This window comes from Amia ocellicauda, chromosome 2 (genome assembly GCF_036373705.1).
Source record: "Amia ocellicauda isolate fAmiCal2 chromosome 2, fAmiCal2.hap1, whole genome shotgun sequence".
Classification (NCBI taxonomy): Eukaryota; Metazoa; Chordata; class Actinopteri; order Amiiformes; family Amiidae; genus Amia; species Amia ocellicauda.
The window spans coordinates 34025989-34159469 of NC_089851.1; the positions used below are offsets into that span (position 1 = coordinate 34025989).

General features: G+C 38.0%; 5 protein-coding genes across 8 annotated transcripts in view; 3 read left to right on the forward strand and 2 right to left on the reverse strand.

Moving 5' to 3' along the window:
* The first annotated feature begins 16910 nt into the window (after positions 1-16910).
* LOC136769383 (V-type proton ATPase subunit d 2) lies at positions 16911-25872 on the forward strand. The gene is made up of 8 exons (XM_066723305.1): positions 16911-17125; positions 19468-19639; positions 19816-19994; positions 20698-20777; positions 21824-21901; positions 22835-23011; positions 24674-24751; positions 25535-25872. Exons 1-8 carry the CDS (start codon positions 16996-16998, stop codon positions 25694-25696), a joined length of 1056 nt encoding a protein of 351 aa, XP_066579402.1. The 5' UTR covers positions 16911-16995; the 3' UTR covers positions 25697-25872.
* A 3197-nt stretch (positions 25873-29069) lies between these two features.
* On the forward strand, positions 29070-81340 carry wwp1 (WW domain containing E3 ubiquitin protein ligase 1). Of its 2 annotated transcripts, none has more exons than XM_066723306.1 (25): positions 29070-29201; positions 42094-42152; positions 44646-44736; positions 47687-47825; positions 49469-49593; positions 49942-50085; positions 52499-52565; positions 54754-54935; positions 59899-60223; positions 64951-65046; positions 65638-65812; positions 67962-68016; positions 68924-69008; positions 69772-69900; positions 70320-70392; positions 70493-70564; positions 70725-70813; positions 71048-71207; positions 73399-73532; positions 73805-73945; positions 74213-74333; positions 74961-75065; positions 75613-75709; positions 75897-75969; positions 76385-81340. In XM_066723306.1, exons 3-25 carry the CDS (start codon positions 44667-44669, stop codon positions 76482-76484), a joined length of 2757 nt encoding a protein of 918 aa, XP_066579403.1. In that variant the 5' UTR covers positions 29070-29201; positions 42094-42152; positions 44646-44666; the 3' UTR covers positions 76485-81340. The 2 variants fall into 2 exon arrangements, with proteins under 2 accessions (XP_066579403.1, XP_066579404.1); XM_066723307.1 differs by having other exon boundaries at positions 52502-52565.
* A 5786-nt stretch (positions 81341-87126) lies between these two features.
* rmdn1 (regulator of microtubule dynamics 1) lies at positions 87127-97132 on the reverse strand. The gene is made up of 11 exons (XM_066689858.1): positions 96899-97132; positions 95641-96051; positions 94208-94319; positions 93293-93380; positions 92447-92606; positions 91639-91728; positions 91343-91398; positions 91066-91153; positions 90515-90545; positions 88813-88946; positions 87127-88242 (listed from the first exon to the last, which is right to left on the reverse strand). The coding sequence occupies exons 1-11, from the start codon at positions 97130-97132 to the stop codon at positions 88198-88200; spliced, it is 1449 nt and encodes a 482-aa protein (XP_066545955.1). The 3' UTR covers positions 87127-88197.
* Positions 97133-97549: 417 nt separating this feature from the next.
* Positions 97550-121371, forward strand: cpne3 (copine III). Of its 2 annotated transcripts, XM_066723309.1 has the most exons (17): positions 97550-97665; positions 105507-105645; positions 107421-107600; positions 109528-109602; positions 110487-110558; positions 111024-111104; positions 111214-111303; positions 113421-113519; positions 114057-114143; positions 114611-114670; positions 114917-115050; positions 115258-115312; positions 115451-115502; positions 115757-115890; positions 116544-116780; positions 117771-117885; positions 118562-118689. In XM_066723309.1, exons 1-16 carry the CDS (start codon positions 97565-97567, stop codon positions 117879-117881), a joined length of 1707 nt encoding a protein of 568 aa, XP_066579406.1. In that variant the 5' UTR covers positions 97550-97564; the 3' UTR covers positions 117882-117885; positions 118562-118689. The 2 variants fall into 2 exon arrangements, with proteins under 2 accessions (XP_066579406.1, XP_066579405.1); XM_066723308.1 differs by lacking the exon at positions 117771-117885 and having other exon boundaries at positions 118562-121371.
* Positions 121372-123206: 1835 nt separating this feature from the next.
* The window catches only part of LOC136769451 (cyclic nucleotide-gated channel beta-3), a 34042-nt gene continuing 23767 nt past the window's right edge, over positions 123207-133481 (reverse strand). The window contains exons 12-18 of one of the 2 annotated variants that reach the window (XM_066723311.1): positions 132858-133017; positions 132451-132548; positions 130564-130647; positions 129564-129682; positions 128815-128961; positions 128552-128699; positions 123207-123808 (exon numbers count right to left, since the gene is read on the reverse strand). In XM_066723311.1, coding sequence (XP_066579408.1) covers positions 123476-123808; positions 128552-128699; positions 128815-128961; positions 129564-129682; positions 130564-130647; positions 132451-132548; positions 132858-133017 — 1089 coding nt within the window. In that variant the 3' untranslated portion in view covers positions 123207-123475. Of the gene's footprint in view, positions 125980-128551; positions 128700-128814; positions 128962-129563; positions 129683-130563; positions 130648-132450; positions 132549-132857; positions 133018-133481 lie in introns of both variants that reach the window. The other variant, XM_066723312.1, reaches the window with a different exon arrangement.

The window sequence follows — 133481 nt, forward strand, 5'->3', positions numbered from 1 at the left end:
GCCCTTAAGCCTAGGTTGAAAGGGGATTCTTTTCTGAAGTTCATTTCCAACCGATCTTAACAAATAGTCTAAAGGATTGTTATATGATGTGATCATAAGCTGATGGTATAGAGGTGTCCAAATTATGGCCCACATGGGCCATCCTGCTGCTTAATGACCTTGGAGGAACTGAGGGCCACCTGGGACCATCCGGCAACAGCCCCCGCCATGCACAGAAACCCCTCCCCCTTGGGCAGTGCTTCCTTTTTCAGATAACTAGGGTTGCATTCGCAACCTATTTTACTGTACACTTGTGACTTACTCCATTTTCCCTCAGAAAATAATCCTGCAGAGAGGATGGTACTGTATGTGTTGCAGTTAACCCATTATGCAGACTGTCTGGAAATCATATACGAAAAAATGCCTTTTACACTACAAAGCCGCAAAAAAAGTTGTGTTCATCTCCTGTAGTTTGTTAGCATTTAATTTCCCTTTCCAGGGGCACTAGACAAGAGCATGTCTTCGCATTTCCTTACAGACTTGCCAGTTCTCCATTGCAGAACCTTTACACAATGTTCTGTGTTTTAATTTAGGTTTGTTACATTTTGTAGTTCTCAGATTAAACGTTGAGAAAAGTCTGTATCCCACATATCTTGTGACTCTTTCATATTTACTTAATAAACTCACCATTTGAACTCCTTACCTGGGGACTTATTTCACAGATATCTATATCTATAGATATTTTTTTTTTTAGTTTAGTTTTAAAATGCCTTTGTGAACTTAACAGGACTTTTCACCTCATTATGTTCCTGAATTATGTCGCCTTACTGAATTGAATCTGTAAAATCTGTATTTGCAACAATTTTATTATATTATAGTTGGCAAAACCAAAATGCCAAACAAAGCAAATATGTTTTGTATTGTCCTTTCCTGTCTTCTGCAAGTCCCAATGATTCATGTCTGGATTCAAATCCCTTACCAAAAGGTTTTGATTTCACACATGACATTAGTTGCTTGTGTACAGCTAGTATAATGTCCTCTTGGGAACGAGATTTTAATATTGAGTTCTTTGACTATCTGTGGAAGTTGATGCTTTTCTCATGTATGTTACGCTCTATGGGTAATAAATGGTTTGCTTCAACTGAAAGCACTACATTGCATATAGTTATTACCCAAAGACTAAGTTGGCTAGAATACATGTAAAAGTTAAATATGTTTTGTGCCTCAAAGAAGACTCTCTCTACCTCCTCAGAAGACTCACTCTGCCTCCTCTCTGCTCCCCTTCCTCCATAGCCGCTCCTTCTCATCCCTGGCCACCAGAATGCTAGTTTCTTAGTTTAGTTAAGAGTTACATTGATTGTTTATGTGGTTACTTGTTTAGCTAAGAATTGTATCTTACACGTGTATTGTAGTAAGAGCAGCAACTGTTTGTTAGTTAATTTAGCAAACTAACGTAGCACACTTAACACGCCCTTTCTGTAAATCGGAAGCGTTACATTGTAGGCTGTTATTATTTAGCATTTATTTGGCATTACTATGAGCTTTTGTTCAGTGTAACTGTGAGTGTCCGGCTCGGTCTTTGTCTGTATTCAGATATAAAGCGGCCATTAATTGTGCTATTAGCAGTCCTGCGTGGGAGGGAGGGCCATCCTGACAGCCTTGTGTCATTCAGCGCAACACAGGTGTGCACTGTCCTAATTAGTTACAGGTGAAGTATTTAACAACCCCCTGGACCCCTGCGCCAGCAGTCAGCGCCACCCCTTCCGAAGGGCCCCAACTCCAAAGGGCAGGGACTCTAGCTGTGGGACTTCAGCAAGGAGAAGACTGCGAGGAGACACCGCACAGCAACAGCAAAAGCAAGAAGCCATGACGATCTCTCCGATTCCCGTCCTGCTCTCTCAGTCTTCTCGGCGTGCACCTGCACGCCATTGCTTCCCTAATCCCTCTAACCTCATCTCTCTGCCTCTCCCCTCCTCCTCCCTCCCCTCTACTCCACTCTCTGGAGGACTGTGGAATTGCCACTGAGCTTCCAACACGGCCGACTTCATCTACACCTTCGCCTCCCACCACTCCCTGGATTTCCTCGCTCTCACCAAGACATGGATCTCCTCGGACAACTCAAACACCCCTGCCACCTTATCCTCCCTATTTGTCCCATTCCCCTCATCTTAACGGGCGGGGAGGAGGAACAAGGCTCCTGCTCTCCCCTTTCTCTCGTCTATCACGACCCACAGCTTTGAATTCCATGCAGTGGAAATCACCTCTCCCTCTCACCTCTTCCTTCTATTTCTCTACTGTGCCCCTGGTCCACTTGCCTCCTTCCTGGATGAACTCAACTTCCTTCTCTCCTCCCTCCCCTCGCTGTCCTCACCTACCATCCTCCTGGGAGACTTCAACATCCACCTCTCCAATCCTTCCCACTGTGCCAGATTTATTCCTCTCCTTTACTCCTTTAACTTCTCTCTCTCCCCATCTCCCCCCACTCACAGGGCAGGCCGCCAGCCTACCCATCCCTCCCCTCCTCAGCCTTGGATCTCTGCTGTTCTCCGCTCAACCCGAACTAGTCTGCGAGCCGCTGAATAGAAGTGGAAAAGGAACAAACTCCCAGCTGCCCTCGAACTCTACCGCTCTCTACTGTCTACATTCTCCTCCACACACACCTCAGCCAAGCAATCTTACTTCCAATCACTCTTTGAATCCACTGTCAGCAACCCCTGCAAACTCTACTCGACCTTCTTCTCCCTCCTTGCCCCCAGTCCCCCTCCTCCCTCATCTCTCACTGCTACCGCCCTGTCTCCCTACTTCCCCACTGCTCCCAAAGACTCTCGAGCGGGCGGTCCACCATCAGCTCTCTGACTTTTTGTACCAACACTCACTCCTTGATCCTCTGCAATCCAGCTTCCGCACTGCTCTCACCTGGTTCTCCTCCTACCTCAGCAACCGGACCTACCAAGTGACATGGCGAGGTTCCTCATCCACCCCCCAGCCACTCCTCACAGGCGTACCTCAAGGCTCCATCCTGGGCACTTCACAGTTTTATCATGCTTCTTGCGTTATTGATTGATTTCCTCCTTGCTCCCTTTCCTGTAACCTTTGACTGTGACCCTACATCTTGACAGCACTTAGCTTTTACCATCCAGGATGTAGGACCTCACTTACTGTACTTGCCTGTGTAAGCTGTAAATTAGAAGAAATGTATTATATTTTGAATTGCTATGTTTTATGCAAATTGAATTTGTAATGATTGATGCCTTGTACTTAACTGTATTCTTGCACTTTGTATTGCACTTATGTTGTAAGTCACCCTCATCAATTAAGGACTGGTCCAGGATATCAGCAGCAAATACCCAAGAACGCTCCTCTGAACCATAACCTTCCCAGTTGACGAGGTACTGTAGGCGACCCCGGTGGCGACGGGATCAAAGTAGGGACCGGACAGCATAGGCTGGACCATCATCAAGATCCAGAAGTTCACCCCCCTCCCTTATCCGGATTAAATTGTAGGCACTGCGCAGGTCAAGTTTTCTGAAATATTTGGCTCCTCTGAGTTGTTCCAGCTAGTTTGTTCAACAAATATTTAACAGTGACAGTTCCCTTAAAGTTATCCTTCAAATGTTTATGTTGTCATGTAAAGTAAAACTAATTAATCAAATTAATTAAATAATCTGCCGTCAAGAAACATTTTCTCCACAGAGATGGATTTTCATACAGTAAACTGTTATTGCTTCAATGCGAATGAAGGGTCCAGCCCCACCAGATGTATAATAAAGTGAGAGTCGATGTTGAAAAATGTATCTGATGGTCCATGGCATGCAACATCAACTGACCTCTGAACCAGTGGTGCTGGTGGTGAACCATATCAAGGTTTTACTGCGCATTGCCTTTCCTCAGAGTGGCAACTTCAGACACATTGTCTGGAAACGATGTCTTCATTGCTGAATGCATTCAAAACATGCTTCATGATTGGAACATTAAAAAATAGAGTCTTGTGTCACGGTGTCAATGCCCTTAACTTCCGGATGGAATGAATACTCCACCCCTTTAATTTACGAGGGGGGGACTCTCGATCCTACCACTTGGCTTCCCCGATATCCGAGGATATCAGCAAGACACTAGAGCTCCCACAATGGACAAGGTAAGTGATTTATTTTCATTTTAGTTTCCTTCACAGAGTTATATGCACACACTATCTATACAATAAAAAAGCACATTGGAAGTGCAGGGCATGAAGTGTGCACACAGTCCAAAATATAGGCTATGAATATCTCAATTTCTTACAACCATTCTTCAAAAGGGCAATGAAATTACAATATCCTAAACCTCTAAAAGAATGATTAAACTGTCTCTTTCTCTATAGCCTCAGTGAAACAGGAAAGAGCCTTGGTTTATCATGTCCCTTGATCAAGCAGCATGGCTTATGTCCAGGTCCTTATGCTTATCATCCCAGCATTTCCCAATGCTATATTATAATCAAGGGTCCCTCTCTCTCTTCCCAGCGGAATCTGGCAGGCAGTCTTGTTCAGCGCTTATCACCAACAATAAGATTCATGATGTGGTAAGAGGATGAGGGTCAACCTAATCCGTGGTTTCATGGCTCCTGGTACAACTGCAACTAGAACTACTGTGTGTGCAGTCCTGGTTTCAGAGAGGAATATGTGACATTTAATGGCAAAAGATTCAGACGATTCCATCGTCTCTGGTTTCTAGCACACATCACAGTCTCAGCCCTGAAGCCAATCTTGCATCACATGAGTGAGGTTCTCAGAACTGGTATCTCTGCAGAGCTAAGTACCAGCAAGTGATATGATGATTGGTGCACTTTATCTGATGTAGCCACTGTATGGTACATGATCTGTCACCAGCTTTAAGGGACATCCCAGGAGGTAGTACCAGAGTGCCTCCACAGCCCATTTAATGACTATGTACTCTTTCTCAATAGTACTGTACTTCCTCTCCCAGGGGGATAGCTTCCTGCTAAGGATATTCCTCATCCCCAAAATGCTGGGTCAGAACCTCACCCTACCCCATATCCAACTTGTCGGCCCAGAAAATTAGGACATTTCAGGACCAGGTCCTTGCAGAGGCAATTCGTATTAGCTTGGAAGGCTGCCTAGCACTGCTCCTTCCACTGAACCTTATAAGTGACACTAGCCAGAGTTTGTCCATACAGTCTCTCCCCCAAATAAGTGATTTTCCAGTAACACTTGCGGTAAAGACTCTTTTTCTTTTTGAACCATTCCGTTAAAGCCCTATTTTCCCCCCTTTTCCCTTTTGGATGATCACAAGATCTGTTGCTTGATGGGGACCTACATTTTTGATTTCAATATTTTCTTTAAATAACAACAAAGAAAAACTATGTTCTAACAAGAAAGCGACTCTGTTCATCTTGATCACGTTTGTACAGTTCTCAAAATAGCAGTAACTCACTAACAAACGGCAAATAACAAGTGCTTGATCAGTACGGCGAGGGGCCAAAGCTGAAGTGTCCCTTCTGAACTCATTTAAACTAATTTCTATACAGTACACTGTTATTGCTTCAATGCGAATGATGGGTCCAGCCCCACCAGTTAAACTTATGATTGCTGTCCCGCGTTCACCACCGTATAACCTTGATGGCTTGCCATAAACCTGATGCTACTGGTACTTTACTTCCTGTTATTAGCATCCGCCTTAGTTAGCTGTGCATTGTTACCCATGAAACCTACAATAAAATGTGGTTTATAAAGTTTGCCATGTACAAGCACTTTTTTAGTGAGTGTGGGATTGGGATTCCCTTAGCCTGGTATTAGTGTTGTTGAGTGTCACTTTCCCTAGTCCCGCCTATTTCAAGAGCTCAGCACCATGGTCATCCCCTTACGGTACCACATATGGTGCTTTTAGGGCGGCCGTTTAGTGTCTCTCCAAGCACTTTGTCACTATATATGTCATACCAAATGCAAATGTCATACCAATCCACAAGAAAGGGGACACACCTGAGCCAGGAAATTACAGACCAATCAGTCTCACCTGCAGAACTTGTCAAATGTTGAAAAAAAATTATTAGACAGAAAATTGTGGAACATCTTAATGAAAACCATATTCTTGGAGATAGTCAACATGGGTTTAGACAAGGCAGATCATGTCTTACTAATTTGAGAATTATTTGATCCATTTCAGCATAATGTAAGTAGAGGGATTATTAACTGGTTGATGTATAGGAAACAGAGGGTGTCGATTAGAGGAGTTGCTTCTGACTGGAGTGAGGTTGTTAGTGGAGTTCCACAGGGATCAGTACTAGGGCCTTTGCTTTTTCTAATCTATATTAATGATCTGGACTCTGGGATAGTTAACAAACTTGTCAAATTTGCAGATGATGCAAAAAAAGGTGGCTCAGCAGATACTATCTTGGCAGCACAGGCTATTCAGAGGGACTTGGATAATATTCAGTTGTGGGCCGACACCAGGCAGATGAAATTCAATGTAGACAAGTGCAAGGTATTACATGCAGGTAACAAAAATGTCCACTATAATTACACTATGGGAGGAAAGAACTAGATGAAGTATCGCATGAGAAAGATCTAGGAGTCTATGTGGACTCCTCACTTTCTCCATCCAAACAATGTGGGGAAGCAATAAAAAAGGCAAACAGAATGCTAGGGTATATTATCAAAAGTGTAGAATTGAGAACAAGGGCAGTGATGTTCAGACTGTACAATGCACTAGTTAGAGCTCATCTGGATACTGTGTGCAGTTCTGGGCTCCACACTTCAAGAAGGATATCGCTGCTCTAGAGGCAGTTTAGAGGAGAGCAACCAGACTTATTCCAGGTCTGAAGGGAAAGTCCTACTCGGAGAGACTGAGGGAACTGAACCTTTTCACCCTGGAACAGAGGAGACTACGTGGGGACTTGATTCAAGTCTTCAAAATCATGAAAGGCATCGACCACATCAAACCAGAGGAGCTTTTCCAGATCAGCAGGGACACACGCACCCGGGGACACAAATGCAAATTGGGCTTCAAGGCATTCAAGACAGAAAACAGGAGACACTTCTTCACACAGAGAGTCGTCACAATCTGAACAAACTCCCCAGCGATGTGGTTGAAGCTGAAAATTTGGGAACATTTAAAAATAGACTGGATAGGATCCTTCGATCACTTAGTTATTAATGGACACCAAACGAGCACGATGGGTCAAATGGCCTCCTCTCGTATGTAAACTTATGTTGTACTTCTTATGTTCATAATCTGTATCTTCAATGCAATAGTTCATCATTAAAGGTGAACTGTTGAAAACTTCAAAACAAACACAAAATGTAAGAATGCTGTAGTTGAGATCATGTCATAAGAACAACATACCACTGTACACTATAAGCCAAATCCCATGACCAACTTATGAATGCCCTTGAGGGAAGACAGTTTCCCTTCATATGCCTCTGAAAAGACTGCAGTTTAGAAATTGAAATGAAATTAATAGTTGTATGTTGAAATTGCTTTGTAATGTCTGTGTAAAAGTAGAAGAATAACCAGAAGATGAAGCAGAAGGAGAATACGAAAAATGTTTTGTTTATTTTATTGCTGTACTTCTGTTGCTGTTTAACACTTTGAAAGTGGAAGTCTGGTATGGATATATTACTTATTCTTAAGGGGATGTCACACCCTCCTAAACAATTAATAATGGTTGTAGTCCACTATACCACCCCTAATTTTAATTGTAGAGAACCTTGGCACACTCCAGCTACAGAGCCACCAAAACCCAATACATTAGTTTTTACTTTCAGACAGTCTTAGCATTCCTAAACTTGTTTTTAGATTTGCCTTAATTGAACTAAAAAAACAAGAGACAGTGTTTAGGGCACCAACAACTTACTAAATTTAGAAGCATGTGGCCACTACAGTGTCAGGTTTGAATGTTTGGATGAACTCATCCAAGAGGATTTCATTTGTGAATGTTGTCGGCATGTTGAAATCCTAGAGATCAAGGTTCAAGATCTGTAGGCTTAGCTTGTTGATCTGTGCTGTATTAGTGATATAGAAGAATTAGTCAATCAGCCCATGAGAGAGATGGTGTGCACGCCAAAACCTAGGAGATTTGAGACCTTAGAGCAGGACAGTGTAGAGAACTGCTGGGTTACAGTAGGTCGTAACCACAGAAAAGGGCGTGCACAACCCATGGACATCTCAAGAGCTAGAAATGCCCAACAGGTTCCAACTGCTGCACACCGAGTTGGACAGTGATGGCTCCGAGGGTGACGGGAGGGCAGTTGAGCACCAGAGCACCATGGTGCCCACTCTCCCCCTGAACAGGGAGGTAGAGTAAGACTCGATTCTTAGAGGTGTAGATCACACAGTGTGTTCTAGTGACAAGGAGACCTGCATGGTATCTTGCCTGCCTGGTGCTCAGGTTGCAGATCTCCCTGAACTAGTAGACGGGCTACTGGCCAAAGCTGGGGGGAATCCACTGGTCATGGTCCACATTGGAACCAATGACATAGGAAAAGGTAGGACAGAGGTTCTGCAAGATGAATTTAAAGAGTTAGGAACTAAACTAAACAGCAGAACCGCCACCGTAGTTTTCTCTAAAATACTTCAAGTACCACGTGCCAGGCCAGGGAGACAGGCAGAGATTAGAAAGTTTAACATGTGGTTGAAATCTTGGTGTAGGGAAGAGGGTTTTAGATTTATGGAGCATTGGTCTTTCTTCTGGGATAGATGGGACCTGTACAAACTGGATGGTGTACATCTAAACAGAAGGTGGGCTAATGCATTGGGAGAGCGTATGTGCAGTGAAATTGAGAATCTTTTAAAATAGTGACCTAAGGAAAAGGAAAGAAAACAAAGGGAAACTGCTAATAGGAAAATCCTGAAGTGATTGTACCTAAATGCCAGGAGTATAAGGAACAAGATGTTAGACCTAGAAGCCACAGTGCTGGTGGGTGACTATGATGTTGTAGGAGTGACAGAAACATGGCTTACAGAAAATGATGAGGATGAATACAAGTTGGAAGGATACACACAGTTTAGGAGGGACAGGAAAAATCAAAGAGGTGGTGGGGTATCATTATATGTGAAAAATGACATTGAGGCAGAAGAACTCAAATTAGATCCCAGTAACGAAACAGAATCTTTGTTGGTTAAACTTTTGAACAAGAGATCTGGAGGATTAGTGGTAGGAGTGTGTTACAGACCACCCAACTCAGATATTCAGAAAGATGTTGCATTGTACAGTGTAATCAGGACTGCATGTAGCAATGATGTGGCTGTTATGATGGGGGATTTCAATTTCCCAAACATAGACTGGGAAAGCCCAGTTGGGACTACAGAAGAAGAAATAGAAATGGTTGAGATGGTAAATGACTGCTTTCTAACTCCATTTGTTAGGGAACCAACCAGGGAGAGCGCATGCATTGACTTGATCATTTCAAATGACCAAGATAGAGTCAGAGGGACAACAGTTAGAGAACCAATGGCAAACTGATCACAATATGGTTAGCTTTGAGGCATTCTTTCAAAAAACAAGGACCAAGTCTAAAACAATGGTCTACAATTTTAGAAAAGCAAACCTTGAAGGTATGAGACGGCACTTAGAAGACGTAGACTGGAGCACACTGGATATAGAGTCAGTTGGAAATGGATGGTTATATACTGGATAGGATCCTTGGATCACTTAGTTATTAATGGACAACAAATGAGCACGATGGGTCGATTGGCCTCCTCTCGTTTGTAAACTTTCTCATGTTCTAATAATAATAAACTTTGATTGGTAGTCTGTTCTGGCATTTGCAGGAATTTCATTTCTTGTATTGCAAATTGCCCATCCATGAGTGTTCTGATCATGTTATTTTTGGAAGTGCCTAATATGCATTCTTTTCTTCTGTCAGCATTTAACATGTGTAATAAATTAATGTGAACCGTGGTAATTCCAAAAAAATGGATGTGGAAAGTGTGGAAAATTAAGATTCCTGCAGAAAGTCACATTCACCATGTGCAGTTCCTGGCATTGTTTACAATAGTACAAATTATCTGAGAAAAAACAGAAGCTTTAGCCTCTCTTGACAGACAGGCACTGAATTATGAAAGGATTTCATGCATTTTATCCTTTGACAGGTAGGCAACCTGACTCAGTTTTTACATTCTGTCTCATAAAACCTAAATGCCAAAGAATGTTCTGCTATTGCTGTTTACATTAAATATATACATACACAATCTTCATGAATGGTGGTTACCAATGCAAAACCTTAATTCAATTCACTAATTTTACCACAAATGTTCATTGATCAAATTTTGGACAAATATATTTAAATATGATATTGGGTTTAAAAAAATAGAATAGTACAGACACCATTATAGGCATTCAGTAAATGGTTTATGTACGTATGTGTGTGATATATTCCTGTCCCTCTTTCTTCTTAATCACAGTGTGCTCTCTGTCTCCATCTAGTGTTGACTTGCCATTCCCTGCTGCTGTCTCTCGTTTCTTCATCAAAATGCATGTCAACATGAAAATTTGAATTCTGGGAATGCTTAATATATGTACACTAAGGTATGTCAATAATGTATTATTATTATTATTATTATTATTATTATTATTATTATTATTACATAGGCAGGCTATTGAACATATATCAGGGTTGGGGTCAATTCAAGTTAAATTGAAATTCATGGGCTAATGCCAACTCTAATCTTATACTTTTTTGAATTGGTCAATTCCAATTTGAATTATTAATGATTATTGTAATTCAAATTCATCAATTGGAATTGTGATTCTTCTAATTGGAATTTAATTAGAATTGTGAATGGAATTGGAACTGAATTGGAATTTAGACATCTTATGCTGAAATTGAATTTGTAATTGTCAATATCTCATACTTCATAATTGGAATTGGAAATGCTTGTCATGTGCCTTGTTTTAATGTGACATTTTTCAATGATTTAGACAATACAATGTTTACAAGTCAATGTTTTATTATTAAAATTGCAGGCAAATGCTTCTCAGCAGCTTCTCAGGTCAATTTGTCCTCCTAGCAACTGAGGAATTTCTATTATCTGAATCTCAGCCAATGAGTTCCTCATCCACCTAATAGACACTCATACAATACAGTGTCCTAGTCCTGCCCTCTTGTTGGGAAGGATATATCACAAGAACCATCTCAATTACTTGCAATTACCCGCTGTTCTAAAACTTACTATATAAGGACCTACCTTGCTCTCCTTATTTGTTGGGTAGCAGGATTGCTTGTGTTTTTGACTTGGACTGTTACTGAGAACCCTGATTGTGTGACTGAACCTGGACTGGCTGAGGACCCACTGCCTACCGATTTGGACAAACACTTTCACAATGTCAGAGAAGCCACTGGTGTTTGATCACTTTGAAAACTTAAGTGATGGTAACAAAGAAGGAAACAGATAAGGATTAAGGAATTGGTGTGGGAGAAATATCGAATTGGGACTGAGTTTGCAGAATTGATCTGAATTTGGAATTGAGATTAATTGAATTGAAAAGGAATTTAGGAGAGTGTTTTGGAAAATGAATTGATTCGATGGAATTTAAAGAGAATTGGAATTTAATTAGTGGAATTGACCTCAACCCTGATGAAGATTATATATATATATATATATATATATATATATATATATATATATATATATATATATATATATATATATATATATATATATATACACTCACCTAAAGGATTATTAGGAACACCATACTAATACTGTGTTTGACCCCCTTTCGCCTTCAGAACTGCCTTAATTCTACGTGGCATTGATTCAACAAGGTGCTGAAAGCATTCTTTAGAAATGTTGGCCCATATTGATAGGATAGCATCTTGCAGTTGATGGAGATTTGTGGGATGCACATCCAGGGCACGAAGCTCCCGTTCCACCACATCCCAAAGATGCTCTATTGGGTTGAGATCTGGTGACTGTGGGGGCCAGTTTAGTACAGTGAACTCATTGTCATGTTCAAGAAACCAATTTGAAATGATTCGACCTTTGTGACATGGTGCATTATCCTGCTGGAAGTAGCCATCAGAGGATGGGTACATGGTGGTCATAAAGGGATGGACATGGTCAGAAACAATGCTCAGGTAGGCCGTGGCATTTAAACGATGCCCAATTGGCACTAAGGGGCCTAAAGTGTGCCAAGAAAACATCCCCCACACCATTACACCACCACCACCAGCCTGCACAGTGGTAACAAGGCATGATGGATCCATGTTCTCATTCTGTTTACGCCAAATTCTGACTCTACCATCTGAATGTCTCAACAGAAATCGAGACTCATCAGACCAGGCAACATTTTTCCAGTCTTCAACTGTCCAATTTTGGTGAGCTTGTGCAAATTGTAGCCTCTTTTTCCTATTTGTAGTGGAGATGAGTGGTACCCGGTGGGGTCTTCTGCTGTTGTAGCCCATCCGCCTCAAGGTTGTACATGTTGTGGCTTCACAAATGCTTTGCTGCATACCTCGGTTATAACGAGTGGTTATTTCAGTCAAAGTTGCTCTTCTATCAGCTTGAATCAGTCGGCCCATTCTCCTCTGACCTCTAGCATCAACAAGGCATTTTCGCCCACAGGACTGCCGCATACTGGATGTTTTTCCCTTTTCACACCATTCTTTGTAAACCCTAGAAATGGTTGTGCGTGAAAATCCCAGTAACTGAGCAGATTGTGAAATACTCAGACCGGCCCGTCTGGCACCAACAACCATGCCACGCTCAAAATTGCTTAAATCACCTTTCTTTCCCATTCTACATTCAGTTTGGAGTTCAGGAGATTGTCTTGACCAGGACCACACCCCTAAATGCATTGAAGCAACTGCCATGTGATTGGTTGGTTAGATAATGAGATAATGAGAAATTGAACAGGTGTTCCTAATAATCCTTTAGGTGAGTGTATATATATATATATATATATATATATATATATATATATATTTTTTTTTTTTTTTCTATTTCAGAAACATACTTTCATTAATACATTAATTTATGTTAATTAATGTAGGGATGGAAGCATTACAGCTCTGCTTTTCTTCAGTTGACTATATAGCTCTGGAAAAAAATTTAGACCACTTAACATTGATTTCTGAACTTGGAGTGGTCTCTTAATTAGTATATATATATATATATATATATATATATATATATAGTACTGTGCAAAAGTTTTAGTCAAGTGTGACACTTGCACAAAGTCAGGGATTTTGTAGGCATATAGTCAGGTGTATGATTAAACAATTATACCAAACAGGTGCTAATGATCATCAATTCAATATGTAGGTTGAAACACTGAAACAGAAACAGCTGTGTAGGAGGAATAAAACTGGGTGAGGATCAGCCAAACTCAGCTAACAAGGTGAGGCTGCTGAAGACAGTTTACTGTCGAAAGTCAAACAGCATGGCAAGACTGAGCACAGCAACAAGACACAGGGTAGTTATACTGCATCAGCAAGGTCTCTCCCAGGCAGACATTTCAAGGCAGACAGGGGTTTCCAGATGTGCTGTCCAAGCTCTTTTGAAGAAGCACAAAGAAATGGGCAACGCTGAGGACCGTAGACACAGTGGTCGGCCAAGGAAACTTACTGCAGCAGATGAAGACACATCATGCTTACTTCCCTTCGCAAACGGAAGATGTCCAGCAGTGCCATCAGCTCAGAATTGGCAGAAAACAGTGGGACCCTGGTACACCCATCTACTGTCCAGAGAAGTCTGGTCAGAAGTGGCCTTCATGGAAGACTTGCAGCCAAAAAGCCATACCTCCAACGTGGCAACAAGGCCAAGCGACTCAACTATGCATGAAAACACAGGAACTGGGGTGCAGAAAAATGGCAGCAGGTGCTCTGGACTGATGAGTCAAAATGTGAAATATTTGGCTGTAGCAGAAGGCAGTTTGTTCACCAAAGGGCTGGAGAGCGGTACACGAATGAGTGTCTGCAGGCAACAGTGAAGCATGGTGGAGGTTCCTTGCAAGTTTGGGGCTGCATTTCTGCAAATGGAGTTGGGGATTTGGTCAGAATTAATGGTCTCCTCAATGCTGAGAAGTACAGGCAGATACTTATCTATCATGCAATACCATCAGGGAGGCATCTGATTGGCCCCAAATTTATTCTGCAGCTTGACAACGACCCCAAACATACAGCGACAGTCAATAAGAACTATCTTCAGCGTAAAGAAGAACAAGGAGTCCTGGAAGTGATGGTTTGGCCCCCACAGAGCCCTGATCTCAACATCATAGAGTCTGTCTGGGATTACATGAAAAGAGAGAAGCAACTGAGGCTGCCTAAATCCACAGAAGAACTGTGGTTAGTTCTCCAAGATGTTTGGGCCAACCTACCTGCTGAGTTCCTTCAAAAACTGTGTGCAAGTGTACCTAGAAGAATTGATGCTGTTTTGAAGGCAAAGGGTGGTCACACCAAATATGGATTTGATGTAGATTTTTTGTCTGTTCACTCACTTTGCATTTAGTTAATTGATAAATATAATCTATCAACACGTCTATTTTTGAATGCATTCTTACTTTACAGCATTTTCACACCTGCATAAAACTTTTGCATAGTAGTGTGCGTGTGCACGTGCGTGCGTGCGTCTGTAAATTCCTTGCATTTCTAAAACATACAGCGAAGCAAACAACTAAAGAACCACAAAACACCAGCTTGGGGAGTGTAATATTTGACCTGATTCAGTGTTCAAAACCCATCACTGCAGTTTTAAATCATAGCCGCATTGTGACTGTCAGCAAACCAGTTCAATTAAAAGCTTGACATTTGCACAGCCATGGTGTACTTACAGAACCCTTTGAAGTGATTCAGGGTCGTCGGTTCTTAAATTTCTGACTTTCACACTCGGAGAACTAAAAAATTGGTTCTGCAGAAACACTACAATCACTATCATGCATTCATTTATTCTTTTTTTTTTTTTTTGGGTAGTCCAGTGAAGCCAATTTTATCTGACACACACAGACACAAAAAAACTCATAAGGCTTGTTCCTTTTCTAATGGCACTATTTTGTAGACATGTCTGTAACTGCTATATTGAAAGGATTCATTTTGAAAGTGAAAGGCATTGAGCATTTCATTTTGTATTTCAATTCTATGGATAATGTCTTGTAAATATGTGCAAATTACTTATTTGTGTCTTTTATCATCCAGTCTTCATATTCTACTGTATATCATTAACAATTTCTGTCATAAATACATAAAAAGTAAACAAATAATCTATGTATATATACACAACCTGCTTCTATATGTTGCACACCTGGATTCTGTACTTTGACTTTTATGACTATTAAATTGTACACATTTGTAGTATATCTGTAATTGTCATGATAATGTAGGTGTTGGATGTGTAAATTGAAGCCTGGTATCAGTGTACAAAGGTGGTAAAGACAATTGCAGTAATGTCTTTAGGGAAGAGAACAGTGTCCCATCTCCCATGCCTACAAAGTGCCTATTGATATGGTTTAAATACTTGTTCTGTGGAGGCAATTTTGAACCAATTAGAGGTTTATTGCCTAGTTGATACAGTTAAATGTAGCACAGAAAGAGATAGAGTGCAGTACAGAGATCACTTCAGGAAATTGGGTACAGGCTTCTCCCTGCTGTTCCTGCGGAGTATCTGTGAGGATGGGAAACTCTCACTAACACATTCATAATTTTAATACTTTTTAGTACTTTCATTATTACCTCAAAGGTAAATGATTTTGCTGTGTGGCTGTAATTGCTTCAACAGCGTTACAGAGAAGGTTAAGGTTAGGAGTAGGGTGAGGTCAAGTTTTATGGTTCCAGGAACATCTACACAGTGCTAGACGAACACGGTATAAGCAAAACTGAGACTTTTAATGAAGGGACACAATATTTTTCACTTTTTAGTTGAGGTTTTTAACTTTTTCACTCAGTTTATCCTGGATTACCTAGTTTTCACATTAAAAACACAATGTCAGTAGAGATAAAGTATAGTGTCAGGCCTGCTCTCCGCACTTCCCCTGTTCACCACTTGAGGTCATCCTCATCATCCGAATACTAGCCAGTCTCCCTCTCCAAATTAGCAATCATCCAATTAACATTCCATCTCCATGTGCACTTGTCCCAATAACCCTCTGCACTCATTGGTTCTACCTCTCCCTACCAGCTCCTCTGTCTCCAATCTGCCCTGCACTTAAACCCCTGTTTGTCCTTCAGTCACTGTTAAGCATTCCCATATTGCCTGACTGTTAGTGTTCCTGACCTCTCGCTTTCTTCTCACAACTTCCTCTTTGCATCTCCTTGTCTGCCCAATCGATTTATCTCTGGACTGTTCCTGACTACTATTTTTGGGTCTCCCCTTTGTACTTTTGCCTTTGCCTTACTTCTGGTTGAGTATACACTTGAAACCACTCCTGTTAGTGTCCGACTCATTACATATAGCATAAAGTAATGGCTTTGCACAGGTAAAAGGAGGCACCATGTTGGTTTTATATTGACACATTCACATAAAGAAGTTGCTTACAATGTTAGACCTCTTATTTAAAGACTCTCTAACAATATTATTCTAGGGGAGCCCAGCCCTGCAGAAAGCCTTCCAGACAAAATCATTTATTAGGTTTCTGTATATGTTTTTCCTTTTTATTTTTGTAAATTAAACTATATTTACAAACCCAATTAAACTATTATGTACTCAAACACAATATTATTATTATGGATTTCTTAGCCAAGGCAACTTACAGTTTACACACAGATAAACACAGACCTATATATTGACTGTTCAACTGACTGTTCAAATTCATTATGACTTAGACAATGAACAAGTTCAAAACTCTGTAAAAGGAAACAGTAGATGGAACTTCTTACTGCTTGATGGGATTTGTTAGTTCTTCCCAATTCATTATTAATAGTACAGATTCAGGAGGCATGACTCCAGAGGCAGTCAGTAGAATTAAAAATCAGCTGATCTGGGGAACTCAGAGAGAGGAGGGAAGGGAAGTTACCAACAGATGGGCTCTGTTCAGACAGAAAGACACTGAAACACTGCAAAGAACACAGAAAAGAAACCACCATTTACAAAATGACAGGGTACTCTGAGTTCAATTTTAATGTGGACAGCGGGTACCTGGAGGGTCTTCTTAGAGGATTTAAGGCAGGAATCTTAAAACAGGCAGATTATCACAATCTGACTGAATGTGAAACTTTGGATGGTAAGCAAACTTATAAACACTTGTTTTATGTATGTATGTATGTATGTATGTATGTATGTATACATTGTCATTCCTTTATCCAAGAAAACCTGGAGTTACACAAGAGGTGTTTTTTGACCTGCTTCCATACTGCACAATATCATGCAGGATGATGGAGTTTAGGATCTACAGCAGCAGTCTGAATAGGAGGGTTTTGAGCAGATGCCAGAAAATGGTTAGAGATGGTGCAGTTGGGACGTCCCTAATAAGCTGAGTGAACATGAACGATAGTTGTCTGGAGAGAGAGAGGAGGGATTAGACATTAGAAGAAGTGGAGTGATGGACTTTGAGAAGTCCATGTATTTTAAATGAGTTGTGTGCACAGTTATTCAGCTGACTGTAACAGGTTTCATTATGTGCACAAATATGTTGCTTCACCTGACCATTTTTGGGAGGTTTGTCACATAGTGGTATTGTGATCAGTTGTGTAAATAAACTGCTGAATGGCCAAGAAGAAATTGGATACATAAGAGTGTAGTAGAATGGTAGAAAATTAGTTTATATTAATTATTAAGGATTTAAGTTTCACAAATTCAAATTAACACTTAAATAAGTTTCACAGGATAAACTTTCTTGTATTTGAGATACAGTCTTATTTTAATTCCTTTAGTTATATATAGCTAGAGAAGTGACTAATATATATATACATATATATATATATATATATATATATATATATATATATATACATATATATACACATATATATTTCCATAGGTTTTTAGTACATGTATTAAACATAGAATATGTATTTATTTATTCACCAAATTGGGTAAAACAATAATTTAAAAATATTACAGTTCTATATTTGTAGATGGTTGTTGTAACATATTATCCAGCATGTAGCATTTTAATTTTTATATAATTCATTGATCTAAATGTTAAGATTAATCTGCTCACAGGGAATAAAATATGTTAGGTAGGGTAAGTATATATGTATATAGAGAGAGAGAGAATGAGAGAGGGAGAAAGAGAGAGCTACTTGAGAGTTGATAGAAAGAGATTAACACTGCCAACTGAAACAGTGAGAAGTGAAGTGAGAACAGGAACCTCCATTTCTGTCACAATGCCGATGCATGATGCTGCTTACTCATTGGCTGCAATCTCTGTTTAACTGTCACCATCCCCTGGAAAAACTTTACAAAGTGTGGAAATACCTGAAACATGAACAAGCATTGCACAACTCAGTGTTCCTACAGTAGAGAAAGTAAATTGCTGTTGTGAAAAATAGCCATTCTGAACAACTGAATTATACAAAGGTTTCAAAGTATTGTACAAATGTAAAAGTTGTTTATTACATTTTAGAAATGCATTGATTTAAAATAATCTAAAAAGTTAGAAAGACAAAACACGAAAATATGTCATTTGCAAACCATGTGATAGCACTCCTAGAGTAGCATTAGTTTTGATATTCTTGGTGTCAGGTCAATTACAGCAGGCTGAACATAATCAGATTTTTGTTAACCTTCTGAAAAACTCATGAACTATGTACTGTACTGTGTGTTGGGCTCCCCAGCTCCCCTCATTTATTTATTTAATCGCTACAAACGACTACAAACATTTGCAAAAGATGATCTAATTGACAAAATAAAATGTTTTCACAGCCATTGTAATGCTTTCCATAAACTGGAATTGATCGTATATATAGCTCAGTCTGAAGCTATTAATGTGTCTGTACTATATTTAATGCAATGTATTTTAAATTGTGATTAGATTAAATTAATTGAGAACAGATATGTGAGCCTAAGGATGACCAAGTCAAGTACTGCAGCTACAATTGACAAACCTCTGGGTGTGAGTCTTGCAGCCTACAGTGGTCAAATTGATCAACACTCCTGAATATAAGGGATGCCAAAGGGTTAACAGGATGAGTGTTTGCAATTAAGCTTATTATAGAAAGTGCTCAGTTTGGATGGATACAAGATGGTTTGGTAAAAACCTAAAACCTATATACTATAGAAAGATAGACTGTGGGGAAGAGGGCTGCATATTGAAGAAAAAAATGTTCAATGGAAGATAGGTTTGTTTTCTCTGTAATGTCTCAATTAATAAAGGGCACTGGGTTTGTTTTGAACCATTACTTCACTTTCAGACTTGTTTGTGTGATTCCAACAAGTACTATACCACAATGTGTATATCCTTTTTATTTTTTATTTTATGTATTTAAATGTTATCTTACGTACTTGCTGTCAGTTTACGTATTTGACATATTGATTCTATTAATAAAAGGCGTTTGAGATGGGGAAATGTGCTATTGAAAACAGTATTATCTATTACATTTTTACGTTGTGTGCCCCCCCCAGATTTGAAACTGCAATTGCAGAGCACGGATTATGGAAATTTTTTAGCCAATGAAACTGAAACATTGAGTGTTTCCAGAATCGATGATAAGATGAAGGAGAAACTTCTGACAGAGTTTCGCTACTTCAGGTCACAGGCCTTACAACCACTTTCCACGTTCCTCGACTACATCACGTAAGTTTGACTGTTTATTCTGCTCCTGCTATAAGGGGAACATGCCAGGGTCTAAATCTGAATCTACACAATCACTGTGATTGCATTTGAGATCACAGCTGAGTCAATGCTTTGAGCGAGCAAACCATTGAGTCCACCCCTAATCCTCTACTGCTTTTTTGTTCTTGTGGATTTAGTTACAGTTACATGATTGACAACGTGATCCTGCTTATCACCGGTTCTCTGCGCCAAAGGCCGGTATCAGAGCTTCTTCCGAAGTGCCACCCGCTGGGCAGCTTTGAGCAAATGGAGGCCGTCAGTATTGCACAAAGTCCTGCTGAGCTCTTCAATGCCATTCTTGTCGACACACCTCTAGGTAAAATTCAGGTGTACACCAAATCAGGAGTCTCCAGCCCTGGTCCTACATGGTCTTCCTGGTTTTAGTTCCTGTCGAGCTTTCGGGTACTTAATTAAACCATTTGGCATAATTTGTCAGTATTTTGTGATCTTATACCACTGATTAAATACACCCCAAAAATCTAAAGTATTGGTGTTTTCCAAGGACTATGGTTGGAGTCCACTGGATCAGACTGTCAAATTTGTGTTTGTTGTCCTAAATTACTCTCTCCGAACAGAATATGACCATGTCCATGATTTGGTGGATTTGGTGGAAGAACAAAAGGATTTAATTTCGGCACACAATTTTATGAGACGATTATTTGCTGTTAACATTGGAAATAAAAAGTTCAGCAAAGCCTCCAAGCACAACAATAGCAGAATCTAAAAGATATGATTACAACATATAATTGTTTCAATTTTTTGTAATTATCTTTCTGTCCTTATTAACTTTTACAAAACACACACCTACATTTATAGCATTAATCTAATCTTAATGGAAACTGATTTTTTCTTTATAGTATTGCAATGAAACTATTTCATAATGCTTAAGATGAAGTGTGTACTAATACAGTGTCTTTATTCTTTTGACATTCAAAGGTGTGGCGTACTTGATGAAAAGGAGATTAGGTTTGATGGTTTGTTTTGTTCTTCTTTGTGATGATAGTCTGATTTCATTTCAGCTCCATTTTTCCAAGAGAGTATGTCTGAGAATGATCTGGATGAAATGAATGCGGAGATTTTGAGGAATAAACTGTATAAGGTACTGCATGTTATTCATTTTTCTTTCTAAATTTACAAAGATATTTGATTTATTACAATTTGTATTTATTTTGTATTTATTTTATTACAAACTTTATTTTATATAAAAAAAACATGGAGCTGAATATGGTGTGCACTTGAAGTGTGCTGTGAAGTTTTTATGAAAGCCTCCCTGAGATGAATTGCAGCCAAAGCAAACATCACCTCCCTCTGTGCTTGGTTGGTGACAGATGGCTTCTGCTCAGTCTGAGTGACCCCATAGCTCGTCTCACACACGCAAGTCTTCCTTTATCAAAGGAGCAGGGTCTTCTGCGGTGAATCCTGTGGCGTATCAAAATATCAACACAGAAAATACTCAGCTTACTGTTGAGGGGGTTCTAAAATTGAAATACAGTAGTTCATCCTCTGCACTGACTACAGTTACAAAGTTTGGTATTTTAACTTCTTCTACTTCTTGTTATTTCTATTAGTAGTAGTAGTAGTAGTAGTAGTAGTAGTAGAAGTATTGGTAATAGTAGTAGTACAAATATTGCAAGTTCCTTCAATATTTCAAACATTTAAACATATAAATTAAATCTACAATATCACTGGGTCACATATTCTGCGACTTCATTTGACCCCAAAATATTCAAATTTGACTGAGGAAAATATACTCTAATCATGCTAAAAGTACTAAAATTCCAGTCAGCAAGTCCAGTAATTATTTCAGCACAATATTTTGATGAGTTTTGACACTACTCACCGGTTGGCTTTCTGCATATCAAGGCTGCTAAATATCTGCTTCCTTATCAGAGAATGGGCATCCTAGAAAAAAAAGCAATTTACAGTAATATACCATATAACAGTATTTTATTATAAAGAGTACAGTAATATATTCAAATCAAATTTGCTACAGTGTATGGCTGCCTGAAAGACATACTGAAGCCTTTGCCTGTAGTGCGCAAAATCAAAACAAAAACAATATTGTATAAACAATATATGGTATAAAGAAATGTAAAAATAAATATTACTCCTCTCCATTTCCGTATGTTTATTTTGTCTAATCAGGCATATATAGAATCCTTCCACAAGTTCTGCAAAGAAGAAGGAGGGACTACAGAGGAACTCATGTGTCCTATTCTTGAGGTAAATGTAAAATACAGATCGGTATTTTTCACTTCTGGTCTTGCAAAGCCACAGCCCTGCAGCTTATATAGTTAACTTCAGATTTGCAAGAGCTAAAGATTTGGTCATTTAGACCATTTCCATATTTTCATTCAGTTCATTAAGAGTTCAGATTAAGTGAAAACCAGAAGACCAGATGAGAGGATCAGTCCAATAGATAGTCAACATAGTGTTTCTGAACAATTGCAAAACATCCATCAACTGGTTGAATAATACATTCCTCCATGTTGTCTTTTCTTTTTTCAGTACTCATTCACTTTGTTTTATTTTATGAGGAAAATAGTCTCAGAGTTTTAAAATACAGCATGGTTGAGATTGTGCCATAATCTAGTATTCATGCTGATAGTTATATGTTTATATTATGGACGTTTTTACCACCATTACTCATTAAAGTGTTTGTATCAGTATTGTATAAGCAAGCTGGATGCCCACAGGTTGAAGCAAGTGTATTTGGATAGTTTCCAATAACTGAATTTCAGAATGTGGTCCACCCAGGTATGGAATCTCAAATCCTGTATAAGCACTGATATTTCTGTGTAGCTAAGTGACAACATATCAATAGGAACTTGAATGAGTTTATCTTTTGCTGAGTATTGATTGCTGCAATCTTGAAAGACTTTGATGGACTGTTGGTTTCGAAACATATCTCCCTTCAGGGCTCAATCTTCTAGGTTCCACTCACTCTCTGGCCATGGACAGGTGGTCATTATAAAGGTGCTTTTTGTCTTCTTGTGCAGAACCTTTTAAACTTTTAGAATACATCTGCCATATCCAGTGAACATTTATATTTACAAGTTCCCCTAGGTCAGGATTATAGTGTGGGCCGTTTTCAGACAAATTCCCGTTTACCAATATACAGTTGAAGTATTTTGGTTTTCTCCCACTCTTTTACAGTTTGAGGCGGACCGCCGGGCTTTTATCATCACAGTAAACTCATTTGGCACAGAGCTCAGCAAAGATGAAAGGACAAAACTATACCCCTGCTGTGGGAAACTCTATCCACAAGGACTGGGCATGCTTGCCAGTGCCGAAGACTACCAGCAAGTGAAAGCTGTTGCAGACTACTTTGTTGTGAGTCTTTTTGATACATAGAAATTAGGTTAATAAATAAAGCATGACGAAATCAATAGTATACTTCCTGCTGCACCCTATTACTTTCTATTTCTGGTTGTTTATTTTATTTATATTGTGTACCTTCCATAAAGGCTTGTACATTGTTTAAGGGGTTGCAAATGCCTTCAGATCTGTTAGTGCAGAATTATGCATTTATAAAGTGTGAACCGCTTAATAACACTATTAAAATTGTATTAATATGCACTCTGCAGTCTCTGATCTAAAGTGTTACAAGCTGTTTGGTAACACATTCATGTTTATCTTTGCAAGAAACCCACTTACTTTTATGTATTGAGAAAAAACAAACTGCTTATGTGATCTATATATTCCCATTAATTTAAGTTTTTACTTAATTAATTATTGCTTTCTGGGCCTCATATTGTAAGTCTGCTGCACAAGATGCATTCTCACATTTCATTTGAAAAACTGCATAGAAATTCCATCTTGCAATACACATGCTTTTAACAAGTTTCTTTGTTTTTAGTGATCCCTTCCAATTCTTAAATCATCTTTAAGGGTTCACACACCACACAGACCCCTCTGAAAAACACCATGGATTTTTAGTAAATATTTATTTAAACCTACTGAAATTAATATTGATTTATTCTGAACTCAGCAATTTAGGTAGGGAAGGGCATCAGGTTATAGCTCTATAATTAGACTAAAGTGTATTGCCTTTGTGATAAAAATACATGTGGTAAAGCTAGTTAAAGTGTGCATGTAATTTAAAGAAAACTCATCACACAATGTACACTTTTGTACCTGTTTCCTTTCTATTTGAAGTTATATGTGTCTAATTACATTATCTTCAGTTGAAAATCATTTATATACATTCAGAGAGCTTGAGTTATATTATTATTCATAGACTGCATGCAGTAACCACTTAATACTGGAAAAAGTATCTCTAAGTAGAATGAGAGGAAATGGGACGGGGAAGTAGTCCAGCATGACACACACTGACTCTTCGCAGGGACTCTATATGAACATATAATGGGAATTTCCACCAATTTGACATCCATCCTTGATGTGTGTGGAGTCTTTAGTCAAGTTTTGAAGTCTATCATGATTTCATTTTATCATGAGTTCAATCAATATTTCTCATCACCTGCCCTAACACATACATTTCATACATTTCGTACATACATTTCTGAACCAACCCCTTGAAAACCTATGGATGAATTAAGCAGCACATCAGAATTTAAAGAGCAAGCAAGAAAACAATTGCTTGGGATAGTAATGAAATGTATAGTTTAAGGTTCAGTGTCTTTCATAGTCTGTGGTAACAAAGCTTACACTAGAAAAATATGCAGATTTAAAATAATGTAGATAGCAAATAATAATAATAATAATAATAATAATAATAATAATAATAATAAATTACTTTAGAAAAAGTAGCATGACAATATAAATGGTGAAAAGTTCCCTGTTCTGTCTGTTTTCCCCCTCTACAGCATCCTTTGCACATTTCACTAATGTATTCCAGTCTTCTTATAGCAGAAATATATATATATATATCTTCTTTATGCTGGTGAGAACAGATATGATAATGCAGCAGAAAATGACTATTTCAAAATGTATTCAATCACATTCTTTAGTAATCTGTGTTCTGTTTCCACACAGGAATATAAACCCATTTTTGAAGGATCTGGACGAGGTTCTAATGATAAGACACTAGAAGACAAGTTCTTTGAACATGAAGTAAGATTACATTTATCCATGCAGCAATCTTAGGGGTTATTGAGGAAGGTGGATTTTAAACAAGTCATGTTATATATCCTGTTTAGGTTGGCATTAAAAAAAACATAATTTTACAATTGGAGCTAATTGTTCTACATGAAACTCTAACATATTTATTCTAGTCTCAATCTGAGTTTGTGAATTAAATATCTGAATTAATGTATGATCCCCAATTTTTCAATTTATCTGATTTTGCATCCTGGAGAATAATGTTAAATGATTTTTAAATAAGCAGTGTGTAATGTTACAAATTAGCACTGATCTGCTATATAGAATTGACTCAATAAGTGTTTCATATTTATTGATACAAAGCCCTTCTGGCAATTATATATTGCATTAACATTGGACAGTGGCAGATTATCAAAAAACTGAAAGCTGTCTTCAGGTTTAACAACAAGAGTGAAAAGTACAATCCACTACAAGAAATCCACAACAGTTTATTTTTACATGGATTTAAAATGGTTAGGGTATGGTACTACCTGCTTTGTATGCTATCTGTTAAATTGTGCAATTGTGCAAACAGTGCAATTATAACATCTGAGAACAATCAAATGGAAAATAAGTAAAAGAAAAAATATTTGTTGATTTATGTTCGTCAAAGATGTACAGTAAGCTCCCAGTAGTATTTTATGGTATACACTGCTATGACTGGAAACTTTTTTATACATTGAGTGTTCAAAATCATTAAAATGAATTGTCAGTTTATGTTTCTGTAATTAATTAAAATAAATCTGTATTTTGCAGGTAAAACTGAACATGCAGGCATTCCTGAACCAGTTCCATTTTGGGGTGTTCTACGCGTATGTGAAGCTGAAAGAACAAGAAAGTAGGAATATCGTTTGGATTGCAGAATGTATCGCGCAAAGACACAAAACCAAGATTGACAATTATGTTCCAATTTTTTAACTGGCAAAACCACATCATGTTTAATCTATATACATGAATAATAACATTTTCTGCCTTTTAACTTCAAATGTGTAGACGTGTGTTAAGAATGTTTCCAATAATTCACAAGGCTTGCTTATTTCTCAATAAAATTGATTTTTAAACCGTACACAGTAAAATAAATAAATAAATAAATATGCTTGTAAATCATTGTATTCTTTACAGTTTATTTTACAGTATTATTATCTTGTTTTTATGGTATGTTATGTATGATAATTTATATGACATGGTACATTTGAAAATAGGATTTGGAAGTTCTTTCACAAGATCATTGATGTAGTTTACGGTAAAATACATGTTAGCATTTTCCCTAGTGCCACAGTCTGGTATAATGACATGTATATGACAGTCATTTATAATGTGGAAGAAACAGGTTTGAAACCTTGCCAGCCCAAGTTCTTCTAGTGATATGGGCTACAATAAGGTACAAAAGTGATACATTGAGCTACCAAAGGGAAACTGAGTCAGAAATGTGTGTTTGATAATAATTTGGTAACTCTTACCAGATTTTACAGCATTGTATTGGAATACTTAAAGTAAACATTTTACTGTAAAATGTACCATAGGACACTTTACAAGTACTCCTGTTTTACTGTAATAAATACAGTAACTTCCTGGTAACTCTAGTTGCCATTAATTTACAGTACATTTTACAGACTTTTTTTTTTTTTTTACACAAGGTACATTTTATATATATATTCAATTCAATTAAGTGTTCTCCTAAAAGATCTTTCAATATTTTAAGGATCTGTTATAATGTATACACTTTTCAGTCACACTTTACAATTAGGTAACGTGATTTCTAATGACTAGATATATAAATATCACAGGATAACTTCATCTTGAGTTCTTATGTTAATCACATGTATTACAGGGTTAGGGTTAGGATTTAGGGTCAGGATAAGTGTGGGTCATGTGCTCAACATCAGAACTCAGACGATGATCATGATGTTTCAATCCTATGTTATTCATATATTAATTTGTGAGGAATCTCTGAACCCTATTGTAAAGTGTTACCCATTTTTCTGTCTTCATTACTTGTTTTTAACAAATAATTGAATAGGGAAAATGTTGTAATGCATGCTGAGCAATATTCAGATTTACTTCATTTCATACACACAGCTTTCATCTTTTTAATAAATATGTCAACCCTTTGATCTTCTAGTTATTTAAATCCTTTTGCTTTAATGCTATTTTTAAACTGATTTATTTTATGTAATCATTGATTAAGTAATCTGATCAAGTAATCTACACTCACCTAAAGGATTATTAGGAACACCATACTAATACTGTGTTTGACCCCCTTTCGCCTTCAGAACTGCCTTAATTCTACGTGGCATTGATTCAACAAGGTGCTGAAAGCATTCTTTAGAAATGTTGGCCCATATTGATAGGATAGCATCTTGCAGTTGATGGAGATTTGTGGGATGCACATCCAGGGCACGAAGCTCCCGTTCCACCACATCCCAAAGATGCTCTATTGGGTTGAGATCTGGTGACTGTGGGGGCCAGTTTAGTACAGTGAACTCATTGTCATGTTCAAGAAACCAATTTGAAATGATTGGACCTTTGTGACATGGTGCATTATCCTGCTTGAAGTAGCCATCAGAGGATGGGTACATGGTGGTCATAAAGGGATGGACATGGTCAGAAACAATGCTCAGGTAGGCCGTGGCATTTAAACGATGCCCAATTGGCACTAAGGGGCCTAAAGTGTGCCAAGAAAACATCCCCCACACCATTACACCACCACCACCAGCCTGCACAGTGGTAACAAGGCATGATGGATCCATGTTCTCATTCTGTTTACGCCAAATTCTGACTCTACCATCTGAATGTCTCAACAGAAATCGAGACTCATCAGACCAGGCAACATTTTTCCAGTCTTCAACTGTCCAATTTTGGTGAGCTTGTGCAAATTTTAGCCTCTTTTTCCTATTTGTAGTGGAGATGAGTGGTACCCGGTGGGGTCTTCTGCTGTTGTAGCCCATCCGTATGAAGCCCAGTTCAAAAGGAAAGTTCAGCTCCAAAATCAATTATACTTTTTTATCATGTGTCCTAAGGCACACAATCTACCCAGGCACAGGAAAGCTGGGATTCACACAATAAAGTAGTGTCAGCACTGCAAGTCACCAGTGTGACACACAACCATATATTTTGCCTTTGTTTCTTTACATTACGTTGGAAACAACAGCTCCCGGGACACAAAAGTACCTCAACTACCAACTGAGCAATTATAGAAGACATTGCTTTTGGGAATAGCTTGGCTCCTGAGATAGAAGTCACTTAGTTAATCAGGACTGTGTTAATTAAGATGTTTTACTTAGAATTGTATTTGAACTACACAGATGAAGAAAGTTGATTTGAATTGTCATTTTTGCACTACCTATTCAAAATGAAATCTAGATATTGTGCAATACTGTATATGTAGTTGTGAAAGAGCTATTATAAAATATTCTAGCAGACCGCTCGATAAAAGAATCTTTAAATCAATAATATTGTTTTTTTTTTTGGTCTACAAATTAATCAGACATTATTATTATTAAACTTTTATTTTATTCTCCAATAGCTTAGCCACCCCCTTGGGATGTGAAATGGCCTTTCTGGGGGTGCGAGACATGGCAGATTTCTTAGAACGGGGGTGCCCCACTGAAATAAAGGATATTAAACTATATCCAAGTTCAGTATTGTTTATTCTCTTGGCTAACTGCTGACTGCTTCCAGTTTCACAATGGTCACTTACTCCATGCAAAGATGTACAAAGTTAACCTCTTAATTCAGTCCAGTTTGTTTCTGTTTTCCAGAAGAAATTGAGAATAGAGAAGCTCTAACGTACTCCTGGTAATATTTTGTAAATTAGTGACACAAAATAATGTCACTTTCTTTGGAAACAACACTTTCCTGACTATAAAACAAACATATATACATACAAAAGTTTTTCCTTGGTGGACCTCTACTTGTGTAATACATATTTGCACATACTTTACTAGTTGTGTGCATCTATTTTATATAATTATATTTGTCATACAAAATCATGTTTGTTGACGAAGTTAATGGTTATTCATAGAACAATACACAACACCACCACCAAGCACTACTACTATTTCTACTATTACTAGTACTACTAATAATGTCAAATATTTCAAAATGTATGAGATTCATATACAACATCCAAGTCATCTCTTCGTTGTTGTTGTTTTTTTTTTAATGATGCATTTTGCATTTAGAGTTTTATTATAATTACTTGTTATTTTATTTATTGAATCTCGGCGATATGATAACATGTGCGTGGTGACGTCAGACGCTCACTGCGTCTGTTTTTGCTGCGGTGTGAACCTGTCTGTGTGGCGTGAGCGATGGCACTCGTATGTGGACGCCGAGCCTGAGAGGCGGAGCGGCGGAGAGAGAGCGCTGGTAATACCGCAGAGAGAGGCAAGGAGAGACCCGGTGGGGAGCTGCGGGCACGGTAAGAGTCGGGGTGCCATCCCGGAAGACTGAAGTCTGTTTACTTCAGACGTTGTAAGAGCTCCGGGTCTTGAGGAGACGCTCAGTGCCCGTGTTTCAGGCTCAGTTTGAACAGAAAGGTTGTGCTCTCAGTTGTTTGCTATGTTTTACAGTACGGCTGGAGAAAGATGGCGGACCACAGCAGCAGTGTCTGCAGCGGGCCTGTCCCGTGTTTGTACGTGTTGTTAAATCACTTCCATGCGGGGTTTTAACTTCGCTGAGCACCGAATAAACGCATTATTATGCGGGAGGGCAGTGCATTGCGTTTCGGGGAGTGGTGTGATCGCTGTGTTGTTGCGGGACAGCTGGCAAAGCCCCGAGCCTTGAGTAATGCGTGCGTTTTGTTTTCCAAAAGTGAACTTTTATGACCCGTCTGGCTTGCTGCACCATCAGAAGCGAGTTGCCTGCTGTGTTAGTTAACGCAAGTAAAACAATGTTGTATTTGGCGTTTCTTTCAGATAGTTTGTGTATCGGATCCGGTAGAAAATCGATTAAAGGTAGAGCTTGTAGTGAGGGAACATAAGCTAATTGTATATTAAAGTGCAGACTCCTCTAAGTTATGCCTGTTTCAAGATCTTGAATTATCCACGGTATCATCCGCAATAAAACGAAATACAAATGTATCCCTTAATGTAGCACTAATCTCAGCTGTTGTTTTTTGTGGGTGATAGGGAAGGCACAGTAAAGTGATTTGCACAAAGTTTGCAGTCATGTTGGAGCGAACTGTCAGATGTTGGGGAGGTAAAAGTTCAGCTCTGAAGATTAGTGTCAAATGCTATATTTTTGTTGTTCTGGAAGCTACTGTTCTCTCAAGATAGTTGCTGGTAAAATCAGTGAATATGAAAGAGACACAGGCGACTGGAAATATTTTAGTTTACTGCTTTTCTAATGTGTCCATTTGGTGAGATGCATTGCTAAGAGCTGGTCAAGGGTTTATTGTCTTCTGTTTCCATGGGTTGAACTTTGAGTTAATTTGTATAACCTAAATGTAACTGGGTAATAGACATGACACTACCATATCCATGCCCTTGCAAAGTACATGTCTTTATTTCTCTGGGGGTTCTTAGCTTCCTCAATGGTACAGTGTCCTTGTATGATCTTTAATGGCAGTATACGTGTGCATCTGGTCTGTGTTTTAAATAGGCTAATAAATAGACAGCAGAAGCATTTCAGCCTATTGGAAAAGGTCAGTGGTATACTTGATGATTAAGCACAGCACCAGTTCAACTGGAACCACCATATAAAACATTTGAATTGAAATCTCTCTCCTTGAAGACTTTAGCTTCAGATGTGTGTCAGTCATAAACAATACTATCAGACTAATCACCATGACATGAGTGCTGTATGGACAAATGTTGAGCCTGCACTCAAAGACACACAGCCATTGTGTCATGCAGTTAGTTATTGTCCATTTGGTCCATACAGATATATCTAGCCTAACTGCTGCCTCCTCTGCACTATTTCACAATCGTACACCAAAAAGGTAGACTTAACAACTTGACAGAATTGAGCAATTCCAAAGTGGTCTGGAGCAAGTAGAAAAAAAAAAAACAAGGAGGTGTATTTGAAATGCTAGACATTGTACGTGGGTTTGTTTTGGTGAAATGTGACAGTTCGTAAGTCATGTTATGAACAGAGCAAGAAAGAATGCTTCTGAGTTGGCAAAGAAACTTACAAAAGCTGTCCAAGGTAAAAATCCCGGAGATAAGATACTGCCAACATCTTTAGTTCTATTTCAGAGCCAGAACTTTAACTTTTATTCATCGTTGTGAAGCTGAGAGAAATGACATAAATCACCAGCTAGTATGATCTGTAGCCACATCTACCACATAATCCCTTTTTCCCAAAACCCACATTTTTCCTTGTAGCATCACACTCCCCCAACCAACCCCCCCCCCCAGCATGCACACAATTCCTTCATACACAAAAATACTTAATTAAAATTATGTATTGAGCAATAAAGGGGATTTTCACAATGTATTTCTATAGTTGACGTTACTTATTTGTTAAAATGATTGAAAATGTCTATTCATTCATTGCCTTATAAGAGAATAATTGTTTCTCTAAAACTGTCAGGCTGTTGCTCTTCATAATCACTTCTACATTCAATATGTTGCTTTAAACCTAATGCAAAAAATGTATATGCTTCAAAGTATGTTCTGTCTTGTTTCTCATACACATAGATACTGCATTATGCCATCTCGGTAGTGTGGCAATTGTGAAAAGACAAATGTGGCCTAAATGATGTTGGAGTACAAAAAGGCATTACAGTCTCCAATTAACTTTTAATAGAGTATGCCAACAGCACAGTTTCCAAGGCAGTGGGAGAAGTTGGTCCCCTTTACTTTCTGTGGCTCTGTGGTTTTCTCCACTGTAGCACCTGTCCAGCTTTTATGACATGATCTGTTCATTATTCCATTTGCATTCCCTTAGCAATGAATTGTGTTTGAGGTTCACCTGTCATTTTGTTGAGATCTTGTGTTTTTGTCACCTAATATTGAACAAATAGGCAGACTAATGTTTTGAGAGATTTGTGGGTGCAGATGCATTAATGTGAACCAGATTTATTTGCCACTCTTTTCAAATGTTCAGTACACCTGTCTTTCCATTAAGCTGCTTTGTAATTTCAGATTATTTTCGAATCCTTAATAAATGTTTGGTTTCATCATCTGACAAAAAGTAGCTGCTCTTCTTTGAACCTGTCATCATGCTTTATGTCACACCTGCTCTCCTTTAACGCCCGTGTTTTGGTGGGTTCAGCCTCGTATTCAGAATATGGCATTTACATGAATCAGAATTCCTTTAGTATTCCAAATTCTAGAGGAATAATATCCTTCCCTGAGTAATCTGAATAATCAGATCTGGAATATTCTATTCCATAGTTGGAATATGCTGTTTACATGGCGGAATATTCAGAATACCAAATAACAGTGGCCATGTACATGCAGTGATTGAACTATGGAAATTTGCACAAAATTCAAGTTCATACAAACAAGGGACAAATGTTGGTAAAATCAAATGTGGATGTCTTAATTTTTCATTGTTCAAAAGCCAAGTATTTTTTGATTGGTGTGAATTTCATTAAGTGTAATAATCGCAAATAAATGTTGACAGTAGTTTTATTGGCTTTCTGTTTAGTTGTCTTCCTTTTTTATTTATTATTATTATTATTATTAGTATTTGCAAGTTAAGAGACACTTAGGCATTTAGAAAGTTCTTGAGGAAGTATACTTGGTAAGTGATATCAAAAATCATGTCAAAATGCATGTGGACAATTTATAATGCTACTCAGCTTTATGGAAATGTATTTTTGGAGTCTGATTAATTGAGTATGACTGTGTGCGGTCTGGAATATTTTATAGTGACAAAATTCATAGTTCATTCTTTTTAAAAGGTCAGCAAATAAGTATGGTATCAAAAAAGGTCAGTTATCTTTAAAGTTGGCTGAACTATTTGACTGTGATCACCAATTAAATTACAAGCTGTTACAGAAACTTACAAATGAAAGGAGGCAGTTTGACCCATCATGCTGTTTTGCTAAATCCAGTTTTTGATAATGCAAAGGGGAGAAGAGTGGTTGAAAGAATATCAGGCAAGCAGCAGATTAACTGAATACATTGCTTGTGTAGAGCTAACTTGATACTGGCACACAAAGCAAGAAAGACTTCCTTCTCCACCAAAACTATGCAATTGGAATTCTCAAGCAAGGGTGTTTGTGTTGTCAAAACTAATTGACTATAGTTGGTATTATGACTATAGATGCATTATGTTTCAAGGATGCTGAAAGCTGGAATGCATCACACTAAGCCTAAATGTTGTTTGTGTATCTAATTACCATCATAATTTGAACACAAGGGAAGTAGTATTGGATGGTTAAAATAATATGGAAAACCTATTTCAGTGTGTAGGGGTGCAGTGAGACTAGTTGGCTGCTCAGATGCTGGAAGCACAAATCCAGCACTGAGAATATGATGGGAGTTCATAAGAATAATGGGAAGGTTCTCTGGGCCGGTTTCATCATGGGTGTTATCATCTGGAATTACAATGCATGTGCACATTGAGGAAAGTGCTTTGTGTGGGGAAAAAAGATAGGGCAAATCTCATTTACATGTGAATTTGAAGGGCAAAGTGAGAAATCTAGGCCGACTTTCACATGAGAACCGCAGTGTCATGTCAAATTGCTGATTATCTCGAACTGTTTTCTTGGGTAACAGCTTGGTAGTTTCAATAGAATTGGTTTGTAATGGTAACGTGGCCAACCCACCTTTATATCATTCATACATTTCCTTGTGATGGTCATAAGTGGGCAGGCTGTCCCATGGCTGGTAAGGACACTGCAGACCTACTGAAAATGAAGAACAATGCAAATAAATCTACAATTGCTGTACTATACAACTGTAAAACATGTGGATTTGTAAAATCAAGAGCCTGGACTCTGTTCTGTGTCACCTGTAAAATCACCTCCACATGAATGCTCTCTGTGTGTCTCCTATGTCAAATAATGAGTATAGCTTGGCAATTGAATTAGAAAGGCAGTGAGAGGAAGATTTGCCAGCGCTTCCACAGACCTACAGTACTTCTGCTGCTCAGGAGCCACTGCTAATTATATTTGTATAGGCATCCATGCTGCAAGTGGGAAACAAAAGAAACTATCTTCACAGTTCAGTACTTTTATATTGGTTTTGGAATATTCTTCAACACTTCTCTTCAAACGAGAGGTTGAAATCGGTCTGAGTACACCCTCAGACATATAATTGAAAAAGATGTGGTAATGAAAGGGAGAAACCCTGTTAGAAACATTTACAAAAAACATTTAAATGTGCAGTTCTTGCATGTGTTGCTGGTGCTCAGCTGTCAGATGTCAAACCTGAACCAGTTTCTAAAGTACATGCAGATATCGTTTAGGAATGTCTATGATACATTGTCATTGTAAGTAATGAATAAAGCAAAACTTTCTCTTTGAAGTCCCCGAGGGTGTAGAAGAAAGCATGTATTGAAGGCCAGTGTACAACAAATAGAAACAAAGTATAAGTTTACCACATTTTGCAGTATTTTGAATTTCAATGTTTTCAGCGGCGCTCTTTACTATTTCACTGGTTATCTGTTTAAGAGTTTAGCAAATCACGATTGTAAGCCATCTAAACAAACTTAATTTTGGACAGACTTTACTTTTTTGAACAAGACATATTTAAAAAGGCTGCATGCCGTCCTTGTAAATAAAATGGTTAACCCCATAAACAATCTTCACTGCAATGCATCAGTTTGAGATGTAAGCCTGAATGATTTGTACCATGTATAAGCTTACGTTTTCAGAACAGAATTAAGTATGCTGCGTCCAAACTGCTTATGTAATTAATCTGCTATAGAGTGGGCATTTTCTTCACAGAAAGACCCATGTCTCGGCAGAGTGGGCAAAACTCTAGTAGATGGTCTACTTTTGTTTGTTAGTACTGAAAAAAGAAAATAGATTTGGGGGATTTAGACATTTTTATTCAAATATATTAATTGATAAACAGGCTAAAAAGTGTCTTTCAAGAAAAGGCAAGGAATCCTTAAGACAAACAGGGTTAACACACAAATGAGTTGCTCTCCCTGGTTGAGCACTGCACAACTGCATTGCACTTTGTTTTTTTTTAATGCATCTTAAATTATTTTAAGTAAGCATTGGATTACATTTGGCTGCTTTGTTTAAATGGATACAAATCAATAACAAGAACATTTGTACAGTATGGAAAGACTATAATGCGGACTGTGTTTTTACAGCCTTTTAGGTTGTTTGTAGAAGTTAAACAGCTGGAGGCCAGTGATTTTTAGGAGGATGCAAAGCTCTTGGAAAAAAGTGTTTGATAATATTTGCCCTAATCAGAAACTTCAGTTATTTATCTACTTTTGGTGCCACTACAGACCAGCTTTAAAATATCATACATGACTGTTGTAATTTAAGTGTGGAAAATTAGTGATCAACAGTAACTTGTCTGTATTTGAGATTGTCTCAAAGCAATTGGGGTTAGTTGAAGTACTGAGTGATGTGTGGTGATGAGCATACAGGCCACACAATGCCACTTCATTGCTCAAGTGAGTGTCTAAATTAATGTCTGAGTTACTCTGTTCCACTCCTGGACAAGTCACGCTCTAAGTTGTTGAAATTGAGAATTTTAGCAAAAGCCTTTTGGATTATGTGTGGTGGTGTTGTGAATCTATAGAGTATCCTCTATGATGCATCCTTTTTGGGCTCTGTAGTTCCCTCCATAAAATATATTGTGTAATTCCAAAATTGATAATAATGAGGTTGTAGAATGCTTTAATAAAATCCTTAGGATGGTTTAGAATCCTATAAACCAATCTACAAATGTGCTCAAATAATATGTTTATATTAAAGCATTTAATAATGTATACACTCTATCATCATATAAGTCTATATCTCTGACAGAATTGTACGCTCCTGATTGATGTTGTAGACTTGCTCTGCTTGTAGATTTTTATTTATCCTACATTATATCCTATTAGATCTTTATCTAATAAAGTTTATTGCATTCCTGGGACTTTTTAGGTATGAAGTGGACTTTTACCCATTTATTTTAACAAATGCAGTGCAGTAAATGAGTTGCTAATGTTCTGCCTCCATCAAGCATGCATTTCCTCTCAGCGTCTGTGTATCAGTATATTCTGCATGACATCACCCCTGTGCATGATTGTCTGATAGACTGCCATTGTAATCTCATTGTTATGGTTTCTTCTAGTTTCTCTATCCAAAGAATGCAAGAGAGTGAAGGAGTGTTTTACTCCTTGAGATCCCAAAGCCTATCTTAAGCAGGGGAGGTATTTGGTCCCACAGTGTCTGTTTTTTGTACTGTATGATTTTGTAAGATATGGCTATTCCAATTTATAATACGATTAACTCTGTATATTTCCCATGCTATCCCATACATTAAGGCAGAGACTAAATCAAAACGTTGAATTAAAATTTGCAAGTTTGTACCTTATTGCATTTTTATTCATAATTATTGGAAAGTGGCTCATAAAATGAACTGCAATTGGGTACCAGTTTGTAATTTGCTTTAGACACCTGGAGAATGTGTTTTTGTGTTATGTGGAGCACATGTTAATAACTTAAACACAACTCTTCCATTCTAATAAGAGCCATAACACAATATGTAGGCCTGGTCCTCGTTTAAACAAAATTGGGGTGTCCATTGATGGAAGGGTATCATCATTCTCTGTCCCCAGCTTGTGTTGGTAATTTTCCTAGTCTCTCCATCATTTGACAGTTCTGATCCAGTGCAGTAAATGCAAACCTCTTTCATAGATGTTTTTCTGTATTTAAAATACACCTTAGCCTTTTATGTGAACCTTGTCTGAGTTATGGACAGTACTGCATATTTTACAGTAGCCAGCTTGGTTTGAAGGTTAACGATAATGCCACTATTTGGTTTCCTTGAGCAATGTGCTTATGACTACAGAGAGCACTGTGGAAGAAGGGTAGAGTATCTTTCCTGTGAGCTTTTTAATTATTTAAACATAATGAACCTGCTTGGAAATTGCATGGCAGCGATCTGATCATTTGGTTTATCCAAGGTATTGACAGTATTTTCTACATAGAAAACAGACATTTAATTCAAGGCTGGTGGTCATTTAGATAAATGCAGACCCCCAGCTTTTAGTGTCAAGTATATATATTTTCCTTTTCTATAGTGAATGTTCCTTTAGACAGGAGTGGAATTACAGTCGCTGGCAAAACCCTTCTAAAACCTATTTATCTTCTCAAATCTGAATTAGGCCAAGAGGAAATGAGGTGGTGAAGTAAATCATTCAGGCTTAAGTGCACATTATATACTGCTCACAGACTGTAGAGGATGGACACGCAGTTCCTACCCTAACCATATACTAAAGATGACTGGATGTTTTGTCACTCAACATGAAACCGCATGACCCTGATACAGCCCTCTGCGGAGGCCTTTTATCATCCACTTTCTACACTCCCACTTCTGTTTGTGTAATTCTCTTATGTTTAGAGATTGGACATCCTGTAGATTTTGTGAGCAGTGTAGCTATGTCTCCAATCTAGTCCCATATTCTTGACTTCCTTTAGCCAATTTCCCCTATTTTGGTTTGTTTGTGTTTGTTATAGGTTTGAAAATCTCTCGCAGCTGTGAATGCACTTCTACGGAGTCCATTTTCAGAAAAGCTTTTCTTCAGTGACTTCAGACAGATGTTAGCATTGAGGACCCATCCTCTGCTTGAATACAAGCTGACACTGCAGTAACTGCAAAAGAGTTGTAAATGAAATGGGATGTGAGCGATGAGACAACCTTAAGCTCTTAAATTTTGTGGAACTCTGCCATTTGCTCCTTAAACTTTGCTGTATGTATTCACCTCAAGGTCTTCATAATAAAGATTAGTTTTCTGGGATGGCAGGGTGTGTGTGTTTTTTTTTTTTTAGGTTTTGCTGGCAGTAATGATTCAGAACAAAGATACCTCAACAAGTCTGCTGAACAGTGCATTGCTTTAGTTATGCCTGATCCAATTTATAATGCTGTGTCATTCATGCAGTTGCCAAGAAATTCTCTCCCTGTTATTTGTCAATGGTTTCATCAGTGTATTCCCACACAGATCAGATAAAAAGTATACAGGAGCTGGTATAGCCTTTGTACAGTATATCAAGAGCAGAGCAAACCCATTCAACAAAAATTTCCTTTGGTTTTCCAGATTTCCTAAAGAGAACAAAAAATAGGCCTTATTGTAGTCTGTGTTACTGCACCTTGAAATAAAATAAACAAACATTGCATGGTGATCTAAGATGAAGGATTCGTTTTGTCATTGACTGTGATTGAGATATTTGAATGAATGTTTCTGTGCATTGTTACAGAATTGTCGCACCCTAGCAGTAAAACTGAAATGCACACCACAGTGATGTTGGCTAAATGAGACCACAAAAAGCGGAATGGGAGAAGATGGCAGACCAACACCACCATACACCAATGCTGTGATAGCATTACCTTTCAGAAACCATATCCCACGATCTATACACTGCACTAAGGCCTGGGAATGCACTTCAGCTGTGGTTTTCAATACTGCTTTTGCACTGAGAATGAAAAAGCATTCATTCACACTTTTATTTTTATCTCTCCTTTTTTTATCTGAAGTCATCCTGGCTAACAGGGCTCCAGTGCTAAAGTATAGTGCTAAACTATAGTGAATGCTAGTATAGACTATTCTATTGATTGACATAGGTATTATGTTGCAATTGACGTTTACAATTCTTTAAATGGTGATTAATCAAACCAGAGGCTCCAGCTGAGTCAGTCCTGGTTGCTCTGACTGTTAAAATCATTACATGTGGTGATTTCAATGGGGAAACTGCTATATCAAATTGTAGCTGGATTGGAGAAATGGTCAATCCAGATCTTTCTAGCAGGGGAGAAATTCCTTTCCTGATGGGGGGGACTGTCTACTGGTTATCTAACTGGATTCTCTAGGATTATATTTTAGTCAATTTTGTTGTAGTTTCTGGAGCTTTGAATAACGTTTTTCCATTAATCCAGTTAATTATAGACCAGAAAGTATCTGAGAGCTGGATTCAAATAAAAATCCACAAGACACTGTAACACAAATGGAGACATATGTTCTGCACCCCAGTTTTGTAGGATCAGAGTCTAATGGTTTTAAACATTTGAAATTATATTAAATATCTGGATGCATTTGAGCTAAGAGTTCACATTAAAGGTGAATGAGTCCTAACTTTGAGCATTAACCCTGGCAATTACAAAAGGAGAGTAAAGTTCAACAGCCTAAAATAAATACGTTGTCAGAAACACGATCCTAAGTAGAGAATTCTGCGTGGTCAACGCATGTTGAATAACTTCAGTTTTCTGTCCATGTATGCATGCATGCAGGAGTGATGCACTATTTTGTGGCAGAGTAAGTCATTGCATTGGATATCTGCATTTCACAGATTAAATCATTCCCTATCCTGATAGAGGATATTCCATTTGGGTGTGTAAATCTGATGAGCTAATTAGAAATGTATCTAAGGATTTCTCAATCAGTCCAAATGACAGCTTAGCTTTGTCCTCATATATGCTCCTGCATAAAACAGGGGCTTTTGCTGTTAGTGTCCTTTGTAGTCTACCTGAAGGACCAAGCTCTATTATACATCTTTATTTCAGTGCACAACCTTGTTGTAGATCTTTCTACTTTCTCCTTCTACCCCCCATCCCCCTTTGGATTTCATGACACCACTTAATCGCCACATGTTACATCCTCAGTCATTTCTTTAATTCAAAATTTTCAATTATCTCTGTCTTGAATTATAATAACTTTCAGGAATTATATTATTGTTTGTCTGTGCTCCCTGTTGTGTTGCATGCTGTTTCCTTTTCCACAGTTGAGTTGCATGTTATATTTCTGGTGGGAATACAGTACCAAAGCTGTTGTGCTTTGTTTGTGACAGATGGGCATCTCAGCACACCTGGAATAAATGGATTACAATGGCACTTTAGTTTGTTTTATTCCAGGTATGGAGTTCAGGGGCTGTCTGTGCTTATTTCTCTAACTCCATAGATGTCAGTAGTATTTTTCACCACTGTCTTAAGTTGAAGTCAAAAGGAATCTTTACTGGAACTCACTAGAATTAATCCATGTTCAGTTAAACTTGAACAAAAGTGCTATAATAGTTTTAAGACAGTATTTGTTAAAAGATTAGGGGTTTGTTTAATACAAAGGTTGTCAAAATGTTTTTGCCTGTGAAGAACTATAAGTTGGGTTAGTGTAACCAATTAGTATGGCATATAGTCTAAGCAAAACAACAGTCAAAGAGAACTGTATAAACTATCCTGCTGGTTTAGCAGTGCAGTAGTTGATAGTATGAGTCTAGTTCACTTGAACTTGATGTAGCAGTTGATGAAGTAGCAGATTGATTGCAATAAAAAGAACAGTCACCGTGATTTACAAGTTAGTTTTTTCCTCTTTAGAGTCTGAGAAAAGTACTTGCAGTGGATTTGAGATACTTTGAATAAACTTTTGAACCACTGCAGGGAAGTGTGGTAATGTTGTCATCCATTGTCATCCAAAGCATTGATCCTTCAGTCATCAGTAGTAGTAGGCTAACTAGTGGAAAAGGGGAAATGTGTGGAAGATATGTTTCCCTACCATTTCTTGCACCATCTAATATTAATTACTGCACTGTAGTGAACTCTTCCTTAAATGTTATGTGGTGTTTGGCAACACAGCTTTTTTGAGATTCAGCAGTGGAAACAAACAGTTCCTTTGAATTTCGTGAGATTCATTATCCTTTTTATTAATCAAACAATGTGTAAAAAGTAGTACTGCTTATGAATTTCACTTTGTGATGTGGTAGGAATGCATCAGACCTTGGTAAAATACCATTATATATTTGTATTTCTGTATTTCTAATTAGGTACATCAAATACAATTTGTTTTGTATTTGAAAACGTACAAATTGTAACCTGTTTGACTTTACTAATTGACTGTTTAAATACTTTTTAAAAGTGTTTATTTGCAAATACAAATACAAATGAAAATACATAATTTAAGTATTTGAATCAATGTTATTTGTACATCACAACAACATAAATGTAGCATAACATTAACACAACAAAAGAAGATTCAGATGCAGAGATCCTAAGCAATCTCTAACCATTAACATAAGTTGAGGAGTATCTCTCCACACCTCATCTTTCATCTTCTTCTGACCCTCTTCAGTTCTGGAAGACAAAAGCTGAGCTGTATCCAACTCTCAGTAAAATTGCTCCAGAATACATGTAGCCTATGTTCCAGCATCTTCTGCAGCTATGGAGTTGCTTCTCAGTGTAGGTGGGTGTGTCCTCAGGCCAGACTGCTGATCACTGTCCGAGGAAATCTTTGAAACCCTCATGTTTTTTTAAAGTGTAACATTTTCACTGCAGTGATTTATTAATGTAAATGGCTGAATATTTTCATGAAAACATAAGTTCTATTATTGTGCAGGTTTGTTATTCAAAGCTTAGCTACCTTGTGTGTTGCTGGAAAAAATATCTACATAACACACATAGTCATTGCTAATCATAATACTGTTATAAGTTTTACTACAACACAAATGTGGCCGTAACATGACAGAAAAGGTAGAGACTTGTACAACTTAACATTTAGCCTACTTTCGATTGGTAATTGTAGACCAACTTTGTTGTTTGCTGAGTTAGTTGTGCTGTACAAATTAGATTGTATTTTCAAATACAACCCATACATTGAAATACAAATAATTGAAAGCCCAGAATATCAAATACTTGTGGAAATACATATTTTAAGTATTTCAAATGCATTTAACTAGTGATTGTGAAACAGGACACACACACATATATATATATAATCCGATGTTTTGAATCTCTGACTGATTTGCCTCAGATTTACAAACAGATCTTTGAGATGGTTGATAATTAAACAGAGTGGTTCTTTCTTCTTGCTGCAGTGGGTTAGTAATGCTGAGCTGCGACCAGGGACTCGCGTTTGCTGATTGTGGACATTTTCTTGGCAAACAGTCTATTTGTAAGCAAATGGGGAACACAAGCCAGCCCTCTCCACCTGCTCTCAGTAATGAAGAGATCAGATTGTGACAACTGGTGGTGGTGTTGGTGTTTTGGAATTGCTGGGTGCTTTAACTGCATGTGGAATTGGATTGTTGTTTATAGTAGTTTTCTTCATGGTATGGCCTAATTGTATATTCAAGAGGAGAAAGCTCAACAACCTGAACTTAGTCTTTCATACACAGAAGGCATTTATCATATTCTTTTAAATGTATCCCCTTTCTTCCACTTGCAACGCAAACACAAGCTGACACTGAATCTCTGCTTCCTCTGCAGAAGAAACATGGGCCACGGTGTTGGCTGAGGATCCCGGAGGGCTTTGCGAACGCATAATCGTAAGTACCCCTGGCATGGGTTTGTGTCTGCGATAGTGAGGATCCCCCTCAAGGTCATCTCTAGGTACTAAGGAAATTAATCACTGTGTATAACACGTTCTGCATGCGCTTCCGGACTCCTTGCTTCATTAACTTTTGCTCTTGCCTCTCGTAGCCATGAATTGCGTGTCTCGGTGAAAGTAATCGGAATTGTGAGGTTTCTATAAACCAGGAAGCGTTTTAGTGAGAGAACATACACCAACACATACCCTAAAAAAGAGAGGGGGCGTTAAAATCAGCTGTGGAAGAAGTTTAGTTATTTAGAGAGGTTAGCAAATCAAGCTAACAACAAGCAGGCAGTGAACCATTTTGAAAAGGTTTGCTGCATCTATTACACAGCCCAGGTGGGCTTTGCAAGTGTTGGGCAATTGCATGTTTTTATTTTCTCGGAAAGAGAAAAAAGAAAATAATAGAATGGATGTTCTACCAAACAAGGGAGTTAGTAATGGTTTATTTTTGAGGATTTATTTAATTACTGGGTATTTGTAAGATCTATGTGGTCAAAATTGTATTGAAGAAGGTCCTAGATTGGTATAGTTAGATCCAGTCAGCAGTTTTCTCCTTAAGCAAAGTCAGGAAGAAATGTAAGAACACTTTAGTAGTAATATTGTTGAGGGGAACTACATACATCCTGCGGAGGGAGTGCCTAATTTCTACAGAAGAGAAAGCAAATTATGAAACCACTTAAACTTTTCTATGCGCCTATTACATTTAGCAAAATTTTGATATTCCAACTTTAAGTAGTTTAAGAGTTCAGTAATCAATTCAAAGATTACTTTGCGTGTCTTGAGCCTCTCGTTTCTAACTGAGAGAGAGGTCTAAGCCTAAAACAGTATCTGGATGCAATAGAATGTGTCTTAAGTAAACAAACTTAAATTAGCTTACCAATTCCAGTGTTAATGCTATAAAACCTAATATCAACCAACATAATAGAATAAAAGCATATTGGATTAACTCAAACTGTAGGCCTTTTCATGCAAATAATTATAGTTTTAATTGATTTTTACAGAAAAATAATCTGACCAATATAACGTAGACATTATTAAAACTCAGAAACTGAATATCATAATAACAATTCATCTGTGTAAATTTTTAAATTGGCTTAAAAAAAAAAAAAAAAAAATAGGCCTAATGTCCCATCAATACTCCTTAGTCTTCAAAATGTAATGGAAAAACTGAATCATATTTACTTGCTTGCAGGACACCAAAATCAGAGATGTTTTTTGTTGCGGTTAGTATTAAACTTGTATATCAGGAACAAGAGTTAATAACATGCCAACATATTCCCGGATTTGAAAATTAAATAAATCTGCACAAAGCACCACTTGAATGCTGAAAATATTATTGCTGTTTTGGCTTTTCTCTGTCTTGACATGCACTGAACATGTGTACTATTGTTGCAGGCTGCTGTTAAAGACCAATGTCATGTTTACAGTTTGTATTTTTACAGTTTGTAGTTTAACTGAAACACACAAATATTAATCAGTCACCTAAGAATATTGAAATGTACTGCTATACATGAATTAACCCACAGAGCAAAAAAAAAAATCATCTAGCACTCTCTAATTACCATAAAATTAATAGATTATGAATAAAGCATGTATGGTCTCTTGCGGTGAAGCTTGGATGCCAGCTTCTTCTATTGGAATTTTTCAAAGGTAGTGTGAAACAAACAGCTATTTTTTTACACAGCAGAGGTGCTTCGAAGGGTTTGCAGAGCAATGTTTTTGAATGTTAGTGCTGGTGTTAAGGACACTTACCCACAGAGTTTGATTGAACAGGTTGCACAGTGGGCAGTGGACTCTCCCACGTGGTCTCATTGGTGTGGTGCCATGTTAGGCTGTACCACATTGTTTGGACCACAGAGCTTTATCTGTCAAATGATTTATGACACCTTTCCATGCCTTGGGTCTGGATAGTGACAATTTGGCAGTCAAAGGCTAAGGTGAGAGAATTATATTAGAAAGTGTGGCAGTGCAATCCCTCCTGATGCTGAGACAGGGAGGCTATCTGACGGGGGTGTTCTTGTCCTGAGCTGGTAACCCCCTTTACACCTCTGCTCACCAGGGAGAATAAGTACTAAGTATTTTTGTGTGACTGAGTAGTGACATTCGAGTCTCAAAAAAGAGAGGGAGAGAAATGGCAACATCCCCAAACAGCCAACATAGTTTTGATTAATATAATTGTTACTAAACCTGTAATATCTACTGCTTTGTCACTTTATCGTTTTACTTATGGTACCATGTTTTCTGCAAAAGGGAGAAATTATAATATGTTTAGTCAATTTACAATCACATTTCAGGATTAAACTTTTTTAGTCTAACTGAAACCAGCTCTTAATGTTTAAGTGGAAATGTCCAAACAATATTAGTGTTTCTTTCATCTGTTTGTGAACTAATAATTTCACCATAAATTCAGCTGAATTACTGTCTACTCTTTCTGTGTATTTTTTAGGCTCTCACTGCAGCTAATGACATGGCCACGGCCTCACCCAGTTCAGACAGCACTAATAACCACGGTGGGAGATCACAGCTACATGCAACTGGTAAGGAACCTGCACATTTTGATTCTGCACTATTGTAGTTCATCTAAAACAAAACATCTCACGCATTCTCTTGTCAATGTTTTAAACAAGTTACAAGGAAGATGTTTGTTTTGGATCCTGATCTTCCCAAAACAGGAATTTTCCTTGGTGACATTTTTATGTTTATTTTTTTATTTTTTTTCCTATATACTACTTCATTTGTGTTACTTGTCTTCTAACACTTAAAATGGACATAAACTCCTGCACATACTTCTGGTTTAATAGAAACATTGAAAACGGATATTAGTTTCAATTTCTCAAATAAATACCAAATCAAAATGTGTTGGCCGATTTTTGCATTTGCTTCGAAGGATCCTTTGTCAAACATTAGGCAGCCCTCATGTATTGGAATTGCAATTTTTATACAAGTCAACATTTTAATTTGGTCCTGGTCAAAGTATCTAGATAGAATATATACGAGACTGAATATGTAATACAATTAAGTATATTTTAATCACAAAAGGAGCTAAGGACACAGACACTTCCCAAAAATTAACAGGCTGTTCTGCAGGCGCCAAGCTAGCCAAGGGCCCCTGGGCAACTATTTATCATCTGATTTCATAACCAAAATAAGTTTTGCCTCTGGCTGTAGTCCTGGAGTTGCAACACCAGTTTTTTTTTTTTTGTTGGTTTTTTTACCACATTTGCTACTATTAGGATGTTCGAGTTTTTAATTGTTTACTGATTGTATTACTGAACTTTTGTGATGCTTTAAAATGTTTGGGTAAACTGTAAGTCACCCTTATTAAGAGATAAATAATATATAATACTTGAAAGTCCAGAAATACACAAATCTCTGTTTGGTCCAAAGCATTTGGGATTGCTGTAGTCAACTAACAATTCAAATAAGTGCAGTTGGTATAAAAATAGATGTAATGAAGTAATTCACCTACTACAAAATTTGATTAATTAATTGAGTTGAGCTCTTGTAATTATTATTTGGAAGGTTCTTACATTGCCCTGACCTGATTCAAGTGAGCTGTACCCATTTAATGTAATAATTGTTAAACCTACATATATTAAAGAGAAAATAAATGTGTATGTGTCTCTGTGATCAATTTGCAACATCATCTCGGCCCCACTGCAATAAAAACAGATTTATGGTGGCAGACGGGGAACCGACTAAATTAGCAGAAAATAATCTTTCCATAGCTTAGAGTGGCTTTTTAAATTAAATTGTTGACAGGTGATGGGCTGTGCGACAGGACTACATATTTTTAAAGATCTCCCGATCCCATTTCAAGTGGAAAAAATAAGCTACTGAGAAATTTATATTTCAGACAAAGATATCAGTCATGCCTGGGTGAGCATAATATTGATACAGTATACACTCACCTAAAGGATTATTAGGAACACCTGTTCAATTTCTCATTAATGTAATTATCTGACCAACCAATCACATGGCAGTTGCTTCAATGCATTTAGGGGTGTGGTCCTGGTCAAGACAATCTCCTGAACTCCAAACTGAATGTCTGAATGGGGAAGAAATGTGATTTAAGCAATTTTGAGCATGGCATGGTTGTTGGTGCCAGACAGGCCGGGACTGGGACGGAACTGATTCAAGCTGATAGAAGAGCAACTTTGACTGAAATAACCACTCGTTACAACCGAGGTATGCAGCAAAAGCATTTGTGAAGCCACAACACATACAACCTTGAGGCGGATGGGCTACAACAGCAGAAGACCCCACCGGGTACCACTCATCTCCACTACAAATAGGAAAAAGAGGCTACAATTTGCACAAGCTCACCAAAATTGGACAGTTGAAGACTGGAAAAATGTTGCCTGGTCTGATGAGTCTCGATTTCTGTTGAGACATTCAGATGGTAGAGTCAGAATTTGGCGTAAACAGAATGAGAACATGGATCCATCATGCCTTGTTACCACTGTGCAGGCTGCTGGTGGTGGTGTAATGGTGTGGGGGATGTTTTCTTGGCACACTTTAGGCCCCTTAGTGCCAATTGGGCATCGTTTAAATGCCACGGCCTACCTGAGCATTGTTTCTGACCATGTCCATCCCTTTATGACCACCATGTACCCATCCTCTGATGGCTACTTCCAGCAGGATAACGCACCATGTCACAAAGGTCGAATCATTTCAAATTGGTTTCTTGAACATGACAATGAGTTCACTGTACTAAACTGGCCCCCACAGTCACCAGATCTCAACCCAATAGAGCATCTTTGGGATGTGGTGGAACGGGAGGTTCGTGCCCTGGATGTGCATCCCACAAATCTCCATCAACTGCAAGATGCTATCCTATCAATGTGGGCCAACATTTCTAAAGAATGCTTTCAGCACCTTGTTGAATCAATGCCACGTAGAATTAAGGCAGTTCTGAAGGTGAAAGGGGGTCAAACACAGTATTAGTATGGTGTTCCTAATAATCCTTTAGGTGAGTGTATATAGTCGTATGGTTCCCGATGGCAAACATCTTCCACAGTTGATTTGTTTGATTTTCTGCACTTGTTATTTTTTGTATGTTTGAATTCAGATGCTGTATAGTCTAGTAAGAGGACTTACAGGCATACCTGGGAACTTTTGTTAAATTAACTTACTCCATATCCATCAGGTGTCTGGATATAGGAACCTTGAACAGCTGTACTACCACAGTTCATCACACAATTAGTATTGCATGTGTCAAATGGAAATGGTTCTTATGATGGTTGTAAACATCTCATCAGTTTGCTAGTACACTGTGGTTGCAGTGGCCTGTGCCAGTTCACACCATGTTCTCTGGAGACCTGGTAAGGTTCCAAATCCAGAGAGCTCCCAGTTATGGTTTTAGGAAGTCAGTGTCACAGTGGGATGAAAACAGGCACCTGTCCAGATGGGTGAAAAGTAAGGGACTTCAACATTTTATTTTAACTACACTTCCTAAATTCCATGCATTTAATTTTATCCTCCCAGTTTCCTGTGCCAAATTGAAGCGGAAGAAGAACTGGTTCGGAACTACCGTCTATGTTGAACTCCTTGCCGATGGAGAGGCCAAGAAAACTGCAAAAACGAATAGTTCTTCCAATCCAAAGTGGGAAGAACGCTTAACACTGTAAGATCTATGTAGTTTTTTCAGTCAGTTTTCTCTTTATTAACTAACTATACATTTAAAAACTGGTGGTGTTTGGGGTGGGTTAAAAAATTGTGCACAGGGTTTATATTTTTAAGTTGGCTTTCAGGCTTTTCATGTTTGTTGTGTATGCTGAGAATGTAGTAAAGATCAGCAAAAGCAAATTCTGAATCACCTGCATTAATTTTGCATACTTTGGTACTCTTTTGATTATTAACCCCTTTATATTTGTCTCCCAAAGCATCAGTCAAAGATCTTCATTACTCCAATGCAACTTTTGTTTTATTTATTGTTGTATTTATTTATATTATGTATTATTATTTAGCACAAGGTTTATTGGTCACTGTTTTTGATTTATTGTGTTTTGTGCATTTTGGGTTTCTGTTTGAACATCAGTTACAATTCACATCTGCAGTATTGCTTTCATCACTTTATATCCTCATATCATGCTTAGCCACGGGGATTGTTTATGAAAGTAAGCAGCAGAGTATAAAGGGAAATGACTGAGTCTAATGCAAGCCCTGTAACCAATGCAGCACCTCTTCACGCACTGCTTGAGAAGTCACTGTGCACTGAATATTAACAGCACAGCATTGCAGAGACACGGTTTAGTCTGTTGTCACAGGCGGTTTTGCTTGTTCCTCGTTTGGGAGAGACAAAAAACTTTTCTGTATTATCACTTCAAGTCTGAGTTAAGATGCTTGTGATCATATGTGTAAACTGTTTGAGCCCAATACGAGTAGTTTTAACATAATTGTATAATATTATATTAAATATATTTCTATACAAGACCACAAACAGAGTTTCCATGTTGTTCCATGACAGAGACTGAGCCAGAGAGGAAGTCCAGGCTGTCTTTAGCTCCAATAGAACACTTAAGTGTTATGACTTTGCATTATCTTGATGTCTGCTAAAAACAGTGTCTTAGGCTATTTATAGCATACTTAAGGTCTGCAAGCTCTGATTGTACTTGGTGACTGTTACTCCGTACATAAATAGAGTACTTCTCTCCATCCCTAGAAGCAGTTTTTTTTTTTTTTTTTTTTTGTATGCTATGGTATATGTAAAAGTTAATGTAATCTGAATATTGCCTTTTGTTTCTTTTCTATAATGTTTATTCTACCATGGACCATGCATTTCAATGACATACTGGCTGAAAAGGTTATGTTACATGTTAGCTTTAGTTCTTAGAGTTCTTAGTGCTATGGTGAAGTTCAGTGTTTTAGCAGGCTGGGTCCACAGTGGTTTTGACATTTGCACCTTTTTAGATGTTAGCTTTAAGCTGACTTTAAAGAATCTATTTAGCTGTGAAAGCTTAACAACAAATAATCTATGTATGACACTTACAGTAGGATATGCAGCATTTAGAAATTTAAAACCCTTCATACATAAATATGGTGCATACAGAAAAGTATTCTTGCAAAATATATACTGGGTGATTTGTAAATTGTGCAACATTATTGTGAAATGGAAATACCGGTAAACCCTTGGAGGAAGAAGTCTTTATTACAAAGATGTTTTTCATTTCAGTTTTGTGCGTGTTCTTCAGGTCTGCACTAGCTTGGAAGAACTACATTTAACTGACTGCCTTGATTTAATGTTTTGGTTTTGTTCTTCTTTTTCAGGAATGTAACACCACACACCAAATTGGACTTCAAAGTATGGAGCCATCACACTCTTAAAGCAAACGCTTTGTTAGGAAAAGCCACTGTAGATATTAACGAAGTCTTGGAAGAGCACAATAGAAAATGTATGTTTGACATTTTTCCTTTTTTTTTGCATTGCAAATTTCTCTAAAACATACAGGCTAAGATAAATCATACATGACCTTTATTCATCACAATTCTTTTTTTACATTGTATTTTATGTATTATTATTATTGTTGATTTGCACTTGAACACAATGATGCATCCTACTGATACAGTGTAAACTAGTTACTCTGAATAATATTTACACTTGGTAGCTGTTTGTCTGTCCTTTTCCACTAATTACTCTATTAGATGCTGTAAGCAGTTAACATATGCTGGTAGACAAATCTAACAACCAAAACCACATCCTGCAATGTGTTCTAATCTCCTCCAACCACCTCATTCTGCAGTGGAGAACGTTAAAGAAGTTCTAAAGCTCTCTCTGGACAATAAGAATGGCGTGATCGCAACAGGGGAGCTGACTGTTATCCTGGATGGGCTGTCTCTCGAACAAGATTCCCTGCCTGTAGTTAATGGAACAGTGTCCACAAACAGTGAGCTTCTTTTCATTTTATTTCCTATTCATTTGTCAGTTTAGCCTGTCATAGACAGAAACAGCCGAGGGACATTACAGGATTGCCCCATCCAAAAAGAGAAGTTTGGTATTTCTTAGTGGAATGGAATGCTATGGAAACTAGGAATTGGGTTAAAGTGCACTTAGCTTTTCAGGTGAAACTATGTGCTTCACTGTCATGAAAGGTCTACAGCAGGGGTGGCCAACCCTATTCCTGAGAGCTGCATTCCTGCAGGTTTAACGTGTCTCTAAATCACCAATCACTGGATACCTTGAACACAGGGACAATTTGCCTATCAAAACCCACATTTGGCTCAATTAAGCAGTTAACCATTAGGATAGAACAAAAACCTGTAGGCCCTGTGGCTCTCCAGGACCAGGGTTGGCCACCCCTGGTTTACTGAGCAGTATTTCATAAAAAATGTAAACTGTAACTATTTCCTTGCTGTATCACACTCTGTAATTATAAATTAAATGTTGAGCTCCAAAGAGTTGGAGAACTCATTTGGTTGCTTCTAATAGTCCTTTAAAGGAATTTGTGTGACTTCACTCTCAGGAGAAGGCTTGTTCCCCATCCCCTGAAATCTCTTTCGATGCACACACTGTGGAGTTGGGGTTTAATGGTGTGTGGGGTCTGTTGAGAAGCATCACACAGAATCCTCAGAAAGATGACTAGCAGCAAACTGAGCGAGACCTCAAGTCTCAAATAGTTTTATACTGTCATTAAAAGTTGAGCTCCAGAACACAAAGCAAACAAACGACACATAAGACTAATATTAAGAAATAGTGGTTGTGTTGATGTATAGGTGTGTATAATATATATATATATATATATATATATATATATATATATATATATATATATATATATATATACATACACTCACCTAAAGGATTATTAGGAACACCTGTTCAATTTCTCATTAATGCAATTATCTAATCAACCAATCACATGGTAGTTGCTTCAATGCATTTAGGGGTGTGGTCCTGGTCAAGACAATCTCCTGAACTCCAAACTGAATGTCTGAATGGGAAAGAAAGGTGATTTAAGCAATTTTGAGCGTGGCATGGTTGTTGGTGCCAGACGGGCCGGTCTGAGTATTTCACAATCTGCTCAGTTACTGGGATTTTCACGCACAACCATTTCTAGGGTTTACAAAGAATGGTGTGAAAAGGGAAAAACATCCAGTATGCGGCAGTCCTGTGGGCGAAAATGCCTTGTTGATGCTAGAGGTCAGAGGAGAATGGGCCGACTGATTCAAGCTGATAGAAGAGCAACTTTGACTGAAATAACCACTCGTTACAACCGATGTATGCAGCAAAGCATTTGCAACCTTGAGGCGGATGGGCTACAACAGCAGAAGACCCCTCATCTCCACTACAAATAGGAAAAAGAGGCTACAATTTGCACAAGCTCACCAAAATTGGACAGTTGAAGACTGGAAAAATGTTGCCTGGTCTGATGAGTCTCGATTTCTGTTGAGACATTCAGATGGTAGAGTCAGAATTTGGCGTAAACAGAATGAGAACATGGATCCATCATGCCTTGTTACCACTGTGCAAGCTGCTGGTGGTGGTGTAATGGTGTGGGGGATGTTTTCTTGGCACACTTTAGGCCCCTTAGTGCCAATTGGGCATAGTTTAAATGCCACGGCCTACCTGAGCATTGTTTCTGACCATGTCCATCCCTTTATGACCACCATGTACCCATCCTCTGATGGCTACTTCCAGCAGGATAATGCACCATGTCACAAAGGTCGAATCATTTCAAATTGGTTTCTTGAACATGACAATGAGTTCACTGTACTAAACTGGCCCCCACAGTCACCAGATCTCAACCCAATAGAGCATGTTTGGGATGTGGTGGAACGGGAGCTTCGTGCCCTGGATGTGCATCCCACAAATCTCCATCAACTGCAAGATGCTATCCTATCAATATGGGCCAACATTTCTAAAGAATGCTTTCAGCACCTTGTTGAATCAATGCCACGTAGAATTAAGGCAGTTCTGAAGGTGAAAGGGGGTCAAGCACAGTATTAGTATATTGTTCCTAATAATCCCTTAGGTTAGTGTATATATATGTATGTATGTGTGTTATATATATATATATATATAATATAATATGGAAAAATTGTTCAGTAGGTCTCTGAAGAAAGAAACACTTTTCAAAGTCAGAGATCAGTTTATTATCGTCATGCTCAATCTGGATTTACTTAATTCATACATAAATGTTTTTGGAACCTTGTTTGAAGGCCTGAAAAGCAGTTTCTTTCCATCAGTGGAAAGTCTGATAATTGCAATTACACAAAGTTTGTTTTGCGGCAGGAAGTTATCTACAAATCAGAGGAAAGGTGGTGTGATTCAGTGAGTAATTGCCTCTCTCTGTTTCCTAGAAGTTCAGCAGAATGGTGATGCTATTCATGAAAACGGAGGTGAACCTTCTACAAGGGAGCGAACAAGGTAAAAATAGAGATGCATTATTTCAGACATATTTGTAATAGTTCATCTTCAGGTATTCAATTGAATAATATGTATGACTGCCTTAAAATTATGCAGTGAGGGTCACTGCATATTCTGTGATGATGTTTGCAAGATCAGTTCATGTTGAAACTGTATGTATATTAAAAGATCGTTATGTCTGCTCTCTCAGGTGTGTCGCATTATTTTGGGGGCATTTGGATTTGAACATGGTTGTCAGATGTAAACTTTATTGCTTTACTACTCCATTCCAAACTATATATCATTGCCAGTGTCCTACGTTTACAGCTTATTGGCCTGTTAATTTTATCCCTGCATCCTGTTTGTCCTCAGAAGATGGTTTGCTACTAGACTCACTTCTCAAGCTTCTGTTTGATCTTCCAGTGTTTTTATTTTGTGAACAGATTGTATTCATTCCCAGATTGCTCAGCAGAATTTAGAAATGAAGTAAACAAAAGGAAAAAGGGGCAGGGACATCCAACTGAATACGATAATTCTCTTCAGTAACATTTTTTTATTATTAAGCCTGCTGACTTTTATCCAGAACAGGAACTTCACTCTAGGCAGTTAGGAAAACCTTATTTATACATTACTGGGACTACTTGTTATACCTTCCTTTAATTGAAATTGTAGTTGTTGGATTTGTATGCTGTTATTTATATACGTATTATGTTTTTGTTTTTTAACCATTGATTTCAGTCTAGACTTGTCTAGTCTTGGGAATTCCCCTTTCACAGTAAATACGAAGACCCCAGATTTTTCAATTCTTCTGATGGTTTGCAGTAAATTTACAACTTTGCCTTTGTGGGCTCACTGTCCCAGTAAGTGTGAATACCACAATGGACATTTTGTGCTTGTAGGGTTTTATTAAGGTTGCACAAGAGGAAAACAATCATGGTTCATGTCTGGTTTTAATAAGACAAGACCAACTTTGTTTTTTTGTTTTGTTCTGAGGTCACACCCATGGAATGCTCAAGTCCAGAAATCGAAAAGGAAAGTGTGTGTGTGTGTGTAAGTGGGGGGAGGGGTGTGAAGCTCCCACCCAGATGTAAGGACTTTGTCACCAGTTCAGTGCGATGAGAACACTGCTAGCAAAACAAAAGGCTTGATTTATCTTTGGTCTTTGAGCCAAAGCGTGACAATAGTGTCTTCATGTTAGAAAGCAGCAACTTTTCATTTAAGCTGTCCTTTGTTGCTTTTCACAATGCTTTATGTTGATGTTTTAATGGCAATATATGATATGGTTCTCCAGAAAGTTTAATCTGAGAAGTTTTGTTTATGTATATATTTAGATATTGGTCTCTGGGTGAGTTTGTATGCCAAATCAATATGTGAAGGGTGTCTAAAGGAGGTGACAATTTGATTATGTGTATAAGCTTGAAAAAATGATTTAGCATTTGAGTTAACTGACAATTTGTTGATGGAAGCATAACAAGCCATTATTAGAAGTCTCCTTTCCATTTGTGTGTTTCTGTTTAGCTTTGTGGAACGTTGTAAGGAATCACTCGGATGAGCAGTGGCAAAGGTTGAATATGTGTCTATGCATTAATTCAGCATGATCACTGACATGCGGTTACTGGAGAGAGAGAAAAGTATATATATCATATTATATTTTGTGCTTTTCTTACCAGTAATAAAATATCAGTAATGATACTGCTTTGAGTGTCTATCTGGAAATAACCCAACAAATCCATCTTATTCCTTTATATACTGTAGTGCCAAATTTATACCAAATGATGCAGGACTGTAAATAGTTTGGGGATTTTACTCTTGCCCCATTTTCCACTTGGGGTTAGTGTTTGCGGGTCCTATTAGTCAGATAAATGCAATTTAGGTAGTTCTATACAAGGGCAATGATTAATTCGCGTTTCTTATTTGCTCATCTGCAGTTTAATGGTTCATGGACAATGCTGTTGACAGCCTCCATTGTCCAGAGTCTGTTTATAAATTTAGTAGAACCAAAACTGCAGAATCTCGGGTTGTAACGCTGATGTGAGATTGATATGAAGTGATGGCTAACCCACGTATATTCATTTTGTGTGTCCAAATAGAGATCTGACCAAATGGACCTACACCAAACTTGACAGTATGTTGTAATACGTTCAGATACCTAACGTTTTGCAGTTAGGTGTGCAGAACATGTCATTTCTGACGCTTTGATTACTTTCAGATCTATAAGTGACGGCTCTAATGGTGTAGACAGTCAGGCACCATCCACATCTTCAGGGCAGAGTGCTTCCAGCACCCCCATTGTCAATGGAGATGGCTCTTCCTCGCCCTCCCACGCAGCACCGAGCCCCAACAACACACCAATTCCAAAGCCATCAGACATGGAAGCAACCAATGGGAATGGTAAGCTTTTATTTATTTACTAATTTACAGTCTTTGCTGCTCTGTTCTTTCCCCTGCAATTGTAAAAGCCACTTCTCTTCTGCCTCCCTATAAAATCCAGATCTGAATGGAGATGGAAGTCTAAAATATAACCTAGATCACTCTAACTTCTTCCACAGTGTACTTCCACAAGTCCAGAATGAAACACGAGAGGCATGTGGGTATTGAGGTCTTGGTTATGACAGGGTTATTTGTATATAAATGGCACTACTGCAGTTTTTTCCACAGTGGACTTTGCACTAATAATATTTATTTATTTTAAGAAGACTTTACATTATTCTATAAACTGAATTTCACCCTTGTATTAGGTTTTTTGTAAATAATGTTCTGAATAAATGAATAAGTCCTATTCATAATATTACTAAAACTGTACTGCTTTATTATGACTGTGTTCCACTTCAAATTCAGTTGCTTAGTCAATTTTGCAAACCCTTGCTTACCAGTCGTCCTATAACTGCTAAACCTGTTCATTAATACAGAATCGTGAAATGCCGAGTCATGGTCAGTAGTTATATAATTTATTGGTGTTAGATGCTTTAGAACTGTGGATTAATCATCAGGGTTCCCATGCGTCCTGGAAAACGGTTGACCAATTTTCAAGTCATGGAAAATGAGAGAGAAAGTAAAATGTCCTGGAAAATCTTGTGTTGCTAGTTTGATTTGCCTGCAAAATGTAAGGTTTGTATTTCAACTCTGGCTAGGAGCAGTGGTTTCAAATGTGTTGGGTATTGTTGAGAAAGTTGGATAAGAATGAATAGGAAGCTGGAGTCAAAACAGTGAATGGGAGCCCAGCATTTTTTTACTTTGCTGGCATTGTCTCTTCACGCAGTGCTGTGTTACAATAAAATGGACCGTAACATGACATTAAACTTTTTAGCCGTAGCTCACAGTGGGTTGTGATTAGCTTTGTTAGTAAATGGAATAACGTATGGTGTGATAAACTGATTTATACCATGGCTTGGTTTAATTTCCTATTGTGACGCGTTCTTTAGAACATCAATTAACTTTTGATATTTGCACACCTATGAAGTAGTCCCGTTTTTTTGACCGCATTACACTTGCATATCAATACACCAAGTTCGTTGTGAAGTTTAAATATGGTGTTGTGACAGTACAAAGAGCAACATGTCTGAAATAGCTTTTTGTACCGTTACACTGCATTTAGGCTAAGGACCACAGTGATTTTAGAAATCTAAGGTTCAACAGAATGCTGGGATTTGTCAGTAGGCAAAATTGTAGGCTATTATTTGTGTTGAGGCTATTCAGTTATTGGTGTTCAGGCAGCAGTGGTTAAAATATAATTCATAAGAAAAGCACTTGCCAAGCATAGAATACAAAGGGCTTTCCAAAAGAAACAAAAAAACAAAATACAATGGCAATACCATAAAAAAATAACAATATTAAAACATAGCATTAAAACAAGGCAATAAATAAACCGTAAAAAGGAAAAAAGCAACAGTAAGAGGAGATGGTAGTATAAATAGTGACATTAAAACATCTAAAGGTTATGTCTGTATGCTGAAAGGTTCTGTAATGACCCATGTCCTGTAATTACAGGAGTGAGTGACAGAATGTCAGGAAGACAGTGCAAGTTCAAGAATGAGTGGAAAGAAGACCTCCAGTTCAGGGACTGGCTAGGGGAAGTATCAGGAGATGTGCATAGGGCATATTGCAAGTTTTTCAAGAAGTCTTTTGATATTGGTAATATGGGCACTCAGAGTCATGCACGAGGGCAACAGTGAGATAAGAATAACACATTTCATGAGGGTGACACCTTCAAAAGACAGGAGAGGGAAGTAGCTGTCCAACAAACCAAGAGCCACAAACAGCCACTGAACATAAGGAAAGTGGCAGTCATGGAACAGGGAAATAGCTCAGGAGCACAAGGCACCTCAGCATTTGTTTTCAAGCCAAGCCATGCTTGAAGCAGAGATTCGCTGGGTAATCAAGATGGTCACACTACTCCAGCTCCAGCTCTGATATGTCAGTCCTTGTTAGTCAGATGTTCCCAAACAGTGAGATTGCCAAACGGTTTTCATGTGGTGCAACAAAATCGGCTTACCTTGTATGTAATGGCTTGTGTCCAAATTTAAAAGAGCAGCTGATTAAAGATATAAGAAAAGCGCAGTGCTATGTAGTGTCTTTTGATGAATGCCTGAATAAAGTGACACAGAAAGAACAGATGGATGTTGTTGTGTGGTACTGGAGTGAACGTGAAGGGAAGGTAGCTGTGCATTATTTTGATTCAGAGTTTATGGGACACACTCAAGCAGAGAAGCTTTTGGAGAAAACTCTTGCAGGTCTCAATGGATGGCCCTATGGTCAAATGGAAGTTCCTGATGATATTACAAGCAGACAAGAGCCAAGTTATTGCTCAGTATAAAGCATTGTCATTGCATGTCAGTGCAAACCATAAAGCAGAGTTCCAAGATTTTGTTTACAGCTGCAGGCTTGGTGAATTTCTTGGAAGATTTTTCAGTGGCAGAGCAGAGTATGCAGCACTGTGGAACCTAATGAAATGTCTACTCAGGCTGTCTCATGGACAAGCTGCATTAGGAAGAGGGTACTCCGTCAACAAGGATATGCCCGTAGAAAATCTGAAGGAGAGGACTCTAGTAGCATTGCGCTTGGTACAGGATTCAATGGCTGGGCGTGCAATAGATGAAGCCCTGCCGAAAGACCTCATTCAACACTGCAAAGGAGCAAGGATGAGGTATGTGCACTACCTGCAGGATGAAAAGAAGAAGAAAAAAAAAACTGAGAGAAGAAAAGAGAGGACCTCGAACATGAAATTGCAAATGTCAAAGCAAAATGGCAAGAATAATTCAAAGCATTGAGAAGATGGAGAAATAGACAGACGGAATGGCAATCGGGGCAAAGAAAAAACAGGAGTTCACATTAGGCAAAATCCCAAAAGTTTTGTGGAGAAAAGGGAAGAGCTGGCAGCTCTAGCAAAAGCTCAGGAAAACCTGCAGGAGAGTGTGAAGAGACTACACTAAAGTCAAGGAGTAGCAGTTTTATTTGAATCTGACATTTGCTTTGTTTTATAATAAAATCTTTGTAGGATGAATATACACTCACCTAAAGGATTATTAGGAACACCTGTTCAATTTCTCATTAATGCAATTATCTAACCAACCAATCACATGGCAGTTGCTTCAATGCATTTAGGGGTGTGGTCCTGGTCAAGACAATCTCCTGAACTCCAAACTGAATGTCTGAATGGGAAAGAAAGGTGATTTAAGCAATTTTGAGCGTGGCATGGTTGTTGGTGCCAGACGGGCCGGTCTGAGTATTTCACAACTGCTCAGTTACTGGGATTTTCACGCACAACCATTTCTAGGGTTTACAAAGAATGGTGTGAAAAGGGAAAAACATCCAGTATGCGGCAGTCCTGTGGGCGAAAATGCCTTGTTGATGCTAGAGGTCAGAGGAGAATGGGCCGACTGATTCAAGCTGATAGAAGAGCAACTTTGACTGAAATAACCACTCGTTACAACCGATGTATGCAGCAAAGCATTTGCAACCTTGAGGCGGATGGGCTACAACAGCAGAAGACCCCTCATCTCCACTACAAATAGGAAAAAGAGGCTACAATTTGCACAAGCTCACCAAAATTGGACAGTTGAAGACTGGAAAAATGTTGCCTGGTCTGATGAGTCTCGATTTCTGTTGAGACATTCAGATAGTAGAGTCAGAATTTGGCGTAAACAGAATGAGAACATGGATCCATCATGCCTTGTTACCACTGTGCAGGCTGGTGGTGGTGGTGTAATGGTGTGGGGGATGTTTTCTTGGCACACTTTAGGCCCCTTAGTGCCAATTGGGCATCGTTTAAATGCCACGGCCTACCTGAGCATTGTTTCTGACCATGTCCATCCCTTTATGACCACCATGTACCCATCCTCTGATGGCTACTTCCAGCAGGATAATGCACCATGTCACAAAGGTCGAATCATTTCAAATTGGTTTCTTGAACATGACAATGAGTTCACTGTACTAAACTGGCCCCCACAGTCACCAGATCTCAACCCAATAGAGCATCTTTGGGATGTGGTGGAACGGGAGCTTCGTGCCCTGGATGTGCATCCCACAAATCTCCATCAACTGCAAGATGCTATCCTATCAATATGGGCCAACATTTCTAAAGAATGCTTTCAGCACCTTGTTGAATCAATGCCACGTAGAATTAAGGCAGTTCTGAAGGCGAAAGGGGGTCAAACACAGTATTAGTATGGTGTTCCTAATAATCCTTTAGGTGAGTGTACATGATACAGCAGAAATATTTTGAGTTATGTAAAAATAATGTTTGTGACCATGGACATTTTTACATTACATTATTTGTCATTTAGCAGATGCTCTTATCCAGGGTGACTTACATTTGTACCCATTTATACAGCTGGGCATTTTACTGGAGCAATCTAAGTGAAGTACCTTGCTCAAAGATACAACAGCACTGCCCCACTTGGGGCTATGCACTGATCTCCCTGATTTTTATTATTATTAATTAATTTATTTAGAGTAAGGCAGGTGGCAGATACTTTTGCTGTTTTTTTTCCCCTTAGCCTAATTTTCATTTTTTTAGTGAAAGAGACGGGGGAGAAAGTAAGAGGAAAAAAAAGGTGATAGTTACCCAAACCATAACTGTAACTTTTTTATACTAATAGTGAAGTGCTGTATATCTGCAGGTGTTTGCATTATTCTGTGCATGTAATAGATGATTTCATAGGTAAGTTATAGCCATAGCCATAAATCAGATTTCTGCAGCGCAGAACATATTAGTGTATGATGTGATCCCTGTCTGTCATACCAGCTAGATCATCACTGAAAATGTCCTGGAAAATGATCTCTAGAAAAGAGTGGGAACCCTGATAATGTCATAACTGGAGCTGTTGATTTCCCTTTCTTTCTTAATTTCCTGTAGTTAATGGAGAGTCCTCTGCTCCTGCTCCCAGCACAGAAGATGCAGCGCCCTCTGAGGGTTGCCCAGCAGAGGACTGTCAAGTTGCCGCAACTTCAAACCCTGTAATGAACACTGTCCCTGCCCCCTCACCCTCCCCTACACCAGAGTGCCCCCCCACTGTGGCTTCAAGCAGCGCTGCTGCCTCCTCCACTTCCTCAACTACCGCCACTTTGCCTGCTGGAGCTACCTCAGCCACTGAGGCCCGGGCAAATGATACCAGTGCACCAGAGGGGACAAAACCCCGGCAGCAGACGGCCAATGCTGGCACAGACCCCCTGCCATCTGGGTGAGTCGGTCTGTTTCAGGAGCCTTTATAAGGGTGTGGTCACGCTGGCAACACATGGCAGGGTCAAACTTAGCCTAGGTCATGCAGAGTGCTGGCATGGTTTCACTCTGCAGCTTCAGCACAAGCAGTTGCTTCCCAGGAACTGGAAGAAGATAATTGAATCTCATGGCTACATTTGTTTCTTTTGTATTATTAATGTATTTATTTATTAATTTATTTTCCACTCAAAGTTTAATTATACTCAAAGGTAGGGTGTGCAATCTTTTCCAGAAACATTTTTTGTTATACTGGTTGAAAGTCTCTTCACATCCTGATAGCAATCAATACTTTAAGTGGTGTAAATGTAAAAAAATATATATATATATCTTCCGTGGAAGGGACAGGACTAAAAAATGATCGACTAATCATTGCATTCGGTCCGAATGTAATGATAGGATGTCCTTCCTGTCTGTCAATCTATATTTGCATACCGCCACGCAACTTGTTCGCGCAGACAATCACACGTCATCAGCGCGGGAACCTTGACGCTGTGCAGAGTGAGCGCGAGAATGGAAGGCGAGCAGCAGCTCCTTCTGTTCCTCTTGAAGCACCAGTAACAGGAAACCAGAAAAGAAAGACCATGTTAGAAACTTGATCCAGACGTTTTTTTGTTGTATTAGAGCGCGCTAAAAGCAGAATTAACATTGGCGTTGCTTTTCCACGCTGGAGGAACAGCGGGACTCAAAGGGTCTGAAAAATGACGCTATGGTTGGCAAAAAATACGCGTTTTTTCTTTTGGACAGGTAATAACATGGTTTGATTTGTTTTTGATATATTTTGTTAATGTAATGTAGTATTTAGCTCATGTAGTGTGAATGAGACATGAGGTAATCTGAACCCATTTCGTTTGATTCCACCAACACGTCTCTCCTCCTGGCACTTAGACTCTGCTCTGTGTGTTCATGTGTGATAGAGGAGGCATGGCTTTGGAGACGCCTCTGAAGCGAGGGGGGGCTCTATGCTTTCAAAACAAGCTTGCTAACGTCTAGCCTCTCTGGATTACACACCCTAGCTTTAACTGCTGTCCTAACTCCCTGTCTCCCTGGAACAATTTTCATCATGACCATAAAACATCTACATGAACATTTCTAAACTCCTCCCACCTGGAAAAAAGCTTAAATGTCTGGGTTAGAGATGTATTCAGTCAATACTTGGTAGAACCACTTTGTCAGCAGTTACAGCTGTGAGTCTTGAGGGGTAAAGGCTGGTTTATATTCTGCGTCTGCGTCTCTGCGTACATGTGTTGGCGTCGTACGCGGACGGTCGCACAGCTGTCTGCCAACATACTTACATGTACCATTGAAGCATGGATAGGGGACAGTGTTGCATTTACCACATCACAGTCTACAGAAAACTAAACGCGTATTCTGGTCCACCTAGGATTTTATGAATGTAAATCAACACGTACTGTTAATGACATGTTACAGAAACTACACGCACACACACACATAAATTACATCCTGTATGTGCAGATCTATATTGTCTTGCTATAGTTGGTTAGAGACTTAACAGTAGAACATACATACACACATCTCTGCGTATGTGAATTTCTCCTGCATATCTGTTCTCATCTTACTAAATATTTGAATTAGATGCATATATGGCATTTCAGCTGTTAAACTCCTCAAAATTAATGAGCTATAAATACGTTCTTCTCCAACTGCCAGACCCATAGTTCATGTGATACTGAATATAATTAATATATCCGACAATATGGGCTTTGTAATCAAATTAGTAATTGTGAAAGATTTATAATCAAGTTGATTGGTGAAACAACATGCGATTTTTTTTTTACACATCATAAATTAATCATTATCATTATTGTATTAGATTTGCATCTGATATAGCGCTCGTCTGATCGGCTCATCAAGTTTCTAACTTTCCTTTGGAATTAAATCCTGATCATGTTGCAAACCCAGGATCAATGCCTTGATCAGTCACCTGTTTGATCATGGATGCTAATTGTTCATTCCGTCCACGGAAAGCAAAGTACATTTTACCTCTTGTCCAAAAATGCCAAGCACGAAATACGTGGGCATTTTGTGGTAGAAAATGTTAATTATGTTCACGACATGTGAATTATATTAATGAAATGTGCAGTTCGAGGGACAAAATACTATGTGGATGAGGAGATGCATTTTACATACTTTCGTTTGTCACCGCATCGTTTCTCTGACCTGCTGCAGTGCTTACAGCCAGACATTGTACACCGGTCGCCCCAGCACTGTGCGATTGGCAGCGGCTCTCATAATCTCCTGTTCAACCAATCAGCGCTGGCTTGACGTGCAAGACGCAGAGACGCACAGCGCGCTGTTGAGATTTTGGAGGAGTGGCGTCGGCTCCTCTGCTGGCTATGCTTACCCACAAACCCCTGCTCTGCATCGCTATGGTCAGCCTTTAGTCTCTCCCAGGTTTACACATCTGAATTGTCACCCACCCAAAAATTGTGAATATTGCACAATTGTTCAAGATCTGTCATGTAGAATGGGGATTGTTGGTGGACAGCAAAGTTCAGGTTTTGCCACAGTCTCGCTCAGATTTACAGTGCATCCGGAAAGTATTCACAGCGCTTCACTTTTTCCACATTTTGTTATGTTACAGCCTTTTTCCAAAATGGATTAAATTCATTATTTTCCTCAAAATTCTACAAACAATACCCCATAATGACAACGTGAAAGAAGTTTGTTTGAAATCTTTGCAAATTTATAAAAATTAAAAACAAAAGAAGCACATGTACATAAGTATTCACAGCCTTGGCTCAATACTTTGTTGAAGCACCGTTGGCACCAATTACAGCCTCAAGTCTGTATGAGCATGATGCTACAAGCTTGGCACACATATTTTTGTGCAGTTTCTCCCATTCTTCTTTGCAGGACCTCTCAAGCTCCATCAGGTTGGATGGGGAGCGTCAGTGCACAGCCATTTTCAGATCTCTCCAGAGATGTTCAATCGGGTTCAAGTCTGGGCTCTGGCTGGGCCACTCAAGGACATTCATAGAGTTGTCCTGTAGCCACTCCTTTGTTATCTTGGCTGTGTGCTTAGGGTCGTTGTTCTGTTGGAAGATGAACCTTCGCCCCAGTCTGAGGTCCAGAGCACTCTGGAGCAGGTTTTCATCAAGGATCTCTGTACATTGCTGCATTCATCTTTCCCTCGATCCTGACTAGTCTCCCAGTTCCTGCCGCTGAAAAACATCCCCACAGCATGATGCTGCCACCACCAGCTTCACTGTAGGGATGGTATTGGCCAGGTGATGAGCGGTGCCTGGTTTCCTCCAGACATGAGTTCAATCTTTTTTTCATCAGACCAGAGAATTTTGTTTCTCATGGTCTGAGAGTCCTTCAGGTGCCTTTTGGCAAACTCCAGGCGGTTTGTCATGTGCTTTTTATCGAGGAGTGGCTTCCGTCTGTCCACTACCATACAGGCCTGATTGGTGGAGTGCTGCAAAGATGGTTGTTCTTCTGGAAGGTTTTCCTCTCTCCACAGAGACAGGCTGGAGCTCTGTCAGAGTGACCATCGGGTTCTTGGTCACCTCCCTGACTAAGGCCCTTCTCCCCCAATCGCTCAGTTTGGCCAGGCAGCCAGCTCTAGGAAGAGTCCTGGTGGTTCCAAACTTCTTCCAGTCAACCTTCAATGCTGCATAAATTGTTCTGTACCCTTCCCCAGATCTGTGCCTCGATACAATTCCTTGGACTTCATGGCTTGGTTTGTGCTCTGATATGCACTGTTAACTGTGGGACCTTATATAGACAGGTGTGTGCCTTTCCAAATCATGTCCAATCAACTGAATTTACCACAGGTGGACTCCAATCAAGTTGTAGAAACATCTCAAGGATGATCAGTGGAAACAGGATGCACCTGAGCTCAATTTTGAGTGTCATGGCAAACAAAGGCTGTGAATACTTATGTACATGTGCTTTTTTTTGTTTTTTATTTTTAATAAATTTGCCAAGATTTCAAACAAACTTCTTTCATTTTGTCATTATGGTGTATTGTTCATAGAATTTTGAGGAAAATAATTAATTTAATCAATTTTGGAATAAGGCTGTAACATCACAAAATGTGGAAAAAGTGACGTGCTGTGAATACTTTCCGTATGCACTGTAAGTCCCAACTTTAACTGGGCCACTCTAGGACATCCTCTTACTTGTGTTTAAGCCACTCCAGTGTTGCTTTGGCTGTGTTTGGGGTCATTGTCCTGCTGAAAGGTGAATTTCCTTCCCAGTCTTCGGTCATTTGCAGACTGAAGCAGGTTTTCCTCAAGGATTTGCCTGTATTTCTCTATTAAATCTATTTTGCCCTCTAACCTTACAAGCATCCAGTTGCAAAGTGACCCATAGCATGATGCTTCCTCTGCCATGCTTCACATTAGGGATGTTGTTACCTGGGTGATTTGCTGTGTTTTGTTGTGCCAGACATAACGCTTTGCATTTAGGACAAAATTTTGCAAATTCCAAGTGGTATTTTTCAGAAATTACTTCCTTCTTGCCACTCTTCCACACAGGCCAGATCTGTGGAGTACCTGAGCTATTTACACATGGACAGTTTCTCCCATCTCAGACATGGAACACTGTTATAATTTGATACAATTTAGCTTTCTTAAATGATGGAAATCCTAACATAATTCTAAAAAATAATTTGTCTTTGTTGGTGCTGACAGTGATGTAACTGGTGTCTTTGTTTTTTTAAAGATGGGAACAGAGAAAAGACTTGCATGGAAGGACCTACTATGTTGATCACAACACAAGAACCACAACGTGGGAGAGACCACAGCCTTTACCCCCTGGGTGAGTCGGCACTCCAGTCAGCAGTGGAAATGTACACTTCTGTTTCTTCATCTTAGTTTGTCTTCACTTCAGTATCAAATACTGAGCAACATTAGAAATAAGAAGATTGTTTGTCAACATGTAAACTTTTTGTAGAGTACATATTAAGAGAAAAAAAATTATAGATTTTTTTTGGAGGATGAAAAAGCAATATATGTTCATGTATAAGTGTGTGCATTTAATCATATTGAATAGGTGGGTGAATAAATGTAATGGGTATATAACACTTTCTTCCCACCCCCTGGAATAAACATATTTTAAATGAAATACTAATTTGCAGTTTGCTTGAACACTCTCTTTTTTAGAGTTTTTAAATGAAGCAGTCATCCCCAGATTTCCCTTAACTCTAGAGGAAAGTAGTACATTTAACAAATCACGTTGCACAGAATACATTTAAGACAATTATTTTGTTTGATCAGTCACAACCAGATGGTATTAAGCTTCAGGCAGTAACTTTTTAAGTTTTTTATGATTCAAGTTGATATTACATTTCAATACTATAAGTATAGTTAAAAATCTGAAGTTGCCCATGTATTTAATGTAATTATTCAGCTGGGAGAGACGAGTGGATGACCGTGGCAGGATCTACTATGTAGACCACAACACCAGAACCACCACTTGGCAACGTCCTACAATGGAGTCGGTCAGAAACTTCGAGCAGTGGCAGTCGCAACGTAGTCGGCTACAAGGAGCTATGCACCAGTTTAACCAGCGATACCTCTATTCGGTAATTCACTTAATCAAAAAGTTAGTCAAATAGAACTGTATTATTTTGTGTTGTGTTAAATGTTGGGAAGGAGAAGGGAATATTAAATGATTAAGAAAACTGGATACTTATGCTATGAAGGCATAATTCAAATATTTAATGAACATTGTTGTATAGAGACATATTTAGTCTGATTAGGATGTATGGTTAGATTATTGAAATGCCTTGCTACCTGGTCTTCCTAACTCTGCCTTCTTAAACTGCCTGCCTTGCCTGGACAGAGAAAGTTGCCTCTTTGAATCCCTTGTTTGCAATTTATCATTCCTCGTGTATCCCCACATCTACTACCGATTACAATTAGAAATGGTTTTAAAATCTCACTGAATACTTATAAATAAGATTGATATGGTTTTATAAAATGTATGATCTTGGCACTGTATTTATTTAGTCAAAAGTGTTGACATCCAGTGGATTGAACTGCTGTGTACATTCTGGACATACAGTGAGGGAAAAAAGTATTTGATCCACTGCTGATTTTGTACGTTTGCCCACTGACAAAGAAATGATCATTCTATAATTTTAATGGTAGGTGTATTTTAACAGTGAGAGACAGAATAACAACAAAAAAATCCAGAAAAACGCATTTCAAAAAAGTTGATTTGCATGTTAATGAGGGAAATAAGTATTTGATCCCCTATCAATCAGCAAGATTTCTGGCTCCCAGGTGTCTTTTCTACAGGTAACGAGCTGAGATTAGGGGCACTCTCTTAAAGGGAGTGCTCCTAATCTCAGCTCGTTACCTGTATAAAAGACACCTGTCCACAGAAGCAATCAATCAATCAGATTCCAAACTCTCCACCATGGCCAAGACCAAAGAGCTGTCCAAGGATGTCAGGGACAAGATTGTAGACCTACACGAGGCTGGAATGGGCTACAAGACCATCACCAAGCTGCTTGGTGATGCAGTTGGTGCGATTATTCGCAAATGGAAGAAACACAAAATAACTGTCAGTCTCCCTCGGTCTGGGGCTCCATGCAAGATCTCACCTCGTGGAGTTTCAATGATCATGAGAACGGTGAGGAATCAGCCCAGAACTACACGGGAGGATCTTGTTAATGATCTCAAGGCAGCTGGGACCATAGTCACCAAGAAAACAATTGGTAACACACTACGTCGTGAAGGACTGAAATCCTGCAGCGTCCGCAAGGTCCCCCTGCTCAAGAAAGCACATGTACAGGACCGTCTGAAGTTTGCCAATGAACATCTGAATGATTCAGAGGAGAACTGGGTGAAAGTGTTGTGGTCAGATGAGACCAAAATCAGGCTCTTTGGCATCAACTCAACTTGTCCTGTTTGGAGGAGGAGGAATGACCCCAAGAACACCATCCCCACCGTCAAACATGGAGGTGGAAACATTATGCTTTGTGGGTGTTTTTGTGCTAAGGGGACAGGACAACTGCACCGCATCAAAGGGACGATTGACGGGGCCATGTACCATCAAATCTTGGGTGAGAACCTCCTTCCCTCAGCCAGGGCATTGAAAATGGGTCGTGGATGGGTATTCCAGCATGACAATGACCCAAAACACACAGCCAAGGCAACAAAGGAGTGGCTCAAGAGGAAGCACATTAAGGTCCTGGAGTGGCCTAGCCAGTCTCCAGACCTTAATCCCATAGAAAATCTGTGGAGGGAGCTGAAGGTTCGAGTTGCCAAACGTCAGCCTCGAAACCTTAATGACTTGGAGAGGATCTGCAAAGAGGAGTCGGACAAAATCCCTCCTGAGATGTGTGCAAACCTGGTGGCCAACTACAAGAAACATCTGACCTCTGTGATTGCCAACAAGGGTTTTGCCACCAAGTACTAAGTCGAAGGGGTCAAATACTTATTTCCCTCATTAACATGCAAATCAATGTATAACTTTTTTGAAATGCGTTTTTCTGGATTTTGTTGTTGTTATTCTGTCTCTCACTGTTAAAATACACCTACCATTAAAATTATAGACTGATAATTTCTTTGTCAGTGGGCAAACGTACAAAATCAGCAGGGGATCAGATACTTTTTTCCCTCACTGTAGGATAGCGGAGAGGTTCAAGTTGTTATGGAGTTATTTGTCCCACAAGATAAGATATAGGTATATTATTTTTTGTATTTGTGTTTTGATCTAAACAGGCCTCAATGATGTCAGCAGAAAATGATCCTTTGGGTCCTTTGCCTCCAGGGTGGGGTATGTATTGTATGTTTGTCTGTCCCTGTTCATAGAACTTGGGGTGCAATTGTTGTGGAGAAACTGGCTGTTTTAGTTGCTGTTTTCCATATGTAATGTTTTCAGTTTAAATTAGTCAATTTGAAAGTACTAATAGCTTTGTTCACAGGTCTTAACTTGCACAATTTGGTGTTACTTCATGCAAAGTTGAAGTTTTTGATTGGTACTGATCTGAAGAACCATCCTACCTACGCAACAATAAAGAAAAGGAGACTTAACCAGTTTTGCCTTTTTTTTTTTTCATGGCACCAAAAGTGATTACGTGCAACTTCTAATGAGCATCCTTTCCTGCTGGGACACTTTCTGTAATACAAAACCTGTTGTCTAAAAGGAACCCTGCCTCTATGATTATTAAAGGTTTAAATTTTAGGCTCACACAGTTATTAAGCCCAGACAGCTGTTTGTCTGTTTGCCTTACCCCAGCACAATCCCCTGTTGAGCAGATCTGTTAAGGTCAGTCAGTGTAGAAAAAAAAAAAAAAAATCTGTTTCATTGTTCCTCAAAGAAGCCCTTTGCAGTTTGAATTGAAGGGAATGGAAGCCATATTTAGAATATAATAGTATTAGTAGTAGTAATCAACGAGGATCATTTGAAAGGAGTAATATGATTAAATATTTCTGGTGCATTGCTTTTTACTTTTTTTAAGAAGGTAGTTGCAGTCAGATTTCAATTGGGGACACATACAGGAGGACACAGATTGGACCAGGGAAAGGAAATAAAATTATAACTCAGTTTATGCTTCCCTTACTCCTAAAACCAAGGTTGTCTCACAGCTGTATGGCTCACATCTTATTCAGCAGGTCAGCAGAACATGCATAATACCCCACATGACATGTACTGTAAAATGTCTCCTTTCTTTCTCCCCCAGAGCGGCGTGTAGACTCCAATGACCGGGTGTACTTCGTGAATCACAATACGAAAACCACACAGTGGGAGGACCCTCGCACACAAGGGTGGGTATCTGACCACAATGACAATTTCGTTTTTGGTATATTTTTTTAGCAAAAATGCAAGGTCTTTCTTTTGTCATGGGATGGTTTCCTCAAAATGTGACACTAATACAGCTGTTCTTAATTTTAAGCTGTCCATCTTGCTTTGAATAGGGACTCAGTGCCACTGGGTTACACAGCTAAATTTGTCTTCAAGCTTTGTTTGTTATTATTATTTTTATTGATTTATTTGCTTCTTAATGCCTCATGTTACAAATGTTAAGCTATGCCATACTAAAAATATAAAATCAATTTCAGCTTTCATTTATTTGTACTCCTCTTTAGAGATACAGGCTAATCTCTAGATTTTTCAGACTTTCCCCTTATATGATTTAAGACAAATTCTATCCTGGTAACAGAGTAACTCAAACAACATAAAAGCATTGGTGCTACACTAATCTACGCTCCATGGAATCAGAATTGTCTAAATCAGAGAGGACGTTTGTGAGTATGTCAGAGAAGAGAAGGTCCGGTCCTTGCAGCTGAAATGTCAAATCTCGTCCAAATGAAAATCACTCCTGCTGACCTTTTGAGGGTTTTGACTAAAGTTCTGTCAGAAATTGGAGAAATTAAGTGAAGTCGCAAGTTTTATCATCATCATCATTATTATTATTATTAATTTCATTATCATGTACCTCTAGTTGTGTCCCAGAATGCCTTGCGGGCCATAAAAATGTTGCAGAAAGGTGTGATGCAACGCAGGATAACCGATTGACCATTCCCACAGATTGCAGAATGAAGACCCTCTTCCTGAAGGCTGGGAGATCAGATACACGCGTGAGGGGGTGCGGTATTTTGTGGATCACAACACCAGGACCACCACCTTCAGTGACCCACGCACTGGAAAGTCATCAGTGTAAGTGTGCATCGACAGCAGCTCCTGGGGACCATGGGAACCTTAGGAGTTTTTCTGACCACAGGGACTGCACAAAGTCATTTTTTCAAACTAAGGCCACAACCTGCTTGATTAGGTAGATAGAAGTGACACTGTGCTTCACTTTTGAAGAGACAATGTAAAAGATTCCTATTAGGAAACAACTTGTCATTCTTTCTTACTCTATATTACAGTTCCAAGTAGATACTGCACATTTTTCTAGGTTAACTGTAACATTGTCATGCTTCCAGTTGCTTTCAACTTCCAAGTAAAGATGTATGCTGTTAAAAAGAATTTGCACTTTTTTTTATTTTTTTTAAATAGATTTACTGAAAAGTGTTATATTCTGACTTTCCTTTTCATCTAGCTTTACACTTACTTTATCTCTTTCTTGATTTCAGCACCAAAGGCCCACAGATTGCATATGAGCGCAGCTTTAGGTGGAAACTGGCTCATTTCCGCTATCTGTGCCAGGTAATGTTTACATGATTTTAAAGTGCAATTTAAATCACTTGGCTTTTGCTTGCACACTTCCTGCCATTTGTTAAATGCCTGTTTTTTATTTTCATTACAGTCTAATGCACTACCCAGCCACGTGAAGATCACCGTGTCACGACAGACATTGTTTGAAGACTCTTTCCAGCAAGTAAGCTTTGTCTGCTTTCTATTTTATATTCAGCTCTTTATGCCTTTTCTGATCTTTGCCCTTCACTGATTTCTTTGTTTTCCTACGTGATTAGGTCAGTTCAGTTTGTTCCCCTGATTGGGAATTTTGCTGATTTATCCCCCCCCTTTCTTCTTTTTAGATTATGGCTCTGAAACCTTATGACCTGAGGAGGAGGTTGTATGTTATTTTCAGAGGAGAGGAGGGGTTGGATTATGGAGGACTGGCAAGGTGAGCAGTTACCAGACGTATTTTAAGCCTCATCATCTTAAACCAACCACAGACTGTTTAATCTTACAAGAGATGTCCACAAAAACTAGAACGACTCCTTCTAACATCCGTTGTTTGGATTGATTCCTTAATCCACACTGTGACATATTTGTACCTTTTTCGTGTTTTAACCAAAGTAATTTCCTTCTCCTTCTCCTCATTGAATACTCTTCCTAATGCCTTTTCTCTCCTCAGAGAATGGTTCTTCCTTCTTTCCCACGAGGTGTTGAATCCCATGTACTGCCTCTTTGAGTACGCAGGCAAGAGCAACTATTGTCTCCAGATCAACCCTGCGTCCACCATCAACCCCGACCACCTCTCCTACTTCTGCTTCATTGGACGTTTTATTGCCATGGCAAGTGTGCTTCTCTGCCTTTCGTTCTCGATACTGATGCTTGTGTGTTTCACCACCGTAATCACTGCTGCCAACTATTATGCTTAATATTGCCATTTTTGTCTTTCTACTACCTAGTATTATTAACTTTAATTATACAATACCGTTCAAAAGTTTGGGGTCACTTGTTTTCCATGCAAACATACATGAAATGAGTTTGAATAGGAAATATAGCAAAATGAATTGGAAGTATGGTCATTGATGAGGTTAGACATAATGATATTTAATTGAAATAATAATTGTGTCCTTCAAACTTTGCTTTCGTCAAAGAATCCTCCATTTGCAGCAATTACAGCCTTGCTCACCTTTGGCATTCTAGCTGTCAATTTGTTGAGGTAATCTGAAGAGATTTCACCCCATGCTTCCTGAAGCACCTCCCACAAGTTGGATTGGCTTGATGGGCACCTCTTACATACCATACGGTCAAGCTGCTTCCACAACAGCTCAATAGAGTTGAGATCCGGTGACTGTGCTGACCGCTCTAATATAGACAGAATACCAGCTGACTGCTTCTTCCCTAAAATGCTCTTGCGTAGTTTGGAGCTGTGCTTCGGGTCATTGTCCTGTTGTAGGAGGAAATTGGCTCCAATCAAGCACCGTCCACAGGGTATGGCATTGTGTTTCAAAATGGAGTGATAGCCTTCCTTTAAGATACCTTTTACCCCAAATCTCCCACTTTACCACCACCAAAACACCCCCAGACCATCATATTGCCTCCACCATGCTTGACAGATGGCATCAAGCTCTCCTCCAGCATCTTTTTATTTGGTCTGCGTCTCACGAATGTTCTCTGTGATCTGAACACCTCAAACTTAGATTTGTCTGTCCATAACACTTTTCCAATCTTCCTCTGTCCAGTGTCTGTGTTCTTTTGCCCATCTTAATCTGTTCTTTTTATTGGCCAGTCTGAGATACGTCTTTTTCTTTGCAACTCTGCCTAGAAGGCCAGCATCCCAGAGTCGCCTCTTCACTGTTGACGTTGAGTCTGGTGTTTTGCGGGTACTATTTAATTAAGCTGCCAGTTGAGGACCTGTGAGGCGTCTGTTTCTCAGACTAGACACTCTGATGTATTTGTCCTCTTGCCTTGTGCACCGGGGCCTCCCACTCCTCTTTCTATTCTGGTTAGAGCCAGTCTGCGCTGTTCTGTGAAGGGAGTAGTACACAGCGTTGTACGAGATCTTCAGTTTCTTGGCAATTTCGCACATGGAATAGCCTTCATTTTTCAGAACAAGAATAGACTGACGAGTTTCAGAAGAAGTTCTTTGTTTCTGGCCATTTTGAGCCTGTAATCGAACCCACAATTGCTGATGCTCCAGATACTCAACTAGTCTAAAGAAGGCCAGTTTTATTGCTGCTTTAATCAGCACAACAGTTTTCAGCTGTGCTAACATAATTGCAAAAGGGTTTTCTAATGATCAATTAGCCTTTTAAAATGATAAACTTGGATTAGCAAAGACAATGTGCCATTGGAACACAGGACTGATAGTTGCTGATAATGGGCCTCTGTACGCCTATGTAGATATTCCATTACAAGTCAGCCGTTTCCACCTACAATAGTCATTTACAACATTAACAATATCTACACTGTATTTCTGATCAATTTGATGTTATTTTAATGGACAAAAAATTGCTTTTCTTTCAAAAACAATGACATTTCTAAGTGACCCCAAACTTTTTAACAGTAATGTATATTTGAATTAATCGAAAGTGTAAGATAGTCAGCAGGTTTAAATAACCACTTATGTGAATGTCTTTAAATTTAAAAGTACAGGGTTTTGTATGGTAATTTCTGATCAGATGGAAAAAATTATGTATTGTATCATTTATGTACATCTATATTTATATTGAGTTTGGGTGTTTTTTGGTTGGGTGCTTATATCTAAGCAGCCTGAGAATGGGGAGTTTTGTTTTACATTTTTTTCAACACATGAAATCGATTTTTGTCCTTTTTATGGAAATGCTTTCTCTGAAATATTTTGTATATTTTATATTTCCACACCCTAAAGCAGGGCTCTTCAACCTCAGTTACAATGCTTTTGTTGTGTTGTATGATTTTGTTGCTTTAAGTTTTGAAATGTTTCTGAACTTATTTCTAAGGGTTGAATTTATAACAATATTTTATCCTCAATAATTTTTTCTTTCTTTCAAACAGGCACTTTTTCATGGCAAATTCATAGACACAGGGTTCTCTCTGCCTTTCTATAAGCGCATGTTGAACAAGAAGCTCACAATCAAAGACCTGGAATCCATTGACCCAGAGTTTTACAACTCCCTTATCTGGATAAGGTATTTGCTTTCAGTAACCCGCTCAAAAGGAAATTAAGCATTTTAAATGTTTATATTGACTATAATAATCCATAAATGCACAATATTTTAAATCTTACATATATTGTAAGAGATAACAATAGTGACTTACATTTCCACAAACAATTTAATATATAATGTATACATATATATTATACTTTTATATTAAAAGAATGTAAACTGAATGAAACGAGAAAAAACATTGGTGTACATGTTATCATTTGCCCTGTTAACTGTAAATTCTGACTCTTAAGGGATAACAACATCGAGGAGTGTGGTTTGGAAATGTACTTTTCAGTGGACATGGAAATTCTGGGAAAAGTTACCTCACATGACCTGAAGCCAGGCGGCACAAATCTGCTCGTGACGGAGGAAAACAAGGAAGAATACATTGGGTAATTTGCATTTATTGAACTTACTTGCATAGAGTCTGGGTGTGTGCAGCATGGGTTCAGATCACATGGCACAGACATTCATAGTAGATTAGATGATTTTTCTTATCTTTGGGTTTTCATTGGTTATCTGATGACTTGTGTTAGGAGAACAATTGTGTGTACCGTATGTCATTGTTTTTTTCGTAACAAAGAAGTGTGAAATCTGTGCAGTTGACAATGTAGAGAAAATCCCCTAATTAAAAAAGATGCGTTTGTGTTGTGGTGTAGGCTGATGGCAGAGTGGCGGTTTTCCCGGGGAGTGGAAGAACAAACCAAAGCGTTTCTGGATGGCTTTAATGAAGTGGTGCCCCTGCAGTGGCTGCAGTACTTTGACGAAAAGGAGCTGGAGGTGAGAGGAGCACAGAGTGAACATTTGAACCAGACATTCCCCCCCTTACGAGCATGAATCCTTCCTACTGGGGAAAACCAGCTGCTCGTCTTGCAGTATATTATACCATTTGCATTCTCCATGATGCATATTGTCTTAAAAATGAATTCACGTTGGCGTACCTTCCTAGAACATATAATGAATCCTTAAGGTTTTTAACGGACGAGGAATTAGATTCAAAGAACAATTGCACTATTACTTATGTGATGCAACCACTTTTTAAATAGTCACCCCCCGAAGTTATATCATAATTGGTTCAGACTGGCAACGTAAGTGTTGTAACCACTTTTTAAATAATGCGCAATATCTCTGCACTTTTGACCATAGTTAACACCCTAAGTGTTTTTTCTTCCTTACTTTTTTATTTACATGCAATTACGATGTTATTAAACTTCCAGTTTAATCAAAGCTTGTCCTCCCCTTGACTTTTTCTCTGTTGATTATTTCACAAACAAGAGAAAACCACTAGTCTGAAAATAAACAAGAAATGAAGGGCATCTCAAAGCCTGATGACCGAAACGTTGGAGTTGTGTATGAGTGTCCTATGTTAGGTTGATTAGGTTGACTGAACGGTGCTTGTGTTGGCAGGTGATGCTGTGTGGCATGCAGGAAGTGGACTTGCAGGACTGGCAGAGAAACACTGTGTATCGGCACTACACCAGAAACAGCAAACAGATCATTTGGTTCTGGCAGGTAAGAATCCCCGTAGCCCTATTGAATCATTGGGAAAGAAAATCCAGTTTGCAATCAAGTTTATGGACAGTAACATTGATAGATCTTACACGGGTAAATTACCAATCTTCATCCCAGTATGATGTATACCAATAACTGTGTACCTGTCTTCTGTGGGAGAAGTGTTCTTGACTGCTACCTTGCTTAAATGAATGTCTATACATCAAAGTCCCAAGATGGCCGCAGTTGTTGTTTTCAAAACACAAAGCATTAGTTCTGCTTTGACTGTGCTAAGACATACAACGCATAAAAACTCACTAGTACATCTGTGTCTTGGCCCAGTGTCATACATTTTCCTTTTGTATTGATTTATTTATCTTATTCTTGTCTTATCTCCTTGTTAGTGTGTCTTTGTCTGTATCATTATATTAGTTCTCCTTTATGAATCCCTCCAAACGCTTCCCTTATTGTTAGTAAAATGTGAACTAGACTTGACTGAGACTGTGACTAAGATGAAGCAAATGCAGTGTAAATTATCACTATTGTTGTACTTTGTCTCCCCCTGTAGTTTGTGAAAGAGGTGGACAATGAGGTACGGCTCAGACTGATGCAGTTTGTCACTGGAACCTGCAGGCTGCCTCTCGGGGGCTTTGCTGAGCTCATGGGTATGTTTGTCATTGACAGTATTTAACTTACAAAGCCTCTCTTCCTTCAGTAACAAAATCCTACTTGAGTGGATAATATAACTTCATAAATATTAATAATGAGATATCTTTGCATAAAAGACACATTGTTAAAGCATTTCAATTTAGGCGAATATGTATTCTCAGTAATATAATTTTTCCTCTATAGGGAGCAATGGTCCTCAGAAATTCTGCATTGAGAAGGTTGGAAAAGACACATGGCTTCCCAGGAGTCATACGTGGTGAGCATCTAAATTACTTTGATCAGTGTGGATGAAGACCTATACATAAGAACATAAGAAAGTTTACAAATGAGAGGAGGCCATTCGACCCATCATGCTCGTTTGGTGTCCATTAATATCTGAGTGATCCAAGGATCCTATCCAGTCTGACTTTGTGTTCCCAAATTTTCAGCTTGTACCACTTTGCTGGGAAGTTTGTTCCAGATTGTGACAACTCTCTGTGTAAAGAAGTGTCTCCTGTTTTCAGTTTTGAATGCTTTGAAGCCCAATTTCCATTCGTTTCCCTGGGTCCGTGTGTCCCTGCTGATGGAGAACCATTCAAGAAAAAATACAAAGTTAGAGAGATCAAACTTTGATTAAGCTTAGTGGTTTATTTCCCCCCTTCCCACTATGAATGAAATCTTTCTAATTTCAGCTTCAACCGACTGGATCTGCCTCCATATAAAAGCTATGAGCAGCTGAAGGAGAAGCTCCTGTTTGCAATTGAAGAAACGGAAGGATTTGGCCAAGAATAGATTCAACTCTTTACCTCGTCTGGTAGAAATGGATCTCGAAAGATTTAACCTTCTGTAACCTTACCCAGCCAAGTAAAAAACAAAACGAAATGAAAAACTAATTGCACAGATACCTAGTTATGTATATAAGCTATTTTGTCATTTAAAAAACCCTTCGATTTCTGAAACTCCTCTACCAATTTCCCTGCATTCTGCCTCATAAATATGCAAAACATTTCAGCTTTTTTTAACTGTATGTTAATTTCTTCCCCCCTCTAAACAGTGGGAAATGTAGTATTATTATTATTATTATTATTATTATTATATTGGTCGGTTTCTTGGAAGAAGAAGAAATTATTTTATAGTTTAAATATATACAGCTCTAGTTTTATAGAGCTTCGGGTGATTTGTCAGACTCTAGGCTCTCGTCTTAGGCTTGGGCTGAGCTCCCATTGCTGCAGTTTTGCCTGTCCAGTATCCCTGTCTGTAGAAGTGTCTGAGGGATGAAACATGCCTTGCTTGAATTGGAAGTAAAAGCTGCTGGACTTTCTGGGTTAGCTGGACTCTTGTCCCTTGATTTCACTGTTTTCTCACCATCATAACATGACCATTACCTGTAAGTGGCTCTCCGTCAATCTATTATTGTCTTTCTCTCTTAACATTATAGGTAAACCTTTTCTGTTTTTGTTTTCAGCCCCTACCATTCCAGTTATTTTCTCATTTATTATAGAATTCTGTTCTCCCCAGTTTGGCATAATCCAGTTTAAATGTGAGTTCAGCAAATTTGTTATAAATCCTTTTGATCTGAACATCTGCCTGGGTGCTCTAAGCATTGCTCACCTGATCAGATCTCGTAGAGCCGCTTTAGCGCACAATAGATGAAGCTCACCTGGATTTAAGGCTCCTTCTCCAGGTGTAGCTGAGAGGAAGATGTTCAGTCTCCAACATCTAGCTGATGCTCCTTGCCAACTTTAGAACTGTGCAAAATAGCCTTTACATAGAATACAATTCCTCTGCGCATGACTTGCCTTACACCATGTTACACAATCACTCATTTTCAAACTAAAATGATTCTGAGAGGGACGGGATTAGATCATAGCGTTGACACTGACTGAACACCTGTGAAATATATGAAGCATGGTTGAACAAGGTAGAACAGAATCCACACAAGTATTTTTTTTTTATTCTTTTACTAAGTTTATTGAAAATGTTTGGATTGAAGACGGAGAAACACATGTCCAAATGTACAGTGTTAGTACGAAGAAAGTGTCATTTATCCATTCTTTACAAGTCTGGTATTTTTGTTTTGTTTTACGGAAAATCAGTTCAGTTGGGACTCTGGTGTTTAGTTGCTGTTGTACATGCATCCCAATCAGCATCATGTTGCTACTCCATGCAATTGAATACTGAGTTCAGACAGCTTTCTCTTAAACAGCAGCTAGTGTTGTAATACTTTAGTACAATTTGAATATCTGTATTAACCCACAAAAAAATATATTTTTCAGTATGTCCGTCTTTTCTTGTGTGTGCGTGTTCGTGTTTATGGGAGGCATAGAATTCGATGTGTAGAATGGGCTACCAGTTTCCAAAATGTATTGCCGTCTTCTCTGCCTGTCTTTAAAGCTGCAGTTAGCATTGTTAAACCACATTGGTTTCCTAACGAAGTCACAGATAACTGACAGAAGCGGCAAGCTCATATATTTCTTTAGTCAAGCGTTTGTTAAAAAAAAAACCTAAACAATGTATCTCAGAATACAAGATTTTCGGTCTGCAGATAAGCCTATTGTTAAACATGGCAAAATGCATTTTGAGCACTGTTTAAACTTAAATAAGAGGAGACAGCTATGTATGTGGTGAAGCAGTGATGTAGTCGCCTTTTTGTTTTGGCCCTGCAGATTGAAATGAGACTCATTTGTAGTCTTTTTGTGCTGTTACTTGATTTATTTGTATCCACACAAGAGACTTCTAAAAGCAAGCAATTTTGGAAGGGATAAATGTTTAAAAAACACCACAAAAAAAAAATTCCCAACTTCTCCATCATTACAAGAATTTTTAGTGGATCTGCTTCCGAGAGCCTGGAGTTGCCTCTGAAGTGTTTGGATGTCTTCAAAGGGAGTCTTGAGTGCAAAGAGGACAATGGTACCAAACTGCCATGATGGATCACTGCTCCACAAAGCACCTGTTTTCCTTCACACTGGAAAAGCCAAGAGTTGAGTGCTGGTGCCTGCAGCTTCCCTTCCATAAGCTTTATTTTATTTCCCCTCTTCCTCTTCTCTGAGGAAATCCAGACATGAGATCCTTTTACACAAGTGGCAGAAGATACCAATAATAATGGATAGATAGATAAAGAAATATGTTTAAATGTTTTACATCCCCCTCCAGACTTTTCCTATAACTAATACTGTCATGATTGAGGTGTGCATGAGTAAATACACTTGCTAGAGCTTCAATTAATAAAGTATTAATTCTAAAAGTGGATTATGTCGCTTTTGGATACTGCATATAAATAATCATAGTATATGTAATGTTTTTGTTTTATTTTTTGGGGGGCGGGGGGGGGGCTGTGCTAATTGACAAACCTTCCTGTAAGAGATCAGACAGATATTCAAATCAGGTTGGGACATCTGAGACACAGATCTAAACAAATGGGGTTTATTGTAAACATCACAAAAAAGGCAGGGCTCCTTCCTGCCAATCTTAATGTTCCGGAACATACTGCTTTTAATCGTTTTCTGTTTTACATCTTTTATTTCACTTTATGACTTAAATGTTACTTGGCACCACTTGGGCCTCATTTATGAAGGATAATATGGCAAATTAAAAAGGGTTCTATTTTTAAGTGTAAGATTCAGAATGCATGAAATCTAGAATAAAAAATGGGCAGCAGTGCATTACAAGGACATATGTCACAGAGGGATGCTGGGCCACTGCAAACCATGAGAGACAAAGCTTGTGTGGTTTACAGCAGGCCCATCCCCTCTACATGCAATATATTTTCAATGTTAATTTTGATATTACAAGGATTTAAAAATGATGAGATCGAATAAGGTTTAGGTTTATCTAATATTCAAGCAACTGGGAATAGAATGCATTATTTGGGCTACTCACTTTGTAGCAAAGACTCATGCCGAAAAAGGGATAGCATTTTTGTATTTTTTTTTTAATTGAGGAGAACACACCTGTGAAGAGAGAAGAAAAAAATACTGGACAAGATTTTTCTTCTTTGTTATGTCATGTTTTAGTCTTCCCCAACTGTAGTATTTTATTCCTGGCAACATCATCAGTCCTTGTATGGCAAACGCAATAACCCAAACCATACCTATTAAATCTTGAGAACAATATTAATTTATCACAAAAATGCAATACGATGTATTTATTGTTAAAATCTTAAAGGCATGGGCCAGATAAAGCTACTATTTGTGTGATCTATAGAGCTTTATCATTCAAATGAGGAAGCCTCAAATCATTGCATCTGTGGAAATGCTCCTTCAAAATGAATTAAATAGATTCAAACCCATTTTGCAACAAACTTTTTAAATACAATTACCAGCTGCAAGAAATAAAGGGTTATATCAATTAGTTAGTTGTGTACATAACAAAATCTTTTAATGATAATGCAGCTACATTACTGCTTTTGGAAGAGGGCACTGTATACGTCTGGTTGGATGCATGTAATTGAGTACAACAATTTACAATAAAGTATAGATTAGGTTACATATGCATTGGCATACCAGCCGGTCCATTGCTCAATGTTACAGCAGCACAATATTCAATGTAACCTTTTTTTTTGTTGTTGTTGTTCTTGTTTGCATTTATGTGGAAGATTTAGACTGAACCTTCAAAAAGTTGTGTTTTTAAGAGGTCGGTCTATAATTTTGCCTTGTACGTGTCTTGCCTATACATAACAAACTCATGGCTATGATTCCAGTATCAATACTAAATGCAAGGCTGTCTCCGATGGCATGTTTAGCTGTACCTTCATTGGGTGCTTGTTTTTCAACTTTGTGTGTGTGTGTGTTTGTGTAATATATACATACACACATGCGCATATATATATATATATATATATATATATATATATATATATATATATATATATATACACACACACACACAGACCATATATAAATAAAATAAAGCTGGTGTAATTCCTAACACAATAATGTTTAACAATATGCAGATCAACAAATACATTTTTCCCCATCTCAAAATTACTTTCAGCAGAATAATGTTAAGCTCCTTTTATTTATGTCTTGTAGATAATCCCCAAATCCTTTTATTTCTTTCACAAAACGTTTTAATGTGTAATTTCAAAATGTAAAATAAAAAGCTATACATATTTTATTTATAATTACACAGAAATCAAAGACCTTTATATTCCATCCGAACCCTTGGTGTTCATTACAGTAAACACTAAGTTTAAGCAAATTGTGCTTCCTTACAAGTAAAATATGTAATTGTAAAATTGTACTGTTTATATCAACGGAATATATATAGTGTAAATTTTACATTTTTACAGACTAATGAAATCAATCCTTTAGGGTTCTGTGATGCATTACTTCTATCAATGACGAGTACTGTAACATATCAAGTGTAGTCAACACTGTAAAAATGTATACTGTACAGCTATAGCTGTTTAAAACATGTACAGAGAATTTGAATTTATTTTTACCTGCTTACCCATCTTATTAATTGGTTCTTAAGTAAATTATCTTGTCCTGTAGTGTTTATAAATCTTTTTGGGTTATAATTCTGCCTGTTGCTCAGGATATATACCTTGTAAGCATTATTTCCTTCATTTTTTTTTTTTTTTTGGGTTGGAACTTGCCTGGAGAATACCATATTTAATAAATGTATCTGACCATCTTTGCATTTGATTTGATTTTCTTTTCATTTCTGTTTCATGGGTTAAATTGATGTTTTCAAACTCTTAACGTTCCAGGACGAAACAAACTCTCAGTTCCTTGTTCCAGCGAAATGTATTCAGAAGCACACAGATTTGAACAGAAACATTTGCACTTGCTCACATTTTACAATGGTTTCATGACTGAAGATTCAATACTTGATTGTTTTTGTGTTGCTGTTGTTGGATTAAGGTTGAGCTTATTCCCCATGCCTTTTACCTGCTTAACTGACTTTCAAGTCACATCACACCCTAAGTTATATTTTGCTATAGTTTTGGTTTAGCATGCTGCTAAGTATTGACCCTCATTTACTAAAAAATTAAATTTACATCATTCTCTAGGCATAAGTATTAATGAATATAAGAATTAAGAATGGAAGAGTTCTCTCTCTTGAACAGCCTGTTCCACTCAAACCACCAGTTTTTTTTTTTTTTTTTCTCTCCCCAGTTTGTTGGTTTGAGAAATATATTCACAATTGAATTAAACTGCATATGAACAGATTTTGTAAAGCAGTTTTGGAAAACTGCTTCAGGTGTACCCGTCTGTGTACATTCTGCACTGGACTCTATGAATTGGCAAAGGTCAAAAACTGTGAGAGACTGGGATGGTGGAGATGGGGATGTACAACAGCGCAAGAAAGACCAAGCCAAGCAACACTACCCTCAACAAAACTGTTCAAATCGAGGACAAGGAACTGCTTTGTTTTCTTTTACCAAATATTTTGTTGACCAGATGTATCGGATACTGTAGAATCGGTTTGGAGAAATCAGCCACCTAAATCAGTCGAGAGTAGACTTTCCCCATTCATCTCCAGCTTTCTGTAGTTCAGAAACGAAACTGAAATGTTACAGGCCTGTGCTTATTGTTTCTGTGCCTTACTGCCAATTTAGAGAACAAACACTACAATAAATGAAATGGAAACCATGGATTACAAAATGTCATTGTATCATTCATGAACCACTCTGCACACCTTAAATCCAAGAATGAATGTGTATTTTAAAGCAAAGGTATCTAGTTTTAGTAGAGATGGGTCATATGGAGGACATCTAATTAAGTAAATTATTTGTTCGGGCTTTCGTCATTAGCCGATTAATAGGATTAAAAAAATAAAAAATAAACAAATAGGCCTGTACAATAATGAGAGACAGCAGTGCCTGCCCCAACCCGCCCCCCCTCCTCCTCTTTGTTTTTGAAGTGTGTTTGATGTTGCTAGATAAAAATGTGAGGAATAACTGGGCTGGATTTGTTAGCCTCCTCCAAAGACTTTTTGAGAAGCAGCTGTCCTTTCACAGAGTGTATGGAGTACAAAATAAATACTGATCAATTAAAAGTAAATGTTTTATATGTTTAAATTTAAACTACTACTGATAATAATAATACAAATACAAATTAGAAAATATTGGGACAGCACTGCCTCCTTTGCCTCCCCTACGGGCTGCAATTGTTCAGTATCAGAGGTCATATGGAGGACAGTGTGATCTCACTGGCACCGCAGCCCAAAGTGCCAGTTTGCGACTATTTCCTCCTCTCTTCCGCTTATGCTGTATGCAGTCAGCAGTGTGATGGTGGAGGCCTTCTTTCTGCACACAGCCAAGGCATTTGAGCCCCTCGGCTACTGGAGCACGGTCCTGAGGGAGGTTAAGCACAGGAACTCAGGATTGTGGCAGCACTGCAATGCAACCAGAGCTGGCGCAAGAGAAAGCCCCCCAACCACAATAAATTGTGACACCCTAGGCAACAATTCATATGGGCGGTTATGAGATTGTCACATTGCCCCGTTCTTCTGTCGGGCGAGTCAAGAGCACAGCCCGTCTTACTGCTGCAGAAAATGGCACATTTCCCAAACTGATAATTGACTTTTGGAATTGAAAGATGACTACTATTACCTTACATATAATAATATGGTTAGGTGATGTTTTTCTTTCACTAAGGTGTACACTAGACTTTAGAGGTTTTCAAGTTTGTTGTGTGTAATACAAATTAATGGATTAACAAATGTTTTTCTACAGTTTTAAACTATAAACTATAGGACTATATAAAATCAATGAAAATAATAAATTGGAAGTATAAGACAAATCCTGCAACTGAGCTCACTGCACTAGGACTGGAGAACTGGACAGTAAGTACATGAGACATGAACATAGTATATAGAATAATAATAATACAATTTAAGCTTACAAATGTCTTATTATTATATATTATATAATAAGGAAGCAATCTGCTTAGAAGGAAATTCAGACAAATATTTAATCGCTGTGAAAACAAAATATTTAAATGTGTTCATGTATTAGTATTTTAAGCAGACTTTATACAATGTGAATCGGGTGATCATACATCATGTAAAAGTGTTAAAAGGATAGAAAGAAAATACAATAATAATACATGAATTATATGGCAAGCACGTATGTTTTTGTTCTGTGCCTCAGCACAACACGGCAGCTTGATCATAACATTATGGTCTTGAAAAACAAGATGTAAATGCTGACCTTTCTTCTTGTGAGACGTCTCTTGATCCACATGACGACCTGGTACAGGAAGTGGAGGATCTGGGCTTGCTGTGCGCCCCCCTGCCAGCTGGCATACAGGGTTCACGGGGGGGCTGAGAAGTGCAGCCAAGCTCAGAGAACTCAGTCCATTGACCTCTACTGGCCACACATACTCGAGTTTGGGCTGGCAGAAATGATGTACAAACAAACAATTGAATAAGCAAAAGAACACCATGTTAAACAGGTTGATACAGACAGCAGCATTATTGAATTGTACAACCTTTTAGACCCCCCTCAAAACATACCTATTGTCAATGCACCCATGGATCCTATAATGCATCTGTGTTTTTCACAGCGTAAGTTACATTTAGGGGCACTGATTTGAGGACTGTAAATCCTACACAGTTCATGGTTTCTGGATGTAAATACCCTCAAGTGGATAAGGGGTCTTTCTTTATTGACCACCTGCCCTTCCCACACTACGAATGTAAAAGTCACGAGTAAACTCTTTATTGTTTGCATCTTCTCTCTCTTTGATTGCTCAACACCAACTGCCCAGTTTACAGTCCAACTGTGCTTTGCGTGGTTCGCAGCCTTGGTGTCAGGGTTCTAAGAACTGTTCTAAGCATTCGAGGTGAGAAGTCATGGAGGAGTTACGCTATTGAAAGGACAGTTTAGGAAAATGCATTTAAGGTGTAGTGTCATATAATCAGAGGTGGCATCGTGGTTAGCGCTACTGCCTCACAGCTCCCGGAGTCCTGGGTTCAAGTCTCGGCTCGGTGTGTCTGTCTGTGTGGAGTTTGTATGTTCTCCCCGTGTCTCCGTGGGTTTCCTCCGGGCACTCTGGTTTCCTCCCACTGTCCAAAGACATGCAGGTTAGGTTGATGTGTCTGTGTGTTGCCTGGTGTCCCGTCCTGGGTGTATTCCTGCCTTGTGCCCTATGCCTGCCAGGATTGCTTCAGCTTCCCTGTGACCCTTACCAGGATAAGCGGTTTAGAAAATGGATGGATGACTTAATTTAACATTAACATACACTGTTCTACATATTCACACAATCACTACAAAGATGCCATAAACCTATTATAGTGAATAAAGTAAATTATTAGAACAGATTTATCTATGAGTGTCATTTAAACAGATACAGAACAGAACAGTCTTAAAGTGAAGGTCCCACTACTTCTAAAATCAGGGTTGTATGCTTATTTGTGTGTTGTTATAGTGTATAAGTAAAATATATGCTATTCTTCCTGATCGAGCACATCACGTCAGCAACTTTTAAAAATTAGCATCATGGTCTTAATCCTTGCTAGTAATTATAGTTTCCATTAACAATATTGAGTGTATGTGCCCACGGCCACAGGAACAAGTGTGTGTGAACTGTGATATATATATATATATATATATATATATCTACTATTTTGTTTATTGAATTTTACTTTGATTACCTCTTTGTAAAATCATTCGAGCACTGATGCTTTTTCTTAACATATATACAGAATATACAGAATCCTAAAGTAGTGAAAGGGTACATTTTGATGGTGACACACTGTTTCAGCTGCAGTACTAAGTAGCTCAAAGGCACCATTTAAACTGCAGAATGTATTTACCACCTTGCAGTTATTACTTAAGACACATCTTCAGACTGTACCTGTAATACTGCATTCCCTGGGCTCCTGGGCTGCTCCGCACTCTGGCTCTAAACACTTTCTTATTAAACTGTGCTTCCTTTTGCTCCTCTATACGTGTGTACTGTTAGTACTTTCATTTTAATGTGACTTCTCCTATCCCTAACCCTCCCTTAGGCATACACCTTCGACTTAACTGTATTTTGTCTAAACTGTTACCTCATTGTTGTAGGATGAATGCTTATTGTATTTTTAACTCATTGTTACTGTCCTTTGTAGTGGTTTGAAGTGTTTCTTGTGTAAGCTGTAAGTCACCCTGGATAAGGGCATCTGGTAATGAATAAATAATAATATATAATTAAATCGATCAATGCCTGTTGGTTACAAGGGCTGGGATCTGAAAATATTTGTCAGCCCATTTCAGTTCCTCCAGTTCCTTTGAGAACTGCCTCCTGTTTCATAACTGCATAAAATAAGGACATATTTTGTTCTATGATGTCACAGCTTTTATTTTACATACAGGGAGAAAAAGTAAATCTAAAATGTTTTGACAGTCATACCTGCAAGTCAACTACAAAACTCTACCAGCAGTATATTTTGCTGAAAAGCCCAGCCTGTTGTACCCCATAACCCCTAAGAAAAACTGGCTTTCTTTTTGCCTTTATGTAATCTGTCAGTACAAGCTGTTTGTGTATCCAGACCTTTGGCACTGGAAATATTTGGTCTGGTGCCTGAATAAAGAGGAGGTCAAAATATAAGCCAAGTACCTTGAAAGGGGTGGCTACAGCAACATATTGTCACCTGCTAAGGTACCAATCATTGGGTGACTTTTCCATACGTTAGACTGCCTAATAAAGCAAACACAAATTACAAATTTTAAATAAAAATGAAATCATGCTGAGTATGAATTATAGCATTTCTAACAGCAGTTTCACTTCAGTGTACGTATCCTTTGTTTCAATGACCTTCCCGAGGACTGAGGTTGTTTGCATAATAGCAAAGTTCAAACAGCTGAAATAAGTTAGATTGATTGGATGTATTTTCCTGCAAAATTAATCTTTTCAGAGGTGTCTTTACCTACAAAAATAACACTTTCACATAAAAAGATTATCAACACCCCATTATTTCTCCCTCTCTTCACCTTTGATTAGGGACCTTTATCATCACTACAAGAATACATTTCAGATGCACATTGTATTCACACTGTGTTCCTATATCAATGTAAAATACACAGATAAGAATTAATCTGATTATACACACACACACACACACACATTTATATATAGAAGGACATTCAGACTTACTAAAGCTTTTTTTTGGTCAAAATAAAAGCAACCTGTGTGTCACATCAGCATTACAGAGAGCTCTGTTATGTGCTGATCGGGGTGTCCAAAAATGTTTACAGTAAACTACAACAAAATTTTGACATGGGATTGCTTTCTTGCTTCGATTGTTTTCAGATTTATATTTTACGTTGGTGTTTTCAGATATGCTATTTTATTTTGGTTATTATAATGCAGAAATTGAGGTGAAATATAAACAACTTGATACTGCAGTAAACAATGTGTGAGTGAATTGGTCTGCTACAATTCTGGAAGTAATACATACTTTGGGTCATACAATAAAATATGAGTGGTGCAATCACAGCTTGGTACGACAGTTATTTTTAATGTACCTGCTATACAAGACAACAGGATTCATAGTGAAACATTACAATTTACCTTGAGAACACATTTGATTCCAAAAAATCACACACACGTTACCGTGCATTAGCCTATTCATACAAACTAGTGCTGGTGAGTGGAATGATTCAAGTGATGTAAATGTTGGATTGCAGTACATACACACACATACACATATATATAAATACACCGATCAGCCATAACATTATGACCACCTGCCTAATATTGTGTATTGTGTAGCAGTAGCTCGTCCGTTGGATCATCTAGCCATCGCAATTTGGCCCTTGTCAAAGTTGCTCAGATCTTTATGCTTGTCCATTTTTCCTGCTTCTAACACATCAACTTTGAGGACAAAATGTTCACTTGCTGCCTAATATATCCCACCCACTGACAGGAGCCATGATAGCGAGATTATCAGTGTTATTCACTTCACCTGTCAGTGGTCATAATGTTATGGCTGATCGGTGTATATATTACTTCCTTGAATGGATAATCTGTTACAGCAGCTCCCATCTAAAAACAATCCATATTCACCAATGTCACAAAAAAATATTTATTGGAGAAAGTAAACATAATGATGCTTATGCGTTTTGACTTATCTTCCTCAGTGCATGACGATGCTCTGAACAGTTTTTTTGTGACTGGTGAATGTGGACTGTTTTCTGATGGGAGCTGCTGTCCATCTTTCCTTGAATGGATAATCTGTTTTATATAAACTCCCTGGGATAAGGCACCCCACATTTAAGGTTTATTAAAATCATTGTAGCGCCAGCAATTTTTGAAACTCACCTACATATATATATATTTGTAATTAAGGCAATTCATAATGTAAAAATGCACATTTCATGTTGCTATGTTAGAAAAAAATATACATATAAAAAAGCTTCGGCTCCTGCAACATTTCTTTTTGTTCTTCATTTCTTCTTTCTTCAAGAAGTTAACAGTGACGATGAGATGAGATGATGGACAGAGAACAGTACAAATTAAAAACAATGGTTTGTAAAATTATGTAAGTTGCACTTGGTTTGTTCATAGTGTCAGACACTGAACTTTTTAAGAAGATCAACAGCTTCTTTATGAACCTGAAAAGAAAAAGAAACAAAAATATATGTTTATGTTTATCTCTGCATAATCATATTATTATTATTTATTTATTAGCAGACACCCTTGTCCAGGGCGACTTACATAATATAAGAGCAAAGTGCAATAATACAATGCAGTTCAAGGCATAATGCATTTTACAAATTCAAATTTACACAAGTATATACAAGATATACAGTAAACAATATATAAGTCTTACATCCTAGATTGTAAAAGCTGATAAGTGCATATACACAGTCATTGAAAATAAACATACATGATTAACTAACCTTTTATACATATGACAATAACAGGTCGAGTTATGTATCACAACTGGCCAATACAACTTCCATGTTTTACAATTCTGGTTCATATGGTGCTCAGCAGAAACTGTATATTCATAAGAACAATAACACATAATTTCTCAAAGTCACAGACCTCAGGAAGAAATCAAATAATATGCTATTAAAGATTAAAGAGGTTGAAAAACCTAATAGTGGGTCCCTCCAGTAGGAACATCTGATGTGGGTCAGTGACCGCTGTGATTGGTAGAACGTGGGCGACAGTTGTACCTGCTTATCTTCTTCAGTGTGAGCCGGGTAGTCCCTGGCTTTTGAGAGCCACAGCTTGGCTTTCTCCTGATCTTTCAGCATCATATAGGCCTTCCCTACCATCAGCAAATTCTTGCTATAGAAATTAGAATCGACTGTAGGAGAATAAGCAGAGGAAGAACAACACAAAGTTTGAGCCTGGTGAGAAGTCACCCCTAAAACACACAGTAGTTGACAGATTCCATGATTGCACATTGAGGAATAGACAACTCCATCATGAGTGTACTCAATGAGTGTACAATGGTTAGTAATCATTTTAGATTTAAATTAATAGCAATTTATGAACAGTGTTTGAAGTTAAGTCATGTGAAAGATAATTTTTTTTAGATTTCTATCCTACGCAACATGCAAACTTTGCTTTTCGAGTTATACCACCTGATCACTTTAGTATATTATTTTATAGAAACCAATCCCAAAATATTTTCCTTCAATGGAAATGATTGCGATATTGAGAATGAAACCAAAATAATCTCACACTGACCTCCGCAGTGTCAATGTCCTTAAAATATACATATCCTGCAATTAACACAGTAATGATGCACAAAGTCACTACAAGAAATAAGCCTAGTTCCTTCATAACATTCTTATAATTTCAAACACAAGAGCTAGTTACAGCTCTTACTAGCTCTGAACAAAATGTCAGTTGATACCCAGTGAGTCAGTGAGACCCATATTTCAAATAAAATGGGAGAATCCCCTTCTTGGGCTGTGTAAGGATTATGAATGTAATTATCAGTAGAAAGACAATAAAAACATCTTTGTCCAGCGATAGGTGGTGATGAAACGTATCACTTTAAGTGGGACAGTGGGATGGTGAAAGAAACACCTATCAACCAATCAACAGCAGATTTTTTTGGATACCAGCCAAAAAAACAAGTTAGCCAGGAAGGCAGAAAGAGAGATATCAAATAATGATGTATCTGTTTCTTTCTCTGCATTCCACGTCCATTTAATATTCCAAATCCCCTGTTGTTGTTTTTTTGTAATAATAAATATTCGCATAGAAACTAGTAATAAGTACAAAATCACATTGAAACATGCTTTAAAGCAGTGTATAGCTGCAGTGGTTGAGCAACGATTGTGGGCTCCCATACAAGTTCAAATTCTTCCCCCTCTATACATACACACACATTCATAATCTAGATCCACTTACTGTAAAACCCTGTGTAAATATATTTACACATATAGTCGCACATTAGCACTAACACGTACACTATAATACAAAATAATTCTACTCACTCATTCCTTTGAATTCAATCTGCAGTCATCGATGCATAAAAGCCCCAATCTACGCCATAGTCTAACAGTAACACATAGGATAGGACAGGAATGTGTGAAATGTAAACACACTACACTATTGTATGTCATGTTTCATGTATGACTTCCTGATGTGCAAGTAACATGTGGGTGTCTGATATGACTAAACTGCACAAATCTTGTTTTTCTTGTTACAAATCATCTTGTAGACACTTCTACTATACTTGCTCTTGTGTTCTTTGCCTTTGGATGTCCAAATACTGCACACCTTGAAGTGCGCACAAGTTAGATACGTTTCCTCTTTAGCAAAATTAAACTCTAAACTTCTAAATGTATGGGTTGCACGAATATGTACTTGGGACTGTTTGGGACATTTTGCGAGATGTAGCTTTTATTCTCCATATACCTGCTTCTGCCTTCAGGAAGAATTCCAGAGCCTGAAAAAAAGACCATGCAACTAAGCGGCAGTATGGTGAAAAAACGGTATAAAAATACGTCTCATTTATAGAAGAGATCTGGCCAAATGGATTAGCATTTGAACCATATAAGCATTTCCACTAACCATTATAGTATCATTAACCATTAGCAAAACAATATGAGGGTTATAAAAGTTCAAAAGGTTTAAAGGAGTATGTTAAGTAATTTCTCTTGGCTCAAGGACCCTCTGCAAAAGAAGGTTTTCTCTAAAAAGCTGAAGAGGCATAGAATAGTAATAATAGTCTGTTTCTTTAGTGATATATGCAGGAATGTAAATCAGAAAACCCCAATCAATTAACATATTCATTAAGCACACCATTGTGTCATACAAACATCTCTTGAATAGGACAGAAAATCACGAGTATCTGCCCAGTAAGACTCTCCACACCACATTTCCCACTTTGCTGCCAGTTACTGAAGTAATCTCTACATTATAATTGGTACTCTACAGGTTTGGGAACAAAGCCACTATGTTATTACCTCTTCATACGTTGAGGTGGGAGGAGATGCAAACAACATGGCAGCAATTTTGTGCTGATACCACGGCAATTCAGTGAAGGCAAAACACCTTTGTGAGAAGAGTTTTTGAAAGTATTTAGTTGACAGTGTACAGCAAGCATTCAAAAACCACCCAGGCATTAAAAAGTGTCCTTGTGTTGTATAACAAAGCTCAGATTCATATTATTTATATTCCTATTGAGAAGTGTGGTAACAATATTGAAAAGGAAAAGGCCTAATTATATAGAAAAACACTCACCAGAGGCCTAAGATGTGGAGAGAAGTAGCATCTTTTGGATTCAGTTCAACTGCTTTCTAAAAACAAATATGTGCTAATCATATTGAGAAAATGCACTTATAGTTTCACTTATATTCACTTTACTGTTTTTGATTTCATCCATGGTTTCTTTCTCATTGCATTTTTCAATTGGCAGGGCACAAATAATGGGACAGTTCATTATCCAAATATACCAATAAACATATCATGGCAGGATAGTCTTGTTATTCTATTATGCAACATCAATTGCTTTTAAAAACTAAAGCCAAATATCTCACCTCTAAATGTTCTTTTATTTTATAAGCATTTCCGATTTTTGTCTTGGTCCCTTCATAGTCTCCAACATCACTGAGACATACAGCATACCACTGTTAAAGAAAAGAGATCAAGCAACAGGCTGAAGTCACACAGGGACAGCACAATACTGAATCACTACTAGAGCATTATTCTGTTATCAGCAGAAATGCTAGCAGCAGCAATTGTTTGTGTCATTTTTGGGCCTAGTTTAATGATTTACTCTCCTTTGGCAGGTGGTGCTGCAGAACCAAATTATGTAACAAAGGCTGTTACTATCATGGGTGCCCAAGTATCTAAATTGCAAGAGGTCCCTGCTCTGCTAGAGCATTTGGTTGCAGTACAATACTGGTTTTCTGAAAGACAAAAGCATTCGTCATGATCGGGAAACTGCGTCACGCTTGTGGGAGGCTACCCGAGACATATGAGAAAGCTGCCGATATGCCCTCCTTTGGGGAGATGGAGAAGACCCGCCCCTCTTCCTGCTTCTTCTCCAATCTTCCCAGGAGTAGTTTGTTCTTCTGCTTTCCGAGCTATACGTCTGCTGTAGCGACCTCTAAGCTTTTTGCACTGGGACTCTGGCCCTTAAACTCATAGGAGATTGTTACTCCAGGGGAGATCGAAGAAGCGGGAAGATGGGCGGGTCTTCTGTCTACCCACAGGACAGCAGCTTTGACGTATGTCTCAGGTAGCCTCCCACAAGTGTGACATAATATCCCAATAATGATGATGTCTTTCAGAAATTGAAAGACAACTGCAATACTACTACTACTACTATTAAACAGGCCTTACTTTATGCGCAGGAGAGCAAGATGTTTTTATTTCCAGTGCCTTCTTTGCATAGTTAAAGCCTTCATATATCAGTCTTTTCTTATCGTCAGCAGAGATGTGGGATAGGAAAGCCAGGTCTCGTGAGGCACGGGCCAGTCGCCACAGGAACTCTGCATTGTCACTGTGGAGGAAGATGCTGGCACTGTCAGTGACCACAATGAGCGGACCAGTAACCATGCAAGACAGTCGTGGACAGCCCTGTTGTTTGTAGGCTGCAGCCTTCTTCCATTCGTTTCACCTGAGTTTTGGATTGTTTAATTTTAGCAATTGATTTACTACACTGAACAAATTTCCAGGTTTTAAATGGGTTGTGAATAAAACATTTCTAGAAACTCTATGGAACACAGCCATTCTGGACTAAGTTTGCCCAACATTGACAACAAATTTAATAAATAAGGAAAAAAAATTCCCAGGTTTCTCTTACATAATGTGTGTGCTTCACTGGTTCAATTTTGTTTACTGTGTCTTATGAAGCTTATGAAGAACGGAGTCTAGCTTTCTACACCACAGCAAGGCTAGAGAACATAGTGTAACATCCATTTGGCTCCCTACTGCACTTCCTCTCTGAAGACATATCCTCCAGATCTATTCTGAATTGAACAATAAGTAAGACTGGATATTAATCTAAGTTATATTACAAAATATGCAAAACAACATAGAAAACATGTAGGAAGTGCATAATCACCCAACCCAGCACTTTGTTACAAAACACATAACTTCAGAGGTAAAGAACTGTCTGAGAGATGAATAAACATTGAAACAGTTTGAATAAGTCTTTATAATTCAGCTCTAATATTTAGAACACACCTATCTTTGTACTGGACTAGGAGCTGGTAAAGTTTTTCGGTTTCCCCACAGCTGTAGAGGTAGTCGGCTTGTTCAATTACTTCTTCGTCTTGAAACAAACACAGAGAGTGGTTATTAACATTAACATGGACATGTGCTTAGACAATGTGTGTTCTTATTTGTATTCCAAACACATGCACTTTTCCACACTGGAAGATAACTTAAATGGTGACGTTTCTGGTTGTAAACTGACCAGCACCCAGTACATTATTTTTGGTAAAGAAAAATCTTACTAAATTGCAAAGAATGTATGTTCCTTTGTTACATAAAGGACATGTAACATTCTGTAATAATTATTCAGTAACAAAAGGTTGATAGAGTGATGCATGCATATCATTCCGAAATGACTCAATTAAGTCATACATGTTCTCTATACCACCTGCATTTAGCATGAGGAGTAGAACGATTTCCATTTTTTTTCATAATGCAAATAATAATACAGATGGTAATTCAAATGACCAGACATTATCTTTGAAAGTACACATATTAAATGAAATTCAGAATAGTAATAAGCAAAAGCATAGAGTTTCATAAACATCTCCGGTATCTGAATGGACACTTTCATTTATGTTGGTGCTGTCAGTAAGTGGCATGCAAGAATTACATATTCTTTATACCAATAAGTGCATTTTTGATTTCAATAATGACAATTTCAGTATCAATAATGATTGTTTTTCATATTGATAATTGCATTTCTGATATCAATGGTATCAATTGGAAGATACAAATTATAATTACTGATTTGCTAGGAAGAAAATCAGAGAGCAGTGAGCCCTCATTCTTGAAAGGTCGCAAAATGCACCTTTATTAGTTACAGGTGCTGGTCTCAGCATATTTGCATTGTATGTGATTCCTATGTTTCTACTGTCACAGTACCTTTGGCATGAGCATGAACCACTCCCATGTCATTACTCCTTCTGTAAATTTCAACGCCCAACAAAGATAAGGCTGGTAAAGTGACCAGGAATGCTCCATTACCACCAGATCCCTAGAAAATTCAGAAAAAAGCACAATGAAACCCACAGTTCACAAGCCACATTACGGTTAACTCCCCCTCCCCCCATAAATGAATAAAAAAAATAACACAACCCATTAAAAAAAAGTGAAAAAACAAAAACAATGACAATACATGAATCTGTCTATACAATGGGACAAGTTTGGAAGAGAACAAATGTTTATTTGTTTTTGTTTTGGGTTTTTTAATTCCATGAGGAATAAGGAATAGATCACCTTGTGAAGTTGATGTCTTATTTGTGGATTCATTTTTAAAGTAATGGTCACTTATTCCTGATTTCAGATTTTTCCAAAAACAAGTAATAGTTCGTTTCTCAACATAAGTAATGACAAACAAACCATTACTTATTTTTTGAAAAATCTGAAATAAGTGACCATTACTTTAAAAATAAATCCACAAATAAGACATCAACTTCACATCCTTATTCCTCATGGAATTAAAAAAAAACAACACAAAAAACAAATAAACCTTTGTTCTCTTCCAAACTTGTCCCATTGTATAGACAGATTCATGTATAATTCATGTTTTTTTAACAAGTAAACCATGGCTCAAGGAATAAACAACAGTAACGTATGACTGTTTCGCTGTGTACTCAATGCTAATGTTGACTTCTTTCTTACATGTGTTTTACACCAGGGTGAATCCAATGCAGCTGGGTTTCCAGGGTCCACAATCTTTCTATTGTGTGAATTATCAATGCGATGTGTGTTTACGCAGTTATCCGCTCGTCCTGGCTTCTCGGTGCTTTTCAGAGATTTCCCCGCATTATGCGAATCACAGTAAACGCACAACCTGAGGTTTGCAACCATAACAGCTTCATCTGCAGTTCAACAGCACCATTTGATTTCAAATATTTAAATGATAAGTGTAAATATAGAATATAATGATATATACTTGACTTGTTGTTGTTGTATGTATGTTTCAATTCAACACTTCTCTTTACATACCAGCACCAGGTTTGCTTTGGCCGTCACTGCCTTTATCCCACTGCACCCAGCGACACCGCTCTCCTTTCATCATTATCCATGTTGGCTGCATTTTATCTCTATTCATTTCCATTACTAGTATTTGTATTATCATCATCATCATCATCAGTTAGTAGGTTCCTTAACGTTATTAAATGAAGACGATGATTAATATTATTGTCAATTACTATGATAATAACGCCCCTACAAAAAATGCATATGCATGCACACACCCAGTTGAAGTCGTGATAAACTCCATGGTTCAGTGTCCTAAAGCCGACCTAAGCCCCCACGCTACGCTGCGCACACAGCTGTACTGGCTCGTTTACCTCCCCGGGCCTGGACTTGCTGCGGCTGGTCCAGTGCAGCCTGGCCGGCTGGGTCTTGACACGCCTGCGTGTCGCGGAGTGCAGCCACCGGCCGACAGAGGGTCGTAACACAGCCAGTCCCGCCATGTCGCTCGGACAGCCAGCAGATGAATGAGCGACACCGCCACTCCACAGCAGCTTGACACGCTTGCTTTGCCGAGTCTGCGCAGACAAACCTGCCCAGGTTAGCCGCCTGCGTGACCTCCGCCGCAGCAGCCGTCCGCAGATCCCGCATCCACAGCCAAACAGTCCGCACAGCCGCGCAGCTGCTCGGAGGGACTGCGCAGGAGCAGCCGCGGCTGCGAAACAAACAACGAGCGCTGAGTGACAAAGACGTGTCGGCCGGAGAAGACACCGCACGGGCAGCGCCGCCTAGTGCGGGGGTGTGAATCGCCTTGAGTCGAGCCATGAAGGATCTTATGAATTTCATTATTATTTTTATTTCTTGGCAGACGCCCTTATCCAGGCGACTTACAACATAAATATGTTCATGCTAGATAAGTACAACAGAAATATATTTTAAAGATTCAACAATGACCTTGACCTCATTCCGGCGCTTACTCAAGACACATATTTTCCGACAGTACTTGTAATATTAATCCTTTTAATCCCCGCTAGATAGCACTTCACAGAGTTTTATTATGCTTCTTGCGTTTTTGATTGTTTTCCTCCTTGCTCCCTTTCCTGTAGCCCTTGACTGTGACCCTACATCTTGACAGCACTAAGCTTTTACTGTCCAGGATGTATGACCTCACTTACTGTACTTACCTGTGTAAATTGGAAGTTGTAAAATGTATTATATCTTGAATTTCTTTGTTTAATGTAAATTTGAACTTGTAATGTTTGATGCCTTGTACTTAACTGTGTTCTTGCACTTTGTTTTGCACTTATGTTGTAAGTCTCCCTGGATAAGGGCGTCTGCCAAGAAATAATAATAATAATAAAATAGTATGCATGTTTTACTGGTTAACCCAATTTCCACGTATTATGTGCATTTGTAAGTTACACACCTGACAAGGAAATCCATAATAATACATACAAAATGTTTTACATGTGTATTTCTTTCAAATCACACATTTAATGTAGATTCGAAACCAGTGCAAATATAATATTGTACAAAAAAAGTTCAGTATGTTAGTAGTTAACCCTTAAGTGTCGCTACAATGAGCAGGAATAAAACATTCTACAAATGTAAAGGATGAAAGGATCGTAAAGATACTTCATCTGATACGAACTGATTCAAAGGCATTTTGCAGAAGCGCCGACTCCTCCGCTCCGCCCCGTTCTGCCCGCGCTCCGTCTGCGCAGACCGTGACGTCACGCGCAGACTCCCGGCAGAGAAGTGTCGCAGCCTGTGCTCGCCTCCGTGTGCGCAGAGTTCCGCAGTCCTGCGCGGCTCCACCCATGGCTGGGACCGGTGGGATTCTGCAGATCTGCGCAGAACTGCGGACATCTGCGCTAAAAGAACGCGACCATAGTTGCCAGAAAGTAGTCCTACTTTTTTGCACGACAGGAAACAAAACTCCAAGCTTTATTGTTCCGGTCCAGTATTAATTTGCCTTTTCGAAAGAAGTAATGTAATAACACTTACGTTATTATAACAGCACATATATGTATGTATGCAGTAAGGTGACGTTGTTAATTGAATGCCTGTGTGTCAGAGAGAGTCTGGGTTTTAATCTGATAAATATGTACTCGAGTCCATGTGGAAAAAGTCCCATCTGTCTGGATACGTCACAAATTCCGAGCATGCTCTCTACCGACTATGTGGCCGCGTTCTTATAGCGCATATTTGCGCAGCTCTGCGCGGATCTGCGCTGCTCGCCCAATGGGAGAGGGGAATGCTGCAGATCTGCGCAGAACTGTATAAACCTGCCCTACAAGAATGCGATGTGTGAAGCAGTGCGCAGTGCAGCCGTGTGTCAGTCAGCGGCAGGACGCAGAGCTGTCGTCTGTGCTTCACCGTGCTTGTCGCATTTACAGCTGGTAAGTGGAAACTGCTGATTTACGTTTTTGACCATATCTGAAATTATAAACCACAGCAATGCAAGTTCTTTACTCCCAAATCTAACTAATTGTATTGCGTAAAAATAGTGTTGTTTCGTTTCGAAATCTATATTTAAATGTTTCATTTACCGTAATATATCGCATTGGATATTTTTGAAAATCCTTAATTGCTTCCAGATGATGTTGTTTTGTATGATTTTTATACACTTCCTGTATACGGCAGAAAACTATTAATTTATGGGCGTGTTTCCCAAACCCGAAACATAATCGAAGTGTATAACATTCATTTCCAGGTGCAGCTATTTATTTAGCTACTGATGCAACCATTTCTATAGTATTTGTTACATTAAAACCAAAGACGGGAACAAGTCAACACATGTTTTCGGTTTTGGATATCAATCTTATCCACTTAATTACGCTTTTTCGTAGTAAGTTCAAGTAGGCGGGTCCCGCAGCTCCGTATTGTGTCAAAACAAGAAGAGCAGCTTCAGTCGGTAACGGGTTGAAGTGATCTTTCGCAACCTACACATCCCAGTTACTCGAAACACGTGTTATTGATACCCTGCAATATATATGGTAGTTTCTTTGTTACACTTAATTTCGTCTTAATCAACATTGGGATCAATCTGCAAATGGGTATGTGACGAAATTATTTCCTTTATTGCTGTGCTATATTGCTGGAAATGTGTCACAAAAGGCCTTGTTCCCTGTGTTTTTCACTGTCACTGATGCCAGATGACGTTTCCTTGAATTAGTGCCCAGATTGATTTACCTGTAGAAGCAGTGATTGATGATAGTGCCACCATGGCAAATTGTGGTGCTGGCAGTAGCAGGCTGGCATCATTTTAATGGTCTATTAAAATAAAGTGTGTATTTCTGGGTAAGTAACAAATAGAACAGCTGGACAACTATCAAAGCTAATTTTCCAGTGTCAACCAGTTATCAAAGTGCTCCTCTTGACTGTCTCTGTTTCCAGACTGCTCCGTCCAATATACTGTAACTATGTATGGTTTTATAGTTCAATATCATTTTTGTAGCCTATTCTGCTCCCAGAAACACAGGCTTCAGTCATGCTGCTATCCATTATCACAAGCTAATAAAGTTATTTTCCCATTTTTCCCAGCTTTATTGCCATTACCCTCTATTCTCTCAATATTACCATGACAATATCATCCTACCATGTCACTGCCTACCTCTATTTCAAATATACCTTGAGGCTATATCACTCAAGAGTGTGGCTTTATGGAAGGTATATCCTTATTTGTTTGGTGCTTACCTTTAGCAGTTGTGAATTAGGCCCACTGACGTCATAGTTTTCAAAAGCTTCTGACCACAAGATAATGCACATCAATATAGCATTGTCCTAGATTGGTTTATCAGCTGCTGGGGTAATGAGTAGCTGGCCATAAAACTTTCAGACAGGAAGCTCCGGCACAACATGGTAAAATGCGGTTGTTGTCCTAGTGACAAGAACTGTGCTAATGTTTTTCCAAATCTAAGAGTGTTGCATCCTCATTTAATTTGAAATAACCACTTCATTCGGTATATTGTATGGCAGTGTGCTTTTAAGCATTATTTACATTAATTGAGGTGTAGGTGTTATAATTATTATTATTATTATTATTATTATTATTATTATTATTATTATTATTATTTATTTCTTAGCGTATTCTGGGCAACTTACAAAATATAAGCACAATACAAAGTGCAAAAATACAGTGCAGTTCAAGACATAAAACATTACAAATTCCAATTTGCATAATACAGTTCAATTCAAAGCATAATACGTTTTACAAATTCCAATTTACACAAGTCTATATAATATATGAGGTCTTACATCCTGGATTGTAAAAGCTGAGTGCAGACAAGATGTTAGGTCACAGTCAAAGGCCAGGGGAAAGGCAGCATAGGGGAAATCAAAATAATGAGTACTAGTAATGCAAGGCAAGTAGTATGATAGAACTTGTTTTATCTTACAGGAGAGTAAATTATTAATTTACAAGTAATGTCTGTAAAGATGTGTTTTGAGTAAGCGCCGGAAGGAGGTCAAGGACTCTGCTGTTTTGACTTCAGTGGAAAGGGAGTTATCAGTTATCAACACAATTAAGATTGAGAAGGAGGAGGGTACATTTACATATACATATATAATCAACTATTGGCTTGTAATGTAAGCATCAAAAGGCAAGATGTCAGCCTCATTTGCATTTTTAAATACTTATCAGTTGAAGTTGTACAATGAATTTTGATCTTTGACTGAGAATGCTAGAACCCCCTTCTAAACCCAATAAAGGGGATAACATGACGAGTTATTTAAGATCACCCATCATCCATTGCCTGCATACAAAAATGGTGGGTTGCCTTGAGATGAGAAACACTAAGGAAGCACGACAAGGGCTCAGATATCAACCCAGGACACATATTAATTCGCCCTCCCCCCAACCTGTATGATTTGCATTGACCTTAAACAATAATTTCAAATATTTTATCAAGAGAGTGGTTTCTTTTCAACCTTAAATAACCTCAACCTGGATTATAATATCAGTATGCTTTATCTGATTCTTTTTAGACCATGATGAATGACCTTTTCCGTAATGCATTGCCACGTTAATCTTGTGTTAAAGAACAGAATTCACCCTTCCCATTAGTTAGGAAGATGTACATTTCAAATACACTTATAATACATTGTATATTTAACAATTCAACTGTGCAGAGGGTTTCTGAAGGAGAACTCTCATGGACCATAAAAAGACATGGAACAACACTCTGTCACATTACACATATCTGCAGAGGTAACCTTTCAGCTTTATGCGAAGTCAGAACTGGCATTGCGTTAGATTAATGATTGTGTATACTAACGTCAATGCTGCACAATGCTGCTAAACACAATGCTGCTGTGAAGAGGAACAGAGATGCTTTTCTTGTTTAAACCGAATTTAAACATATACAAGGAATATCATATGCCAGGAAAGCATAAGCAGATTTTTATGCACGCAAAAACACTTTAAAAATAATGTAAATATAGTGCATATAAAGTCTACACCCCCTTTCAAAGAGACCTATCCCAACTAGGGCTGCAGCTATCGATTAATATGATAATCGATTTATTCGATACATAAAACGATCGATTATTAACAAAAACATTGTTTTATTCTCAATGCATTCTTATGGGGTCCTGGTGCCAACATGGCATCCTATTCTTGAGTTCGCAGATCTCTAAATACAGGGCCCTGATTGCCCTGAGGAGGACTAGACATTTTACATTACACTTAACCACTTCCCAGGTAACAGATTTATAAAATAATTATAATAATGATTTAAATGTCTGAAATTGCTTTCAAATGTAAACATATGATGAATGAAATACAAAAAAATAACCAAATTGTGTTTTTCATTACCCATTTATACTCCCATGTACTACATATCCAGGTTCAGTAAAGAGATAAGTACAAGGTTTTTTGAATAAAGAAAACAATACAAATGCATTTTTTTTATTTACAATATTATACTTAAAAATAAATAACAAACTTTTTATAATAAAAACAATAAACACACTACAATTCAAATTAAAATATTAAACAATACACTGAAATGCAAATGAAAATACACTGAAATGCTGTAATAATAAACAATGAACAGTAAGAAGTAGAAAACTTCTGAACGCACACAGGTACATGGAGGCTCTAAACAACATGCGATTGGATAAAAACTTGGCATGATCGCCGTCCCCGTCTTTCAGTGCACATTCTACAGTATCAACACTGGCTTTGGGAATGACATGAAACTACATGGTACTGAGGGTTTTCATCTGACGTGCGTGCGTACATTATGGTATTGAAGTGGTTAAACGCTCAGCCCTGTTATCCTCCATAGTGCCAAGAGCCTACATGCGTTTCAAAAGTCTGTATCCAAAATTCTACGTACACTTTGACATGCCTGAAACATACACATAATCCACGTGTCTTCCATCGAGGTGCACGTATGAGCAATATCCCACATGTCTACAGCATCACTTAAAAATGACTTTACACGTAAACCCGAGTTCATTTGTTCAATGCTGAAACTCAGTGGCACAAGCATTGGCGAAACCAATTGATTTTAACTAAGAAATTCTACTGTGCTTGTATTCAAAAGTCACATTTAAGTTTTTTTGTTCCTTTGGAAAATTGCGTCTACGCGCTCCACAATTGAAGACAAATGTAGAATTACGTGCATGTAGGTATTTCAAATTCAATGTCGAATTTCGGATAAAGATTTTTGCATAGATTAGCATGAGAGATAACCTTACAGCAAATGCAACACTTTCCTCAGCGCAATTTCATAATTAACACCACAGTTGCCCTATTACTAGCAACGTTGCAGAAACTTACCGTGCGCTTTGTTTCAAGTGCTCAAGCTTGTCGGATGTGCTCTTTTGGAAAGCTAATTCTGATTCATGCAGTCCACAAAGCACTGTGTGGTTATCATTCTCTCTCCTATAAATACTCCCACATTTTCAATGCTTTCCCGAGTTTTGTTTCGTGCGGTGGCTGGCTGCGACGTGCTTGTTCAGACATTTTTCCAGTGAGGCGCATACAGGTGGATGACAAACCAAGTGATACATTACTGCCACCTACTGCTGTTTGGAATTAAACCATTGTTCTCGTACAGAGCTAGGAATACGGGCCAAGGATATTAGACGAAAGGGCTCAGATCAATGATATTAATAAGAATGGCTTAGAGGCAACGTAGCTAAATGACTATTAGACGGCTGAAATAGAAGTCGACGTATTTTACTAGTCGAATAAGTCAACTAAGTCACCTAATCGTTGCAGCCCTAATCCCAACAGACTCACAACTGTAAAACCAAGTTTTAACTCCGAGGGTTTTCCCCTCAACAGTGAGGAGTATGGTGTGTTGATAAGTGGAAACAACAAAATCTGAAAAAAGAAGGTGCAGACTTTCTATAGGCACTTTACATAAAGGTGTGTGTGGTAACTGGTGATTTGCAATGCAACATGACTTGTCTGTCCAGTTGGTTTGTAGTGTTTGTTTTATCAGGTAGCCTAATGCCTGTCTGTGATTGGTGACCACTTACAGGTGTGGTCCTTTGGATTTACTGTGTATGTAACAATATAAACCCCTTGATGAATATACTGTACGTGTGTTTGTTGCAATAGGTTTGGTTTTATTACCCTCCCCACTTATCAAAGTCATGAGCTGCTACTGATATGATTGCCAACAAATGTAGAATATAATTGTAAACCTGGGGTTGTCAGATACAAACCCTGGGTAGAACCAAATCAGCATTTTGATCCACCTGCCAATCAGAGAACAATGGTTTGAAATGCTTTAAATTTGGTCCTGGTCCCAGTTACATAATTAAACTTTACTTAGAATGAATCACAATGTTTTAAGATGCTCTGTAAAATGAATGAGTAGTTCATTTTATATTTAAATAACTTTAAGATCTTGTTAATTAATATCGTACTATACAGAAATAATTAAGATTGATAAGATTACATTTTGAGAACTTCTCAGTATCACCTTAAAATATCTGACTAATACAAAAAAGTATTCGTGCCTGTATTACAATTGAATCACCACTGTTTGTACATTTGAACAAAGTTCACCTATAAAGCAACAGAAAAAGCACTGTAAATTCAGTTTGTGAATGCAAGACTGGACAAGTTATTTTAAAGTGGGGGAACAATTGTGAATGAGTTTGTTATTCTAAGTCCAGGCTAGCACACCTTAAGGTATCATTATCTAGTAAGCTAAATTTAATCACCTGTTTCAATGTCTTCCTTTCCTGCATTGATTCCTACATGAAATATTACAAATCCCTTATAGAAGTTTTTTTTTATAGTTCATATTAAATAAATGCAAAATTCCGTTCTTAATATACTAAAGTAAATTACTGTTTTTGAAAAGAAAAATCGATTTGTTTGTTGTGTGCTGGATTGGCCTAGACTAGATTCCTGGATTTTCACATTCTGAGCAGATAGCAATGTTACCAAAGATCCTCTTATCCTTATCTTAACTGTCATTACTAAGCAATGACCAGTTCCTCCCTTCTCCTTCTGGAACATATAGGTTAATCTGTTGTAGTTATGTTTGTGAGAAAAGTAAAATAAATGCACAAAATAGTGCCAGCTCACCCAACACCACATTTTTGGATTACTATAGCTCTTCTTTTGTTAATTTTCAAATGTGTATTGAAAAAAATAAACAGTACAACCCATGTCAAAGACTAATCTGCCGTGGGAGCCTAGGTGTGGATGGTTAGAATAGCGTACAGCATGAATCCGAAGCCCAGCCCTTTGTTTTCTTTAAACAGGAAGGGTTTGTCTTTGATGTCGGTGTTGTTTTGTGTGTGGCTTTTTAACCCTTATTATCGTGAAACATAAACACCTGCATGCTTTTTTTCTTCATGTAACACAAATTATATGCAATTAAATAGTAAGTGTACTGGAATAGAAGTGGGTCCTTCATGAATTTTCTTCTTTCCACTTCTGTACTGGGATGTACTGTACATTGAAGCATTCTGCAATTGCTTTCAGGGTTAAATCTGTTTATGGCAGTGCAGTCTTCTCTTAGGCTAGGTGTTTTCTGTTTGTTAAGATGTAGCCTAGTCGTTTTTGCTTTTTCCTCCATTAGGACCTCTCCAGTTAAACTTTCTAATAAAAAGTTAGAGAAAGATTTGCTCTCCCTCAGTTTCACCCCTCAGGGGGGCATTCACTATGGACACAAAACGCAGATCGCAGCAAGGGACAGTCAGTGGTCTCTTCTGACTTCAGGGCTGCAAGTCTTGTACAATGACTGGGCTGCGAAACAATAAACTGTGAACAGGAGATGATAGATTATAGAAGACACACAGCTTAGTATAAATAAATAAACCAACCATGTGTGTCCATGACAACTTCAAGCAAAGGAAGTTGTACAGCTAATATCATTGGATGGTATGAAAGCTCAGATTTGAGGAGGATAGGCTTAGAAAACAGTCATAGTATTCATAGTAATGTATTGCAGTATTTCTTGTATCAATATAAAGTCCCCCCCATACCAAATTAAAATTAATCATCAAAAAATGTACTTCTTATTGTCACTGTTTTATTACATGAATGTATCAAGTATGTGATTTAAAGGAAAAATGAAAAGACTCAAAGGTGATTGTGTTATTTACACCTCCAGTCTAGTTGGCAGTAGCATGTGGAGTGAGCATCTATCCAGTTGCCTACACAACGTGGTCAAGCCACACGTCAAATGCAACTTTTTTCAATTAAGGCGGGAATGCAGATTCTGCATATGATTATCTCTCAAATAAAAAGCTTGAAAATTGATCTCCAAATTAATTTAATTTTGCATAATTTAGATTAAAATATATAAGGCATTTTAATATATTTACCATACGTTTTCTCAATAGTTTTTTAAAGGTTCCTGGGGAAGGATTAACAGGATCTCAAGTAGCCTGTCTTAAGTTTAGTATTATTACAACATTACTATTTCATATTCTTAACACTTTTTGTTGTAGGGTGTAATGTTATATTTTGGCTTCTGCTAACCGGAGTGTGATGGGACAATAGGGTGTAATATTTTTTAGGCCTGCAAGATTTTCCATTTGTAGTGAATGTGATCAAAATATAAACTGTATGGTAGACCGGAAATCTGTGAAGGCATCTCATAGATTTGTATTGTTACTGTTATTTACTGTAAAATGTACTGTTATTTTGTGGCTACCCAAATCTGTTACTCAACTTCCAAAACTGTTGAAAAGAGTATTACTTCACATGAAAGAGAATGATTGACACAGACGGTGTAAATGTGAGCTGTGTTTATTTCAGGTCCCAGATGGCAGCACCTTGTGTAACGAAAGTGGAACTGACCGTCTCCTGTGACAACCTGCTTGATAAGGATGTGGGCTCCAAGTCCGACCCCCTCTGCGTCCTGCTTTCGAACGCTTCCGATACACAGTGGTTTGAGGTCAGTAATTGCTCTATTGTTATTTCTTTACTGTAGTGTGAGTTACTTATCATTCCAATGCTCAATTCATTTTTTCACCCCCGCATTGTGAACAATTGGGAATGAAGGACCTCCTCTGACCTTTTACTGATCATTCTTACATCAAAGACAGGGACATGTGGCTTACCCATATGTCCAGATAGACAGTCCATTAAGACAGTGTGAATGTCTGTCTGGTTTTATCGGACACCTACTCAGCAGTTGCGGCATTAGTGGGATGAAGGAACGCAATCCTATTAGATATTCTGTCTCTTATCTAATGACAGGTCCATTATTATTATTTTTTTTTTACTCTGTGAAAGGAAATCAGACTGGAAGGGTCAGTACCTGGCAAACTTCTTAATTAAGCATTTCACTGGATGTTCTGATTGCACAGATATCAAACATTTTACATGTCTCTTGTATTATGGTTAGTACAGTGGCTAATGAGCTTCCTTAATCATGGTAAAAGTGGAACTGTTCACTCTGGCTCAGCCAATGCATGGTAATGCAGGGAAGAATACGTTTCTTAGTGTTTGCCAGAACCTTTTGTAAAGGGCGGAGTGCTTATTCACAACTATTCATATTTCTTTTGTTATTGGAGGATCACTATTTCTCTGTTTTGTTTTATTATGCAAGAGACATCATGTATTTCTGTACATTAAATTTAACTTTAAGCCCTAGGACAGGGCCGTTCTGCACAAAATATACATATTTTTTTCTTATGAAGTGTGGAAACGGAATGTTAGTACTGAGTTGTACAAATCCTTGAATGTGACAAAGATTATACACATTCTGACCTGGACCTTCCACTAATCAAGGTTTTGATTTGACATGGCTCTAAACATAAAACAAGTATTGTAATGACCTTAGATACAGCAAGAATTTATTTTTGGCTCTTGGTTAAAAATACAAATTAATACATACAGCCTTAGAATGCTTGGTACCAGTTCTTGAAGGATGCAACCAGAATGCTCTGCAGTATAATGAAGACTTTAAAAAAATGATGTTTACTATACTTGATTCTTTTTAGTCAGTGAACACAAATACAGGAAAGCAATTAATGCATACATGGTGGAGATTTCGGGCACTATTTCTGCAGTATTTTGTAACAGAAGATCAACTGACACATTCAATGGGTGTGCCCTAAATTCAGAGTCCGAAAAAAAAGTAATACATACTACAATATATATTTGAAAAATCCAATTTAAGTGGTTTAACTAGACAAATAGCCAAAAGAGGAAACCTGACTGACCTGACAACACATTTACTGTATCTCTCTTTCAAATAATTTCATAATATATGTCCAACATTAAAAGCTGCCTTGTTCAGTGCAAAACAAACAACTAAGCATATGTGTGTAAAATGATCAACGCAGACTTATTTTGTGCATGTTACTACAAAGAGGAAGTTCACAGAAAAAGTGACTTTCACCTTGAAGTCACAGTGAAGTAATTGCTCAGATATGGGTGCTCACTCAGCTGAATTTTGTAATTTAGTTTTACTCCTGGATCATGCTGAGTCACACAAATTTGTAATTAAAGCAAGAGTAGGGGAGGAGTGCTGAATCATATTCAGGTGGAAGATCCCATAACATAAAGGCTGGATATTGCTCTTCTCAACTGTATTTCCCTTTGATGGTGTTCATATTACGTCTTTTTAGAAGAGCCCAACACTGAATGGGGGATCAGACTATATTAAAATGTACAAATATACATTTCACTGTTTGACTCATAATGTGTGTTGTCTCTCTTCAGGTGGGTCGCACCGAAAGAGTTAATAACTGCCTTCATCCAAAGTTTGCCAAGAAGTTCGACATCGATTATTACTTTGAGATTGTACAAAAACTGAAGTTTGCCATTTATGATATTGACAACAAAACTATTGACCTCAGCGATGACGATTTCCTGGGGGAACTGGAATGCACTTTGGGACAGGTAAGAATTGTTACTCAGTAAAACAAGTTGTTAAATTTGCAAGGTAAATGTGTACTGGTTGTCTGCAAACAATTGCAATGTTTTTAATAATAATAATAATATTTTTTATATAAAAGTGTCAGGATATATATGTACAGATGTGCTCAAATTTGTTGGTACCCATACAGCTCATTGAAATAATGCTTAATTCCTCCTGAAAAGCCATGAAATTAAAAGCTATTGCATCATGTATTCATGTATACTTGCGTGCCTTTGGTATGTCATAGAATAAAGCAAAGAAGCTGTGAAAAGATACGAAGATATTCTAAAATGGCCTGGACACATTTGTTGGTACCCCTTAGAAAATATAATAAATAATTGGATTATAGTGATATTCCAAACTAATTAGTTTATTTAATAAGTATCACACGTCTCCAATCTTGGAATCGGTCATTCAGCCTATTTAAATGGAGGAAGTAGTCGCTGTGCCGTTTGGTATCATTGTGTGCACCACACTGAACATGGACCAGAGAAAGCAAAGGAGAGAGTTGTCTGAGGAGATCAGAAAGAAAATAAGAGACAAGCATGGTAAAGGTAAAGGCTACAAGACCATCTCCAAGCAGCTTGATGTTCCTGTGACGACAGCTGCAAATATTATTAAGAAGATCAAGGTCCTTGTAACTGTAGCCAACCTCCCTGGGCCACAAGAGGAAAATCGACCCCAGATTGAACAGAAAGATAGTGCAAATGGCAGAAAAAGAATCAAGGATAACTGCCAAAGAGATACAAGCTGAACTCCAAGGTGAAGGTACGTCAGTTTCTGATCGCACCATCTGTTGCTTTTTGAGTGAAAGTGGCCTCCATGGAAGAAGAAGACCCAGGAGGACTCCACTTGAAAGAAAAACTAAAAAGCCAGACTGGAATTTGCTCAAATGCATATTGACAAGCTACAATCTTTCTGGGAGAATGTCCTTTGGACAGATGAGTGAAAACTGGAGCTTTTGGGCAAGTCACATCAGCTCTATGTTCACACACGTAAAAATGAAGCTTTAAAAGAAAATAACACCATACCTACAGTGAAACATGGAGGAGGCTCGGTTATGTTTTGGGGCTGCTTTGCTGCACCTGGCACAGGGTGCCTTGAATCCGTGCAGGGCACAATGACATCTCAAGACTATCTAGGCATTCTGGAGTCAAACATACTGCCAACAGGTTAATCACCCAAAACACGGCTAAAAGCACCCAAGAATGGATAAGAACAAAACATTGGACTGTTCTGAAGTGGCCTTCTATGAGTCCTGATCTAAATCCTATCAAACGTCTATGGAAAGAGCTGAAACTTGCAGTCTGGAGAAGGCACCCATCAAACCTGAGACAGCTAGAGCAGTTTGCTCGGGAAGAGTGGGCCAAACTACCTTACAGGTGCAGAAGCCTCATTGAGAGCTACAGAAAATGTTTGATTGCAGTAATTGCCTCTAAAGGTTGTGCAACAAAATGTTAAACTGAGGGTCCCATCATTTTTGTCCATGCCATTTTCATTTGTTTCATTATTTACAATATTATGTTGAAAAACAAAATCAAAAGCAATGTCTGATTTCTATTAAATATGGAATAAACGATGGTGGATGCCAATTACTTTTGTCAGTTATTTCAGAGGAAATTGTGCATTCTTCGTTTTTTGTGGAGGGGTACCAACAAATGTGAGCACGTCTGTGTGTGTGTATGTGTATGTGTATGTGTATGTATATGTATATGTGTATGTGTGTATATATATATATATATATATATATATATATATATATATATATATATATATATATATATATATATACATTTTTACTCTCTGCCATGACTGTGATGACAGAAATCAGAACCAAATCACTCTTTGCATATGACATTGTTCTTCAGATTCTGTATTTGATCAGATTTTCTTCCTTGTTTATTTTAGATTGTGTCATGCAAGAAATTGACTCGACCGCTTGTTTTAAAGAATAAGAAGCCTGCAGGAAAAGGAACCATTACAGTGAGTTGGATGTTGTAGTACAAATACGAATCTTCTGCAGAACAAGATGAAATATTTAAGGCTGACCATAAAACTGACCAAAAATGTCAAAATATAATTTCAGTAAGAAGAAGTCATGCCATTTATATTAATTATTGTTTGCCTTTATAATTTTTGTCTTGCCATTCGAGGTGCCCCTACATTAACTCATGAAGGCTTATCGTATTGGAATGAAGCATAGCCTTGGGCTGTGCTGTGCTGTTTCCACTTTGTATTTACTGAATGGTCAACATAGGGAGCTGGTCTATGTCAACAGTGTGTTTGATATGAGCTTTGCCATATTTAGTTGGTATAAATGTAATGAATTGCTATAACCATTCCTTTGATTAATTTTTAATTTTTAATTTGTCATGTTCCCTTCTAAGTCACCAGTAGTAGATGTGTGAATGGGACATTCTGGTGTTTCTTATGGGTGGCTGATGCCAATTTCTGAAGTTCTCTTCAAATTCAGCATTAAAATGAAAGTGTATTTATTTCTTAGAGACCTTACAGTTAGTTCCATGAGTTTTACCATGACAAAAACATGAACTACACAGTCTGGCTGCATATCACGTTTTACTTTCTCAATCTTTCACATTCGATATTAAAACGGTGTGCCCATCAGAATAGTTTGCATTGAGACTAATAAGCAGTATGGGGAATGAAACCATCACTGAACCTACTGAGCAGTAAATAGAGATGAAACGGTATATGTGCAATCAGGGGTAAAAGGAAGGAATGACTAATATGAAACCTTGTATCACCATCCCTCCTCAGTGATCAGCAGGGATTGTAAACACTACTTATCTGTTATATGCAACATTTTAGCTGTTTTCGTCACATGTCCTCGTTTGCTTTGAACATAGATCTGTGCAGAGGAAGTAAAGGACAACCGGGTGGTAAATTTTGAGATGGAAGCTAGAAAACTGGATAACAAAGTAAGTCATACAACTTAAGCACTGCAATGTGTTGTTTTGCACCCCAGTCATCTTATAAAGCACATATTGTTTACTTTCTCACTTTTTGGCCATTCGATAACATTTTCCATTCCAGGTCAGGCTACTGATGAGACCAATTCCAAAATCTGTTTTTTTTTCTAATAGTAATTTCTGTTTAGGCTGGCTATGTCTGTTTAAAGTCATTAACAGATTGCTTGACAAAAGTGTTACTATAGTGCATGATTATAACTACATATGTGTATACTTAAACAGTATGTTTTTTTCTGTTTGGCTGAATGTCTTTGCTTTTCATTGTAAAGAACAGTGTAATGTTTGTTGATAAGTAAATCAGTCTTTTATATTTATTAATTGTCTGTGAGTGAAATGTTTAAAACCTGACTACACTGGTCTGTGAAAGTTATTTTAACTTATTTTTAAGATGAACTATTGTAAACATTCTTTTAGGATTTCTTTGGAAAATCCGATCCCTATCTGGAGTTTTATAAGCAAACTGAGACTGGATGGCAGTTGGCGCACAGGACAGAGGTATGTTTTTACAGTGTGATAAGAATATATTCTTGTCAACCATCTTTGGAAGGGTGTCTGAGAGATGATCAATACGAATAATTTTGTTTGTCTGCCTGTTGCCCTATAGGTCATCAAAAACAACCTGAACCCTGTCTGGAAACCATTTAAAATCCCTCTGCAGTCCCTTTGCAACGGTGACTTGGAGAAGCCAGTTAAGGTAGGACTAAAGGCTGGTCTGTATTTAAATCCAGCCTAATCATAAAGCTTGTGTAAACATCTCAATACAGAGAAGTGAATATTAAAGATATGTATCTAGTTTTATTTACATGTGGTAATACATAATTTGTAAAGTGCTTTCAAATTGTGGTCACCATGACCTCTGTGAAACAAAAACCACAAAAACTAAATCACTAACTTCTGTGTGCGTAGAAGGGGATTAGACTCAACCTCTTTAATCTGTGTTTTCTTTTTGGGGTGGATTTTTGATCATTGAGCAACTTCCACAGTCTCCCAGTATCTGCAACTAAACACGATTATGTGGCAGAGTAGATATGCAGTTCATACTAGTTATTCACATGTATTAATACATTAGAACATTGATGTTCAACCTGTGGGTCAGAGACGACCACTTGGTTATAATAAGGAAAGCTTGTGTGGGTCGTTGTGAAGTATAGAATCATATATCTATTGCATTTCTTGGCAATCCTAGACCATTTATTAGTAATTTAAGAAATATTATATGCTACTTTTAACCACAATATTGTCTTTACATTTATCGGTGGGACATCTAGTTGAAGTCCACTGCATTAGAGCTTATGTAATATATCCAATAATGCACCATTATCTCTTAAGGAGATATTTACATAGCTGTGTTTGACCTGAAAAACAAATGTGATTAATACATTTTAAAATTGAACTTGATTGGTTGATTTTGACTGTATTACCGCTGTATTAAGAGCTGACACTGTCTGCAGTTGCATGGTATATGGCAGAATTAAAAAAGGATAGTTTCTGTTAGTTCAAAAGCTGCTTTTAGACTACTTCAAAAATGTCTGTCTACTGTCATTTCTTTGGGCTGCTCTCTACAGTGAATTCAATTATGTGCTTGTCTGGCTGATTAAATTGTGGATGTAACTATGGAGCATAATATATTGATTCAAATGAATGGTGATTTTCAGCTTTAATGACAAACCGATCTTAAAAGGAAGATGTAATCCACAAAGACCACAAAGTGAGTTACCGATGCTCCTCACTGTGTTTTTGTTGCCTTGAAAGATGGGTGATGTGAAGAAGTAGCACACAAGTAGCATTACAAGGTTATTATCAAACTGATCATGTTAAACATGTGTGGTCTATCATTATTTCATCAAGTGCTTTCAGTTTCAAACTTTCTGCTCTCTTAAATTCCACACCTGTAAAGTTAATCTATAAAGGTAATTACTGTTAAGGGCCTAATTTCCCCAAATTGGTAAATTATTTGCTACTGAGTTAGTCTGACATACAGCTCATTGAATTACAACTGCTGGTCTGAGTCATAAGTAAGGCCCTACATGTCAGTGGAAACACAAACACTGTGTATACGTTTGCATGACACCTATACCAGAAGGACCTCTTCCAGTAAGGTGTGTTCCTGGTAATCTACTCACAGGAAGTTTGGCAAGAGATGAAGGACCTTTATATTCAGTTTCCTTTTCCACTGAAATATTGACAAATTATTAGTACAACGATATGCAATCTAACCACATTAACAAGAATTATACAGTGCATTTAACATTTACATCCGGGTGTGTCTGTGATGTGTATTGTGTATCAATCCACTCCATTCGTTTTCCATCATTGCATGCTTCTGGAGTGTATTTTTGCATGAGCTTTGTATAGATATTAATGAAATGTATCCCTATTAGGAGGATCAGTACCAAGGATGTATCACAATGCATATGAAAGAAAACACTAATGAATTAATAATTAATTGACAAATAACATATTTGAACAAAGCCAAAGTAATAGTGCTGCCTACTTTAATTAATAAGGGAACTTTGCTTTAATTACACAGATATATTTTATTTTCTGTGTTGTGATTGCTGTGTATAAACAAAGCAAGACAATCAGAATGGTTAGTAAGTAGGCTATCATGTCATTCAGGAGCATTATACTGGAAGAAATACAGTATTCCATACACTTTTCCAATTTTGACAATATCCTGAAGCCACTGGAAATTGGAATTCAAGACAACTGCCTTGATAACTGTCCCAGGATAATTGTTTTGTACATTAGTACAAGAAAGTGATACTGCCTGAATGCAGTAAGCTGACTTCTTGTGCTTGTGTTTTGTAGGTGGAGTGCTATGACTATGACAATGATGGATCCCATGATCTGATAGGCACCTTTGAGACAAATGTGGCTAGAATGCAGCAAGCTACACGCAGCTCCCCAGTAAGTTAAGGCAAATTCCCAGCTCTGTGCTCCATCTGTAACACGCTGTGCAGTCCCCATCCCAGCACACTGTGATGACTATAGGAAAGAAAACATTGCACAGACTTGGTGCCTCTGATACCAACACCAAAAGCCGTTAATAGTTTAGACTCGGGTTTAAAAGCCTGCAGAAGCACAACTCGGAGAATCATTATGTATCGCATACAGACAAAACATAACATCAGTTGTTTATAAAAAAGATTATAGGATGTGCCTTCCTTGGCATTACAGAAAAAAATGAAGTAAAAATGCAGAATAATATATTCTAGTTTTAATATGTTTAGAAAATGATATAGAATGTATTTTTTTGTTACACAGATGATCTGTAGTAAGTTGCATTGAAACAACTATGCATTTTAAAATAAATAAAACCATTATCTTTAATGAAATAAAGCCTGAACTGAATTGAATTGAATTGTTATTCTTTTCTCTGCATCCAGCTTATCTAAATGTCTTTCACCATTGTATTGACTGACTATTTGTATTGTTTCTTTGCAGGCTGAATTTGACTGTGTAAACAGTAAAAAGAAACAGAAAAAAAAGAACTACAAGAACTCGGGAGTAGTGTGTGTGAAGTTTTGTGAGGTATGTGTAATAGCCAACTAGTCCAGCTAGGGTGAACTGGTAATATTAAAACCTTTATACCTACTGGCAGATCTTTCAATTCAATGTATAGTAAAATAATAGAAGTAATTCCAAATATGTCAAAAGTAATACCATCCGTACAATACTTAATAGGATGGTAGTTAAATGGAATTATAAAGCTCAGATATCCAGTGTTGTTCAAAAGCTTGATAATGTGAATGCACAAGAATCTGTATCCAGTCAGGTGTGTGTTTCTTCCTTCTGTTTCCAGCCCAAGGATAAAATCTTAAACATATTGACATGTGCAGATTACATTGTTTAATAACGATAACGAAAGCAAACAATACAATTGAATGTAAGATGTGTATATAATATTTTATATTTAGTAAATAAACTCATTTCAGCCTCACTCTGTAGTTAAGATGTTAACTATATTTGACTCTTCTGTTATTAATTTAATCTTACAGGTGGTGAAGGAGTTCACTTTCTTGGACTATATCATGGGGGGATGCCAAATTAATTTTATTGTGAGTACAGTGTCTCAGTCATGACTTTTAACTGCTTTACCTTTTCAGAGTTATTTATTATTTCATGAGCAAAAGCTGTGAATGTTTAATGGGAATGCAGGAGACAGTGGGTCTTTAGCTGGTTTCTTCTAGTCCAGTTGTTACCCTTTCAACATTTGCTTTTTAACAGGGGTATAAATACAAGACTTTCATCTTGACACAGTTATTGTTGCAATCTTTTCAGTATTCTTGTCTTTGTTCGATTAGGTGGGAATAGATTTCACTGGGTCAAACGGAGACCCCCGCTCGCCAGAGTCCCTGCACTACATCAGCCCTCAGGGGTACAATGAGTACCTCACTGCCATTTGGTCAGTTGGGATGGTGATTCAAGATTATGACAGGTATTGCATACTTGAATACGTGTAAAACACATGTGCGCTACACTTGTTATTGATTGAAATATATTTCTAGACAGAAAGGATTCACATGTTGATGCATGTTTATTATGTAATTCTTTCCTTCTTCTTCCAATTGTCTTTGTTCCACTTCTGCTCAAGATTCACCTGAAATGATAGTAGGAAGTACTCATATATTTATGTTCCCAATAGTGACAAAATGTTCCCAGCTTTTGGGTTTGGTGCCCAAATCCCACCTACATGGCAGGTAAATATGACTATTTTTTGTTTTTTTTAAGTGTCTTTTAATGAAAAATAAACTGTATTACATGTTATTAATTATTAAAGCTTAATAACTGATGAGCTTATCACGATTTTAAGTTACAATTGTGGCATCTTTTTCCAGGTATCCCATGAATTCCCTCTGAACTTCAATCCATCCAATCCATTCCTTGCAGGTAAGTTTTCAAGGTTTACTTGCAAAAATAAATACAGGTTTTGAGCTTTCAGTGAATTCCACTGTGTTTGTACTTGTCCGGCAAACATTGAAACTCAATGTAGGCTGTTGACCTAAAAAAATCTCAAATTTATGAGCAAAAATGACCGACATTTCCTTACCTTCCCTATGGTACAGTTCCACATTGACTGTGCAGTGATGAGTTGATTGAGCTGCTCTAAAGCACTTATTTGTTGGTTATTATTTTTTATCCAGGCATAGAGGGAATTGTGGAAGCCTACAGGATTTGTCTACCTCAGGTGAAGCTGTATGGGCCAACTAATTTTTCCCCCATCATAAACAATGTTGCGAGGTTTGCATCTCAGGCAGCCCAACAGAAAACTGCATCTGTAAGTATCTTACTCCAAGCCTTTCAAAACCTGGCATTACAAAGCAATACCAAAGCTTATGCTTATAATGCAAAATAATCATAATTATTATTAATATATTAAACTCCAATATGTTAGAATGTATACATCGATTGAATGAACGTATACATTTGCACCTTGAATGGAGCATGTAAATTAAAGTGACTTAGACGCATTAGATATCTTTACATTGTAAAAAGAATTGGCCTAACAAAGACATTTAATTAGCATCGGAAGTTAGTAAAAATACTAAACCATACTGAACTTTACCTTTTAAAGCAAAATGTCAGATATCCAACTGAATTTAATTTTCTTCTATATGCCATCAGAGATTTTGTCAGCTCAGATTCAGTAAAATATTTGCCTATACAGTTCTACTACTGAAAGACTTTTACCTTCATAATTCTTCAAAGGTGGGTAACAGATGCAACAAGGTTCTAATGATGTACACATTGTAAGCTCGTTTTAACCTTAATCTCTTCTGTGCAAAATATGATCATGTTTCACAGGCACATATCTCCTAATGCCTAACTATATTGTCCAGGACTGAATGACAACCTGACTACACACACCCACAATGCAGATAACCTTTCTCTCTCTCTTTGTCCCTTTTTGAAATTCTCTTCCACATGAAGCAATACTATGTGCTTCTCATCATCACCGACGGAGTGATAACAGACTTGGACCAGACCAGGGGTGCCATCGTGAGCGCCTCCCGGCTCCCCATGTCCATCATTATCATTGGCGTCGGGGGAGCAGACTTCTCCGCCATGGAGTTCCTGGACGGAGACAACGGTGTCCTCAGGGCCCCCACCGGCGAGACAGCGATCCGTGACATCGTACAGTTCGTCCCCTTCCGCCAGTTCCTTAACGTGAGTGTCCCCTTCATCACCATGACTGCCAAATAATCTTTCTGCGTCTGAGATGAAATGGCTTTTCTGCTTTTTGTGGCTTGTGGTTTGCTGTCTACTAACCCCCATGCTTTCTTGCCCTTGCCTTTGTTTTATACACTGTTTTTATTATTGTTGTTTTTATTATTAGTCACATTTAAACTATTTCAATCTTGAATAGCCATTGGATACTACACAACAGAACCTCCTGTCCCATCGGTATCAATACTGAGGTGGAATTTATATTTCAAAATATCTGATTGAAATGAAAAAAACAGGAGGGAAATTAATTAATTAATTTAAAGTATTTACACATGCACACCTTTGGCTTGAAGTACAATATTTGACTTAAAGGCTGAATCAAATACATGTCATGCTACAATCAGACTTGCTAGGAGTTCCCACAGTGCTGAACCAACTGAGCTCCTTTTGTGTTACCAAGAACTTTTATTGCTGGTTAGGTGTCTTCAAATATAGACATTATCAGTTCCAGCTATCAGTGTGTAGGTTAGGGCCGATCCATAGTATTGCTGTATTTCTAAAAGGGATTATTTTAATAACTGGCTGCAGTAACATTTTGTTATAACAGTTTACAGTAAGTACTTCCAGATTAACAGTTAACATTTTAATACATATTTTAAATGTACACATATATTAGATAAAACATACTGTAATGTAAATGCTTTAGTAACCACCATATGTTAATATGTATTGCTGTTTAAAAACATACAACATGTAGTGATTTTTAATCGTGTGGTGCATTAAACCAATGATTTAATTATGGAAACACAAGCCTGTTTTCAAACTGTTTATGAAAATATGTTAGTGTGTTATAATTTCATATGGCTTATCATGATTAAAATCCCCTTCACTGTGAAAACTCAGGCTGTGCAATAAAATCATTGGTTGATGCATCCTTAAGTCTTGCTAGACTGTACTGTCACATTTCGATATTTCTGAATCTCATTTTAGGCGCCAAAAGAAGCTCTTGCCCAAAGTGTATTGGCAGAATTGCCTCAGCAAGTTACCTCCTACTTCCGAATGCTTAAACTGCAGCCTCCTCACAGCCCTAATCCTGCATAGAAATGTACGGGCAAGCGCCGTTCCTAATGTTTTCGAAAACGGATGACAAATTCTACCTCATATTACTTATTAAATACGATTTATACTAACAGAGTCCGCAAACAAATTAATTCCATGAATTACATTCTGCATGCATGTGTGTCAGGGCAGTCATTAAAAAAAAAAAAAAAAAAAAAAGTTTATTTCAGTTTTATTAATTGATTGAAGTTTTGTCTCAGGCAGTTGCCAGTTACAATAGCAGGCCTGGCCCACATCCTTCCCTGAAATAACATTTGGACCATTCAGGGAAGAAGCTGAGGGAAAGTATTAAATATAACTGATGTGGCTTTCCCTTTTTTACTCAGGATATTTAGTTTATAAGAAGTTTAAAACATTCTATAGTAAGATGGAAAAACACTGACAGTATGTCTACAAGGCAATTGCAGAGAAATTGCCTCCAGTTTCTCTCCAATAAATAATCCAAAATCAACAGAGACATGCTTGGAAGCTGGATATCATGTATTGTTTTTATTTTTCAGGTTGAATGCATAGTTTTTGCTCCATTTAGTTCTGTTGTGCAGCTCCTTAAATACAGCACCAGTGACTGTGAGAGCAAAGCTGTTAATTTCATGGTGCTGTTGACATGTTCTATCAAGGCGTTTGTTGGAACAGATTTAGATTTGTTTTGTTATCGCCCTCAGGCTCCAAAAGAAGCTCTGGCACAGAGTGTGTTGGCAGAAGTCCCCGGTCAGGTAGTGACCTACTTCAACATGATGAAACTCAGCCCGCCCAACGACTCCACTCCAGTTGCTAGCATCTGAGGGTGTGTATCTCTTATACATACTTGTGTACACGCCCACTGAAGACAAATGCTGCATTGAATGGAACAGCTCATCTTGCAAATAAAATACACTATAAAATAAAATATATCTTAATTATCAGTATCCCTACAGAAATTGTTATAAAGCACATGCTATATCATTTTTCTTCCACACAGAAGTATTTAATCAATGTCATCATACATACACATCTTATCTTTTTACTTTACTCTTTCTCTATTTGGCAAATGATAATTCATTTTAAGGCCTGGAACAAATGTAAACTACCGCCTGCACACCAACTGCAGATTAAAAACTGTGATTTGCATTCAATTAAAGGAGCAAATGTTGCCATAGAGGAGTGGAAGTGTGTTTTATGACCGGTGGGGTGAATCAAAATTTTGATTTAGTCCAAGCCTTAATCAATGATTTTGACTTCTCCTGCAGTTACATTTTATTATTATTATTTGCTATTTTCTATATAAATATTATTAATTTGTTATTGAAATGTAATACAGAAAGGAAATATCTTTCTTACCACCCTGGCTTAGCCATATGTTTACAGTTTATAATGCATTAATGGTACACTAAGGTGCCATTGCCATTTTTTTTTTACTGAGTCAAATTATTTTATATATACAATCTATTTTATAAATATTTGCTTCACTAATTTGTTACGCATTAACAAGTTTATATACAAATGTCAGATATCATACCAGAATGCACTGATCATACCTAACATTCATACCTAATGTTCTTTGATTCTGTTTTAATGTACAAATGACACACTAGGGCTGGGCGGTATACCGTAAAAAACTATATACCGGTATTCATTTACGGACTGGTTTGGACTTTTACTATACCTTCATATCGGTATTTTAAAGTTTTCTATGCTAAATTGAATAATTTATTAATTACCGTGTAATTCAGTCATAGCATTCAGCTACCAATAAACTGGATCACGTTCCTGTATCCCACTTGCTGTGCTGGCTGCTTGAGACGGCACTGTCTGACATGAGACGCATCTGATCAAAGAACGCTGATAGTGTTTGTGTAATGCAAATTTCAGCAGATCTGCACTGCTCCACCAATGGGATCGGTTGGATCCTGCAGATCTGAACAGAACTGCAAATCTGCGCTACAAGAACGCGACCACCTTTCTTCACAAACCCTGCAGAAATCAATGTAATTGGTTAATATATTATTTTTATATTAGTTTTTATTTTAAAAAATTGAATTGCCAATCATTTAAGTAACAACTTAATAATTGTGCATTATAGATTTACAAAAATAATTGATGTAATTATTTAATAAAGCATCTAGAATTCTATATCTGTGGTTTTGACAATGCTGTTCACAGCTTCATTGTGTAATGAAAGTTGACATTCGCCTCTGCTAACAAGGGGGCAACAATAGTTTTCATTCAGCTTAACACATCCATCTTGATTTCTGAACAATCTTTTGCCTCACAGCCACAGCTCACCTCCCGCAGCAGCGTCTCAGAGCTGCGCCGTGCTGTGTGATTCTGCACAGATTTCTGTGGCTGGGGCTTAGTGGTGTCAAGCAGAAACACTCAAGAACGTGCATCTCTGAATCTCTGCACAGAACTGCTCTTCTCAGCGTGACCCTCGTTTTGGAATGAATGTGCCAAATAAACTACATATGTATTTACGTGTTGACATCAACAGACGTGATAAATGCACAATGAATGAAGACGAGATGGAGGAGAGCAGTGTGGGTAAAACTTCACAGCAAAGTGACCCCAGTGAATTTGTCCCGAAAAAAAGTGCGTCGTTGATAGTGTGGACATGATTTGGTTTCAAGACAAATGACACAGAACAGGGAAACGTTATTCAATGACAGTTGAATTATTATTTTTGCTTTACGAACAGTATAAAATGGCCATTAAAAAATACTGTCATACCGTCAAAAATTTGAAAAATACCGTGATACTGTATTTTGGCCATATCGCCCAGCCCTATGACACAGAAACAATAAGTTTAGGCCCAGACCAAATCAAAATGGTCCGGGCCTTAGCTGGAAAAAAAACAAACCTGTTTATTTGAAGACTGTGTTGATTAACAAATAGTGGCATTGTGTAAGTATATCCTTCCTTCAAATATTAATCTGTGCAAGAACTCAAACTGTTCATTTAATACATATTCCTAATGTTTTTGGTATGTTAGCTTATGATGGAAAGATACATTCATTTTAAAAGATTTTGGCATTTAAATATAGTTTAAAAACGATTATTTACATTTTTGTCTATCTGTCTATGGAAAATACACTTAAGACCTCCTACAGGTAGCCATCTACAGTGAGTAACAACATATACACAAATTGCAGGGCAGGTTCAGGAAGCATTGCACTTACTCCTTCGGTAACAAAAATGTAAAATGAATGTTTTTATTACAGATGTTTTAGTTTTCTTTTGTAAACATCTCATGGCAAGTCAATGACAAGTCTCCCTGTATTGTGCATTCATAGAAACGTACTGAAAATTGTTTAAAAAAAAAAAAGAATCATCATAGTTGTCTGTGTCAATGCTCTACTAATTGTTATGTAAACCAATGTATTGTTGACACATTTAAAGCAGTGCATTTATTAGTTTGGCCTTATAGCACAGTATATGTCTAATATGATAATGATTTATGTTATATATGAAATATCCTAAATAAACTGAACTTAATTAATCTGTCACATGTTGTTTATTTCACAGATCTTTACTAATTCTTGCAAGGGGTGCTTTTCATTCAGAACACAATACATTAACAGAAATAAATAGTGTCAAGTGAACACCAAAACTAGAAGGCATTGGAAGGAGAGAGAGAGAGGGAGGGAGAGAGGGAGAGAGGGAGAGAGGGAGGGAGGGAGAGAGGGAGAGAGGGAGGGAGAGAGACTGCAATGGTGGTTATTAAAAGGAAATTACTAAATGTATTACATTTAGATTTTACAAAGGTTTACAAAGTTTACTGATATAAAGCCTGGGGACTAGAGACCAATCAGTCTTATTTACCTTATAGGTTATAGAATTACAAGATTGTCTATATTATAATATTTCTGTGGTATATCCAGGATGGATTCAGAAAGGTAAAATCATAATTACAAATGTTGTAAGATGTCAGCATTCAATCTATGCATTATTCTCCATTTGGAAACTTCAAATCCAAGGTCAATAACCAAAGTGTATTTTCTCTCATTGGAAAATGTGGAGTAAGAGGAGAACCCTCTGGTTAGTTAGACTGAATTGATGATGTACAACAGTGGTGTGCAAGTCCTCGAACTCTGGTTACAAATAGTACTGCACCAGCAAGAGGAATCGCAAATGTGTTTTAAACTGTTCAGGACTGGGCGAACAGTGAATTTAATGTTGCAAGTAGCAGGAATAAAAATAAATGTTAAAAAGGTTGAGAGGGAGGTACCAACCTATGAAAAGGAGTCTTTTTAAAAAAATGTCACTCTCCTCAACCAGGTAATTTAGGAAAGCAAGAACTGCACACACAATCTTTAGATGTGTACAGAAATGTAAAATCGAAACCTAAATGGGGATATGAGATGAATAACTTAGTGATCAGTGGGAGACATCCAATTTATGTGTATGTATTTCTCATTCATCCCTCTCAATATGCTATGAAATGTTTCCATGCTGTTCACTTTGACCAGCTTGTTACCCTCCTGCTTCGTGGCACAGTGAGTTATCATGTGGTAGACATTTTCATTGTCCCTTATATAATAAATCTTACTAGTGATGATGGTGAGCAACAAATAACCCGACACATTGCATTTAAGACCCATTACCAGCAGAGGGAGGCCTGTACCATCACTCTGGGCAATATAGTGTAGACTGGATACTGTACTATACTACTCTGTACTATATAGCAGTGGTTCCCAACTCTGGTCCTGGAGGAGCTCATACCCTGCTGGTTTTTGTTTCAGCCGAGCTCTCCTCTCAATTACTTAATTGAACCTTAAACCTAAATCAGAGCCTTTTAAGCGGTTTTAAGTAAAGTATAGAATTATATAAAGAAATTATTAAAGAACCAACTATTTTAATACACAATTTTAAAAGTCCAATCTAAGCAGATTGTTCCTTCAATTAAGGGTTCAATTAAGTAATTAAGAGCTCGGTTGAAACAAAATCCAGCAGGGTCCTCCAGGAGCAGGGTTGGGAACCACTACTATATAGGACCGAACCTGTAGAGACGAGTCAGGTAATCGTTGGGTTTGGGTCAAGCTAGTTCTCATATTGCCTCAGTCTTTCAGAGGTGGCCTAATTTAGGTAAACAGAATTAACATAATTTGGCAACTGCTATGACTAAACCCCCTCCACAGTGGTTACCTCGGCTGACACGGTCAGCTTTATGACACTGAAAGAAAGATGTTTCCCTGCACCCTGAGAAGGCTGTCAGCTTTTATTAGGAAATAAAACAACAAGCATTTAAAGATTGACATTACAGAGAACAATTCTAACAGTACTAGGAGCTTATAAACAAAACACTTAATGAAGACCCCCCCCCCCCCCCCCCAAGAAAAAAAAAACACATTGGCAATGGCAAAGATATATAAATTAATTAAATAAATGTTAGGCTGACTCCACGATGCAGAATAATATATTTTACATAATATTTTAAATGTATATAAAAAAAAGGACAAAAGTTAACTGTCCAGAAAGCAAAGACATGTTCAAGTCAGTGTAGAGGGTGAGAGGTTAGTTAGAGCTTTTTTAACTGAATCCCCTGGGCAAGGATTCATCTACCATGGTGCTTGTGGGAGACAGTTAACAGCAAGGCCTTGTGGTTATTTTTTCTGTGCATTGCCTTTCACTTCCACTTTCAGCACCTCTCCTTCCCCAGGGGCTTGGGTCATGGTGATCACTAGGGATTTGCCAGTGATGCCTCTTGAAAGACCAGATTTTGCTGTGGACACAGGGTCTTGTACCTTCATTGTGGCTGGAGGCTGGGTGGGGGGTGGCTTTTGAGGAAGGGGTTCAGTCTGGGACGGAGCTGTAGTGGCGGGTGGAGTAGGTAGTTTGGGTGCAGGAGCTGGAATAGGGGGTTTGGGTTCGGGGGACGGTAAAGGCAATGGCTGGGATTTCTCGGTGGGTGAAGACCTCTTTAGTGCAGCGAAAGCCTAAAAACACAACAAGGGAAATAAAGAAATAAAGTGGAAGGAACTCAAGGGGTCAACTGTAGCAAACCAGCACTTGAATCCATGTGAAGTGGATATAATTGCAGGCTAGCAAAACCCACAAGCCTGGGCTAAATTAATCCCAAATGCAGTGCAGCATACAGAAGGTCCATTCAATCAGTTCGGCTGGTCTGGAAAAGCAAACTGATTCTGAGAATTTGGCCAAAAAAGGGCTGTAATGTAATCCACATTAAATAAACACAGTGCAAAGCATGAACCATGTTTGAGACAATTTAGCAAGCACTGTAAAAATATGTTTCTCATATTGGAAGGGACAGGGCATACGGGCCATAGATTAAGATTAAGGTAGCCTAATGTAGATTTACGCATTCACACATATACTGCAGGTCCGCATTTATCCATTCTTTATAATGAAGACCTCTAGAGAACTTGCATCTATATGATTTCTTAGGTGTTCACGGAACTATAAATACTGCAGACGGTAAAATAGAAGGGAGGATGTAAAAAATGAAAATATTTGGATGCAGCTGCACTGTTGAATCGATACCTAATATATGGTTTTGAAAAAGCTTTGAATACAGTAAGGCTCCAATGCACTATTAAATACCAGGAGAAGCACACAGAACAAAAGCATTCAAGTAAGACTAGCTATGACATTTTCCTTATTAAAACAGATTGGTAAAAAAAAAAAAAGTACAGTAACACATTGCAGTTAAGTATAAATAAGTTGGGTATATTGGGTATTGATTTTAGACAGGAAAGTACAGTTCTGAAAACAACTAAAAACTAAACAAATACAAAAAGCATTTATATATGTATTTGTATATTATATATATTCCAAAAAAACGTTCCAGTGATAACTCAGGATGTTTATGACATACAATCTTATATCCACACTAATGCCCTTTGAAAACTAGCTTCTTCATTTAAAAATGTCTCCAATTCTTGAGTCTATGAGCAACTAAAAAACATCAGCCATCAAATTAAGATTTTTTTATCAACAAAGACACACTGGTTCACTCTGAATGAATATGCAACCAATTACAACCATTATTATTTGATTGCTCTTCCATTAATTCAGTTCATGAAGAGATTGTGGGAATTCCAAAGTTTCAGATGTGTTAAAAATTATTGTTACTGTTTTTCAAGTTTCTGTATTTTTTGTTGTACTATTTAGAAACAGATTGTAGTCCTCGAGAATGAATAACAAGTTTGTAACTGTATTGATCAACAGAATTGTAGTTCTAAGCATGAAGGTGGGTAAAACTGTACATCAGCTGTAAAGGAGTCTCCTGAAATAGTATGAAATAAACACTTAAATCAATAAGATATTCAACCTGAACAACAAACTCAACTTTCAAGATTATGATTGGTAATGTATTGTTCTCTTTAGTTGTTTCGGTGAGTTCTAAGCAACACAAGATTAAAGTTTAAGATTAAGTTTAAAATTAATATTGCATTGATACTGGATTGATATATACATCATGTGGTTTACAATACCTAAGAAAACAAAACAGATAAAGCATATAGGTGTAAGAAAACTATTTTAAATTAGTTTTAAACTGCTGTTGATATTAACTGTATTGCTTTAGCTTAATTAATCAGTTTTAGATTTTAATAAAAAATAAATAAATAAACTCATAAAAGTAATGCTTATATGTAAGATTGATAAAGCATAAATATTTGCCCATAACTGAAACAGTTACACCATTACAATGAAATATGTATGTATTCAACCAAAAAATCCTTCATATTGAGGCCTGGAACAAGTCCAAACTTTGACCTACCCACCAATTGCAGAAACAAATAATTGATGGTGGATTTTTTGTTTGAGATCAATTTTCCTTCTACTGTACCTGCTGAAAATTTTTCATGAAGTACTTAGTTATCTTTATGTTTTCAAATAGCAGCTGGGTTAAAATTTGGGTTGTGTCTACTTCACACAGAGCGCAGAGGAGCAGGTTTAGTGTGCTGAAATGAGGATTGACACTAGACCTAAACTTAGTCCAACCAAGATTTTAATCCGAGTGATGGGTACATCAAGTGGATTAACTATGGTATGCTGTGATTGACAGAATAGATATAGTGTGTTCACTGGGGTGGCTCTAGGGACATCACTTGGCTTGAGCTTGAGCATTCTTCTAAGATGCACCCTAAAAAAGAAAAAGAAAAATCACTGGGTTGGCCATGACTCGGCATTAAGTTCACAGGGTCTGACTGCAGGCCCCGGGGCGTATAAGGAGTAATGGCAAATCGAGAGCTGCTCTTCCACTTGTGTCCTCGAATCCTTCTGATCTGTTTGAATAAGCAGGGGGTGCTTCTCTCAGGACCAGAGTCTGAGCAAGGGTACTTTTTCAACAAGAGATTTGGGGATGCAATTCTATAAAACAGTGTTTCCCAGTCTTGGTCTTTATTACTTTATCATGTTTTTGTTTTCTGGCTGAGTTTTGATCACTAAACACGAACAAACCCTTTCACCGAACTATTTGCTAGATACTTGAAATAACAAACTGTTCAGATGATTTGGCATCAGATATTAGCATTAACCCTGTAGCAGCAACTGCACTTTTAAAACTCCCCACTCGGAAGTGAGTCGTTTTATTGAGTGTCTAGAGTTTAGTATAGAGAATTAACAATGCTTATTATGGGTGTGTATAATACAATGTCTAAGAAATGAAGGGATTGTTTGGTTGCATCCAGAGCCCACCCTGACCACCTTTATTAACTACCCATAAATACAGTGAGGGAAAAAAGTATTTGATGCCCTGCTGATTTTGTACGTTTGCACACTGACAAAGAAATGATCAGTCTATAATTTTAATGGTAGGTGTATTTTAACAGTGAGAGACAGAATAACAACAAAAAAATCCAGAAAAACACATTTCAAAAAATTTATAAATTGATTTGCATGTTAATGAGGGAAATAAGTATTTGATCCCCTATCAATCAGCAAGATTTCTGGCTCCCAGGTGTCTTTTATACAGGTAACGAGCTGAGATTAGGAGCACTCTCTTAAAGGGAGTGCTCCTAATCTCAGCTCGTTACCTGTATAAAAGACACCTGTCCACAGAAGCAATCAATCAATCAGATTCCAAACTCTCCACCATGGCCAAGACCAAAGAGCTGTCCAAGGATGTCAGGGACAAGATTGTAGACCTACACAAGGCTGGAATGGGCTACAAGACCATCGCCAAGCAGCTTGGTGAGAAGGTGACAACAGTTGGTGCGATTATTCGCAAATGGAAGAAACACAAAATTACTGTCAGTCTCCCTCGGTCTGGGGCTCCATGCAAGATCTCACCTCGTGGAGTTTCAATGATCATGAGAACGGTGAGGAATCAGCCCAGAACTACACGGGAGGATCTTGTTAATGATCTCAAGGCAGCTGGGACCATAGTCACCAAGAAAACAATTGGTAACACACTACGTGAAGGACTGAAATCCTGCAGCGCTCGCAAGGTCCCCATGCTCAAGAAAGCACATGTACAGGCCCGTCTGAAGTTTGCCAATGAACATCTGAATGATTCAGAGGAGAACTGGGTGAAAGTGTTGTGGTCAGATGAGACCAAAATCAAGCTGTTTGGCATCAACTCAACTCACCGTGTTTGGAGGAGGAGGAATGACCCCAAGAACACCATCCCCACTGTCAAACATGGAGGTGGAAACATTATGCTTTGGGGGTGTTTTTCTGCTAAGGGAACAGGACAACTGAACCGCATCAAAGGGACGATGGACGGGGCCATGTACCGTCAAATCTTGGGTGAGAACCTCCTTCCCTCAGCCAGGGCATTGAAAATGGGTCGTGGATGGGTATTCCAGCATGACAATGACCCAAAACACACAGCCAAGGCAACAAAGGAGTGGCTCACGAAGAAGCACATTAAGGTCCTGGAGTGGCCTAGCCTGTCTCCAGACCTTAATCCCATAGAAAATCTGTGGAGGGAGCTGAAGGTTCGAGTTGCCAAACATCAGCCTCGAAACCTTAATGACTTGGAGCGGATCTGCAAAGAGGAGTGGGACAAAATCCCTCCTGAGATGTGTGCAAACCTGGTGGCCAACTACAAGAAACGTCTGACCTCTGTGATTGCCAACAAGGGTTTTGCCACCAAGTAGTAAGTCGAAGGGGTGAAATACTTATTTCCCTCATTAACATGCAAATCAATGTATAACTTTTTTGAAATGTGTTTTTCTGGATTTTTTTGTTGTTATTCTGTCTCTCACTGTTAAAATACACCTACCATTAACATTATAGACTGATCATTTCTTTGTCAGTGGGCAAATGTACATAATCAGCAGGGGATCAAATACTTTTTTCCCTCACTGTAATTCACACGACTCAATGACTGGCGGAGAAGTGAGGGGGTTAACCCTGTAAACCTGGCATGGTACGTTTAAAGATACCTGTGCTCACTCAGTGGCAAGATACCTGCTGATACTGTGAGCTTTTCTTCGAAGGTTACTCCTTGGTTCTGCTGTGCATTTTACTTGTGCTTTGTCTCCTTGTTTACATTTTAGATAGAACTACCTTCTGCTTTCAGTGGTGCAGTTGGCTACATTTAAAAATGTTAGGAAGAGAGACAGGACTTGCCTAATGTGGACACCTTGCATTTTCTATGAATATGTATGTGCGTGTCTACATCAATATATATACTTTACACACCTCTCTGGAGAACTGGGGAGGAAACAACATACAATGAAATAAAAGAAACCCTTGACTTGCCCTACCTTGAAGTTTCCAAAAACGCCTTTTCCTCTGGCATTCAGTAGTGTGCGGAAAAGCTTCGGGGTCGGGGGCCTGGTGGTGAACAGGGCATTTCCTTTCTGTCGTTCCTCCACGGGGCCGGCCTTTTTACCCTTGTCTTTCATTAGTTTTCTTTAAAAGAGAAAAGAAAAAAAAAACTCTAAATGAAGTTTTAGAAGATCCAGAAACATTTTGTGTTTTGGGCTATTCAGATGTTGTGAAGAAACCACATTTCTGGGGGACTGACCTGCCCTTCCGTGACAGCACTTTCTGAGAGTCTGGATAGTGCACTAGGATATCATTGAGGTCCTTCTTGTCCAGGATGAACAGGTTGGCGAAACCATGGGCCACAACATTTGCTGTCCTTCTGTTTCCACCGCTGGCGGCCAGCAGACTGTCACAAGAGGCCCAAAATCATCACCAGTCATCAATTCTGATGTGAAATTCCCTATGATGTTTTCTCTCTTAAATCTATTTGATCGATAAACATGTTCAAATAATGCCCAAGGGAAAATATAAAATATCCTTTTTATGCCACAGTACTTTTGGGGGTAAATGCTTGTTGATCCCAGCATAAAAAAAATTAAAAAATAAGAAAATGTTACTTTAAATAGTAAATAACATGGAAGATTCTGAATTACAGTTCTCAATTTTATGCTTGTCTTCTATTATGCACAAAAGCTTTTTCAATCTTAAAAATGAAACAGTTGATGTGTAGTTTGGCAAGGCCTTTAGTCACTTCTTTAATCAATCTTTACAAGTAGAATTTGATTACGATAAAGTAAACAAACCTTTCATAATTGAAATATTAAGGAGAACATCTTAAATCCCTTTAGCAGTTTATATGATTAAAGTTAACAGAGGTAGCAACAATTTCTACATTTATACAATTACTTAAATTATGGTGGCGGATGTCCACTTCCCAAATTATACTAAGACAAAGACTTGATTTATAATTAAACCCTGAAAGAACAGCCCTGATTCTCAGAATATTACCTGATCTCTCCAAAGACAGCCCCGGTCCTCAGTGTGACTAACACTTTAGTCCCATCTGGCCCTCCAAGCACCTGGACTTCGCCTTGCTTGATGATGTACATCTCCCTGCCAATTTCCCCCTGTGCACAAGGGACAAAAGGACTTGATCTCCTTTCACAAAACAGGTAGGGCATAAAAGTGTCCTCTTAACAGATTGAACATTAACAATCTAACAAGCAGTACATTCCCTACTGGAATTAATCATTTTATACTCATATTGAAACTGCTTTGCACCCAAAGAATTGTATTGATATCTGTAAATATCTATCTATCTAAATATATTTATAGAAGTAGACATTCTATGAGAGGAATAGAACTAGATGAAGTAACGCCTGAGAAAGACCTAGGAGTCTATGTGGACTCCTCACTTTCTCTATCCAAACAATGTGGGGAAGCAATAAAAAAGGCAAACAGGATGTTAGGGTATATTGTCAAAAGTGTAGAATTTAAAACAAGGGCAGTGATGTTCAGACTGTACAATGACTCTTCAAGGCATTCAAGACAGAAAACAGGAGACACTTCTTCACACAGAGAGTCATCACAATCTGGAACAAACTCCCCAGTGATGTGGTAGATGCTGAAAATTTGGGAACATTTTAAAATAGACTGGATAGGATCCTTGGATCACTTAGTTATTAATGGACAGCAAACGAGCACGATGGGTCGATGGGCCTCCTCTCGTTTGTAAACTTTCGTGTGTTTCTTCTTATGTTTCTAGTTACTTAAAAAACTCTTTGGGCAGTAACATAAAATAACACACACACAAAATATAATCAAAGTATTTAACGAATAAGTGATTCATAAGGGGAACACAAAATATTTCTTCTGCATACTAAGCATCCCTGAAGACTGTGATGATCATGCCCACCTTCTTCAAAACCACCTCCGACAAGCAGAATAGGTGGGAATGACTCAGGGGGGAACCTGTATGCAAAGTAGTCTGCTTAGTACCTACTCTTACCTTTTTGCAGACATAGTCTCCTGGTAAATACACAATGGATTTGAGCCTCAGCAGCATGTCGACAAGCATCTGGTTGTCACACCCCTAGGACAGATGTATTCAGTTACAAACTTTGTTAAACTGCAGTCAATTAAAAATGTGATTTGTAATCGTGTTGTAAAATGGTCATATTTTATTTTACTCAACCTTAACATGTAGCAAGGCTCTATAAAAGGGTAATCAAAGGAGAATAGGTAACAGATGGCCTAATAATTCTGTGTATTCTGTCATGGTTCATTAGTTAATATAGTATAATTTGTGTGTTTGTTGGCAGGGACCTTTCAATTTCTCCTGTAAGTGATATCAAAGAACACTTTCTTGCCTTTGCTGTGATGGTCTTAATAAAGTAGTTTTACCAGCAGGGGGCAGTATAACCACATAAACTTAATTTGAAGAAGACAAAAACAAACTAATCAGCTACAGAGATAAAGATAATTGTAATCTTTGAAGTTAGCATAGTTTAGTAATCTGCTGTATGGAATGTGGTTGGGCGTCTCAAACTCATCTAAGATTAAAGGTGCAGTTCACTGTTCTTCTTTCTTTCAATTCTTTTTCCTGCATACATATGACTATCAAATTCCCACCAGCAATATTTTGAAGACAGGGATTTAATATATTTTATTATTATTATTGTGGTTTTATTTGGCAAATATCTCTATCCAAGCAATTTACACATATAATATAATCAATACATTTGTAAGGATGCATCAAGTAACATTCAATTACAGTGAGTAATCCATAGCACAAGTGTGTGTATATATATATATATATATATATATATATATATATATATATATATATATATATATATATATATAATGCCCCAAGAACAAGCAGGATCTAAAGAAAGTTGCAGTGCAGGCCTGGCAGAGCATCACCAGGGAAGAAACCCAGCATCTGATGATGTCTATGGGTTCCATTGACTGCAAAGGTTTTGCAACCAAGTATTGAAACTCACAATTTAATTCATGATTATGTTTGTTTGTCCAAATACTTTTGATCCCCTAAAATTGGGGTGACCACAACGTTCACCCTATTTGGATGTAACTACCCTCAAATTAAAGATCCAAATAGCCAAAATGATCCAAAGAGCCAAAAAGAGAATATAGAGCCAAAATGATGACAATTGTATCACTGTCCAAATATTCATGTATATAGTAACACACTGCAGGGCATAGTAAACAATATATATAACAATATATAAGAAAGGAATGGATTCCCCTGGTGGATCAGTCATGCAGCCGTGGGCCTCAGTACGTGGGAATTTCCACAGACACCTGTCAGCCAAGCAGGAGTTACACACCTACAGCAATAATAAAAGGCGGCTCTATAAAAAGGTACTGCCTAATCGCAGTGTACCTGAGGGGAAATGCAGGAGACAGTCAAGAGCATTTCAGAGCAAGAAACAGAAAGAGACAGAAAGAGTGGATGGTGTGTTTACCTGGCTGTGACCGTGCTATGTTTTGAGACCCCCTGAATTTGAATATCGACCCTGGACCAGACCCTGACCACAATGACACTGCCTCTCAATTATACCAGTTAAGTGATAACTATTTTACTTGGTAAGCTTACTAGCAGCCCAAGGCAAGTGAGGGACTTAGTCAGTGACCACATCAGGGCCAGGTTTTGTTTTCACCTGAAAGTCTTTGTAAAGGCTCCATTCAGCTGCTACAACAACCAGGCCTCGCTACGGTTTTCAACCCTGTTCCCTGGACTCACACGTCCCACGCCCCTAAAAGTGATACACTATATGTGTATCTATATATATAAGTTGCATGTGAAACAAATCTATCGTGTTTGAGTGCAGTAAATATTGCAGATCTCAGAGGGAGAAAAGCAGTGTATCACCTTGAAAAGCTCAATCTTGCTGACAGTGCTGAAGTTCACATCTACGGCGATTGCTGTTCGCATAACGGTTGGCATCTGCTCCAGCAACTCGGACTCATCTAAGAAAACAAAAAACAAAACTATTCATAATACAAATCATGCCAGGACAGCAGCCCATTTTTCATTACATATCAAGATCATCACTGAAGAAACTGAACTAATATAAGGTAAGATAAAGAGTAGGTAAGTCAGGAAGGAGAAGACAATACATTTAATTTGCCTTTGCTTATTATTCAGAACAAAATATCTACATTTTATTCCATATTCATTACTTTTTATTGTAGAAGCTGTACAATTTAATCTAATGTGACAAAACACTATTTACAGTTATGTAGCTGCCCACTGTAAAAGTAGCTCAACTCAATTACCTAGCATGCCCTGGGAATCCCAAGTATAGTTGTACCAAGTGCGCACTCTGTTCTGGACCTGTCTTGGTATCTTGTAAGTGTTCATGTAAGACACTGTGTTATCCATAGAGGCCCGGAAGTATGTCTGACCTGCTGTAGCCGCCCCAATAACATCTCTCATCTAAAAGACACATTGCTTTTAATATGCGGAACAGAAGAATGACATGCAGATGAAACTATATATCAAACTATACATGATCACAATTTAAATAACTTTCACTTTCAAAACTATATTAAAGGGAACGCCCAGATAAATGTAAAGGAACATTTAGGTCTATACACTCATCCTAATAATAAACCGTGAAATGGGGGTTTCATTGTTGGAGGGTTCCTAATTTCATGACTTGTAAATTATTAATATTTTCTGGAAAAATCATGTTTTTGGTGTACTCATGACCTTGTTTTAATCTTTCAGCATCAAAGAAACTGGGAAATTCCATTATCTGATGCATCTGCAAGCACTTAATCGGCTCCTCCAGTCAAAAAGTTTAGCACAATTGCACAGATCATAACATTTGATCACGTAACAATAACGTAAAATAAATGCTACAGTTTATTGGTGGTGGACTGATTATTTCCATACAA

Excerpts from the sequence above, each read along its gene's own strand:
- LOC136769383 (XM_066723305.1), top strand. The coding sequence starts at position 16,996 with ATGACAGGGTACTCTGAGTTCAATTTTAATGTGGACAGCGGGTACCTG. Across the intron at positions 19,995-20,697 it reads TCTTGTCGACACACCTCTAG|CTCCATTTTTCCAAGAGAGT; the intron begins GTAAAATTCAGG and ends ATTTCATTTCAG. Across the intron at positions 20,778-21,823 it reads TGAGGAATAAACTGTATAAG|GCATATATAGAATCCTTCCA; the intron begins GTACTGCATGTT and ends TTGTCTAATCAG.
- wwp1 (XM_066723306.1), top strand. The coding sequence starts at position 44,667 with ATGGCCACGGCCTCACCCAGTTCAGACAGCACTAATAACCACGGTGGG. Across the intron at positions 68,017-68,923 it reads TCCTTTGCCTCCAGGGTGGG|AGCGGCGTGTAGACTCCAAT; the intron begins GTATGTATTGTA and ends TTTCTCCCCCAG. Across the intron at positions 75,970-76,384 it reads CTTCCCAGGAGTCATACGTG|CTTCAACCGACTGGATCTGC; the intron begins GTGAGCATCTAA and ends TTCTAATTTCAG.
- rmdn1 (XM_066689858.1), bottom strand. The coding sequence starts at position 97,132 with ATGTCCGCAGTTCTGCGCAGATCTGCAGAATCCCACCGGTCCCAGCCA. Across the intron at positions 91,729-92,446 it reads CTTGCTCTCCTGCGCATAAA|TGGTATGCTGTATGTCTCAG; the intron begins GTAAGGCCTGTT and ends TTTCTTTAACAG. Across the intron at positions 88,243-88,812 it reads ACACTGAAGAAGATAAGCAG|GTTCATAAAGAAGCTGTTGA; the intron begins GTACAACTGTCG and ends TTTTCTTTTCAG.
- cpne3 (XM_066723308.1), top strand. The coding sequence starts at position 97,565 with ATGCGATGTGTGAAGCAGTGCGCAGTGCAGCCGTGTGTCAGTCAGCGG. Across the intron at positions 109,603-110,486 it reads CAGGAAAAGGAACCATTACA|ATCTGTGCAGAGGAAGTAAA; the intron begins GTGAGTTGGATG and ends CTTTGAACATAG. Across the intron at positions 115,503-115,756 it reads ATCCAATCCATTCCTTGCAG|GCATAGAGGGAATTGTGGAA; the intron begins GTAAGTTTTCAA and ends TTTTTTATCCAG.